Genomic DNA, 144,179 nt, shown 5'->3' with positions numbered 1-144,179 from the left:
AAAAAAGAAAAAGGGAATTAGTATGGAGTTAGCAGAACTCACTAACAAAGTATCTGCATTAGCTCAGAACATGGATATACTAATTCAAGGGATTAGAGAAATCCAGTCTGAGAATCAATATCTCAGAACAGTCATTAGAGATAACATTGACAACAGACCCTTCATGCCTGAATCACCCCCTGATCCTCAAGTCTGTCCCCCTGAGAGATTTTCAGGGGATAGAAGTCAGTTCAGGGAAAATTCTTGCCTACTATTCTTCTCATTGAAACCTAAGACTTATCCCACTGAATGTACAAAAGTTCTTACTGTTATTTCCTATCTTAAAGGGGAACCCAAAGCTTGGGCCACCATTTTTTTTGAGAATAATGATCCTATTCTGGATTCTTTACAATAGTTCTTTGAGAAGATGTCATTCCTCTATGAGGATAAGAATAAACAGAATACAGCTGAAAATGCTCTTAAGGCCTTAAAACAGAATAGAAGACCTGCTGAGGATTATGTCTCTGATTTCAAGAGATGGGCACCTGACACCTTGTGGAATGAGGCAGCATTGCTATACCAATTTCGTACTGGTCTTTCAGACATAGTTAAGGATGAATTGGCCAGGGGTCCTCTTCCTCCTACTCTTGACGGACTTATGTCGCATGCTGTCACTATTGATCGGAGGATTCGTGAACGTAAAAGTGAGAGAGGATATACAGAACAGCCATGGAGGAAGTCACCTATACCATCCTACACTCCTCCTGTTGCTCGCACTCCTGATGAACCAATGGAGATTGCTTTTACTAAAGGTCCTTTGACTACAGAAGAAAAGAACAGAAGAAATGCCAATAATCTGTGCTTATACTGTGCTTCCAAGACACATACAGTAAATGAGTGTCCTATTCTATACAAAAGGGTAAGAGTAGGTCTTCAGTAGTAATTTGTACTCAACACCTTTCACTTATTACTCATTGTAACCTCTCTATCTCTTTACAGTGGGAGGGACAAAGAATCCAGACACAGGCCATTATTGACTCCGGTACCACAGGCAATTTCATTGATCAAACCTTTCTTGCTAAATATCACATTCAGTTAATAAAACGCATTGATTCACTAGCTATACGCGTGATTGATGGTTCTTATTTATCTTCAGGTCCTATCACCCATAACACCATACCTTTGCTCATGACCACTACTTCTGGTCATAGAGAGTCTATATCCTTTGACGTTATAGCGTCACCCCTCTTCCCTATAGTTTTAGGATTACTTTGGTTACAAACACACGAACCTCAGATATCTTGGAAGAATTCACAAGTTCTCTTTAATTCTACTTTCTGTTCCAAATCCTGTTACCTACCAACACATATACTTAACACATCCATTGAGACTTCTGTTATACCTAAGATTTACTCAGCCTTTATGGATGTTTTTGACAAGACCGAAGCAGAAAACTTACCCCACACAGGTCATACGACTGTCCCATAGAGTTGTTACCTGGTTCTGATATTCCATACGGACATATATACCCTCTTTCCGAGCCAGAATTAGTACATTTGAAACAATACCTTGATGATAACCTAAGGAAGGGCTTTATTAGGCCGTCCACATCTCCAGCTGGTGCGGGTATGTTCTTTGTCAGTAATAAAGATAACACGTTGAGACCAATTATTGATTATCGAGAGCTCAACAAAAGAACCAAGAAGAATAGATACCCTCTGCCCCTTATACCAAAAATCATAGAAAGACTGCAAGGGGCAACTATTTTCACAAAACTTGATCTCAGAGGGGCGTATAATTTAATATGAATCAAGGAAGGATACGAATGGCTGACAGCGTTTCGAACAAGGTATGGCCTGTTCGAATACGCTGTCATGCCATTCGGTTTATGTAATGCACCAGCAACTTTTCAGTGCTTTATTAATGATCTATTCAGAGACCTGCTTGACGTATGTATGATTATATATCTTGACGATATACTGATTTATTCCAAGACTGAAGAACAACATACATTACATGTACGTACAGTCTTACTACGACTTAGACAAAATTCACTTTATGCTAAACCTGAAAAATGTATTTTTAATACAGATACTATATCTTTCCTGGGTTATTCAATATCTCCTTCAGGCATTCGGATGGAACAAAAAAAAAATAGAAGCTATAACTTCCTGGCCTACCCCTACTAACAAGAAGGAGATACAGTGTTTCATTGGTTTTGCCAAATTTTATAGAAGATTTATTAGAAACTTCTCTTCTATAGCTAAACCTATCACTTCTCTAAGTGGTAATTCATCTACATTTCATTGGACTCCTCAAGCAGAAAACGCTTTCCAAAAGTTGAAACATTCTTTCACTACTGCTCCAATTCTTAAGTTTCCTGATCCCCAATTGCAATATATATTGGAGGTAGATGCATCTGATTATGGCCTGGGAGCTATTTTATCACAAAGAAAAACACCCAACACACCTATGCATCCCATTGGCTACTTTTCAAGAGTTATGTCATCCTCAGAAGTAAATTACTCCATTGGAGAAAAAGAGCTCCTGGCTATAAAATCTGCCCTTGAATTCTGGAGGCATCTCCTGGAAGGTACAACTCTTCCTTTTTTGATTTACACCGACCATAAAAACCTGGAATACCTCAAAAGCAATAAAACACTATCAGCACGTCAAATCAGATGGAGCTTATTTTTCAGCCATTTTGATTTCCTCATTACATATAGACCAGGATGTAAAAATGGTAAGGCCGATGCTCTTTCCAGGAAAAATTTAAGACCCTCATATTCCAACACAACTGGTAGTGTTATTCCCCAAAGTAAGTTTATTGGTTTAGCTCTGGATTTTACTACTAATCTCCAGTCCTCCCAAGAACAAGACCTCCAATTACCACTATGTTACCTTAACAAAAATAAGGATGGTCTATACTATCATGATGGGAAACTCTACGTACCTTCAAATCTACGAAAAGAGATCTTACATTCTGTTCATGAATCTGTTATATCTGGTCATCCTGGATTCCGTAGAACCAAACATCTCCTACAAAGGGATTTTTGGTGGCCCTCCATGTCATCTGATGTTAGTAAGCATATTAAGGCATGCACTATTTGTGCTATGGCCAAGCATTCCAAGGCAGCTCCATATGGCTTACTTTTACCTCTACCCGTGGCTGATAGGCCTTGGAAAGACATTGCTATGGATTTTGTGGTAGAACTTACTAGCTCTAATAACCATAACTGCATCAAGGTGGTTGTCGATTTGTTCTCCAAGATGGCTCATTTTGTGCCCTGTCATTCCTTACCTACAGCATCCGAAACTGCAAAATTATTTCTTTCTCATATTATTCGGTTGCATGGACTTCCAGACACCATAACATCTGATAGAGGTTCTCAATTCACCTCAAAGTTCTGGATGCAACTACGTATCATCTTGAAAATACAGCGCAGACTCAGCTCCTCATATCACCCCCAAACAAATGGCCAAACGGAGAGGACAAACCAGACCTTCGAGCAATACTTACGCTGTCATTGTGCTTTTTTACAGAATGATTGGTTATCTTTACTACCTACTGCCGAATTTGCTTTTAATAATACACTTAATGCTTCTACAAAAGTTTCTCCTTTTTACGCTAACTATGGTTTCAATCCTAGATTTCATTTATATCCCAGAGAAGAAACCCTCTGTCCCTTGGTCAATGACACTATTAACAAATTATCTCAACACTTTCGGATTATTGAGGACAATCTCAAGACATCTCAACAACAACAGAAGACCTTTTATGATCTACACAGGAGGCAAACCCCTACTTATGTAGTCGGTGATATGGTTTGGTTGTCAACTAAACATCTGCATCTGAAGGTACCTACCAAGAAACTGGCTGCCCTATATATTGGTCCATTCAAAATTTCTAGGGTTGTTAATCCCAATGCTGTCACTTTGGAATTGCCTGACTCCATTCCGGTGCACCCAACGTTCCATGTCTCACTACTCAAGCCCTCTACAGTTGGGGGTCCTCCGTTTTCTAGTTGTGCTCCCCCAATTCCTGATCTTTTGACTCCGGAATATGAGATTCAAGACATTTTGGATTCCCGTTTTCATGTCAATGAGCTTCAATATCTCATTCATTGGAAGGGGTTTTCCCATTATGAGGATTCTTGGGAACCCTCCACCAATCTGACGGTTCCTCGGTTGGTCTCTCTGTTTCATCGCAGGAATCCTGATCGTCCTAGACCCTGAGCCTCGGAGTGGCTCCTTTGGGGGGGTGTTCTGTCATGTCTGAGGTCTTGTCAGTTTGTCTGTTCCTTTAAATTTCAACCCTTTATAAGGCTCCTCCTAACTAGATCCTGTGCTCTGTAATTTGATCTCTACGCTGAGTATTCTGGCTTTTGCAGAAGCTAACTACTTGCTCTCCAGATCTCTACCTGAGCCTTCTCACAGGAGTATTTCAACTCTATCTGCTGCTACTTCCTCTATCTCTTATGCCTACTGCAAATACGCTTGTCCCCTCTGCAAACGTCTAAGATATCAAGCTTACCGCTTCATGGATTGCAGTCTCCAGGATCCCTCTGACTAGCCAGTCAGCACCTCGTCTGTTACGCACACAGCTTGCACTTCCGGTTTGGCGATACCGGACTCCAGCTAAACCACAGCCTGTTCACTAAGAGATTCCTCTGCCGGACCTCGGGACTAAAGGTACTGAACTTTGTTTTGTCAGCCTCATTTAGAAAACTGTTTCAAGACTTAATAACTTTTATTTTTAAAACGAGTATCTGTTAAGCTGTTTACTGAATCTTTCACTGAAAACTCAGCACTTATGTAGTTCCGCTTCAGGAGAGGATGCATATTTCATTTATGTGAACTTAACATCCATAAAGCTTCCACAAGTGGGCTAAGTGTGTTTCATACAAGTGGACTATAAAAAGCCTGTCTGTACTTCTACAAAATAACCCAAGATTTATATATTTATCTGCCACTTGCCTGATACTCTATATATAAAGGTACTAATTGCCACTTCTCTATTTAGCAAGTAATGGTTACCGCTCCCACCATTTGAGCTATCCTTCTTGCAGAGTTGAGAATTTCTATTTTAACCCATACTGGGCCCTCAGTCTAGGATCAGAATAGGGGATTGTGACTTAACAGCCCCGACATTTGTGAGACTGAGTGGTTGCCTAAACAAATTCCCTACATTGATTCTTACAGTTGAGGACTTCTTGCCGCTTCGATGAGGACTTCTCCCGTCTTCGTTGAGGATAGATGTCAGATTTTCAAAACTGTAAGTTGATCTTCGGGGGGTTAGTGTTAGGTTTTTTAAGGGTTTATTGGGTGGGTTTTAGTTTTAGGTTAGGGCTTTGGGCAATGGGCAATGGGAGCTTAGGTTTTTTAGTTAGGGTTTTATTTGGGGGGTTGGTTGTGTGGGTGGTGGGTTTTACTGTTGGGGGGTTGTTTGTATTTTTATTTACAGGTAAAAAAGCTGATTTCTTTGGGGCAATGCCCTGCAAAAGGCCATTTTAAGGGCTATTGGTAGTTTAGTTTAGGCTGGGGGGGGGGGTTATTTTGGGGGAGCTTTTTTTATTTTTATAGGGCTATTAGATTAGGTGTAATTAGTTTAAATATCTTGTAATTTGTTTTTATTTTTTGTAATTTAGTGTTTGTTTGTTTTTTTAATTTAGGTATTTATATTGAATTTAGTTAATTGTATTTAATTTAGGTAATTTATTTAATTGTAGTGTAGTGATAGGTGTTAGAGTAACTTTGGTTAGGTTTTATTTTACAGGCAAATTTGTATTTTTTTAGCTAGGTTGTTATTAAATAGTTAATAACTATTTAGTAACTATACTACCTAGATAAAATAAATACAAAGTTGCCTGTAAAATAAAAATAAACCCTAAGCTAGATACAATGTAACTATTAGTTATATTTTAGCTAGCTTAGGGTTTATTTTATAGGTAAGTATTTAGTTTAAAATAGGAATTATTTAGGTAATAATAGTAATATTTATTTAGATTTATTTTAATTATATTTAAGTTAGGGGGGTTAGGGTTAGACTTAGGTTTAGGGGTTAATAAATTTAGTATAGTGACAGCGACGTTGGGGGCGGCAGATTAGGGGTTAATAAATGTAGGTAGGTGGCGGCGATGTTAGGGGCGGCAGATTAGGGGTTAATAATATTTAACTAGTGTTTGCGAGGCGGGAGTGCGGCGGTTTTAGGGGTTAATATGTTTATTATAGTGGCGGCGATGTCCGGAGCGGCAGATTAGGGGTTAATAATTTTATTTTAGTGTTTGCGATGCGGGAGGGCCTCGGTTTAGGGGTTAATAGGTGGTTTATCGGTGTTAGTGTACTTTTTAGCACTTTAGTTATGAGTTTTATGCTACAGCTTTGTAGTGTAAAACTCATAACTACTGACTTTAGAATGCGTTACGAATCTTGACGGGATAGGTTGTACCGCTCAGTTTTTGGCCTCCCAGGACAAGCTTGTAATACCGGCGCTATGGAAGTCCCATTGAAAAAAGACTTTATGCAATTTGTGTAAGTTGATTTGCGGTAGGGCCAAAAAAGTGTGCGGTGCCCCTAAATCTGCAAGACTCGTAATACCAGCGGTAGTGAAAAAGCAGCGTTATAACCTGATAGCGCTTCTTTTTCACCTTTCCGCAAAACTCGTAATGTAGCCGAAAGTAACTTACCTGTGAAATAAAACGTAAGCTAGCTACAATATAAAAAATAGTTATGTTGTAGCTAGCTTAGGTTTTATTTTTATTTCACAGGTAAGTTATTTATTTTAACTAGGTAGACTAGTTAGTAAAAAATAGTTAATAAACTATTTACTAACTACCTAGTTAAAATAAATACAAATTTACCTGTGAAATAGAAATAAAACCTAAGCTGCCTTACACTAAAACCTAACTTCACAAAAATAACAAACGAAATTATCCAAAACAATAAAAATGATTCCTATTCTAATACCCTTTAAAAAAATAAAAAAAACAAACAAAAAAAAACCCCAATCTATAATAAACTACCAATGGCCTTTTGTAGGGCATTGCCTTAAAGTTAACAGCTCTTTTGCTGCAAAACAGTATACAAACCCCCACCCCTCAAACCCACAAAATCTAATCTACCCATTGCCCTGAAAAGGGCATTTGTATGGGCATTGCCCTTAAAAGGGCATTTAGCTCTTTTACTGCCCAAGCCCTAATCTAAAAATAAAAACCCACCCCAAAATGAAAAAAAAAATACATTACACAAAATAACAAACAAATTATCAAAAAAAAAAAAAAATTATTCCTATTCTAATACACATTTAAAAAAAAAACCCCAAAACAAAAAACCTACGGCTAGATTACGAGTTTTGCGGTATGAGTAAAAAAGCAGCGTTAAGGCTCATAATGCTGCTTTTTCACTACCGCTGGTATTACGAGTCTTGCAGGTTTAGGGGCACCGCACACTTTTTTGGCCTTAACGCAAAATAACTTATGCAATTTGCGTAAAGTCTTTTTCAATGGGACTTCCATAGCACCGATATTACAAGCTTTTTCTGGGAGGCCAAAAAGTGAGCGGTACAGCCTATCCCGCAAGATTCGTAACGCATTCTAAAGTCAGTAGTTATGAGTTTTACACTACAAAACTGTAGCATAAAACTCATAACTAAAGTGTTAAAAAGTACACTAACACCCATAAACTACCTATTATCCCCTAAACCGAGGCCCTCCCGCATCGCAAACACTAAAATAAAATTATTAACCCCTAATCTGCCACTCCGGACATATTAACCCCTAAATCACCACACTCCCGCATCGCAAACACTAGTTAAATATTATTAACCGCTAATCTGCTGTCCCTAACATCACCACAACCTACATTACAGTTATTAACCCCTATATTAACCCCTAATCTGCCGCCCCCAATGTCGCCGCCACTATACTAAATGTATTAACCCCTAAACCTAAGTCTAACCCTAACCCTAACACCCCCTAACTTAAATATAATTAAAAGAAATCTAAAACCTACTATTAATAACTAAATAATTCCTATTTAAAACTAAATACTTACCTGTAAAATAAACCCTAAGCTAGCTACAATATAATAGTTACATTGTATCTAGCTTAAGTTTTATTTTTATTTCACAGGTAAATTTGTATTTATTTTAACTAGGTAAAATAGTTACTAGATAGTTATTAACTATTTACTAACTACCTAGCTAAAATAAATACAAATTTACCTGTAAAATAAAACCTAACCTGCCTTACAATAAAACCTAACCTTACAAAAGAATTAAATAAATTACCTAAATTAAATACAATTACCAAAATTACAAAAAACAAACACTAACGCCTAGATTACGAGTTTTGCGGTAACAGGGGTGCGTTGCTAACGAGCCTTTTTTTCTAACGCTACCTTAAGACAACGCTGGTATTACAGGTTTTTTAAAACCTGGCTTTAGCCACAAAAAGGTGAGCGTAGAGCAAAATTTAGCTCCACATCTCACCTCAATACCAGCGCTGCTTACGGTAGCAGTGAGCTGGCTAAACGTGCTCGTGCACGATTTCCCCATAGGAAACAATGGGGCTGAGCTGGCTGAAAAAAAACTTAACACCTGCAAAAAAGCAGCGTTCAGCTCCTAACGCAGCCCCATTGTTTCCTATGGGGAAAGGAATTTTATGTCTGCACCTAACACCCTAACATAAACCCCGAGTCTAAACACCCCTAATCTTACACTTATTAACCCCTAATCTGTTGCCCTCGCTATCGCTGACACCTACATTATATTATTAACCCCTAATCTGCCGCTCCGGACACCGCTGTCACCTACATTATACTTATGAACCCCTAATCTGCTGCCCCCGACATCGCCGACACCTACATTATAGTTATGAACCCCTAATCTGCCCCCCAATGTCGCCGCCACTGTAATAAATTTATTAACCCCTAAACCTAAGCCTAACCCTAACACCCCCCTAACTTAAATATAATTTAAATATATCTAAATAAATTTACTACAATTAAATAAATTATTCCTATTTAAAACTAAATACTTACCTATAAAATAAACCCTAAGATAGCTACAATATAACTAATAGTTACATTTTATCTAGCTTAGGATTTATTTTTATTTTACAGGCAACTTTGTATTTATTTTAACTAGGTACAATAGTTACCAATCAGCCAATAGAATTTTTCCTTCCTTAATTCTGATTGGCTGATAGGATTCTATCAGCCAATCGGAATTCAAGGGACGCCATCTTGGATGACGTCACTTAAAGGACCAGTCATTCAGTCGTCGGCTGTCAGATGAAGAGGATGCTCCGCGTCGGATGTCTTGAAGATGGACCTGAAGGATGAAGATAGAAGATGCCGCCTGGATGAAGACTTCTACCGGTCTGGAGGTCCTCTTCTGGCCGGATAGGATGAAGACTTCGGACCCTCTGGAGGACCACTTGTGCCCGGCTGGGTGAAGACGGTTCAAGGTAGGGTGGTCTTCAAGGGTGTAGTGTTAAGTTTTTTTAAGGGGGGATTGGGTGGGTTTTAGAGTAGGGTTGGGTGTGTGGGTGGTGGGTTTTAATGTTGGGGGGTATTGTATTTTTTTTTACAGGTGAAAGAGCTGATTACTTTGGGGCAATGCCCCACAAAAGGCCCTTTTAAGGGCTATTTGTAATTTAGTATAGGGTAGGGAATTTTATTATTTTGGGGGGCTTTTTATTTTATTAGGGGGATTAGATTATGTGTAATTAGTTTAAAATTCTTGTAATTCTTTTTTATTTTCTGTAATTTAGTGGGTTTTTTTCATAATTTAGTTTATTTAATTTAATTGTAATTAATTGTAGGTAGTTTAGGTAATTAGTTTAATGATAGTGTAGTGTTAGGTGTAATTGTAACTTAGGTTAGGGTTTATTTTACAGGTACTTTTGTACTTATTTTAGCTAGGTATTTATTAAATAGTCAATAACTATTTAATAACTATTCTACCTAGTTAAAATAAATACAAAGTTGCCTGTAAAATAAATATAAATCCTAAGCTAGCTACAATGTAACTATTAGTTATATTGTAGATAGTTTAGGGTTTATTTTACAGGTAAGTATTTCGTTTTAAATAGGATTAATTTATTTAATTATGGTAAATTTATTTAGTTTAATTTAAATTATATTTAAGTTAGGGGGGTTAGACTTAGGTTTAGACTTAGGTTTAGGGGTTAATTAATTTAATATAGTAGCGGCGATGTTGGGGTCGGAAGATTAGGGGTTAATAAATGTAGGTAGGTGTCGGCGATGTTAGGGACGGCAGATTAGGGGTTAATAAAAATTAACTAGTGTTTGTGAGGCGGGAGTGCGGCAGTGTAGGGGTTAATACATTTATTTAAGTGGCGGCGATGTCCGGTCGGCAGATTAGGGGTTAAACATTTTATTTAAGTGTTTGCGATGTGGGGGGGGGGGGGCTCGGTTTAGGGGTTAATAGGTAGTTTATGGGTGTTAGTGTACTTTGTAGCACTTTAGTTAAGAGTTTTATGTTCCGGCGTTAGCCCATAAAACTCTTAACTACTGACTTTTAAATGCGGTAGGAGTCTGGACAGGAGAGGCTATACCGCTCACTTCTTCCAAGACTCGTAATACCGGCGTTAGGCAAGTCCCATTAAAAAGATAGGATACGCAATTGACGTAAGGGGATTTGCAGTAAGCTCGAGTCGCGGAAGAAAAGTGAGCGGTACACCTGTACCTGCCAGACTCATAATACCAGCGGGCGTTAAAAAGCAGCGTTGGGACCTCTCAACGCTGCTTTTTAAGGCTAACGCAAGACTCGTAATCTCGCCGTATATTACACAAAATAAAAAAAGACATTATCAGATATTTTAACTAATTACACCTATTATAATAGCCCTATCAAAATAAAAAAAGTGCCCCCCAAAATATAAAAACCCTAGCCTAAACTAAACTACCAATAGCCCTTAAAAGGGCCTTTTGCGTGGCATTGCCCCAAAGAAATCAGCTCTTTTACCTGTAAAAAAAATACAAACACCCCCCCCCCAACAGTAAAACCCACCACCCACACAACCAACCCCCCAAATAAAAAACTAACTAAAAAAACCTAAGCTCCCCATTGCCCTGAAAAGGGCATTTGGATTGGCATTGCCCTTAAAAGGGCATTTAGCTCTTTTTCAATTGCCAAAACCCCTAATCTAAAAATAAAACCCACCCAATAAACCCTTAAAAAAGCATAACACTAACCCCCGAAGATTCACTTACAGTTTTGAATACCCGACATCCATCCTCAACAAAGCGGCAGAAGTCCTCATCGAAGCCCGCAGAAGTATTTTGTGTAATTTATTTTTTTTCATTTTGGGGTGGGTTTTTATTTTTTAGATTAGATTTTCAGGGCAAAGGGTAGATTAGGTTTTACTTTTTATTTTGTAGGTTTTTTTTTGTTTTTTTTTTTAAAGGGTATTAGAATAGGAATATTTTTTATTGTTTTGGATAATTTCATTTGTTATTTATTGTAATGGTAGGTTTTTTTTATTTTTTGTAATTTTAGTGGTTTATATTTTTTTGTAATAGAAGTTTTTTTTAATATTGTAATGGTATGCTTTAGTGTAAGGCAGCTTAGGTTTTATTTTTATTTCACAGGTAAGTTTGTATTTAATTTAACTAGATAGTTAGTAAATAGTTAATAACTATTTACTAACTAGTCTACCTAGTTAAAATAATTACAAACTTACCTGTGAAATAAAAATAAAACCTAAGCTAGCTACAATATAACGATTATTTCACAGGTAAGTTACTTTGTATTTAGATTTAAATAGGTATTATTTAGTTAATAATTGTAACTTTAATTTAGATATATTTTAATTATGTTAAAGTTAGGGGGTGTTAGGTTTAGGGTTAGGTTTAGGGTTAGGGGTGTTAGGTTTACGGGTTAATATAGGTAAGCTACTTTGTATTTAAATTTAAATAGGTATTATTAGTTAATAATTGTAACTTTAATTTAGTTATATTTTAATTATGTTAAAGTCAGGGGGTGTTAGGTTTAGGGTGAGGGTTAGGTTTAGGGTTAGGGGGTTCAGGAGTTAATATAGGTAAGTTACTTTGTATTTAGATTTAAATAGGTATTAATTAATAATTGTAACTTTAATTTAGTTATATTTTTATTATGTTAAAGCTAGGGGGTGTTAGGTTTAGGGTTAGGGTTTGGTTTAGGGTTAGGTTTAGGGTTAGGGGGTGTTAGGTTTAGGGGTTAATATAGGCAAGTTACTTTGTATTTAGATTTAAATATGTATTATTAGTTAATACTTGTAACTTTAATTTAGTTATATTTTAATTATGTTAAAGTTAGGGGGCGTTAGGGTTAGGTTTAGGGTTAGGGGGTGTAAGGTTTAGGGGTTAATATAGGTAAGTTACTGTGTATTTAAATTTAAATAGGTATTATTAGTTAATAATTGTAGCTTTAATTTAGTTATATTTTAATTATGTTAAAGTTAGGGGGTGTTAGGTTTAGGGTTAGGTTTAGGGGGTGTTAGGTTTAGGGGTTAATATAGTTTAATGTAGGTTGTTGCAATGTGGGGGCCGGCGGTTTAGGGGTTTATAGGTTTAGTTAGTATTGGCAAAGTTTGTGAACAGAGGTTTAGGGGTTAATAGCTTTAGTTAGTGTCAGCAATGTTTTGGAATGGCAGTTTAGTGGTTAATAGGTTTAGCTAGTGTTGGGGAAGTGGGGGTGCGTTTTAGGGGTTAATAGGTTTAGTTTGTGTCAGCGATGTTTCAGAACGGCGGTTTAGGGGTTAATAGGTTTAGTTTGTGTCGGCGATGTGGGGGGTGCGGTTTAGGGGTTAATAGGTTTAGTTTGTGTCAGTGATGTTTCGGAACGGTGGTTTAGGGGTTAATAGGTTTCATTTGTGTCGGCAATGTGGGGGGGTGCGGTTTAGGGGTTAATAGGTTTAGTTTGTGTCAGAGATGTTTCGGGATGGCGGTTTAGGGGTTAATAGGTTTAGTTAGTTTCAGCGATGTCGGGGAACGGTGGTTTAGGAGTTATACCTTTAAAATAGACTTAGAGCTAGTGTCGGCCGGGAACTGTGGTTTAGGAAGGAGCAATAAAAAATTCACAATATGAATAATAGATCCGAGAATTTGCAAACATATTTATTCATTTTTGAAATTTTTCGGAATCTTTCGGATGTGCCAATTCGACAATTCGATCCATCTGAAACGCTGAATCAGCCAAAATTCGTCCGAATTCCAAATTTGCCCGAAACGAAACTCGCATATCTAATTATTGTACTGTTTTATAAAATAGATGAGATACAGTGTTTTACTGTTATTGAGTCTGATAAATGCTTACAAGTATAGTAAAACAGAAAGGATGGAAAAACAAGTTATGTTGCTGTGAAAATACATTTATTCAATATTTGCCAATATCATTATTATTATTAGTGTATTAATACATTACAAAAACTCAAAATTTTTTTGAGATTGGCAGATAATGTCCCAAAATGAAGGGAAATGAGAAATTCCATGTTTGATGAAGGTAACTATGAACTTGCATCACACATTTTCATGTTGCAATATATTAAATAGAAATTGTGAACATAGAGAAACATTATAGTCATAATATAAACTATAAAGTTTTGTTACAGCAATTTATTTGAATCTGAACTGCCTACTCCCTGTGTTTATATTCTCTGTTGAAGGGTTAAATGTAAGCAAATTCGCAAAGAGCATTTTCTAGTTCCACTCCCACAAAAGATTCAGAAGAATTAATCTAATCAGCAATTGCAGGTGAACCATATGAATGCATTGCTTGAATTCTATGTCTGTGTGTATTCGGCTGCTGTGATTGGTATTAAACCAATATTCACTTATACTATCTTTAATCACATAAAGTCACCCAATAAATATTCTTTTATATCTGTCCACTTCTTAAGCAACCCAAGGGATAAATCCATTCGGTTAACCTATCAATTGCCATTTTTTTCTGGCTCAACCGTAAGTCTTTCCCTCCTCTTATGTTCAAGTTATTTTTAGAAACATATAGATTCAGTCAATAAACTAACATCATTAAACAATGATTAAACACAAAAGAATAGCATAATCAACAAATTCATAATAAAAAAACTTTTTTATGACAAATTTCAAAGTTAGTTTTATGTTCTTTACCACTGCATCATGTGACAACCATCAGCCAATCACAAAATTAATATTCTGAATTCTTGCACTTGCTCATAAAGTATATTTATTAAAAAAAAATGCACATTTAGATAATGGAAGTAAATTGGAAAGTTGTTTAAATTGTGTGGCCTTCAAAGGCTTAGAAATGTCTATATTAGACTACCTAGGCTTAGCTTTAAACAAATAATGATAAAAGTTAACTAGAAATGTTTTTAAAATGGCATGCCCTGTCTGAATCATAAAAGTTTAATTTTAGCTAGACTGTCCCTTAAAGTTTATTAAAGGGACACTGAACCCAAATTTTTTCTTTCATGTTTCAGATAGAGCATGAAATTTTTAGCAACTTTCTAATTTACTCCTAATATCAAATTGTCTTCATTCTCTTGGTATCTTTACTTGAAAAGCAAGAATGTAAGTTTAGATGTCGTCTCATTTTTGGTGAACAACCTGGGTTGTTCTTGCTGATTGGTAGTTTAATTCACCCACCAATAAACAAGTGCTGCCCAGGGTCTAAACCAAAAATTGGCTGGCTCCTTAGCTCAGATGCCTTCTTTTTCAAATAAAGATAGCAAAAGAACGAAGAAAAATTGATAATAGGCATAAATTAGAAAGTTGCTTAAAATTGCATGCTCTATCTGAACCACAAAAGAAAAAAATTGGGTTCAGTGTCCCTTTAACAAAACATTTTACTACACATCACATTTCCCCCCCAAATAATACTCTTACCACTTTGCATTGTAATTGCATCTATCTGCCTTTCTATCCGTCTATATCTATCTATCTATCTATCTATCTATCTATCTATCTATCTATCTATCTACAGTATCTATCATCTATCTATATGTTTTATTCATAGTTTTACATTTATATATAAATAATGATAAGTTTTTCAATATCAATTGTTATTTGGCACAAATCTATCATCATCAAAAAAGACTGTCGCTGTTGTTGGCACGAGTTGCTCCATCTTGTTTTTCTTTTCACATAATGCACAGATCGTTGGCCCATGTGTGTTATCAGTTGATCTGTGGGCTTCGAGCATTTATCAAGTGCCTTTGGCTCTTAAACTCGATGTGTCGATTTTTGTTGTCAATACTTAGTTGATAACTTGTGCTTGGGTGAATTGTAATTGCCAAAGTCAATACTGTCCATGCATCTTATGAGTACATTTTCCAATATACTTTTTATATACAGAAATGGTTTTATCATTTGCATCACAATGACATTTTGAAGAAGAAGAAAAACATAATTTATGTAAGAACTTACCTGATAAATTCATTTCTTTCATATTAACAAGAGTCCATGAGCTAGTGACGTATGGGATATACATTCCTACCAGGAGGGGCAAAGTTTCCCAAACCTTAAAATACCTATAAATACACCCCTCACCACACCCACAAATCAGTTTAACGAATAGCCAAGAAGTGGGGTGATAAGAAAAAAAGTGCGAAGCATATAAAATAAGGAATTGGAATAATTGTGCTTTATACAAAAAAATCATAACCACCACAAAAAAGGGTGGGCCTCATGGACTCTTGTTAATATGAAAGAAATGAATTTATCAGGTAAGTTCTTACATAAATTATGTTTTCTTTCATGTAATTAACAAGAGTCCATGAGCTAGTGACGTATGGGATAATGACTACCCAAGATGTGGATCTTTCCACACAAGAGTCACTAGAGAGGGAGGGATAAAATAAAGACAGCCAATTCCTGCTGAAAATAATCCACACCCAAATAAAAGTTTAACAAAAAACATAAGCAGAAGATTCAAACTGAAACCGCTGCCTGAAGAACTTTTCTACCAAAAACTGCTTCAGAAGAAGAAAATACATCAAAATGGTAGAATTTAGTAAAAGTATGCAAAGAGGACCAAGTTGCTGCTTTGCAGATCTGGTCAACCGAAGCTTCATTCCTAAACGCCCAGGAAGTAGAAACTGACCTAGTAGAATGAGCTGTAATTCTTTGAGGCGGAATTTTACCCGACTCAACATAGGCAAGATGAATTAAAGATTTCAACCAAGATGCCAAAGAAATGGCAGAAGCTTTCTGGCCTTTCCTAGAACCGGAAAAGATAACAAATAGACTAGAAGTCTTACGGAAAGATTTCGTAGCTTCAACATAATATTTCAAAGCTCTAACAACATCCAAAGAATGCAATGATTTCTCCTTAGAATTCTTAGGATTAGGACATAATGAAGGAACCACAATTTCTCTACTAATGTTGTTGGAATTCACAACTTTAGGTAAAAATTCAAAAGAAGTTCGCAACACCGCCTTATCCTGATGAAAAATCAGAAAAGGAGACTCACACGAAAGAGCAGATAATTCAGAAACTCTTCTAGCAGAAGAGATGGCCAAAAGGAACAAAACTTTCCAAGAAAGTAATTTAATGTCCAATGAATGCATAGGTTCAAACGGAGGAGCTTGAAGAGCTCCCAAAACCAAATTCAAACTCCATGGAGGAGAAATTGACTTAATGACAGGTTTTATACGAACCAAAGCTTGTACAAAACAATGAATATCAGGAAGAATAGCAATCTTTCTGTGAAAAAGAACAGAAAGAGCAGAGATTTGTCCTTTCAAAGAACTTGCGGACAAACCCTTATCCAAACCATCCTGAAGAAATTGTAAAATTCTCGGTATTCTAAAAGAATGCCAAGAAAAATGATGAGAAAGACACCATGAAATATAAGTCTTCCAGACTCTATAATATATCTCTCTAGATACAGATTTACGAGCCTGTAACATAGTATTAATCACGGAGTCAGAGAAACCTCTATGACCAAGAATCAAGCGTTCAATCTCCATACCTTTAAATTTAAGGATTTCAGATCCGGATGGAAAAAAGGACCTTGTGACAGAAGGTCTGGTCTTAACGGAAGAGTCCATGGCTGGCAAGATGCCATCCGGACAAGATCCGCATACCAAAACCTGTGAGGCCATGCCGGAGCTATTAGCAGAACAAACGAGCATTCCCTCAGAATCTTGGAGATTACTCTTGGAAGAAGAACTAGAGGCGGAAAGATATAGGCAGGATGATACTTCCAAGGAAGTGATAATGCATCCACTGCCTCCGCCTGAGGATCCCGGGATCTGGACAGATACCTGGGAAGTTTCTTGTTTAGATGAGAGGCCATCAGATCTATCTCTGGGAGCCCCCACATTTGAACAATCTGAAGAAATACCTCTGGGTGAAGAGACCATTCGCCCGGATGCAACGTTTGGCGACTGAGATAATCCGCTTCCCAATTGTCTACACCTGGGATATGAACCGCAGAGATTAGACAGGAGCTGGATTCCGCCCAAACCAAAATTCGAGATACTTCTTTCATAGCCAGAGGACTGTGAGTCCCTCCTTGATGATTGATGTATGCCACAGTTGTGACATTGTCTGTCTGAAAACAAATGAACGATTCTCTCTTCAGAAGAGGCCAAAACTGAAGAGCTCTGAAAACTGCACGGAGTTCCAAGATATTGATCGGTAATCTCACCTCCTGAGATTCCCAAACTCCTTGTGCCGTCAGAGATCCCCACACAGCTCCCCAACCTGTGAGACTTGCATCTGTTGAAATTATAGTCCAGGTCGGAAGAACAAAAGAAGCCCCCTGAATTAAACGATGGTGATCTGTCCACCACGTTAGAGAGTGCCGAACAATCGGTTTTAAAGATATTAATTGATATATCTTCGTGTAATCCCTGCACCATTGGTTCAGCATACAGAGCTGAAGAGGTCGCATGTGAAAACGAGCAAAGGGGATCGCGTCCGATGCAGCAGTCATAAGACCTAGAATTTCCATGCATAAGGCTACCGAAGGGAATGATTGAGACTGAAGGTTTCGACAGGCTGTAATCAATTTTAGACGTCTCTTGTCTGTTAAAGACAAAGTCATGGACACTGAATCTATCTGGAAACCCAGAAAGGTTACCCTTGTTTGAGGAATCAAAGAACTTTTTGGTAAATTGATCCTCCAACCATGATCTTGAAGAAACAACACAAGTCGATTCGTATGAGACTCTGCTAAATGTAAAGACGGAGCAAGTACCAAGATATCGTCCAAATAAGGAAATACCACAATACCCTGTTCTCTGATTACAGACAGAAGGGCACCGAGAATCTTTGTGAAAATTCTTGGAGCTGTAGCAAGGCCAAACGGTAGAGCCACAAATTGGTAATGCTTGTCTAGAAAAGAGAATCTCAGGAACTGATAATGATCTGGATGAATCGGAATATGTAGATATGCATCCTGTAAATCTATTGTGGACATATAATTCCCTTGCTGAACAAAAGGCAATATAGTCCTTACAGTTACCATCTTGAACGTTGGTATCCTTACATAACGATTCAATAATTTTAGATCCAGAACTGGTCTGAAGGAATTCTCCTTCTTTGGTACAATGAAGAGATTTGAATAAAACCCCATCCCCTGTTCCGGAACTGGAACTGGCATAATTACTCCAGCCAACTCTAGATCTGAAACACAATTCAGAAATGCTTGAGCTTTCACTGGATTTACTGGGACATGGGAAAGAAAAAATCTCTTTGCAGGAGGTCTCATCTTGAAACCAATTCTGTACCCTTCTGAAACAATGTTCTGAATCCAAAGATTGTGAACAGAACTGATCCAAATTTCTTTGAAAAAACGTAACCTGCCCCCTACCAGCTGAACTGGAATGAGGGCCGTACCTTCATGTGAACTTAGAAGCAGGCTTTGCCTTTCTAGCAGGCTTGGATTTATTCCAGACTGGAGATGGTTTCCAAACTGAAACTGCTCCTGAGGACGAAGGATCAGGCTTTTGTTCTTTGTTGAAACGAAAGGAACGAAAACGATTGTTAGCCCTGTTTTTACCTTTAGACTTTTTATCCTGTGGTAAAAAAGTTCCTTTCCCACCAGTAACAGTTGAAATAATAGAATCCAACTGAGAACCAAATAATTTGTTTCCCTGGAAAGAAATGGAAAGTAGAGTTGATTTAGAAGCCATATCAGCATTCCAAGTCTTAAGCCATAAAGCTCTTCTGGCTAAGATAGCCAGAGACATAAATCTAACATCAACTCTAATAATATCAAAAATGGCATCACAGATGAAATTATTAGCATGCTGGAGAAGAATAATAATATCATGAGAATCACGATTTGTTACTTGTTGCGCTAGAGTTTCCAACCAAAAAGTTGAAGCTGCAGCAACATCAGCCAATGATATAGCAGGTCTAAGAAGATTACCTGAACATAGATAAGCTTTTCTTAGAAAAGATTCAATTTTTCTATCTAAAGGATCCTTAAACGAGGTACCATCTGATGTAGGAATGGTAGTACGTTTAGCAAGGGTAGAAATAGCCCCATCAACTTTAGGGATTTTGTCCCAAAATTCTAATCTGTCAGGCGGAACAGGATATAATTGCTTAAAACGTTTAGAAGGAGTAAATGAATTACCCAATCTATCCCATTCCTTAGCAATTACTGCAGAAATAGCATTAGGAACAGGAAAGACTTCTGGAATAACCGCAGGAGCTTTAAAAACCTTATCCAAACGTATAGAATTAGTATCAAGAGGACTAGAATCCTCTATTTCTAAAGCAATTAGTACTTCTTTAAGTAAAGAGCGAATAAATTCCATCTTAAATAAATATGAAGATTTATCAGCATCAATCTCTGAGACAGAATCCTCTGAACCAGAAGAGTCCAAAGAATCAGAATGATGGTGTTCATTTAAAAATTCATCTGTAGAGAGAGAAGATTTAAAAGACTTTTTACGTTTACTAGAAGGAGAAATAACAGACAAAGCCTTCTTTATGGATTCAGAAACAAAATCTCTTATGTTATCAGGAACATTCTGCACCTTAGATGTTGAGGGAACTGCAACAGGCAATGGTACATCACTAAAGGAAATATTATCTGCATTAACAAGTTTGTCATGACATTTAATACAAACAACAGCTGGAGGAATAGCTACCAAAAGTTTACAGCAGATACACTTAGCTTTGGTAGATCCAGCAGGCAGAGGTTTTCCTGTAGTATCTTCTGGCTCAGATGCAACGTGAGACATCTTGCAATATGTAAGAGAAAAAACAACATATAAAGCAAAATAGATCAAATTCCTTATAAGACAGTTTCAGGAATGGGAAAAAATGCCAAACATCAAGCTTCTAGCAACCAGAAGCAAATGAAAAATGATTCTGAAATAATGTGGAGACAAAAGCGACGCCCATATTTTTTGGCGCCAAATAAGACGCCCACATTATTTGGCGCCTAAATGCTTTTGGCGCCAAAAATGACGCCACATCCGGAACGCCGACATTTTTGGCGCAAAATAACGTCAAAAAAATGACGCAACTTCCGGCGACACGTATGACGCCGGAAACGGAAATGAATTTTTGCGCCAAAAAAATCCGCGCCAAGAATGACGCAATAAAATGAAGCATTTTCAGCCCCCGCGAGCCTAACAGCCCACAGGGAAAAAGTCAAATTTTTGAGGTAAGAAAAATATGATAATTAAAGCATAATCCCAAATATGAAACTGACTGTCTGGAAATAAGGAAAGTTGAACATTCTGAGTCAAGGCAAATAAATGTTTGAATACATATATTTAGAACTTTATAAATAAAGTGCCCAACCATAGCTTAGAGTGTCACAGAAAATAAGACTTACTTACCCCAGGACACTCATCTACATGTTTGTAGAAAGCCAAACCAGTACTGAAACGAGAATCAGTAGAGGAAATGGTAAATATAAGAGTATATCGTCGATCTGAAAAGGGAGGTAAGAGATGAATCTCTACGACCGATAACAGAGAACCTTATGAAATAGACCCCTTAGAAGGAGATCACTGCATTCAATAGGCAATACTCTCCTCACATCCCTCTGACATTCACTGCACGCTGAGAGGAAAACCGGGCTCCAACTTGCTGCGGAGCGCATATCAACGTAGAATCTAGCACAAACTTACTTCACCACCTCCCTTGGAGGCAAAGTTTGTAAAACTGATTTGTGGGTGTGGTGAGGGGTGTATTTATAGGTATTTTAAGGTTTGGGAAACTTTGCCCCTCCTGGTAGGAATGTATATCCCATACGTCACTAGCTCATGGACTCTTGTTAATTACATGAAAGAAAAGGCATATTAGGAGCTGTAAAACAGCCAATGAACATGGTTGGAGACATAGGAATTCACTCCCTTTTATTTTACATCTATAGAAGGGTAAGTATACATTTAAAGACTACTAAAGAGCAGCAATGCACTGTTGGGACTTGGCTAAACACATCAGGTAAGTCAACAACAAGAGGCATATATGCATAGTCACCAGCTAGCTTCCAGTAGTTCACTGCTGCTCCTTAGCCTAACTAGGTATGCTTTTCAATAAAGGATAACCAAAGAATCAAATCAATTTCATAATACAACTTAACTGAAAATTCTCTTTAAAAAGTCTATCTAGTAAGGGATGATTATCTAATGTGCATCAAGTCATCTAATATTTCATATATGCTAGGGGAGTCAGCCGCTTACACATTACCCTAGTATTAGTAGACTATTCTACAAGCCATAACTTTATATGTTACATGTTGTTTGCACTACATTGTTATTATTTTATATATTGATGTAATATATGACACATATATTAATCTCATGTTATTCATAAATTATCATTTCCTGCGTGGAGAGTGGTTATCTGGATAGTATTAGCACTCATATTTCATACGGCTTGTTGGCACAACTGGTTTAGTTATTTTTCTTAATAATTCATGCTTGCTGAGGTCTTACCATTAGGTGTATTTGTATTCTGATATGCTTCTTTTGTAGTTTAAAGAGCTCATCGGGTCATGTCTGTTTTAGACATTTGTTCATTCACCCAGTATAAAGTTTCCAACAGGGTCATTTAGGCGCAGTATAGGACCCTTCCAGTCATTAAGGTTTCATACAGTTTTAACCCCCTAATGACATACCCTTTTTTATGTCCACATATATTTCAAGCTACCAAGGGTCATATGACCCACATCATTATTATATAACTATTTTACCCCAGTTCCTTGTTTGCATACTATCATAATTGCTCCTACTATTGTGAATACTGGTACATAATCTTTCCATGTTAGGACATATTTACTACTTATTACCAATGTCTCTACAAGACCACATGTAAACTGAGTTAATCAGCTTCTGATGTGACATAAGATATAGTACAACTATCCTGGTCTGTTTGCTATCTTTAACATATCACACCTAGCTTGTTAACATATCACTGTAATGCAGACATTTAATGCCACTTAACCCTATTTTTCTTTTCTTGTTATACTTTACTATATTAGCACAGGTTAAAATACTTATTAGGGTCTTACTATTTTTACTGTAATAGCCAGTGTATTATTGCAAATAACAGAATTTTGGTTTTATGGAGACAGATTTTACCTAAGATTTATATGTTTCTTTTGCCCCCCGCCCACACCCCATTGGGCTTACATTGCAATCATTGGTAATTACATCCCATAGCACCTTTATCCCCATATACTTTTATTTACTTTAATATCCTCAGGTTTCTGATTTATAGGGCCATTAGATCCTATAATATTTCTCCACCAATGGTATCTCCCTTCACCCTTTCCCGCTCCACATTTGTGGGCGGGTCATATCCACCATCCCTTAACCGTCTGTGTCCAGTGGTGACAACATCCCTGAGGGGAGATACTACATAAATGCTTCATAGATCCTATCATCCTAACTGGATCAGAGCTATACCTGCTCTTTCTTGATATTCACTACAAATTATACTTAACTCTCATATAATTCGGTGCTGCACGTCACGCATTATGTTATGATAACTAATTGACCTAGTCAATTAACATTTCTATAGTTTCCCCCCCCCCATTGTAGTTGACCATTGCTATTTACATTGCTGTTCTTATTATTTTCATCATATAACTTAAGTACTTAATAATATTGTTATATAGAAAAATTATTTATATAGCGGTGCTTACCCGCTGATATCTCCCCAACCTCCCCCTTGCTCTATATTTTGCTCTTGGTATCAAGACCCTTTAATAATAGGAAACATTCAATTCTATGACGAACTAGTTATTTTAGTTCTCCAGAAGTTCATAATATATTGTGACTGCTAAGTAGCTACAGTGCTCCTTCAGAGCGTCATTTAGCACAATGGCCTGGAATAATAGCTACTCCCATTATGATATAAAAAACATAAAAGGAGGTTTTCAATTATATTTTGACATTTATTATATGTTCCCTTTTTCTGTCATATTGTTGTTGAGAAAATCATTTTTATGTTCTGGAATATTTATATGTCATATTTCTATGTTGTCATTATAAAAAACCCTCAATAAAAAATTATTTCAAACTAAAAAGTTTATCTAAACCATAAAAGTTTAATTTTGGCTTTCATGTTCTTTTAAATTAGTACAGAAATCATGTAATGAGCCAAGAATCATGTGTTTATAATTAACTTTAAACTATAAAAATGTACTTTACTAAATATGACTTTATTATTTAAAGTAATTTATCATGTGTAAGTCATTAAAATATCTACTTTGCAAAATGCCATATTAATTACTTTCATAATGTTGATGATCATTTATTAAAGTCAGTAAAACAAATATTAATAAACACATTAATTAGAAAATGAGTCCTAATTAGAAAATATTCCTAATTTGTAAATATATGATTTAGTGAGCGTAGCTATATAAAACGTACAGCTCACATACTAAAATGACTATTACACCAAGAAATCTGAAAGCTTATCACAATATCCCAATCTTCTGGTAAGTCATTTATATTGTTTGCTTAATAGATCACTCATATTGCATCTATAATAATATATGACAGTAGATATCAAATTAAGGGCTAGATTAGGAGTGGCATGCTAACTTCTGTGTGCAAGCGATATCAGGTTTAAGCAGCGTGTATTACAAGTTGAAATTAAAAGCCTTCGCTCGAGCACAATCAGGATTTATGCTTGTCGGGTTAGCATGAGTTGAGAGGTTGTGTAAAAGGGTGGGGGGTAGAAAAAAGTTGCATTAAACACACAATAAATACACTTAAAAGCACAGTTACGCTCATATAAACGCTGTCTGATAAAACATATTTTCTTAAAAATATCATCTAAAAAGTTACAATGGCTAAAAGATATATGGTATAAGGTGATTGAAAAAAAGGGTCTGCAATATGCATAGACATGTCTAAATATGTGTATGTATATATATATATATATATATATATATATATATATATATATATATATATATATATATATATATATATTGAAAAATAGAGGAAGAAATACGGAGGGACGCAACTGCTAGGAGCTTCTAGAAAAAAACCATATAGTTCCAAAATAAATACTAGTATGGCTATAGATAAATATGTGGTGCAGACCCTTAAATAAATTTCATGATTTGACAAGAAAGAGAAAATCCTGGAAAAATTTGATACCAGGATAAAAGACAGGGAAATCAGCACTCTTTTAAAAAAAGTTTTATTAAGCTCAACAAAATGTGATGAGGTGTATCCAAAATGAAAGCTGTAATGGCTTCAAGAGAGATCAATCTCTGACACTGGAATTCCTAAGACAAAATTATCTTAGAAATATACTTAGCAATAGGTAAATACACAAGTGACCAAGTGGTGTGTGTAACAGAAACATAAAACGTAATAATTAACAAACCTGACCGTTCAGGGGTGAGTGTTTAAGCATGAACAGGATATATTAATAAAAGACGTTACTTCTATATTATATTAGACAAGGATATCTCATTGTACTCACAACGCTATAAGTGCAATATATTTCTTGAGAAACAATAGTCAGACTGCTGCTTCTTACTGCAGTCGGCACCTTTTAGAAATGTAAGGCAGTCTGCCGGGCAGATATCAAAATGGGAACAAGGAAGTTTCTGACTATGTACCTCAAGATATAGTACAGGTATGTATGATACAGGTTAGAGCAAAAGCAGAGTGATAATCGTACAAAGTATTACTGAGATATATTAGTGAGGAACAGTTATCAAACTACTACACCCTGCTGCGTACGGCACCTTATCAAATAAGGCTTAATGCCGGGCAGGTATAGTGATGGGATCTAAGTAGTTACTGATAATGTGCCTCAAAATATTTACATCTGTCTGTAAATAAGCAAGCAAGCATCAAAAAAGCAGAGATAAAATATGCTCAGCAATGATTAGTAATAAGCAAGTAGTAGCGTTATGTTTGAAAAGTCATTGCAGAGATCCTTAGCATTAGGTCATATATGCATGAGATGGAAAAGTCATGAAAAGATGACAAACATGGTGCAAAGTGTAGAATTGCAGATCAAGTATGCATAATGTTAGTATGCCATGAGCGATAAATAGAAATATCAAACTCTTATATATAGAGTGACTTCTGTTTCCACCCTCTCTGCAGGGTAACGATATCCAGATCGAGCATCAATTTGCCTATTTATCAGGCCAAGTTATGACAACATACGACCTGTCTCTTGTATAGTCCTCAGACTGATGCTTGCTGTATAAACATCAGTGGTTTTCCCGGGACCTCCAAACTTTTCCTGAATGCGATGCTTGTTGTGTCTCCGTTCAGTGGCGTTCACACTGACCACATGTACTGTGTTGGCTTGTCCAATGCCGACGCGCGTTTCACCCGTTGGGTGTGTCGGGCTTCGTCAGGGCGTGATGACCTAGGGAGCGTCTCATCTCCCTTTTAAGCTTGCTAGGTTGCACGCCCCTTCTTTCCAAGTTCTTTAGATCCAATCATATTTGGAGAGGATAAATACATAAATACTAAACTCTCTATAGCTTACATGACTACAATGCAGACCTGTCAAACCGGGCTGGTAAGCTCAAATGGAGTGATAAATGTATACACACCGGTTAAATCGTATTTTGGTCATTTGTGTACTTATAAAGGTTACAAAAATTATTACAAGCGTAAAAAAATACCTATGGCAGAGGGAGCCCTAAATTTATAATGAATACTTCTAATTACTTGTGACAAACCAAATTAATTAAATATATAGTTAAAATGTATCACTATTGAATGAAGTAGTATTGTTACATCATTTTGTGACTTACACATGTCTGAAATAGAGAAGTAGGGATAGGGTTATGACAGTAACCGTTCCTTATAGGATGCAGGCCATGTCTATTCTGTCATTTAGTCCATTAGGCATCCGGGTTTGTAGGATCGTGATCCACCTACATTCTTTCTGGAGGAGGACTTTATCGTTATCACCCCCTCTGTTTTTGGTAATGCCTCTGTCAATACCAACAAATGAGAGAGAGTCAGGGTTACAGGCATGAATTTCTTCAAAGTGTTTAGCCACATTACTTTTGGGATTTTTGTATTTTATATCATCCCTATGCTCAGTTATTCTGTCCTTTATCGCTCTCCTTGTTTTACCCACGTAAAAACGTGGGCAGCTGCAGGAGAGGAGGTAAATAACACCTTCAGTGCTGCAGGTAATGTGGTACTTCAGCTTGTATAGTTTGCCTGTGTGAGTTGAAAATGTTTTAGTTTTTGTCATATATTTGCAAGCCACATATCTTCCATAAGGGTGATTCCCAGTAGATCTGTGTGTGGTGAGCCAATCTGTCTGTTTTTTGAGTGACACGTATTGGCTTCTCACGAATTTGTCTCTGAGATTAGGTGCCCTTCTGGCAGAGATGTTGGGGTGATCTCCTACCTCCTTAGATACCCCATCATCGCTTGTTAGAATATGCCAGTTTCTTTCCAGTACCATTCTCAGGGCTATCCAATGACAGTTGTAATCTGTTATCAACCTGATTGTGCTTTGTACAGCCTTTTGTTTAGGTATTAAAAGTTGTTCTCGATCTGAATGAGCTGCTTCATTAAGCGCTCTATTTACTACTCTTTTGGAGGACCCTCTGTCTAAAAACCGTTTTTGCATCTCCATGGCATGCTCGTAATATTTGGTTTTAGTGGAGCAGTTCCGACGTAGTCTCAGGAACTGCCCCTTTGGTATCCCCTTCTTGAGATGGTCAGGATGGTGGCTTGTGGCGAGTAGCAAACTATTAGTTGCAGTAGTTTTACGGAAATTCTCAGTCACAATAGAGCCTTGTTTTAGTTTAATTTTAATATCCAAGAAGGATATTTCCTCCTTACTGGTTTGCAGTGTGAGAAAGATATTTTTATCATTTTTGTTGAGGGTTTCAACAAACTCAGAAAGGCCCGTTTCAGAGCCCTCCCATATGAGGAAAATGTCATCCACATATCTTAACCATATGTGGATGTTTTCCTCAAAGAGAGGGCTCTGATAGACATCCTCCATCTCCCAGGCTCCCAAATGTAGGCAGGCATAAGTGGGGGCACACTTTGCCCCCATAGCAGTCCCTTGCTGCTGTACATACACCTTGTTATCAAATAGAAAAACGTTATTTGTCAATATAAACTCCAAAAGTTCCATGACCAAATCGGTGTGCTGTTGTGTTTGTGTACCTCTCATCATAAGAAAGAAAAAAAGGGTCTGCAATATGCATAGACATGTCTAAATATGTGTATGTATATATATATATATATATATATATATATATATCACACAGAAAAAGTCCAGCACTCACTTACAAGCTCACAACTAAGATAAAAAGTAACAATGGAAGAGTTAGTTACCGCATCTGGTCAAATGGGACAAGCCCAGGTACCACTTCAAGGTCTCTTCCAAAACCTGGGTCACTAAACAGGCACACAATGCAGGCTCACAGTCAAACAAACTGGGAAAAAATGAAGGGTGTGCGGGCTTATGTAATCTCCCCAGACATATACAAAACACGAAAGGGGACAGCACTCTCAGGCCGGACCGGGTACACATCCCATGACCCTGCAACATGCACAGCCCTGGGTGCAAAAACAGCACTCTCAGGAAGCTGCACCATCCACAGAGCCACAGGCAGTTAACCCCAGACAGGTCTGGGTGCACGTCCCAAATGGGTAAATTACAAAAAATATATATACGATAATATAGCACACAGAAAAAGTCCAGCACTCATTTACAAGCTCACAACTAAGATAAAAAGTAACAATGGAAGAGTTAATTACTGCATCTGGCCAAATGGGACAAAAAAAGCCAAGTCCAAAACGATCTTCTGGGGTTGCTGTGTTCATTGTTAAGAGAGTAATTGCCTGGTATTTTGGCGCTGGACTGACCGTAATAGGTGGGATAAGATTGATATACTACAGGAAAGTTCTACTCTGTGAAAAGCATCACTGGGCTAAAAAGAATCTGCACCCAGGTGGTAAATTGCCAGAGAACAGGCTAACAATGGTATTGAGCCGGTTGTTCGGTCCTGTGAGTGTGCTTCTCTCTGTATGTATATACAGTATCCCTCAAAAGTGAGTACACCCCTTACATTTTTGTAAATATTTTATTATATCTTTTCATGTGACAACACTGAAGAAATTACACTTTGCTACAATGTAAAGTAGTAAGTGTACAGCCTGTATAACAGTGTAAATTTGCTGTTACCTCAAAATAACTCAACTCACGGCCATTAATGTCTAAATTGTTGGCAACAAAAGTGAGTACAACCCTATGTGGAAATGTCCAAATTGGGCCCAAAGTGTCAATATTTTGTGTGGCCACCATTATTTTCAAGCACTGCCCAAACCCTCTTGGGCAAGGAGTTCACCAGAGCTTCACAGGTTGCCACTGGAGTCCTCTTCCACTCCTCCATGACGACATCACGGAGCTGGTGGATGTTAGAGACCTTGAACTCCCCCACCTTCCATTTGAGGATGCCCCACAGATGCTCAATAGGGTTTAGGTCTGGAGACATGCTTGGCCAGTCCATCCACTTTACCCTCAGCTTCTTTAGCAAGGCAGTGGTAATCTTGGAGATGTTTGTTATCAAGTTAGAAAACTGACCTGCGGCCCAGTCTCTGAAAGGAGGGGATCATGCTCTGCTTAAGTATGTCACAGTAAATGTTGGCATTCATGGTTCCCTCAATGAACTGTAGCTCCCCAGTGCCGGCAGCACTCATGCAGGCCCAGACCATGACACTTCCACCACCATGCTTGACTGTAGGCAAGATACACTTGCCTTTGTACTCTTCACCTGGTTGGCGCCACACACGCTTGACACCATCTGAGCCAAATAAGTTGATCTTGGTGTCATCGGACCACAGGACATGGTTCCAGTAATCCATGTCCTTAGTCTGCTTGTCTTCAGCAAGCTTTATTGTGCATCATCTTTAGAAGAGGCTTCCTTCTGGGACGACAGCCATGCAGACCAATTTGATGCAGTGTGGGGCATATGGTCTGAGCACTGACAGGCTGACCCCCCACCCCTTCAACCTCTGCAGCAATGCTGGCAGCACTGATACGTCTATTTCCCAAAGATAACCTCTGGATATGACGTGCACGTGCACTCAACTTCTTTGGTCGACCATGGCGAGGCCTGTTCTGAGTGGAACCTGTCCTGTGAAACCGCTGTATGGTCTTGCCCACCGTATTGCAGCTCAGTTTCAGGGTCTTGACAATCTTCTTATATCCTAGGCCATCTTTATGTAGAGCAACAATTCTTTTTTTTTCAGATCCTCAGAGAGTTCTTTGCCATGAGGTGCCATGTTGAACTTCCAGTGACCAGTATGAGAGAGTGTGATAGCGATAACACCAAATTTAACACACCTGCTCCCCATTCACACCTGAGACCTTGTAACACTAACGAGTCACATGACACCGGGGAGGGAAAATGGCTAATTGGGCCAATTTGGAAATTTCCACTTAATTGGGCCATTTTTGTTGCCAACGGTTTACACATTAATGGCTGTGTGTTGAGTTATTTTGAGGGGACAGCAAATTTACACTGTTATACAGGCTGTACACTTACTACTTTACATTGTAGCAAAGTGTCATTTCTTCAGTGTTGTCACATGAAAAGATATAATAAAATATTTACTAAAATGTGAGGGGTGTACTCACTTTTGTGGGATACTGTATATATATATATATATATATATATATATATATATATATATATATATATATATATATATATATATATACTGGGAACACACAGTAGACAACAATGTAAAGGCACTTTTTAGTGCCGTTTTTTTTTCTAACACCCCACTCCCACCAACTTTACCCCAAAAATACTGCCTAGTCTAGTTATTTTCTTAAAAAGCAAAAATGCTACAATTTAAATTTTTTAAATAAAATATACTACACTGTATTTTGGGGGCATTTGGGGCACACTTATAAAATTAACCAGAGATCTGATCTCTGGTTAATTTATAAGCTCTAACTGCTACCACAAGCTCGCTGTAGCAATAACCAGCCACTTGTAATGGCTGGCTATTTATCAAACGCTCGCAAACGGGCAAATTTTCCTGTTTGCGGGCACACAATAAATTAGTGCTCCACTTGTAATCTAGCCCTATGACACATATGCATGAACAAAAAAAAAATTCTCGTGAGCTATGTTAGCAATGTTATAGAGCCCAGAAAAAATACATTCAATAATAAAATTTAAAAAGAATACATATTTATACATTTTCTGTGCCAATTTAGATAAGAGCCTTATACGTTTTGCATAATGTAACTGTCATTGACTATTTTATCTGGTTATATGTAAAGTAAACAAGAAACCATAAGCACAATATTATTCTTATAATAATATTTAACATTCACTGTATGGGATAATTCTTTTTGTAGATAAAGTAACAAAGTAAAGCTAACAACTTCTGTTTTTTCAATGAAAATGTAGTATATTAGTTGAGTGATTAAATTATTTATTAATTGGTTAAATAGGTTATGTAGGTTTTACAAAAAATGTTTGCATTTACAAAAATGACATTACTTTAATGAGATAAAACAAATATTTTTTATCATTGCTTTAATAACATTACAACCAATGCATTTGACTAAAATATGCTATTAAACATTATCATATTCTAATTTTTTTTTTTCTCTTTAAAACAGATCAAGATGAATTTCAATTATTTTATTTTAGTGGTCTTTTTCATAACATCTGGACATGCCAAAAGGTAAAAAAACAACAACCCCCCTCCCACATACAATTTATAAGAGTTTATGTTTAAAAATACCAAGATCCTTTGCTACTCACTACAATCAAGCTTTAGCAACACCACTTTTCTGTAGCTGGCATTAATAATTGCTCATAATTATGAAAAAAATCAGGGAGTTTTGCATAAGAACATGTTTTATAATCTATAAAACATATTTGTGGTCCTCTAAATAAACCTAACCCAACCCTCAAAAGCAATATAATACTAACTGTAAGCAATCACCACATATAACCCAAACTGTGATCACAAAGAAACCAGGATAAGGTTTATTTTTAAGTAAACCTTTTTACATTTATCTTATTTTTATTTAATTTTTTTTAATTTGGGGCCATATGACTTGGGGTGTTAAAAGAAAAGTAAAGTTGCCAGCATCTCTATGCTGCAAAGCAAAATATAGTGCAAAATAACTTGACTTTAATTCATGATATTTATAAATATGATATATTTATCAGTAAAATGTACCTTGTATTTTGCCTCGCTATATCGCTGTTCCTCCGCATGGCTAAAAAAAAATCTTTATTTTGCGATGACGAATATCGTTATTGATATTTCTATTGGTCCCCCAGTGGCATCTGGAAATTACATTAAACGCCCCCACCTTAATATGCACATGCGTGTCTGATTGAATGTACTCCGTGTCTAGAAGCGCATCCATGAGACACGCATGCGCATTAAGCTATATAGGGAAACAGCCAATGACTTGCGCAATAAAACATAATTTATGTAAGAATTTACCTGATAAATTAATTTCTTTCATATTGGCAAGAGTCCATGAACTAGTGACATATGGGATATACAATCCTACCAGGAGGGGCAAAGTTTCCCAAAAGTCAAAATGCCTATAAATACACTCCTCACCACACCCACAATTCAGTTTAATGAATAGCCAAGCAGTGGGGTGATAAAGAAAGGAGTAGAAAGCATCAACAAAGGAAATTTGGAAATAATTGTACTTTATACAAAAAATCATAACCACCATAAAAAGGGTGGGCCTCATGGACTCTTGCCAATATGAAAGAAATGAATTTATCAGGTAAGTTCTTACATAAATTATGTTTTCTTTCATGTAATTGGCAAGAGTCCATGAGCTAGTGACATATGGGATATCAATACCCAAGATCTGGAGTCTTCCACTCAAGAGTCACTAAAGAGGGAGGGAATAAAATAAAAACAGCCATATTCAGCTGAAAAAATAATCCACAACCCAAAAAAGTAAGTTTATTTTCACTTTTGAAAGAAAAAAACTTAAATCAAAAGCAGAAGAATCAAACTGAAACAGCTGCCTGAAGAACTTTTCTACCAAAAACTGCTTCCGAAGAAGCAAATACATCAAAATGGTAGAATTTAGTAAATGTATGCAAAGGGGACCAAGTTGCCGCTTTGCAAATCTGATCAACTGAAGCTTCATTCTTAAAAGCCCACGAAGTGGAGGCTGATCTAGTAGAATGAGCTGTAATTCTCTGAGGCGGGGTTTGACCCGACTCCAAATAAGCTTGATGAATCAAAAGTTTCAACCAAGAAGCCAAGGAAAGAGCAGAAGCTTTCTGACCTTTCCTAGGACCAGAAAATAAAACAAATAGACTGGAATTCTTCCTGAAATCTTTAGTAGCTTCCACATAATATTTCAAAGCTCTTACCACATCCAAAGAATGTAAGGATCTCTCCAAAGAATTCTTAGGATTAGGACATAAAGAAGGGGCAACAATTTCTCTACTAATGTTGTTAGAATTCACAACCTTAGGTAAAAATTGAAAAGAAGTCCGCAAAACTGCCTTATCCTGATGAAAAATCAGAAAAGGAGACTCACATGAAAGAGCAGATAGCTCAGAAACTCTTCTAGCAGAAGAGATAGCCAAAAGGAACAAGACTTTCCAAGAAAGTAGTTTAATGTCCAAAGAATGCATAGGTTCAAATGGAGGAGCCTGTAAAGCCTTCAGAACCAAATTAAGACTCCAAGGAGAAGAAATTGACTTAATGACAGGCTTAATACGAACTAAAGCCTGTACTAAACAGTGTATATCAGGAAGTATAGCAATCTTTCTGTGAAATAAAACAGAAAGAGCGGAGCTTTGTCCTTTCAAGGAACTTGCAGACAAACCCTTATCCAAACCATCCTGAAGAAACTGCAAAATTCTAGGAATTCTAAAAGAATGCCAGGAGAATTAGAAGAACACCATGAAATGTAAGTCTTCCAAACTCTATAACAAATCTTTCTAGAAACAGATTTACGAGCTTGTAACATAGTATTAATCACTGAGTCAGAGAACCCTCTATGACTTAAAACTAAGCGTTCAATTTCCATACTGCTGCAGTCATGCAGTCTTCCATGCACATAGCCACTGAAGGGAATGACTGAGACTGAAGGTGCCGGCATGCTGCAACCAATTTTAAACGTCTCTTGTCTGTTAGAGACAGAGTCATGGACACTGAATCTATCTGGAAGCCTAAAAAGGTGACCCTTGTCTGAGGAATCAATAAACTTTTTGGTAAATTGATCCTCCAACCATGTTTCCGAAGAAACAACACTAGTTGATTCGTGTGAGATTCTGCAGTACGTAAAGACTGAGCTAGTACCAAGATATCGTCCAAATAAGGAAACACCGCAATACCCTGTTCTCTGATTACAGATAGTAGGGCACCCAGAACCTTTGAAAATATTCTTGGAGCTGTTGCTAGGCCAAATGGAAGAGCAACAAATTGGAAATGCTTGTCTAGAAAAGAGAATCTCAGAAACTGAAAGTGTTCTGGATGAATCGGAATATGAAGGTATGCATCCTGCAAGTCTATTGTGGACATATAATGTCCTCGCTGAACAAAAGGCAGAATAGTCCTTTTAGTCACCATCTTGAAAGTTGGTACTCTTACATAACGATTCAAAATTTTTAGATCCAGAACTGGTCTGAATAAATTTTCTTTCTTTGGTACAAACCCTAAACCTTGTTCCTGAGGAGGAACTGGCATGATTACCCCTGAAGACTCCAGGTCTGAAACACACTTCAGAAAAGCCTGAGCTTTTACTGGATTTACAGGGATGCGTGAGAGAAAAAATCTTCTCACAGGAGGTCTTATTTTGAATCCTATTCGATACCCTTGAGAGACAATGCTCTGAATCCAATGATTTTGGACATATTTTATCCAAAAATCCTTGAAAAACCTTAATCTGCCCCCTACCAGCTGAGCTGGCATGAGGGCCGCACCTTCATGCGGATTTAGGGGCTGACTTTGGTTTCCTAAATGGCTTGGATTTATTCCAATTTGAGGAAGGCTTCCAATTGGAAGCAGATTCCTTGGGGGAAGGATTGAGTTTTTGTTCCTTATTCTGCCGAAAGGAACAAAAACGATTAGAAGCCTTAGATTTACCCTTAGGTTTTTTATCCTGAGGCTAAAAAACTCCTTTTCCCCCAGTGATAGTTGAAATAATAGAATCCAACTGAGAACCAAATAAATTATTACCTTGGAAAGAAAGAGATAGTAATCTAGATTTAGATGTCATATCAGCATTCCAAGATTTAAGCCACAAAGCTCTTCTAGCTAATACAGCTAAAGACATGGATCTAACATCAATTTTGATAATATCAAAAATGGCATCACAAATAAAATGATTAGCATATTGCAGTAAGCGAATAATGCTAGATATGTCAGAATCCAATTCATGTTGCGCTAAATTTTCCAACCAGAAAGTTGATGCAGCTGCAACATCACCCAAAGAAATAGCAGGTCTGAGAAGATGACCTGAATATAAATAGGCCTTCCTTAGATAATATTCAAGCTTCCTATCTAAAGGATCCTTAAAGGAAGTGCTATCTTCCATAGGAATAGTGGTACGTTTAGCAAGAGTAGAAATAGCCCCATCAACTTTGGGGATTTTTTCCCAAAACTCTATAGATTTTGCTGGTAAAGGATAGAATCTCTTAAACCTTGAAAAAGGAATAAAGGAAGTACCTGGCTTATTCCATTCCCTAGAAATCATATCAGAAATAGCCTCAGGAATGGGAAAAACACCTGGGGAAACCACAGGAGGTTTAAAAACAGCCTTTAAACGTTTATTAGATTGAACGTCAATAGGACTGGTTACCTCAATATCCAAAGTAATTAACACTTCTTTTAATAAAGAACGCATATACTCTATTTTAAATAAATAAGTAGATTTGTCAGTGTCAATATCTGAGGAAGGATCTTCTGTTTCAGATAGATCCTCATCAGAAGAGGATGAATTATTATGTTGTTGGTCATTTGAAATTTCATCAGCTAAATGAGATGTTTTAAAAGACCTTTTACGTTTATTAGAAGGTGGAAATGCAGACAAAGCCTTCATAATAGATTCAGAAACAAATTCTTTAAAATTTACAGGTATATCATGCACATTAGAAGTTGAAGGAACTGCAACTGGCAATGTACTATTACTGATAAAAACACTATCTGCATGTAAAAGTTTATCATGACAACTATTACAAATGACATTCGGTGGAATAATTTCTACAATTTTACAATAAATGCACTTAGCTTTGGTAGAACCGATGTCAGGCAGCAATGTTCCAGCAGAAACTTCAGAGACAGGATCAGATTGGGACATCTTGCTCAATGTAAGAGAAAAAACAACATATAAAGCAAAATTATCTATTTCCTTAAATGACAGTTTCAGGAATGGGAAAAAATGCAAAAGCATAGGCCTCTTGATAGAGAAGAAAGCAGGAGGCAAACATCAATGGGGTATTGAAATAATGAAAAAAATTTGGCGCCAAGTATGACGCACAACATAACGTAAACTTTTTTGGTGCCAAAAATGACCGGAAATGACGTGTGAAAGGTCTCGGCGTCACGTATGACGCCGGAAATGACGAAGTTGCATCATAAACGTACTTTTTCGCGCCAAAAAAAGTTTGCACCAAAAATGACGCAATAAAGTCTAGCATTAGACGCACCCGCGGGCCTAACACCTGCAATTGCAAAAAGTAGTCAAATTGAAAAAAGACTAAACCCCAGGTAAGAAATAATTTTCTTAAAGTGTTTACATTCCCAAATATGAAACTGACAGTCTGCAGAAGGAAATACATGAACCTGACTCATGGCAAATATAAGTACAATACATATATTTAGAACTTTATATAATTGCATAAAGTGCCAAACCATAGCTGAGAGTGTCTTAAGTAATGAAAACATACTTACCAAAAGACACCCATCCACATATAGCAGATAGCCAAACCAGTACTAAAACAGTTATTAGTAGAGGTAATGGTAAATTGAGAGTATATCGTCGATCTGAAAAGGGAGGTAGGAGATGAATCTCTACGACCGATAACAGAGAACCTATGAAATAGACCCCCGTTAGGGAAATCATCGTATTCAAATAAGTGATACTCCCTTCACGTCCCTCTGACATTCGCTGTACTCTGAGAGGAATCGGGCTTCAACAATGCTGAGAAGCGCATATCAACGTAGAAATCTTAGCACAAACTTACTTCACCACCCCCATAGGAGGCAAAGTTTGTAAAACTGAATTGTGGGTGTGGTGAGGGGTGTATTTATAGGCTTTTGAGGTTTGGGAAACTTTGCCCCTCCTGGTAGGATTGTATATCCCATATGTCACTAGCTCATGGACTCTTGCCAATTATATGAAAGAATTTTAAGTTCTCAAGAACGCACGCGGATTAACACGTAAGAGGTGGGACCGCTCTTACATGTAAAATAACAAAAGCAGGAAATGAAGGGGGGCGCGGAGGAAGATACGAGACAGCAATAAGGGATGTAAGTATGAAATATTAAAAATAAGAACAAATACCAACAAAAAAACTTAGTGACTAGATATAATAGGATAATTGTAAACCATGGCATTAATATTGATTGTCTAAATTTACTTTCACTTTAAGAGTAATGAAGTAGGGGTTAATTAATTTAGGGCTAGAACATGAGTGGAGCCCAACGGTTTGCGTCTGAGCAATAAGAGCTTTATTGTGAGGGTTTGCGCTCGTCGGACTTACCGCTCACATTACGAGCTGGAAGTAAATGCGATCGCTTGAGTGCAATTGCGATTTACACTAGAATGATTACTGTGACTTCAGAGCTCTGGTTAACTGTTTCGCGAAACATAAAAGCTTCACAAAACACATTACAAAGTAGAGTTACACTCATAATAACACCATCTAATAAAATTATTAAAAAAAAATAATTGCACACAAAAGTTATAAAGCCTCAAAGATATGAGATCTCAGGTGCTAGGGGAAAAAAGAACCACAAAGGGCTTTAACAGATACATACATATACATCTCTAAATATGTATGTATATAAATAAATGTCTATATATGTGTACATATGTATTTATATATTTATATGTGTGTGTATATATATATATATATTTACAGACATATACTTATATAAACACATACATACATATGTACACATATATAGAAGTGCATTGGAGCACTTTGCCGTTAAGTAGATGAAAACATGTAAAAGCAAATTTATGCAATATTCATATTTAATAAAGGTTTTAACTATGTATTTACTGTACATATTTCACATCTCAATGTTCTGCACATAGTAATATATTTTTTGTATTTATAAATATATATATATATATATATATATATATATATATATATATATATATATATATATATATATATATATATATATATATACAGTGACATATTTAGGTTTTGTGCAGCCCTTGGCCATCAAAATTATGCTGCACCCCCCCCCCCTTTTTAGGCCTATTTTAACTTTCTTTTTTTTTCCCATAGCATTTCCAAGGGCTTTACCTTGCTACCAGTAAATGATTTCACTACAAATGTGCTCCAACAACAGGCTGACAGTTAAACAATCCACATAGTGCAATATATATATATATATATATATAAATTGCATGATCTTTCTAAATCATGAAAGAAAAAAGTTGGGTTTATGTCCCTTTAACTAAAGAACATTCTAAACCAAAAATAAAGTGCTTTAATAGGTTAAGTGAGTTATTTTTTCATTAGTGTCCCTTGCAAAAGGCTTAAACTCATAAATAAAGTTCCACTTGGGAACCACAGCACAGTGGAATTTGTAAGCTGGATTGGTGAGCCAATTAGGTGCAGCTATATACATGTTGCTGACAGTCACCAACTGTGTCCTGCTTAGGAGTTCCAATGTGTAGTGAGCTAAACACACATTTAGGCAAGAGACACTGATAGAAAAATAACATGCTCTGACACTTTAGAATATTTAATTTTTTCATTAGGATGTCCTTAAATCTATAAAATAGTTTATGAATATAACTTCCATACCGTGAGGCTCGTGAGCTAAGATTTTCTCATGATTTATTAATATTATTTTCTGAACAGCAAAAATGTTTTTTTTAATTCTATATTCTATGTTATTTTTTTCATAATTTGATTAACTGAAGATGGTTTTGCTCTATTGATCCAAGATTCAAACTGTTCTGTTATGCAGTGAATTTGGTGCACAAGGCTTATCCAAAACTAGAAGAAATGTGAACTGTTAATTTTCCATATCTTCACACACAAAATGTCATATAATCTTAAAAGCTATTTGACTTCTAGGTAAGAAGGAAGTAGACCACAGTTATGATAACTTCAGGGTGTTTTAGACAACAACTAGTGCTAGAAGCTTGGTTGAACTTGAAGAATATTGTATGTCTGCCAAGCTTGATTATCTTTAGAATCTATGTGTAAGAGGAAAGTGGCTGCCACTGGCCTCTTATTAAGTGCCCCAGCCACCCCTGCCAAATCTGATTGCCTGGGCCTGCCTGGGGGATCCCGTGCGGTGCGCACGTGCATGACTCTGTACAAAAATCAGATTGCTTAAAAAATATAAATTCTATCACCAATATTACAAGTTTTGCGCTATACCCGGTGCGTAAATAACGCAAAAAAATGAGCGGTATCGCACTCCCCATAGCGCTGCCATTACAAGTTACTGAAAAACGTACTCGTGCACGTTTTCCCCCATAGATATCAATGGGGAGAAAAAAGAGAAAAACTAAAACAATCCCCAATGATGTCTATGGGGAACATAAAGTTATGTAAAAACCTAACACCCTAACATAAACCCCTAGTCTAAACACCACTAATCCACCGCCCCCGACATCGCTGGCACTAAATGAACCTATGAACCCCTAAACCGCTGTCCCTGCATAGCTAACACATAAATAAAGTTATTAACCCTAAACTGCCGGCCCCCTACATCGCTACTAATAAAATAAAGTTATTAACCCCTAAACCGCCGGCCCCCCACATCGCTACTAATAAAATAAAGTTATTAACCCCTAAATCACCGGCCCCCCACATTGCAAAACACTAAATTAAACTATTAACTCCCTAAACCTAACAACCCCCCAACTTTAAATTAAACTTACAATATAGCTATCTTAAAATAAATAAAAACTTACCTGTGAAATAAAAAAAACTAAGATTAAGCTATAAATTAACCTAACATTACTATTCTAAAAAATAAAAAATAAAAATAAAAAAAACTAAATTACAATATAAAAAAATCCTAACACTACGAAAAAATTTAAAAAACCTAACATTACAAAAAAAAACACCTAAATTGCGAAAATGTAAAATAATCTAACATTACAGAAAAAAAACACTAACAATACGAAAAATAAAAAAATCGAAGATTACAAAAAATAAACAAAATTATCCAAAATAATACAAATTAAACCTAATCTAATACCCCTATAAAAACAAAAAAGCCACCCCAAAAATAAGAACACCCTCTAATCTATCAATAAACTACCAATAGCCCTTAAAAGGGCCTTTAGTGTTTGTTTGTTTTTTATTTATAAACTTTTTATTTAGAATAAGCAAACAATAGTGATGTCGCAAACCTAAAATTTTCAGTTCGCGAACGGCGAACGTAAACTTCTGCAAATGTTCGCGAACCGGCGAACCGGGCGAAACGCCATAGACTTCAATAGGCAGGCGAATTTTAAAACCCACAGGGACTCTTTCTGGCCACAATAGTGATGGAAAAGTTGTTTCAAGGGGACTAACACCTCGACTGTGGCATGACGGAGGGGGATCCATGGCAAAACTCCCATGGAAAATTACATAGTTGATGCAGAGTTTGGTTTTAATCCATAAAGGGCATAAATCACCTAACATTTCTAAATTGTTTGGAATAACGTGCTTTAAAACATCAGGTATGATGTTGTATCGATCAGGTAGTGTAAGGGTTACGCCCGCTTCACAGTGACAGACCAAACTCCCCGTTTAACGCACCGCAAACAACCGCAAAAAGTCCATTTGCACAACCGCAAACTCCCCATTTGCAAAAGGTTGGATCTGAGCTCTGCAATGACGGCATTCTGGTGGTGGCAACAGCATGCGTTGATTGGCGTGCTGTCTGGCTGACCCCGAGTGCCGATGCATGCTGTCTGACTGTGCCACTAGCTCCTTGCGATGACCTCCCCCTGCTTCCAACTCGTCTCCTCCTCCTCTCTGTCTCCCCATCTGAACTTTCCCCCTGTTCTTCTTCTCTTCTAGCAGGCACCCACGTGACATCCACGGACGCATCATCATCAACAACCACTTCACTTGTATCTGACAACTCAGCAAAGGAAGCAGCAGCGGGTACAACATCATCATCATCACACCGTACGTCCATGTGTGTAATGCTGCCTGACTGAGACATATCCCTGTTATCTACATCCTCTGGCAATAATGGTTGCGCATCACTCATTTCTTCCAACTGATGTGTAAATAACTCCTCTGACAGATCAAGTGAAGCGGCTGTGGTGCTAGTGTTGGTGGTGGCGGCAGGCGGGCGAGTGGTAACTTGAGAGGTGCCCAAATCTAAGCTGGAGGAGGATGGTGTGTCAAGTTTCCGAGCGGAAGCTGTAGAAGATTGGGTGTCCTGTGTTAGCCAGTCAATTATGTCCTCAGAACTTTTCGAGTTCAGGGTATGTGGCCTCTGAACACTGGGCATTATTCTAGGGCCAAAGGGAATCACAGCACCACGACCATGACGGCCCCTGCGGGGTGGCCTGCCTCTGCCTGTCATTTTTATTTCGTTTAGTGGTACTATGCGTGCAAGCTACTGTGACAACAGATATGAGTTGCACTGTGCACTGGCAGAAGTTGGCAGAGTAGACACTGTAGGCCTGACACACACGCTTGCAGACAACTAACTGCTATTCAATCTATTACAGTCAAAATTGTATTTTTTTTTTAAATGTACACTACTGTTACACCAGATATGAGTTGCACTGGTGTGACACTGTGCCCTGGCAGGCCCTGAAACGCACACATGTGAAGGAAACTGACTTCTATTATTTCACAGTCAAATTTCTAGTTTTTTTTTAATGTACACTACTGTTACACCAGATATGAGTTGCACTGGGGTGACACTGTGCCCTGGCAGGCCCTGAAACGCACACGTGTGAAGGAAACTGACTTCTATTATTTCACAGTCAAATTTCTAGTTTTTTTTTTAATGTACACTACTGTTACACCAGATATGAGTTGCACTGGGGTGACACTGTGCCCTGGCAGGCCCTGAAACGCACACATGTGAAGGAAACTGACTGCTATTATTTCACAGTCAAATTTCTATATTTTTTTTTAATGTACACTACTGTTACACCAGATATGAGTTGCACTGGTGTGACACTGTGCCCTGGCAGGCCCTGAAACGCACACGTGTGAAGGAAACTGACTGCTATTATTTCACAGTCAAATTTCTAGTTTTTTTTTTAACCCCTTAATGACCGAGGACGTACGCCATACGTCCTCAGAAAAAATACAGTTAACGCCTGAGGACGTATGGCGTACGTCCTCGGTTTGGAAAGCAGCTGGAAGCGATCCTGATCACTTCCAGCTGCTTTCCGGTTATTGCAGGTTGCCTCGATATCGAGGCATCCTGCCATAACAAATTTTACCCCTCCGGTGCAGAGAGAGCCACTCTGTGGCCCTCTCTGCACCGGGCATCGATGGCCGCATTCGTTGGTGGGTGGGAGCTAAAGTGGGAGGCGGGTGGGCGGCCATCGATGCGGTCCTTGTCAGAGAGGGGGCGGGATCGGGGGCAGGATCGCCGGGGGCACGCGCACGTGCACGGGAGGAGGCGGAAGGGCGCGTGCACGGGGAGGGAGCGGGTGGGAACCGCTATACTACAGAAAAAAAGGGGTGCAAAATATTTAGTACTTGGAAATCTAAGTGATCTGGCAGCGATCTGGCAGCGGGTGGGGGATTGGTCTTGGGGGGGGAAGCTACACTACAGAAAAATGAAATAAAAATAAAAAAAAAAACATTTTATTTGCAAATTGGGTACTGGCAGACAGCTGCCAGTACCCAATATGGCCCCCAATAAGGCAGAGGGGGAGGGTTAGGAAGCTGTTTTGGGGGGATCAGGGAGGTTGGGGGCTAAGGGGGGGATCCTACACAACAGCATATGTAAATATGCTAAAAAATATATATTAAAAAAAGATACCTTTTATTTTAGTACTGGCAGAAAGATGGCGGGGACAATTGTGGGGTGGGAGAGGGAAGAGAGCTCTTTGGGAGGGATCAGGGGGTCTGATGTGTAAAATGGGAAGCTGATCTCTACACTAAAGCTAAAATTAACCCTGCAAGCTCCATACAAGCTACCTAATTAACCCCTTCACTGCTGGGCATAATTCATGTGTTGTGCGCAGTTGCATTTAGTGGCCTTCTAACTACCAAAAAGCAATGCCAAAGCCATATATGTCTGCTATTTCTGAACAAAGGGGATCCCAGAGAAGCATTTACAACCATTTGTGCCATAATTGCACAAGCTGTTTGTAAATAATTTTAGTGAGAAACCTAAAGTTTGTGAAAAAGTTGACTATATTTTTTTAATTTGATCGCATTTGGTGGTGAAATGGTGGCATGAAATATACCAAAATGGGCCTAGATCAATACTTGGGGTTGTCTACTACACTACACTAAAGCTAAAATTAACCCTACAAGCTCCCTAATTAACCCCTGCACTGCTGAGCATAATACACGTGTGGTGCGCAGCGGCATTTAGCGGTCTTCTAATTACCAAAAAGCAATGCCAAAGCCATATATGTCTGCTATTTCTGGAAAAAGGGGATCCCAGAGAAGCATTTACAACCATTTGTGCCATAATTGCACAAAATGTTTGTAAATGATTTCAGTGAGAAACCTAAAATTTGGAAAAATGTAACGTTTTTTTTTTATTTGATCGCATTTGGCGATGAAATGGTGGCATGAAATATACCAAGATGGGCCTAGATCAATACTTTGGGTTGTCTACTACACTACACTAAAGCTAAAATTACCCCAAAAAGCTTCCTACATGCTCCCTAATTAACCCCTTCACTGCTGGACATAATACACGTGTGGTGCGCAGCGGCATTTAGCGACCTTCTAATTATCAAAAAGCAACATCAAAGCCATATATGTCTGCTATTTCTGAACAAATTGGATCCCAGAGAAAAATGTACAACCATTTATGCCATAATTGCACAAGCTATTTGTAAATAATTTCAGTGAGAAACCTAAAGTTTGTGAAAAAATTTGTGAAAAAGTGAACAATTTTTTTTATTTGATCGCATTTGGTGGTGAAATGGTGGCATGAAATATACCAAAATGGTCCTAGATGAATACTTTGGGATGTCTTCTAAAAGAAAATATATACATGTCAATGGCTATTCAGGGATTCCTGACAGATATCAGTGTTCCAATGTAACTAGCGCTAATTTTGAAAAAAAATGGTTTGGAAATAGCAAAGTGCTACTTGTATTTATGGCCCTATAACTTGCAAAAAAAGCAAAGAACATGTAAACATTGGGTATTTCTAAACTCAGGACAAAATTTAAAAACTATTTAGCATGGTTGTTTTTTGGTGGTTGTAGATGAGTAACAGATTTTGGGGGTCAAAGTTAGAAAAAGTGTGTTTTTTTTCCATTTTTTCCTCATATTTTATAATTTTTTTATAGTAAATTATAGGATATGATAAAAATAATGGTATCTTTAGAAAGTCCATTTAATGGCGAGAAAAACGGTATATAATATGTGTGGGTACAGTAAACGAGTAAGAGGAAAATTACAGCTAAACACAAACACCGCAGAAATGTAAAAATAGCCCTGGTCCCAAACGGACAGAAAATGGAAAAGTGCTGTTGTCATTAAGGGGTTAATGTACGCTACTGTTACACCAGATATGAGTTGCACTGGGGTGACACTGTGCTCTGGCAGGCACTGAAACGCACACGTGTGAAGGAAACTGACTGCTATTATTTCACAGTCAAAAAAGTGTTGTTTTTTTTAAATGTACACTACTGTTACACCAGATATGAGTTGCACTGGGGTGACACTGTGCCCTGGCAGGCACTGAAACACACACGTGTGAAGGAAACTGACTGCTATTATTTCACAGTCAAAAAAGTGTTGTTTTTTTTAAATGTACACTACTGTTACACCAGATATCAGTGGTGGCACTGGGCAAGTGGGCACAGTATACGCTGTGAGCCTGACACACATGCTGGCAGGCAGGCAACTGCAATTAGATTACACAGGAAAAAAAAAAAAAAGCAGACTGATGTTCTAGCCCTAAAAAGGGCTTTTTGGGGTGCTGTCCTTACAGCAGAGATCAGATGAGTCCTTCAGGACTGTAGTGGACACTGAATACACTAGCCTAGCTATCGATTTCCCTATTAAATCAGCAGCAGCTACACTGTCCCTCCTCTCACTAAGAATGCAGCTTCCGAATGAATCTAAAATGGATGCTGTCCAGGATGTGGGAGGGTCTGGGAGGGAGGGTCTGCTGCTGATTGGCTGGAATGTGTCTGCTGACTGTGAGGTACAGGGTCAAAGTTTACTCAATGATGACGAATAGGGGGCGGACCGAACATCGCATATGTTCGCCCTTCACGGCGAACGCAAACATGCTTTGTTCACCAGGAACTATTCGCCGGCGAACTATTCGCGACATCACTAGCCAAACAATAAAAAGGAAGAAAAAAAAGAGAAAAAAGTTACATGAAATTCCCACCATATATGGTATAGTGATCCTAACTGTCCACAGTTCCTCCAACACCTATCTGAGGCCTGAGGGAAAATGTGTTTTTACCTTGCTGAAGTTAGGTACCATTGCATGAGAAGCTTGTAATTCATTTCTAGTAATGCTGATGAATGTGATGATAGTGAAATAGACATGAAAATGGAATTCCAGTCGGAGTGTTGGAGCTGGTAAGGTAAGCAGTCTTGCCATCTTTTTGTATATGAGGGTTGTTTCTGATGAAGTGGTGATAATATAATTTTATAAATCAGGGAAATTGAATGTTGAGGTGGGGCAGAGGAAGTGCAGAGAAGTTCAAATGGGGTTCAGGAGCGAAGCAGTGAGGGCTTTGATGTATGGTATTGCAAGAAATGTGTTATTTGGGGGTAATGATACCAAGTCAAAGGGATATCAGTCTCCAGGTTTTGTATATGATTAAAAGGGAGGGGTTTGGAGCCGTCCAAAATTAGGTATAAAGGTAAAAGTTTTCAGATATCAGTGCTATTTTTTGTTATATATTTTTTCCCTATTAGTAAGTCTGGGTTATCTAAAAGTGGTGTCAAGGGTGAGGAGATAGTTGAGTGGTTATTATATTGTCGTAGTGTCCTGTCCCAGGTATCAAATGTTTCTTTAAGGATGGGGGATTGGTTTATTGTTTGTGGTCTTAAATGCGGCGACAGCCAACAGAGGCTACCCAGTTGAGGGACTCTAGTTAGATCATGTTCTATCGAGATCCATGTTTTAGCTGTGGGGTTACCATAGTGGCACCAATCCAAGATTCTGGTTAGGATGGATGACGTTCTATAGGCTTGGAGATCTGGAACCCCCAAGCCCTCTTATAGTTTAGGCAAGTATAAAGTGGTTTTAGCAACTCTCAGCAGTTTACGTTTCCAGATGTAGGAGTTAAGTATAGCTTGGAGCTGGGGGAGGAATGTTTTGGGTAGTGGTATTGGAACCGTTTGAAATACATATACAATTTTTGGTAAAAGGGTCATTTTGAGAGCGCTGATTCTACCCAACCAGGATATTGGCTTGAGGAGCCAGTCCTCGGTCAAAGTATGAAATTCCTGGATAAACCTTTCATAGTTAAGCTTGAAGAGTTGGGACGGGTCTGGTGAGAGAAAGATGCCCAAATATGTCAGTGATTGGTTAGCTATTATAAAGGGAGTGTTATGAGAAAGGTGTGTAATATCCTGTTTGGGCATTTGCATGGGAAGTAGTTCAGACTTACTAAAGTTAATAGAATAATTTCAAAATTTTCCATATGTATTCAGATTATGTATAATGAGGGGTAGGGAGGATAATGGGTTTGATAGAAATATAAGGAGGTCATCAGCAAATAGAGCTAATTTATTTATTTGAGATTCTAGGGAGATCCCTGTTATTAGAGGATGCTGTCTAAGGTGTAAGGCCAGAATTTCTATTAATATGACAAAGAGCAAGGGAGAGAGAGGACATCCCTGCCGTGTTCCATTCAGGATAGGGAAGGGGTCTGAAAGGATTCCATTAACCCTAACCTTAGCCGAGGGTCTAGTATACAGGGCGGAGATTTTAGTCAAAAATTCCCTCTGAAATCCGAATTTTTGTAGAGCAAGGAATAGAAAGGTCCAGTCCAACCTGTCAAAGACCTTTTCGGCATCTGTCGACAGGAGGACTGAGGGGATATGGTTTTTAGTAATGTGGTATAAGAGGTGTAGGCTTTTAACTGTGTTGTCTTTCGCTTCTCTACCCAGGACAAAGCATGATTGGTCCTGATGAATAATATAGGGTAGTATAGGATTGAGTCTATTGGCGAGTATTTTAGAGTATAATTTTAAATCAACATTAAGCAATGATATGGGTCTGAAGTGTGCTGGTTGGTCTGGGGATTTCCCTGGATTTGGGATGACACTTATGTGTGCTTCTAACATATTGGGGGAGAAAGGGTTATTTTTATCAATCACCTGGAAGAGTGTTAGGAGATATGGAGCCAGAAGGTCTTCAAAAGTTTTATAGTAAGCTCCAGGGAAGCCATCAGGGCCTGGGCTTTTACCAGAGAAAGTGATTTGATTGCATCTTTAAGTTCTTCAGCCTCTATGGGTTTAATGAGATTTTCTGTCATTTCTGGAGTGATTTGGGGTATTTGTATTGTGGAGAGATATGATTTACAGTTAGTTTCCTGAACCTTTTGGTCTCTGTGGGGGAACAGGTTGTATAAGGAAGCATAATATTTTCTAAAAGCATACCCAATTGATATAGAGTCTTCTATACATGTGCCATCATGTTGAATTAAGTATTGTATATAGTTAGTATTCTGTTTTTTTTTAAGGGCTCTGGCAAGGAGTCTACCTGGCTTGTTGCTTTCTGCATGAAATTTTTGTTTTAAAAAGAAAGAAGCTTTTTGAGCTTTAATGTCTAGCATTGAGTTCAGCTGATGTCTACATTGGGTTAAATTTTGCAGTAAAGCATCATCTGACGGTGTTAATTTATGTAAATTGTCAAGATGAGAAATTTGCTTTACTAAGTCTTGATGTTGTTGTCTAAATAATTTAGTTTTGAGAGCTTTAATTTTGATAAGTTCTCCCCTGATCACACATTTGTGTGCCTCCCATTTCATGTGAATAGATACATCAGGTGTGTTATTCTCTGAAAAATAGTTCTGTATGCACTTGGTGATTTGTTGTTTAGTTATGGGGTCTAATATTAATGTGTCATCAAGTTTCCATTGGAAAGGCTTGAGGGGTTTAGAGGGCCATTTGAATATGCTGTGTACTGCTGAATGGTCGGACCATGTAGTGGGAATTAAGCGTGAAGAGTGTAAATATGATAACAGTAGATGATCCGCAAAGATATAGTCTAATCGTGAGTAAGATTTGTTAGGATTGGAGAAAAAGGTATAATCTCTTTTTGACGGGTTGAGCTGTCGCCATGTGTCGTGTAGGGTTAGTAAGTGGAGGTCTTGCCAAATTTGCTTATGAAATTTATGTCTCAATTTGATGGTTTGGTTAGAACTATCCATGAATGGGTCTATTGGGATATTAAGATCTCCAGCAAGAATCAGGGCACCCCTCCTGAATAGGAGGGTTTAATCAGTGATGGAATGAAATAATTTGTTTTGGGATGAATTGGGGGCGTATATGTTTATAATTGTGATAGGTTTACCATGGAGTGTGCCCATCAGGCCTAAGTTACGTCCCTTTTTATCAGTATCTATTTGCGATAATTGAAAGGGGAGGGATTAGTGTATTAAGATGCTAACTCCATTTATCTTTTTTGTGAGGTGACAGCTGTGGTAATGTGTTGGGTATTGGGGGGAAAAGTATTTAGGTATAGAGGATTTTTTAAAATGGGTTTCTTGTAGTAACAGGATGTCACATCTGTTATGTTTGTAGTCTTGCATAGCTCGAGATCGTTTCATTGGAGAATTGAAACCCTTAACATTCTGTGTTAGAAAGGATATTAATTGAGCGGTATTGTCAGTCATTTTATGTCTGGAAAAGGAGGTAGTATTGATTGGGCCGGATAGGTCCTAAAGGTGTGCGTGAGAGAGGTGGCTTGTGTACCAATTCATGTGAACAAAGAATAACAAAAAAAAATAGAACAACATTAAAAACATTTGAATAAGATATATCTCATTAAGAAACATAATAATATTAATATAAACTGTGTGAATCAAATGATTCAGATAACGCATAAACAACAAGAAATACCCTAACTGAGGGTGAGAACCTGATCCCTTGGGATCTAGTATAATAAGGTAGTTAAATTCCCATTAAGGGAAATTAACAGGTTAACAACAATTCAACAAATAATTGAATTAACATTGAAGATTTAGAGTAATCAAGTTACTTTTGACAAGGATTACTATGAGAGCTATAAAGGAAGGGAGGGGGGTTGTAAAAAAAATCTTTCTACCAACAGGGGAGGAAGAGTCGTTAAGTTCTATATTATAGTGTGGTAGTAACATTAGAGACCTCTAGAGAGGGGTAATACATGGACATTTCTGAATAAACAGTTGCATTGGGATATAAAAAATAAAAATGAGTTTTATATAGAACCTGAGTCCGAAGTGGGTCCTTTAAGGCAAGTCCAATTTAAGTCTGTGGCTACAAGAGTAGAGTTCAGACTGTCCCCGCTCTTCAGTGGATATGTGGATTCACGAATGAATCAGTAGATCAGTCAACTGATAAACCATAGTGAAGTGTCCATTTAGGTGGTAGGAAGATCTTGGGCCTTCCGTTTCATATACTGTACAGTATGCCAGTGGTCTCTTTTGGTTTAGGCGTGCTCTGAAGTTGTGATGATCTGTATGAGGATTGAGGATAATTCGGAGGGGGATCTATCTGTAAGTCTGAATAAAAATCTTCTGCATCTTCGGGGTCTTTGCAAATGAGCTGTTGTCCCTCTTTAATAACTATGATGGAACACGGGAAACCCCATCTGTAGGATATGGAAGCCTTTCTGAGATGCGAGGTCAGGAATTGAAACTCTTTTCTCCGCATTAGGGTACGCAGTGCCAAATCCGGGAAGATCTGAATCGACTTCTCTTGGAATTTGATAGCTTTATGTTTCCGTGAAAATTGAAGTATTTCTTCTTTTTGTTAATAATCTTTAAAATGTATGATCATGTCTCTTGGGTTTTCATTGTCAGAAGGTTTGGGCCTTAGGGCTCTGTGAGCCCTGTCCATGGCTACTGGGTGGTCAAATTCAGATCCTCTAAGAAATGTAAATAGTTCTGTGAGATAGATGGAAAGAGATGCTGGTATGACGGCCTTTGGAATTCCCTGTATTCTGAGATTGCATCTACTTTCTCTATTTTCAAAGTCTCCCAATTTATCATGTAGCTGTATGATTGCAGTTTCTTGTCCCTTGATCATTTGTTGCATAGTAGACATCTCATTTTGGGTAGATTCCATTTCCTCCTCAATAAAGGTTACTTTATTGCCCAGTTCAGTGAGCTCCTTTCTGAAGCCCACAATCTCCTCCTTTATACATTGATGGACTTGAAGTATCAGTGAAGAGAAGTTATTTTTTGATGGTAAAGACTCAAGTAGTGTCTTAGTGATCTGTATAGGTTCATCTGTGCTTCCATCTTCGCGGTCTGAGGCCGGAGATGCAGATCTGGATATTGCTGGTGGAGCTTTTCTAGTGACCCTGGATCTAGAATCTGTGACCTTAAAAAAGGATTCCCGTATGGGAGTAGAGCTAGGCAGGGGTTTCACCATTTTATCTGTTTAAGAAAGTCATTTCGGAGACATAATTAGGGAGTAGATATGACTCAGATGACTGCTGCTACTGTCTATGATGAGGAAATAAGATAGTTCCCTGGGGAGAACTCAGACCTAGGGTTTCCTGTATGTATAAGTAGATTTTCTCTTAGGAGATAGAGGAAACACCTTTTTATTTCAATCGTTGCCTAATAAAGTTAATTTAATTTAGAGGGACATGTGATATGTGGGGCTGTGAGAGACGCAGTTAACCTCTACAAAAAGTTGTTGCACATTAAAAATGGCGTCCACTCCTTATAAAGAATTGTCCCGCCTAATGCTAATGCAGTCTGTTATGCCCCCTCTGTCATGTTAGTTGAACATGCTGTTAGTGGTATTATTGATGAGGTATCCTTCACATGTTATTACCTTCTGAGGTTGTGGTTGTTGTTCCCTCTAGCTGGTATGTGGAGCGTCATAAGTTGTGATGCTCGAGGGCTTCAGGTGCGCAATAAAAATTTAGACCGGGGTGTAGGCCTTTATGCAACCTCCAGCTGTAGCGGACCACAAAAAGGAGCGAGTCTCTCTCCAATGTTCCGGTCAGATAGTCACATGTTTCTTACATGCGATGCCGCAAACTGGTGTGTGAAGGAGTTAGAAAAACCTCTGTTTGGCTGTTTAAATGGGATCAGGTCCACGGAGCTCACTTAGTGTGCGGCCATATCCGATGCTGGCCAGCTCCTCCCTCTCTAGTGTTTGTTTTTTTTGTTAGGTTTTTGAAATTTTTTCATAGTGTTAGGATCTTTTAATATTGTAATTTAGTTTTTTTTTTATTTTTAGTTTATTTTATTTTTTTAAAATTGTAATGTAAGGTAATTTATAGTTTAATCCTAGGTTTTTTCATTTCACAGGTAAGTTTTTCTTTATTTTGAGATTGTTAGATTGTAAATTTAATTTAAAGTTAGGGGGGTTGTTAGGTTTAGGGATGAATATCTTAATTTAGTGTTTTGCAATGTGGGGGGCCGGAAGTTTAGGAGTTAATAACTTTATTTTATTAGTAGTGATGTGGGGGGCCAGAGGTTAAGGGGTTTATAGTTTTAGTTTAGTATTAGCGATGTGGGGTTTAGGGGTTAATAGATTTATTTAGTATTAGCGAATTGGGTGGGCAGCAGATTAGGGGTTAATATGTTTAATATAGTATTTGCAAAATGGAAGAATGGCAGTTTAGGGGTTTATAGTGTAGTTTATGGGTGTTAGTGTACTATAACATTTTTGTTATGAGTTTTGTGAAACATTTTTGTTTCGCAAAATCCATAACTACTGATCTCATATCGCGGAATGGATCGTGGTGGTATAGACTATAACGCTAGCATTTTAGCCAGACCGCACAACCTGTAATAAGGCGCAATGAAAATTCCAAACTCAAAAGTAATTTTTTGAGTGCTGAATAGAGTTGCATAAAGGCTAAAATGCTAGCGGTATAGCCGTATCGCCGAGACTTGTAATACAGGAGACACGCAATGACCAATTTTTCAGCGGTATAGCCGTACCGCAATACTTGTATCTCGCTATATGTTTTTAATGTATTTGTCTTATTGTTGAATATACATTTTTGTCTAAATTAATACTTGTTTCTAAAGCATCATATACTATTAAAAGAAATTCATATATATATTTGCTTTGGAGAATATCATGTAAGTCTTACGGTTTTTATTTTTTTCATTTATTAAGGAATTAGGTGTATATTTGTATTTTCACAACTAATGTTTATACTTGCTGAAAATTTTATAAACTTTTTGTTGAGTTCAATATATTTTTGTGTCTATGATATTGTAAAAAAGATGACAACATCTACTTTTGTTTTTTTGGTAAAGCAAATTTACTTGCTATATAATTTTTTAAACAAAAGAAACAGTTAATATTTCTTGCAATTTTTTTTAGCAAATCAAGAAAGATAGAAATAATATAGGTAAATTAATTGTAATTGTATCTTACTTGCTTAGTTATTAATGTATTAATATTAATTAGTTTAAAGAATTAAAATGTGTTAATTGTTCATCTCATTTTATCTGAAAGTGAAACTAGAGACGTTCAGCAAGATGAGGCAGAAAACCATATTAAAAGAGGATCAAACACAGGATTCAATTTTAAGACTTTGGGTAAATATATATCAATTTCAAAGTTTTTCATATAAAAATGTTAAATTGTGCTAAGCAGATCAAATTTGTAAAGGATGAAAACTTTTCTAATTTGTATTAATTACAGTCATCCCACTCAATGAGTAATTGGCCAAATATATAACTCCTTTATCATGAAGACTAAGATCATAGTTTTAAGCCAAAATTCTTTGTATTATAATTAATTAGCGCTGCGGAACCTGTTGGCGCTCTACAAAGAACTGATAATAATAGTTAATTATTATTATTAATAATTATTTATCTGTAGGGTACGCTAAAATATTTTGCAGCACTATAAACATGGGTATAATATACAAAAAGAAAACCTTTATAAGAAACAAATGGATAGATGGGCCTGCCAAGAGGTGCCAACTGTTGTAAATCACCTTACATGAAGGTGATCTACAAGAAAGTTGGGCTTGTAGGCTAGTGTCTTAAAGGAGCACTCAAAATATTTAAAAACTGGGGGAGAGTTTTGTGGAGTGAGGCAGAGTTCCAAAAGATTGGGGTTTTTCTGGAGAAGACCTGTAGATGGAATTTGAGGAGGTAACAAGAAAGGAGGAGAATGAGCAGAGTGAAGGAAATTGGGATTGTCTGGAGACAATGTGAAATATATAGGAGGGAGCAGTGTTATTGAGGGCCTTGAATGTTAGGTTCAGGATTTTTTGTTTTATTCTGGAGGCTAGAGAAAGTCAGTAAAGTGATTGACAGAGAGGTGCAACAGATGAAGAGCAACGTGTTGGGAAGATAAGCCTGGCAGAGGCATTCATGGCAGCTAGGTAGAGGATGGAGTTGCAATAGTCCAGGTTGGAAAAAAATGAGAGAGTTGATTTAGTTGATACAGGATGAAATATTACAATGACAGTTAGTGGCACTTATTAACAAGAAAGGGGGTAGGTCTGGTGCTGAGACTATATTTGGATGTCATCAGCATACAAATAAAAAGTATGGATATCTTGTATAAAGTTTCTTTCATGACAATTTTAAAAATTGTGGTAAACAGATACCATTTATATAAAACATCCAACATTTTCTAATTTGCATTACTCACAGAGACTGCAAGCCACAATTAGCCAAATTACTTTATCATAAAGATTAAGATCATTGTTTTTTTTAATATATAGATAATTGTGGTGCCTAGAATAGAGCATATAAATAATTTGTTTCATTTTGGAAATCTAATTAACAACATTATTTCAGTAATCTCTTTGTTTAATTCATATAGCTATTAGACCTAAAGGGAAGAGGTCAGCTAAAGAACAAGATTTGGCAGAAGACCTCGTTATCCATAAGTAAGAGCACTAGATGGCAGCACTATTTCCTGCCGTGCAGTGCTCCAGACACCTACCTAGGTATCTTTAAAAAAAAAAGAACAACATGGAAACAAATCACATTTGATAAGTAGAATTAAATTGGGAACTGATTTAAAATGTTACGCTCTATCTAAATCACAAAATAATTTGTTTGGGTTTCATATCCCTTTAAGTCAAAACTCTTTTTTTTTTTTTTAAATATTGTGGTGCCGAGAAAATAGCAAATCAATACTTTGTTTCATTTTGGAAATATACAGCTCTATTAAAGAATTAATAGATCACTACAAAATTATCAGTCAAGTATGTGTTTGAGTAAAATGAACATTTTTGTTTTATTCTATAAACTACTGACAACTTTTCACCTAAATTACCAATAAAATGTCATTTAGAGCATTTAATTGCAGAAAATGACAACTGGTCAAAATAATAAAAAAGATACAGTGTTTTCCATCCTCCAATAATGCAAAGAAAACAAGTTCAGATTCATTTTTAAACAATACAATTAAATATTTTAACTTAACAACAGTTCAGAAATCTATATTTTTTGTAATAAATAATAAAATTTTCAATCACAGCTTTTATGCGTCTTAGCATGCTCTACACCAGTCTTTCACATTGCTGTTGGATGACTTTATGCCACTCCTGGTGCAAAAAGTTCAAACAACTCAGCTTTGTTTGATGGATTGTAACCATTTATCTTCCTCTTGATCACATTCAAGAGATTTCATTCGTTGTTCAGGTCTGGATATTGGGCTGGCCATGACAGGGTCTTGATCTGGTGGTCCTTGATAGACCTGGCTGTGTGACATGGAGTATTGCCCTGCTGGAAAACCTATACTCAGAGTTGGGGGACATTGTCAGAGCAGAAGGAAACAAGTTTTCTTCCAGGATAACCTTGTACGTGGCTTGATTCATAAGTCCTTCACAAAGATAAATCTGCCTGGTTCCAGCCTTGCTGAAGCACCCCCAGATCATGACCAATCTCCACCAAATTTCAAAGTATGCATGAGACACTGACTTGTAGTCCTTTCTATGTCTCCGTCTAACCAATAGATGACTTGGTGTTGGGCAAAACTGAAAATTGGACTCATCAGAGAAGATGACCTCACTCCAGTCCTCTATGGTCCAATCCTTATGGCCTTTTGCAAACCTCAGCCTGACAATTCTTTGCTTCTCATTGATGAAGGACTTTTTACTAGCTTTGCTTGACTTCAGCCCTGCCCCTAGGAGCCTGTTTCAAACCGTCCTCCTTTTGTACTTCACCCCAGCTAACATATGCCATTCTTTTTTGTCACTTAACATCTTCCTATGGTTATCAGTAATAGCTTAGAATAAATCTGAATGATATCCCTAACAGGCTTGTTCTACAGTATTGTATACAAGCCTGGGGGAAATATTGGTTTCTTCCGTTAGGTCAGGTGTTACCCATTTGAAAGCTTGACAGGAAATTTGCAATGTGCAAAAAATAAATGTTGCAGTAAAACCTGTAGCTTTTCTTCATTAGGAAAACACCAAAGTTTACAGCTGTATATATAATAGGCCAGTCCAAATGTATAACAAGACAGTCTATTGCAATGTAAACGGTATAGGAAGACCAAAATGTAATAAAGTAAAACCCTCACTCACCCGGATCATTTTCGTGCAGGGGCTGTATGTCTTTCTGCATGTATAACAGTCGTTTGTTTCCTTGATTTCAGTGTATCACAGGCATAGCAAAATAATAATGCTGTTCCACAAGCGGTATTCCGTAAGAGTGTAGGGGGGAGTGTTTTGCTTGCTGCTAGTTGCGGTGTTAAGCCCAAACAAAACCGCAAACAAATATATAACATATACAAACAATTCCACCCGAGGGGAAAGAGTCCAGCAGTAAATGGACCGAGATGATGAGGTTAAAAATGTATCTTTATTGTAACAACGATAATAAAAGTTTGCTGTGACTAAATCACAGAGAGTAACAATATCACAGCCAGATTTGAGTCAGCCTACCAACGTAGTGGCTAAACATCCAACATGTTTTGTGCCGTTACAGCACTTCGTCAGGGATAGTAATGGGTTAACTGTTCAGGTGTTAAAAACTCTTTTGGTCCAATCAGAAATGTTCAAGAAAAAGAAGACTCAATTTCTGCATAATCACATGATTTGCAAGGGTTTGTACCACATTTAAAAAAGCCTAATCTGGGTTCCAGCCAGGTTTTGTGTATAAGGTTGATTTTCTTATCAAAATGCCTTTTAGGCTATTTCCAATGGTGTTTGCTCTTTTTGAAACACATTTACATTGTTTAGTATATCTGTATCAAGAAGCTTGTCTTTTTCAAGTATTTCCAAATTCTTTTTAATTATTGAACAACATATTTGTTGATATTGTTTACTGTATTTAGTTGAAAAGACCACTGAAGATCAGCATTAGAATAGAATGACTAATATCAAAATGATTGCTACATTTCATTTACCCTATGTTTATATATGTCCTTTATCTGGAATAACTTAGAAAGTGCATAACGATAGGATCCACATAGAAATGTTATGCCACTAAGCTGCTCCGTCTTTAAACCTTTATTAAGATGCTAATTCATTTTATTTGAGATCAATGTCAACATAGAGTCTTTTTTCTGTATTTTGGTTTTTATATACGTTTAATTATTTCTTTTATACTGTTCTGTTGTTATCATATTTGACCCGGTCTGAGTATGTTAATTATTTTTTAAAGCTTATGACGCTTTACAATTGACCACTATGAATGGCCAAATCAAATGAACATTTCTGATTGGACCAAAAGAGTTTTTAACACCTGAACAGTTAACCCATTACTATCCCTGACAAAGTGCTGTAACGGCACAAAACATGTTGGATGTATAGCCACTACGTTTGTAGGCTGACTCAAATCTGGCTGTGATATTGTTACTCTCTGTGATTTAGTCACAGCAAACTTTTGTTACAATAAAGATACATTTTTAACCTCACCATCTCGGTCCATTTACTGCTGGACTCTTTCCCCTCAGGTGGAATTGTTTGTATATATGGTTATCAGTATCTCATTAAGTAGAATGAGGTGTGCCTAGGTTGGAATTCAACAGATACAGACAGTGGATTCATGTAGATATGCTGATTTAATAAAACATTAGAGGGGGTCTCTTAATTTTTTCCAGAGCTGAAATTAACAACATTAATTCTATATTCTCTTTGTTTAATTCATATAGCCAATGGGAAGAGATCAGCTGAAGAACAAGATTTGGCAGAAGACCTTGTTACAAGAGGTTCAAACAAAGGCTTCAATTTTATGGTTGATATGATCCAGGCTTTACGTAAGTAATGAACTCCAGTATAATGTTTATTTCATGGCAATTTTAAAAATTGTGTTTAACAGATAACAGTTATGTGAAACAGCCAAAATGTTGTAATTTGCACAGTCATAGCAGTCCACAATAAGCAAAATATCAAATTACTTTTGGCTAGATTACGGGTTTTGCGTTATGAGTGAAAAAGCCTCATAACGCTGCTTTTTCACTACCGCTGGTATTACGAGTCTTGTAGGTACAGCTGTACCGTACACTTTTTTGGCCATCATGCAACGTAACTACCACACCTTTCAAAAGGTCCTTTTTCAATGGGACTCCCATAGCGCCGGTATTACAAGTTTTTCCTGTCCGGCCAAAAAGTGAGCGGTACAGCCCATAACTACAAGATTTGTACCGCCACCTGAAAGTCAGTAGTTATGGCTTTTATGTTACAAAGCCGTAACATAAAACTCATAACTAAAGTGCTAAAAAGTACACTAACACCCATAAACTACCTATTAACCCCTAAAACGAGTCCCTTCCACATCACAAACACTAAAATAAAATTATTAACCCCTAATCTGCCACTCCGGACATTGCTGCCACTTTAATAAACATATTAACCCCTAAACCGTAGCACTCCTGCATCGTAAACACTAGTTAAATATTATTAACCCCTAATCTGCTGTCCCAATGTCGTCGCCACCTACATACACTTATTAACCCCTAATCTGCTGTCCCTAACATCGCCGCAACCTACATTACTGTTATTAACCCCTAATCTGCTGCCCCCAAAATCGCTGCCACTATATTAAAGTTATTAACCCCTAAACCTAACCCTAAGTCTAACCCTAACCCTAACACCCACTAACTTTAACATAATTTAAATGATTCCAAAAAAAAATTACAATTAATACCTAAATTATTCCTATTTAAAACTAAATAAATACTTACCTGTAAAATAAAACCAAAGCTAGCTACAATATAACTAATTGTATCTAGCTAGTGTTTTATTTTTATTTCACAGGTAAGTTTGTATTTATTTTAACTAGGTAGATTAGTTATTAAATAGTTATTAACTATTTACTAACTACCTATTTAAAATAAATACAAATTTACCTGTAAAATAAAACGTACCATTACACTAAAATTAACACTAAAATTAAATAAATTAAATTACAAAAAAAACATTTATCTAAATTACAAAAAAACATTTATCTAAATTACAAAAAACATTAAACACTAAATTACACAAAATAAAAAATAAATTATCAAATATTTAAACTAATTACACCTATCTAATAGTCCTATCAAAATAAAAAAGCCCCCCCCAAATAAAAATACCCTAGCCTACACTAAACTGACAATGGCCCTTAAAAGGGCCATTTGCGGGGCATTGCCCCAAAGAAATCAGCTCTTTTACCTGAAATAAAAAAATAGAAACAACCCCCCAACAGTAAAACCCACCATCCAAACAACCAATCCCCCCAAATAAAAACCTACCTAAAAAACCTAAGCTCCCCATTGCCCTGAAAAGGGCATTTAGATGGGCATTGCCTATAAAAGGGCATTTAGCTCTTTCACGTTGCCCAATCCCTAATCTAAAAATAAACCCACCCAATAAACCATTAAAATCCTAACACTAACCCCCGAAGATACACTTACAGTTTTTGAAGACCGGACATCCATCCTCATCCATCCGGGAGAAGTCTTCATTCAAGTGGCAAGAAGTCCTCAACAAAGCCAGGAGAAGTCTTTATCCAAGCGGCAAGAAGTCATCCTCCAGGCGGGCAGAAGTCTTCATCCAGACGGCATCTTCTATCTTCATCCTTCTGATGCGGAGCGGCTCCATCTTCAAGACATCCGGCGCGGAGCATCCTCTTCTTTCGATGGTTCTTGAAGAATGAAGATTCCTTTAAATTACGTCATCCAAGATGGCGTCCCTTGAATTCCGATTGGCTGATAGAATTCTATCAGCCAATCGGAATTAAAGGTGAAAAACATAATTTATGTAAGAACTTACCTGATAAATTCATTTCTTTCATATTAGCAAGAGTCCATGAGCTAGTGACGTATGGGATATACATTCCTACCAGGAGGGGCAAAGTTTCCCAAACCTCAAAATGCCTATAAATACACTCCTCACCACACCCACAAATCAGTTTAACGAATAGCCAAGAAGTGGGGTGATAAGAAACAAGTGCGAAAGCATAAAAAAATAAGGAATTGGAATAATTGTGCTTTATACAAAAAAAAATCATAACCACCACAAAAAAGGGTGGGCCTCATGGACTCTTGCTAATATGAAAGAAAAGAATTTATCAGGTAAGTTCTTACATAAATTATGTTTTCTTTCATGTAATTAGCAAGAGTCCATGAGCTAGTGACGTATGGGATAATAAATACCCAAGATGTGGAACTTCCCCGCAAGAGTCAATAGAGAGGGAGGGATAAAATAAAGACAGCCAATTCCGCTGAAAAATAATCCACACTCCAAAATAAAGTTTTAATCTTATAATGAAAAAAACTGAAATTATAAGTAGAAGAGTCAAACTGAAACAGCTGCCTGAAGTACTTTTCTACCAAAAACTGCTTCAGAAGAAGAAAACACATCAAAATGGTAGAATTTAGTAAAAGTATGCAAAGAAGACCAAGTTGCTGCTTTGCAAATCTGATCAACCGAAGCTTCATTTCTAAACGCCCAGGAAGTAGAAACTGACCTAGTAGAATGAGCTGTAATCCTTTGAGGCGGAATTTTACCAGACTCAACATAAGCATGATGAATCAAAGACTTTAACCAAGACGCCAAAGAAATGGCAGAGGCCTTCTGACCTTTCCTGGAACCGGAAAAGATAACACATAGACTAGAAGTCTTTCGGAAATCTTTAGTAGCTTCAACATAATATTTCAAAGCTCTAACTACATCCAAAGAATGTAACGATCTTTCCTTAGAATTCTTAGGATTAGAACACAATGAAGGAACCACAATTTCTCTACTAATGTTGTTAGAATTCACAACCTTAGGTAAAAATGTAAATGAAGTTAGCAACACTGCCTTATCCTGATGAAAAATCAGAAGAGGAGATTCACAAGAAAGAGCAGATAACTCAGAAACTCTTCTAGCAGAAGAGATGGCCAAAAGGAACAACACTTTCCAAGAAAGTAATTTAATATCCAGAGAATGCATAGGTTCAAACGGAGGAGCTTGTAAAGCCCCCAGAACCAAATTCAAACTCCAAGGAGGAGAGATTGACTTAATGACAGGTTTTATACGAACCAAAGCCTGTACAAAACAATGAATATCAGGAAGATTAGCAATCTTTCTGTGAAACAGCACAGAAAGAGCAGAAATTTGTCCTTTCAAGGAACTTGCAGACAAACCTTTATCCAGACCATCCTGAAGAAACTGTAAAATTCTAGGAATTCTAAAAGAACACCAAGAAATGTAAGTCTTCCAGACTCGATAATATATCTTCCTAGACACAGATTTACGAGCCTGTAACATAGTATTAATTACGGAGTCAGAGAAACCTCTATGACTGAGAATCAAGCGTTCAATCTCCATACCTTCAAATTTTATGATTTGAGATCCTGATGGAAAAAAGGAGCTTGAGATAGAAGGTCTGGTCTTAACGGAAGAGTCCAAGGTTGGCAAGTAGCCATCCGAACAAGATCCGCATACCAAAACCTGTGAGGCCATGCTGGAGCCACCAGCAGAACAAACGAACGCTCCTTTAGAATCTTGGAGATCACTCTTGGAAGAAGAACTAGAGGCGGAAAGATATAGGCAGGATGATACTTCCAAGGAAGTGACAATGCATCCACTGCCTCCGCCTGAGGATCCCTGGATCTGGACAGATACCTGGGAAGTTTCTTGTTTAGATGAGAGGCCATCAGATATATTTCTGGAAGTCCCCAGATTTGAACAATCTGAAGAAATACCTCTGGGTGAAGAGACCATTCGCCCGGATGTAACATCTGGCGACTGAGATAATCCGCTTCCCAATTGTCTATACCTGGGATGTGAACCGCAGAAATTAGACAGGAGCTGGATTCCGCCCATACAAGTATTCGAGATACTTCTTTCATAGCCAGAGGACTGTGAGTCCCCCCTTGATGATTGACATATGCCACGGTTGTGACATTGTCCGTCTGAAAACAAATGAACGATTCTCTCTTCAGAAGAGGCCACGACTGAAGAGCTCTGAAAATCGCACGGAGTTCCAAAATGTTGATTGGTAATCTCGCCTCCTGAGATTCCCAAACCCCCTGCACTGTCAGAGACCCCCATACAGCTCCCCAACCTGTCAGACTCGCATCTGTTGAGATCACAGTCTAGGTTGGAAGAACAAAAGAAGCCCCTTGAACTAAACAATGGTGATCTGTCCACCACGTCAGAGAGTATCGTACAATCGGATTTAAAGATATTAACTGTGATATCTTTGTATAATCCCTGCACCACTGGTTCAGCATACAAAGCTGAAGAGGTCGCATGTGAAAACGAGCAAAGGGGATCGCGTCCGATGCAGCAGTCATAAGACCTAGAATTTCCATGCATAAGGCTACCGAAGGGAATGATTGAGACTGAAGGTTTCGACAAGCTGAAACCAATTTCAGACGTCTCTTGTCCGTCAGAGACAAAGTCATGGACACTGAATCTATTTGGAAACTTAAAAAGGTTACCCTTGTCTGAGGAATCAATGAACTCTTTGGTAAATTGATCCTCCAACCATGTTCTTGAAGAAACGACACAAGTCGATTCGTATGAAATTCTGCTAAATGTGAAGACTGAGCAAGTACCAAGATATCGTCCAAATAAGGAAATACCACAATACCCTGTTCTCTGATTACAGATAGAAGGGCACCGAGAACCTTTGAAAAAATCCTTGGAGCTGTTGCTAGGCCGAACGGCAGAGCCACAAACTGGTAATGCTTGTCTAGAAAAGAGAATCTCAGAAACTGAAAGTGATCTGGATGAATCGGAATATGCAGATATGCATCTTGTAAATCTATTGTGGACATATAATGCCCTTGCTGAACAAAAGGCAGAATAGTCCTTATAGTCACCATTTTGAATGTTGGTATCCTTACATAACGATTCAATATTTTTAAATCCAGAACTGGTCTGAAGGAATTCTCCTTCTTTGGTACAATGAATAGATTTGAGTAAAACCCCAGACCCTGTTCCAGAACTGGAACTGGCACAATTACTCCAGCCAACTCTAGATCTGAAACACATTTCAGAAATGCTTGAGCCTTCACTGGGTTTATTGGAATGCGAGAAAGAAAAAATCTTCTTGCAGGAGGCCTTACCTTGAAACCTATTCTGTACCCTTGTGAAACAATGTTCTGAATCCAAAGACTGTGAATCGAATTGATCCAAATTTCTTTGAAAAATCGTAATCTGCCCCCTACCAGCTGTGCTGGAATGAGGACCGCACCTTCATGTGGACTTGGGAGCTGGCTTTGGCTTTCTGAAAGGCTTGGATTTATTCCAGACTGGAGATGGTTTCCAAACAGAAACCGTTCCTTTAGGGGAAGGATCAGGCTTCTGTTCCTTATTCTGACGAAAGGAACGAAAACGATTAGCAGCCCTATATTTACCTTTAGATTTTTTATCCTGAGGTAAAAAAGTTCCTTTCCCCACAGTAACAGTTGAAATAATAGAATCCAACTGGGAACCAAACAATTTATTACCTTGGAAAGAAAGGGAAAGCAAAGTTGACTTAGAAGACATATCTGCATTCCAAGTTTTAAGCCATAAAGCTCTTCTAGCTAAAATAGCTAAAGACATATACCTGACATCAACTCTAATGATATCAAAGATGGCATCACAAATAAAGTTATTAGCATGTTGAAGAAGTTTAACAATGCTATGAGTATTATGATCTGACACTTGTTGTGCCAAAGCCTCCAACCGAAAAGTGGAAGCTGCCGCAACATCAGCCAAAGAAATAGCAGGCCTAAGAAGATTACCTGAACATAAATAAGCTTTCCTTAGAAAGGATTCAATTTTCCTATCTAAAGGATCCTTAAAGGAAGTACTATCTGCCGTAGGAATAGTAGTACGTTTAGCGAGAGTAGAGATAGCCCCATCAACTTAAGGGATTTTGTCCCAAAACTCTAATCTGTCAGATGGCACAGGATAGAATTTCTTAAACCTTTTAGAAGGAGTAAATGAATTACCCAGATTATTCCATTCCCTAGAAATTACTTCAGAAATAGCATCAGGGACAGGAAAAACTTCCGGAATAACTAAAGGAGGTTTAAAAACTGAATTTAAACGCTTAGTAGATTTAGTATCAAGAGGACTAGATTCCTCCATCTCTAATGCGATTAAAACTTCTTAAGTAAAGAACGAATAAATTCCATTTTAAATAAATATGAAGATTTATCAGTGTCAATATCTGAGACAGAATCCTCTGAACCAGAAAAAACATCATCAGAAACAGACAAATCAGAATGATGATGTTCATTTAAAAATTCATCTGAAAAATGTGAAGTTTTAAAAGACCTTTTACGTTTACTGGAAGGAGGAATAACAGACATAGCCTTCCTAATAGATTTAGAAACAAAATCTCTTATATTAACAGGAACATCCTGAGTATTAGATGTTGATGGAACAGCAACAGGTAATGGAATATTACAAATGGAAATACTATCTGCATTAGCAAGCTTATCATGACATTCATCACAAACTACAGCCGGAGGAACAGTTACCACAAGTTTACAGCAAATACACTTAACTTTGGTAGAACCAGCATCAGGCAGCATTTTTCCAGAAGTAGCTTCTGATCCAGGGTCAATCTGAGACATCTTGCAATATGTAAGAGAAAAAACAACATATAAAGCAAAATCTATCAAATTCCTTAAAAGACAGTTTCAGGAATGGGAAAAAAAGCCAATGAACAAGCCTCTAGCAACCAGAAGCAAATGAAAAATGAGACTTAAATAATGTGAAAAAAAGGTGGAGACAATAATGACGCCCACATTTTTAAGCACCAAAAAAGACGCCCACATTATTGGCGCCTAAATGCTTTTGGCGCCAAGAATGACGCCACATCCGGTGACACCGACATTTTTGGCGCAAAACGTCAAAAAAAATGACGCAAACATGAAAAACTTCCGGTGACAAGTATGACGCCGGAAATGACAAAGAATTTTTTTGCGCCAAAAAAGTCAGCGCCAAGAATGACGCAATAAAATGAAGCATTTTCAGCCCCCGCGAGCCTAACAGCCAGCAGGGAAAAAAGTGAATTTTTAAGATAAGAAAAAATGATTTATTCATATGCATTATCCCAAATAATGAAACTGACTTGCAGAAATAAGGAATATTGATCATCCTGAATCAAGGCAAATAAATGTTTAAACACATATATTTAGAACTTTATATAAAAGTGCCCAACCATAGCTTAGAGTAAGACTTACTTACCCCAGGACACTCATCTACATGTAGTAGAAAGCCAAACCAGTACTGAAACGAGAATCAGTAGAGGTAATGGTATATAAGAGTATATCGTCGATCTGAAAAGGGAGGAAAGAGATGAATCTCTACGACCGATAACAGAGAACCTATGAAATAGATCCCGTAGAAGGAGACCATTGAATTCAAATAGGCAATACTCTCTTCACATCCCTCTGACATTCGCTGCACACTGAGAGGAAAACCGGGCTCCAGCCTGCTGCGAAGGGCATATCAACGTAGAATCTAGCACAAACTTACTTCACCACCTCCATGGGAGGCAAAGTTTGTAAAACTGATTTGTGGGTGTGGTGAGGGGTGTATTTATAGGCATTTTGAGGTTTGGGAAACTTTGCCCCTCCTGGTAGGAATGTATATCCCATACGTCACTAGCTCATGGACTCTTGCTAATTACATGAAAGAAAAATCCTATTTGCTGATGCAATCAGTCAATAGAATGTGAGCTCACTCTTATTGGCTGATTGCATTGGCTGATTGCATCTTCATTCTTCAAGAACCATCGAAAGAAGAGGATGCTCCACGCTGGATGTCTTGAAGATGGAGCCTCTCCGTGTCAGAAGGATGAAGATAGAAGATGCCGTCTGGATGAAGACTTCTGTTCGCCTGGAGGATGACTTCTTGCCGCTTGGATGAAGACTTCTCCCGGCTTCATTGAGGACTTCTTGCCGCTTGGATGAAGACTTCTCCCGGCTGGATGAGGATGGATGTCCGGTCTTCAAAAACGGTAAGTGGATCTTCGGGGGTTGGTGTTAGGTTTTATTAATGGTTTATTGGGTGGATTTTATTTTTAGATTAGGGTTTGGGCAATGTAAAAGAGCTTAAGGGCAATGCCCATCCAAATGCCCTTTTCAGGGCAATAGGGAGCTTAGGTTTTTTAGGTAGGTTTTTTGTTGTTGTTTTTTTTAAGTTTCAAAAACTTTTATTGAGTCAAAAGTAACATTCCGATAGAAAATCAATATAAACAAAGGTAAGTGGGGCACGCAGGCCCCTAACGGTCAAGTATATGATCAATATCACAAATAGACAAATATTGTATATATATTATACATAGTGATAAGCTCTTATGATAATTTAAAAAAGAGAGTAAGGAAGAGTGGGAGAGGTAAAGGGAAGGAAGCAGGAAGGGAGGAGAGAAGGGAAGGAAAGATAAGTTAATGTAGGGAAGGTAAGGCCCGATCTTGAAATGAATATCATGGGCTAGTCATGACATTGGGTTCCCAGGAAATATCATATCATGATCCCCAGTCTTCCCAGGTGAGTTCAAATAAGTCTGATTTGTTTAGGGTATAGAATATACTTTTTTCCATCTTATATATGTACGCCATTGAATTCATGGGCCAGCTTGGAGGGGTCATACTTTTCCATGATTTGGCTATTGCCGCTTTGGTTGCCATTAAAAGGTATATACAAAGATATGCCTGATGTTTAGGTAAGGTGTGAATGCCAATGTGGAGGAGAGCATTAGAAGGGGATTTAGGGAGTGTTATGCCGAGACTAGATAGCACCCGAAAGCAGGTATTCCATAAGGGAGTGAGTTTGGGGCAGCTCCACCATATGTGTAAGGTGTCTCCTGTGTAAGGTGTCTCCTATCTGCCCACAATTTCGCCAACACAGTGGTGAGGTAGATCCATACATTTTATTAAATCTAGTGGGGATGTAATACCAATGTGTTAACAATTTATAATACGTTTCAAATAGCGTGATACAGTGTAGGGCCTTCTTAGTAAGGGTAACAACAGTTTGCCATATTTGTGGGGAATCGGTGGATTCTAAGTATAGTTCCCATTTAAGTAAATGGGATAGTTTATTTTTGCTGTCTGTGTTATCTATAAGGGAGTAGTGCAGAGATAGGGGTTTACTTAATCTCTTAGCTTGTTGCTAAATAGTTTCCCAAATTGTACAGGGATGAGATAGTTCAGGTTTAAATCCCCAACTGATCAGAAAGCTCCTCAGTCTAATGTACTCAAATGTCATGTACAGTGGGGCAAAAAAGTATTTAGTCAGCCACCAATTGTGCAAGTTCTCCCACTTAAGAAAATGAGAGAGGCCTGTAATTTTCATCATAGGTATACCTCAACTATGAGAGACAAAATGTGGAAACAAATCCAGACAATCACATTGTCTGATTTGGAAAGAATTTATTTGCATATTATGGTGGAAAATAAGTGTTTGGTCACCTACAAACAAGCAGGATTTCTGGCTCTCACAGACCTGTATCTTCTTCTTTAAGATGCTCCTCTGTCCTCCACTCATTACCTGTATTAATGGCACCTGTTTGAACTTGTTATCAGTATAAAAGGCACCTGTCAACAACCTCAAACAGTCACACTCCAAACTCCACTATGGTGAAGACCAAATAGCTGTCGAAGGACACCAGAAACAAAATTGTAGACCTGCACCAGGCTGGGAAGACTGAATCTGCAATAGGCAAGCAGCTTGGTGTGAGAAATCAACTGTGGGAGCAATAATTAGAAAATGGAAGACATACAATACCACTGATAATCTCCCTCGATCTGGGGCTCCATGCAAGATCTCACCCCGTGGGGTCAAAATGATCACAAGAACGGTGAGCAAACATCCCAGAACTACACGGGGGGACCTAGTGAATGACCTGCAGAGAACTGGGACCAATGTAACAAAGGCTACCATCAGTAACACACTACGCCGCCAGGGACTCAGATCCTGCAGTGCCAGACGTGTCCCCCTGCTTAAGCCAGTACATGTCCGGGCCCGTCTGAAGTATGAAAGAGAGCATTTGGATGATCCAGAAGCAGATTGGGAGAATGTCATATGGTCAGATGAAACCAAAGTAGAACTGTTTGGTAGAAACACAACTTGTCATGTTTGGAGGAGAGAGAATGCTGAGTTGCAACCAAAGAACACCATACCTACTGTGAAGCATGGGGGTGGCAACATCATGCTTTGGGGCTGTTTCTCTGCAAAGGGAACAGGACGACTGATCCGTGTACATGAAAGAATGAATGGGGCCATGTATCGTGAGATTTTGAGTGCAAACCTCCTTCAATAAGCAAGGGCATTGAAGATGAAACATGGCTGGGTCTTTCAGCATGACAATGATCCCAAACACACTGCCTGGGCAACGAAGGAGTGGCTTCGTAAGAAGCATTTCAAGGTCCTGGAGTTGCCTAGCCAGTCTCCAGATCTCAACCCCATAGAAAACCTTATGAGGGAGTTGAAAGTCCATGTTGCCCAGCGACAGCCCCAAAATATCACTGCTCTAGAGGAGATCTGCATGCAGGAATGGGCCAACATACCAGCAACAGTGTGTGACAACCTTGTAATGACTTACAGAAAACGTTTGACCTCTGTCATTGCCAACAAAGGATATATAACAAAGTATTGTGATAAAGTTTTGATATTGACCAAATACTTATTTTCCACCATAATTTGCAAATAAATTCTTTCCAAATCAGACAATGTGATTGTCTGGATTTGTTTCCACATTTTGCCTCTCATAGTTGAGGTATACCTATGATGAAAATTACAGGCCTCTCTCATCTTCTTAAGTGGGAGAACTTGCACAATTGGTGGCTGACTAAATACTTTTTTACCCCACTGTATTTGGGTAAAAGAGAGTTGATTTTTAGTTCTTCTAAAGTGTAAAAGCGCGGGTTCGAGGAGGAGGACCAGAGATCCGAAACTACTTGTATGCCTATTTGAGCCCACTTCTGAGGGTGGGAGTCAGGCACTCCTAGAAGGAGGCCCGTCAGGGAAGTGACCAGTGAGGGATGTGGGGCTATGTGGGGGTAATGTCTAATTTTGTCCCACATCGTGAGACATTCACATATTATGGGATTAGTAATGTTCAGGGTTCTACGTGAGTGGGGGGGGGAATCCAGATTAGGTCCGATAGGTATGTGTGGTGTGGCAGCGAAGCTTGCTCTATCGCTTTCCATTTGCTTAAAGATTGTATTGCCCCCCATTGTGAAATATGTGTTAGCATTGCCCCTTCATAGTAGCAAAAGATAGAGGGGGGCTATCCCTCCCCAGTGTAGAGGGCTCTGTAAAGTTTTATGGGCTACTCTAGGAGATTTGTGTTGCCAAATATATTTTGTGACCTCACTTTGAAATTGGTGTAACAAGCATCTTAGTACTCTAATAGGGAGACACCTAAAGAGGTATGTCATTTTAGGCAAAAATTACATTTTGAGAGCTGTAAGTCTGCCTATCCATGATATGTAAGTGTAATACCATCTGTCTTTCAGTGTGCACAGTTCAGATAGTAGAGGTAAGTAGTTATCTTTTATTATCTGTGGAATATTATTCGATATCTTAACCCCAAGGTGTGAGACATAATGATCAACGCAGTTGACTTTATACTGGGCTTTCAAGTGTTCAGCTACTTCTTGGGGAAAGCCCCATGTAAAGATTTCAGTTTTATCTAAGTTTAGTTTATATAAAGACATATGGCCAAAGGATTCGAGAATGTCTTTTAGCTTTGGGAATGAGGATAGTGGGTTTCGAAGAAAACATTGTGATATCGTCAGCGAATAATGCTATTTTGTGATTTGTGCCATGTAGGGTGACCCCGTCCATCTTTCTATCTGATCTAATTTGTTCTGCGAGGGGTTAAATTGCTAGGGTGAATAGCAAAGGCGAGAGGGGGCATCCCTGCCTGGTACCATTAGTAATTGGGAAGGGGAGCGAGTGAAATCCTAGACCTTTAACCATCACTGTAGGGGTGGAGTATTGCGTTTTAATAGCCATCAGGGTTTGTTCTGGGAAACCGAAGGCCTTGAGGACCTCCCATAGGTAACTCCATCGTATGCGATCAAAGGCCTTCTCTGCATCAAGTGAGATGACAGAGAATGGTTTATTTAATCTGGTAGATTCAGTAAAGATATTAAGTAGGCGCCTGATGTTATCAGGACCATCTCTATTAGGTATAAACCCTACCTGATCTAAATCGATAAGGTGGGGGAGTAACATGGATATAGGATTGGCTAACAATTTGGCATAGATTTTGACATCTAAGTTTATCAAAGAAATTGGCCTATAGCTAGAGCAGAGGGATGGGTCTTTTTGAGGTTTTGGAATGGTTATTATTGTGGCTTCTAAAAATACCTTATCAAATTTTCCTTCCTCCTTGGCCTGGTTAAAAAACCTCAGGAGCAAGGGTGCTAACTCCTTGGCATAGGTCTTATAGAAAGACGTGGAATATCCATCCGGGCCCGGTGCCTTAAAAGTCTTTAAGTTCTTGATTACATTCTTTATATCTTTAATTGTAAAGGGGGCTTTAAGGGACTCTCAGTGTTCATCCGAGAGACAGGGGAGCTTCAGACGTTTCAAGAACACGCAAATGTCTGGAGTGGTGGCTAGTGAGTGACCTGCCTCCTTTTCTAGGTTATATAGGTTGGAATAAAATTTCTCAAAGCACCTACCTATCTGTGAGGGTAATTGAAAGGTCTGATCCCCAGACTGGAAATGGTGGATTCTGGATATGCTTGTCCTTTGTTTAAGTTTATTAGCTAAGAAGGTATCTGCTTTATTGCTCTTATAATAAAAAAGTTGTTTCATCTTAAGAAGGTTAGCTTGAGTATGTTTTAGTTCTATTTGGCTGATATGGTTTCTAAGTGTCTTGATTTGTTCGGTGATAGTGTTTGAAGGTGTCGACCGGTTAGAGGTCTCTAAGCGCCGTAGTTCTATGTGGGAGCGAGTTAGGGGTAGGCCCAACAGTTTCTTTAAGTATGCTTGTCTCCTTATAATGAGACCTCTAAAGGTGGCCTTAGCAGCACCCCAGAGAATATCATCTCTGACCTGATTATTGTCATTTATTTGAAAATAGGAAATTATATCTTTTCTAAGTTCTTCTTAAAGGGGGATGTCCAGAAGGACCTGATGGGGAAAGCGCCATGAGTACTTTGTGTTGTTATTCTCCATCAAGCGGAGGTCTACCATGACAAAGTCATGATCTGACCATGGACAGAGAGATATATTGGAGCTCTTAATCAGGTCCAGAGTTTCCGCTGAGCAGAATATATGGTCCAGTCTAGTATACGTCTTATGTGGGTGAGAAAAGTGAGTGTAATCCCTGTCCCTGGGATTGAGTGATCTCCAGATATCATAATAGTTAAATTGGGTAATAATTTGACGGAATTTGGTCGAGAGTTGTGTGGTGTGGGAAGTCTGTTTTATACGCCCTGTGGATTTTCTGTCAAGAGTTGGGTCCCAGATCATATTGAAATCTCAGACCACTATAACTCTACCTACTTTAACCCGGTCAACTGTAATGAGGATTCGTTTGAGATACTTAGGTTGGTGGAAATTGGGGAGATAGACGGACACTAAAGTGTAACTGACATGGTCTAATTTACACACTAAGATGAGAAACCTAGCTTGAGGGTCTTTTATGACCTGAATTTGTTCGTAAGCTGTTCTTTTATGGATCAGGATTGCGGCACCTCTGGCTTTCTGTGGAAATGGGGCATATTCTAGTGTATTATACTCCTTTGATATTATGTGATGGGGTTTATCAGGTGTCCAATGTGTCTCCTGAAGAAAGACCACATCAGGATCTTGTCAGAAGGCTACGCTCATGTGGTGAATTTAAGCCCCTGACATTGTGTGTTAGAATCTTGAGAGTGGACATAGGAATCAATAACAAATTGTATGAGTAGTTAGGGGTGGATTAAATGAGTGGGAGTGGAGAGGAGGGGGGGAAGGATTGGAGATAAGAGGGGGTGGGATTTGGCGGAAATAGTCCGCCTCAGTGGGACCACCTTAGATCTATTTGCTCTCTGCTCCTTAATAGACCATTCAGGAGCAGAAGCTTTTATTTTCGGATTGACAGCCTGTGGTGGAGGAGAAAGTCCTGAGTGAAGACCCCAAGAAGCGAGGAGAGCCAGACCCTGAGGAAGAGTAGAGATTACATGAGATTGGTTATCTTTCATAACCACTAGATTCGTGGGGTGTCCCCATCAGTATTTGATGTCAGCTTTCCTAAGGGCTGAAGTGACAGGTTGGTAAGTCTTGTGGTATTGCAAAGTGTACGCAGATAAGTTAGGTAAAAGCAGGATGTCGCCAAACTTCTCTGAAAGGGGTGGTTTCTTAAAGGTAGCCTGCATCAACCTATCTTTATAGACATAACTATGGAAGCAGACTATTACATCTCTTGGTTTTTCCGCGGGAACGGTTCTAGATCTCAAGGCCTTATGGGCCCTTTCCATAGTATCCACCATTCCTTCGGGGGAGCCCACCAATTCCAAGTAGAGTTCTCTTAGGAAAGCTTGTAAGTCAGGAGTCCTGACACTCTCCCTCTGAACCGTATGTTGTTTCTACGGGATCTATCCTCAATATCAGCCATTTTAAACTCCAGATGGGTTAGCTGTTCCGCCAGATTTTAAGTATAAGACAGCATACTGGTCTGATCAACTGCCAAATCATTGTTTACGCTTGAGTGTATCCACTCTCTCTCCTATTTCAGAAATATATTTTTTCAATTCTGCAGAGGAACGCTGAATCTCTTGCGTGATAGAGCATGTCTGGTTGGTGAGCATCTTCTGTAAAGTAGACTTTGTGATGTAATGATGTGACGGTGTCACCGAGCGTATGCTCGAATGAGATTCTGCATCTAATGATTCAGGGTCACTTAGCTCTGTGTTTCGATCAGCAATGAGTGCTTTTCCAGATTGAGTAAAGTGATCATATACTGTCTTTTTATTAACAGTAGGGGTCTTCACTTGTCTTCTAGACGTATGAAGCATGTCTCCAATATTTTAGGGTCTATTTTCTGAAAAGAAATGTGGTTATGCAAAGGCACTGCTAGTTTGTCTTATAATTAGGAAGCACTCCTAGCCATAAAAGGTTATTCCAACTTACATATATTTACTGTGGAGCAGGGATAGTTGACATCCCCTCGTGCCCTAGGACATCTTGATTTTATCAGGAGTTGAGTGATAGACCCCTCAGCCCCAAGCAGAGGGGGCAACTACCTGTAAGTCTCCTTAGGCCAAAGTGGCCTTTTAGGTATAATCCAGGACTCGAGGGAATGCCACCCAAACCTAAGTAAGGCTGATGTGAGAGGGTTACTATAGGATAATAATGGACCCCCTCTCAACTCAGGGAGTAGGGGATATGACCCAAAGGAAGGGGAAAAGGAAAATGGAAGTGACCAGCTCAGACAAGCCGAGCCGAGGGGCCCCCACAATTTCCAATGTACACAGGAAAAGGGTAGTTTAATGGGACAGTGAACCCAACATTTTTCTTTTGTGATTCAGATAGAGCATGCAATTTTAAGCAACTTTCTAATTTACTCTCTTGGTATGTTTATTTGAAAGCAAGAATGTAAGTTTAGATGCCGGCCCATTTTTGGTGAGCACCAATAAACAAGTGCTGTCCACGGTTCTGAACCAAATTTTTGCTGGCTCCTTAGCTTAGATGCCTTCTTTTTCAAATAAACGCCTAGATTTAGAGTTCTGCGGCCAAAGGGGTGCGTTAGCTACGCGTGCTTTTTTTCCCACGCACCTTTTAAATACCGCTGGTATTTAGAGTTCACAGAATGGCTGGGTTTTCAGTGCGTTAGGCTCCAAAAAGGGAGCGTAGAGCATAATTTAACGCCACTGCAACTCTCGATACCAGCGGTGCTTACGGAAGCAGCCAGCTTCAAAAACTTGCTCGTGCACGATATCCCCATAGAAAACAATGGGGCTGTTTGAGCTGAAAAAAAACCTAACACCTGCAATAAAGCCGCGTTCAGCTCCTAACGCAGCCCCATTGTTTTCTATGGGGAAACACTTCCTACGTCTGCACCTAACACCCTAACATGTACCCCGAGTCTAAACACCCCTAACCTTACACTTATTAACCCCTATTCTGCCGCCCCCGCTATCGCTGACACCTGCATATTTTTTTTAACCCCTAATCTGCCGCTCTGTAAACCGCTGCTACTTACATTATCCCTATGTACCCCTAATCTGCTGCCCCTAACACTGCCGACCCCTATATTATATTTATTAACCCCTAACCTGCCCCCCACAATGTCGCCGCCAGCTACCTACAATAATTAACCCCTAATCTGCCGACCGCAAAGCGCCGCCACCTACATTATATCTATGTACCCCTAATCTGCTGCCACTAACACCGCCGACCCCTATATTATATTTATTAACCCCTAATCTGCCCCCTCAATGTCGCCTCCACCTGCCTACACTTATTAACCCCTAATCTGCTGAGCGGATCTCACTGCTACTATAATAAAGTTATTAACCCCTAATCCGCCTCACTCCCGCCTCAATAACCCTATAATAAATAGTATGAACCCCTAATCTGCCCTCCCTAACATCGCCGACACCTAACTTCAATTATTAACCCCTAATCTGCCGACCGAATCTCGTCGCTATTCTAATAAATGGATTAACCCCTAAAGCTAAGTCTAACCCTAACACTAACACCCCCCTAAATTAAATATAATTTAAATCTAACGAAATAAATTAACTCTTATTAAATAAATTATTCCTATTTAAAGCTAAATACTTACCTGTAAAATAAACCCTAATATAGCTACAATATAAATTATAATTATATTATAGCTATTTTAGGATTAATATTTATTTTACAGGTAACTTTGTATTTATTTTAACCAGGTACAATAGCTATTAAATAGTTAAGAACTATTTAATAGCTAAAATAGTTAAAATAATTACAAAATTACCTGTAAAATAAATCCTAACCTAAGTTACAATTAAACCTAACACTACACTATCAATAAATAAATTAAATAAACTACCTACAATTATCTACAATTAAACCTAACACTACACTATCAATAAATAAATTAAATACAATTCCTACAAATAAATACAATTAAATAAACTAACTAAAGTACAAAAAATAAAAAAGAACTAAGTTACAAAAAATAAAAAAATATTTACAAACATATGAACAAAATTACAACAATTTTAAACTAATTACGCCTACTCTAAGCCCCCTAATAAAATAACAAAGACCCCCAAAATAAAAAAATGCCCTACCCTATTCTAAATTACAAAAGTTCAAAGCTCTTTTACCTTACCAGCCCTGAACAGGGCCCTTTGTGGGGCATGCCCCAAAGAATTCAGCTCTTTTGCCTGTAAAAAAACACATACAATACCCCCCCAACATTACAACCCACCACCCACATACCCCTAATCTAACCCAAACCCCCCTTAAATAAACCTAACACTAAGTCCCTGAAGATCTTCCTACCTTATCTTCACCATACCAGGTTCACCGATCGATCCAGAAGAGCTCCTCCGATATCTTGATCCAAGCCCAAGCGGGGGGCTGAAGATGTCCATGATCCCGCTGAAGTCTTCATCCAAGCGGGAGCTGAAGAGGTCCATGATCCGGCTGAAGTCTTCTATCAACGGCATCTTCAATCTTCTTTCTTCCATGTTCATCCCGCCGACGCGGAACATCCATCTTCACCGACGACTTCCCGATGAATGACGGTTCCTTTAAGGGACGTCATCCAAGATAGCGTCCCTCGAATTCCGATTGGCTTATAGGATTCTATCAGCCAATCGGAATTAAGGTAGGAAAATTCTGATTGGCTGATGGAATTCGATCAGCCAATCAGATTGAGCTTACATTCTATTGGCTGTTCCGATCAGCCAATAGAATGCGAGCTCAATCTGATTGGCTGATCGGATCAGCCAATCGGATTGAACTTGATTCTGATTGGCTGATTCCATCAGCCAATCAGAATTTTCCTACCTTAATTCCGATTGGCTGATAGAATCCTATCAGCCAATCGGAATTCGAGGGACGCCATCTTGGATGACGTCCCTTAAAGGAACCGTCATTCGTCGGGAAGTCGTCGGTGAAGATGGATGTTCCGCGTCGGCGGGATTAACATGGATCCGGAAGAAAGAAGATTGAAGATGCCATTGATAGAAGACTTCAGCCGGATCATGGACCTCTTCAGCTCCCGCTTGGATGAAGACTTCAGCGGGATCATGGACATCTTCAGCCCCCCGCTTGGGCTTGGATCAAGACATCAGAGGAGCTCTTCTGGATCGATCGTTGAACCTGGTATGGTGAAGATAAGGTAGGAAGATCTTCAGGGGCTTAGTGTTAGGTTTATTTAAGGGGGGTTTGGGTTAGATTAGGGGTATGTGGGTGGTGGGTTGTAATGTTGGGGGGGTATTGTATGTGTTTTTTTTCCAGGCAAAAGAGCTGAATTCTTTGGGGCATGCCCCGCAAAGGGCCCTGTTCAGGGCTGGTAAGGTAAAAGAGCTTTGAACTTTTGTAATTTAGAATAGGGTAGGGCATTTTTTTATTTTGGGGGTCTTTGTTATTTTATTAGGGGGCTTAGAGTAGGTGTAATTAGTTTAAAATTGTTGTAATTTTGTTCTAATGTTTGTAAATATTTTTTTATTTTTTGTAACTTAGTTCTTTTTTATTTTTTGTACTTTAGTTAGTTTATTTAATTGTATTTATTTGTAGGAATTGTATTTAATTTATTTATTGATAGTGTAGTGTTAGGTTTAATTGTAGATAATTGTAGGTAGTTTATTTAATTTATTTATTGATAGTGTAGTGTTAGGTTTAATTGTAACTTAGGTTAGGATTTATTTTACAGGTAATTTTGTAATTATTTTAACTATTTTAGCTATTAAATAGTTCTTAACTATTTAATAGCTATTGTACCTGGTTAAAATAAATACAAAGTTACCTGTAAAATAAATATTAATCCTAAAATAGCTATAATATAATTATAATTTATATTGTAGCTATATTAGGGTTTATTTTACAGGTAAGTATTTAGCTTTAAATAGGAATAATTTATTTAATAAGAGTTAATTTATTTAGTTAGATTTAAATTATATTTAACTTAGGGGGGTGTTAGTGTTAGGGTTAGACTTAGCTTTAGGGGTTAATCCATTTATTAGAATAGCGGCGAGATTCGGTCGGCAGATTAGGGGTTAATAATTGAAGTTAGGTGTCGGCAATGTTAGGGAGGGCATATTAGGGGTTAATACTATTTATTATAGGGTTATTGAGGCGGGAGTGAGGTGGATTAGGGGTTAATAACTTTATTATAGTAGCGGTGAGATCCGCTCGGCAGATTAGGGGTTAATAAGTGCAGGCAGGTGGAGGCGATGTTGAGGGGGGCAGATTAGGGGTTAATAAATATAATATAGGGGTCGGCGGTGTTAGGGGCAGCAGATTAGGGGTACATAGCTATAATGTAGGTGGCGGCGCTTTGCGGTTGGCAGATTAGGGCTTAATTATTGTAGGTAGCTGGCGGCGACATTGTGGGGGGCAGGTTAGGGGTTAATAAATATAATATAGGGGTCGGCGGTGTTAGGGGCAGCAGATTAGGGGTACATAAGTATAACGTAGGTGGCGGTCGGCAGATTAGGGGTTAAAAAAATTTAATCAAGTGGCGGCGTTGTGGGGGGACCTCGGTTTAGGGGTACATAGGTAGTTTATGGGTGTTAGTGTTCTTTAGAGCACAGTAGTTAAGAGCTTTATAAACCGGCGTTAGCCCAGAAAGCTCTTAACTACTGACTTTTTTCTGCGGCTGGAGTTTTGTCGTTAGATTTCTAACGCTCACTTAAGCCACGACTGTAAATACCGGAGTTAGAAAGATCCCATTGAAAAGATAGGATACGCAATTTACGTAAGGGGATCTGCGATATGGAAAAGTCGCGGCTGAAAAGTGAGCATTAGACCCTTTCCTGACTGACTCCAAATACCTGCGGTAGCCCAAAACCAGCGTTAGGAGCCTCTAACGCTGGTTTTCACGGCTACCGCCCAACTCTAAATCTAGGCCAAAGATAGCAAGAGAATGAAGAAAAATTGATAATAGGAGTAAATTATGAAGTTGCTTAAAATTGCATGCTCTATCTGTATCACGAAAGAAAAAAATTGGGTTCAGTATCCCTTTAAGTATGACCCTCAGTGCAGTTAGACCTTATGACATAAAATGTAGCGGTAAGTAGTACAAGATTAAAGCCCTGTGGAAGCAAGGTCAGAGATTAAACAGTAAAATGACACTACAGTTTGGGGTATTACCCCAAATACAATCAGGCTGATGCAGCAGCTGTTGGATTATAAAAACAACTCAGAAGAGTGAAGCTGAGTCCAGGGTGACTAGCCTTAAACCAATTAGGAAAAGTTCCTTGGTGGTATCTTCTCCAATAACCCCTTCTATGGTCTCCAAGGAAAGGGGGATCAAACTTTTGAGAGCAGTATGTTAACCACAATAAGATAAGGGTAAGTCCAGGTTAGGGATGGGCCTAAATTTGCGGGTCTTCTCACTATGAGGTATAGTTACTTAGTTCCTTCCTGTAGGTGGTAGTTAAATCAAGGTGAAGAGCAATGTTCCCAATGAAGTCAATGAAATTTAGGCCAAAGGGTAGTAAAGCTCTCCAGTAGGTGTCTTAGGGTGCACCAGTGAGGGTCTATTAAAGCTGTGGGATAAGCTAGGTCAGGTGTGTCACCCAGTGAACCTCTCTGTGGTGCTGTTTAGCAGTGAATGTATAGAGTATTTTTAATGCCCCAGTTCATGGGTGAATAAAGAGCCTTGGTGGAAGTCTGTGTAAAGTAGTCTAGAGTGGTGTAGCATAAATGACAAGACACAGTTCTCACCTACCTCCTCTGAGTGTTTTGGGGTCTACTGTATTTACGGTGGTTGTAGGACTAGGGGGTCTCACCGGGCCTTCCCAGCTACTTCATGGGCTACTGTTGCTCCGTTTCCAGAGGTACTGTTGTAACAGCTAGGATAGGGGAGCCAAGGAAGAACAGGAGGGCTGCTATTCTTAGGTGTAAGCAGGGCCAATTGGTCTCTAAAAGAGATCCCAGTATGCAGCTATATTTCAAGGTCTTGGTTAAACTAATGGTGATTGTGATCTGGCCCCTAATGGCTCCCTGAGCAATTTAAGTGTGCACGGGTCAGTTGCAGCTGAAGTCCTGCTATCTCACAGGCTCACTGAAGGTAAGTACTGTAAGGAGGTCTGTATGGGGTCTGGTCTCTACAATTTATGTCTCAGCACAACAGGGGACTCACCAGTAGGCAGTGCGCACTTGTGTGGTATCCGCAGGTCTTTAGAGCTGATGATCGGCTAATCCTAACAGGGCTCGGTTTGTTAGGCCCTAGATCCAAGATGGTGGCTACACGTGTTCAGTGGCAAGTAAGAGGTTCATGGGGCGCTTTCTCACCCGATCTTCTAGAGCGCCGAGTCCGAACTTCGATGATCTGGTGCTCCTTTGTGGTCTTAGGCAGATTTTCCTTTCAAGATGTTACAGCGTCTCTCATTGCTGGAGTCAGCCGCCCACGCAGTCGCTTGCCACGTGGGTCTAGCAGTGCCGATTTAGAAGCAATGCCGGGGTCTCCTTCTCTTGTACCGATAAGGTCCTCTGTGTGAGCTATAGCTCCGTAGCAGATCCCCAACCCTCCGGAGCTCAAAGGGATAAGAAGGAGTCCGGGTGAGGTGGTGGTTTTAGGTAGGTAAGTCCTGGCCGCAGCTGTTGTAGTTCTCCCACAGTCTACCTTCCTAATCTGGCCGGATTAAGTAAGGTCTTATCTAGCAATGTTACCTGCAACCCTAGTAAGTCTTCCTGGCACTTTTAGGACATGATTATAGCCTCAAAATTGGTGAAATTGATGAAAAATATACGGAGCTCATAGCTAGTGCGACTTTCCTGCTCAACAGTTGGCTCCGCCCCCCCTTTTAGGTAGGTTTTTATTTGGGGAGGGTTGGTTGTGTGGGTGGGGGTTTTACTGTTGGGGGGGTGTTTGTATTTTTTTTTTACAGGTAAAAGAGCTGATTTCTTTTGGGCAATGCCCCGCAAAGGCCCTTTTAAGGGCCATTGGCAGTTTAGTGTAGGCTAGGTTTTTTTTTTTATTTTGATAGGGCTAATAGATTAAGTGTAATTAGTTTAAATATTTAATAATTTCTTTTTTATTTTGTGTAATTTAGTGTTTATTATTTTTTGTAATTTAGTGTTTATTATTTTTTGCAATTTAGAGTTTATTATTTTTTGTAATTTAGATAAATGTATTTTTTTCATTTAATTTATTTAATTTTAGTGTAATGTTAGGTGTTAGTGTAACTCAGGTTAGGTTTTATTTTACAGGTAAATTTGTATTTATTTTAACTAGGTAGTTATTAAATAGTTAATAACTATTTACTAACTAGTCTACCTAGTTAAAATAAATTCAAACTTACCTGTAAAATAAAAATAAAACCTAAGCTAGCTACAATGTAACTATTAGTTATATTGTAGCTAGCTTAGGGTTTATTTTACAGGTAAGTATTTAGTGTTAAATAGGAATTATTTAGGTAATAATAGTAATTTTTATTTAGATTTATTTTAATTATATTAAAGTTAGGGGTGTTAGAGTTAAGGTTAGAATTAGGTGTAGGGGTTAAAATATTTATTTAGTGTTAGTGATGTGGGAGGCCAGAGGTTTAGGGGTTAATAACTTTAGTATAGTGGCGGCGGCGGCGACGTTGGGGGCGGAAGATTAGGGGTTAATAAGTGTAGGTAGATGGCAGCGACATTGGGGGTGGCAGATTAGGGGTTAATAAGTGTCGGTAGGTGGTGCAACATTGGGGGTGGCAGATTAGGGGTTAATAAGTGTAATATAGGTGTCGGCGATGTCAGGGGCAGCAGATTAGGGGTGTTTAGACTCGGGGTTTATGTTAGGGTGTTAGGTTTAAACAGAAATTTTCTTTCCCCATAGGAATCAATGGGGCTGCGTTACAGAGCTTTACGCTCCATTATTGCAGGTGTTAGGCTTTTTTTTAGCCTATTGATGTCTATGGGGAAATCGTGCATGACCACGTAAAAGCAGCTCACAGCAGCACTGGTATTTGGGTGCGGTATGGAGCTCATTGGAGCTCAACGCTGCCATATCGCCCGCAAATGCTGGGTTTTTGAAAACCTGTAATACCAGCGCTATTAAAGGTGAGCAGTGGAAATAACTTGCAAGTTAGCAGCGAGCCTGCCATAACGCAAAACTCGTAATCTGGCCATATATCTAGAATTATTGTGTTGCCTAGAAAATAGCAAATCAGTTGCTTCATTTTGAAATCCAATTAACAACATTATATCTGTAATCTTTGTGTTTACTTCATATAGATAATGGGAAGAGATCAGCTGAAGAACAAGATTTGGCAAAAGACCTTGTTACAAGAGGTTCAAACAAAGGTTTCAATTTTATGGTTGATATGATCCAGGCTTTACGTAAGTAATGAATTCCAGTATAATGTATATTTCATGACAATTTAAAAAATTGCACTTAATAACTAACATTATTCTAAACAATCAAAATGTTTTACTTATATTGCTCCCAGTCGTTGTAAACCACAATTAGCCAAATACTGAATTGCATTATTATGAAAACTAAGGGGCCGAAATATCTAGGGCCGAACGGCCCCTGATGCCCCTGTTTCCGCGTGAGCCTTCAGGCTCGCCAGAAACAGCAGTTATGAAGCAGCGGTCTTAAGACAGCTGCTCCTTAACTGGTCTGCCTGCTCTGAGACTGCAGACATCAATCCGTCCGATCCTAGCTAGCGGCTGATTGGTGGCGAATCTGCAGGGGGCGGCATTGCACAAGCAGTTCACAAGAGCGGATCATGCCGGGCAGACCAGTTATAAATTCATAGTTTTAAGACAACACTCTCTTTTAACATATAAATGATTTAGTGTCCTATAACATATGAAACTCACATTTTTTATTTGTGATTCAGAAAGAGCACATTATTAAAAAAATAAAATAAAAATTCCAATATACTATTATAATATTAGCTTTGTTCCCATAGTATTCTTTGTTGAAGAGATACCTAGGTAGGTGTCTAAAGCACTAAATGGCAGGAAATAGCGCTGACATCTAGGGCCCAATCCGATATAAATCGTCGCCCGCAAAAGCCGGCGACACCAAAATTTGCGCTGGTTTGGTATCACATATACGGCGTAACATAGATGTTACGCTCGTATATTTCTGCCTTCGGCCGTAGTTTTTTGGCCCATAGACAGGTATACCAAACCAGCGCAGTTTGGTATCCAATATACAGCTTAAGGACTTACGTGGCAAAAATGGAGAAATCTTACTCCATTTTCACCTCGCCACAAATTGCAGGCGTAGTAAGCCTTACGCTGTCTTTTGGAGCCCCGTAACTCCCTAAACTACCTGCAAAATAAAACCTAACACCTAACGCATGCGCAATGTCTATCTAACTGTCAACCGCAAACTGTTAAATAAAACCTAACACCTAACGCATGCGCAATGTCAACCGCGATCCCCTGCCGCAATCCCTAATAAAGTATTTAACCCCTAAACCGCCGCTCCCGGACCCCGCCGCCACCTACAATAAATGTATAACCCCCTAATGTGAGCCCCTACACCGCCGCCATCTACATTACTTACCCCCTAATGTGAGCCCCTACCCCGCCGCCATCTACATTACCTACCCCCTAATGTGAGCTCCTACCCCGCCGCCAGCTATATTAAAATTATTAACCCCTAATCTAATCCCACTATACCGCCGCCACCTATATTAAATTATTAACTCCTAATCTAATCCCCCTACACCGCCACCAGCTATATTAAATTATTAACCCCTAATTAAATCCCCCTACCCCGCCGCCACCTATATTAAATTATTAACCCCTAATTTAATCCCCCTACACCGCGGCCAGCTATATTAAATTATTAACCCCTAATTAAATTCTCCTACACCGCCACCACCTATATTAAATTATTAACCCCTAATTAAATCCCCCTACACTGCCACCACCTATATTAAATTATTAACCCCTAATTTAATCCCCCTATACCGCCGCCAGCTATATTAAATGAATTAACCCCTAAAATACTAAACTATCCCTACCACTAAACCTAAGTCTAACCCTACAAATAGCCCTGAAAAGGGCTTTTTGCGTGGCATTACCCCAAAGTAAACAGCTCTATTGCCAACCCTTAAAAGGGCTTTTTGCGGGCCATTGCCCTAAAGTAACCAGCTCTTTTACCAGCCCTTAAAAGGGCTTTTTTGCGGGGCATTGTCACAAAGTAAACAGCTCTTTTGCCTCTAATCTAAATCCCCATACACCGCCGCCACCAATAATAAATGTATTAACCCCTAATCTAATCCCCCTACACCACCGCCACCTATATTAAATACATTAACCCCTAATTTAATCCCCCTACACCGCCGCCACCTATATAAACTATATTAACCCTAATTATATTAGGGTTAATATAGTTAATATAGTTATTATATTATATATATTAACAATATTAACCCTAATTATATTAGGGTTAATATAGTTATTATATTATATATATATATTAACTATATTAACCCTATCTAACTCTAACACCCCTAACTAAATTCTTATTAAAATAAATCTAATTAACCCCTTAAGGACACAGCCATTTTTCAATTTCTTTCCCTTAAGGACCAGGGCTATTTTTACATTTCTGCTGTGTTTGTGTTTAGCTGTAATTTTCCTCTTACTCATTTACTGTACCCACACATATTATATACCGTTTTTCTCGCCATTAAATGGACTTTCTAAAGATACCATTATTTTCATCATATCTTATAATTTACTATAAAAATTTTTATAAAATATGAGGAAAAAATGGAAAAAAACACACTTTTTCTAACTTTGACCCCCAAAATCTGTTACACATCTACAACCACCAAAAAACACCCATGCTAAATAGTTTCTAAATTTTGTCCTGAGTTTAGAAATACCCAATATTTACATGTTCTTTGCGTTTTTCGCAAGTTATAGGGCAATAAGTACAAGTAGCACTTTGCTATTTCCAAACCACTTTTTTTCAAAATTAGCGCTAGTTACATTGGGACACTGATATTTTTCAGGAATCCCTGAATATCCCTTGACATGTATATATATTTTTTTAGAAGACATCCCAAAGTAATGATCTAGGCCCATTTTGGTATATTTCATGCCACCATTTCACCGCCAAATGAGATCAAATAAAGAAAAAATTCACTTTTTCATAATTTTTTTTCACAAACTTTAGGTTTCTCACTGAAATTATTTGCAAACAACTTGTGCAATTATGGCATAAATGGTTGTAAACGCTTCTCTGGGATCCCCTTTGTTCATAAATAGCAGACATATATGGCTTTGGCATTGCTTTTTGGTAATTAGAAGGCCGCTAAATGCCTCTGCGCACCACACATGTATTATGCCCAGCAGTGAAGGGGTTAATTAGGGAGCATGTAGGGAGCTTCTAGGGTTAATTTTAGCTTTAGTGTAGTAGACAACCCCAAGTATTGATCTAGGCCCATCTTGGTATATTTCATGCCACCATGTCACCGCCAAATGCGATCAAATAAAAAAAAATGTTAATTTTTTTTACAATTTTAGGTTTCTCACTGAAATTATTTACAAACAACTTGTGCAATTATGGCATAAATGGTTGTAAATGCTTCTCTGGGATCCCCTTTGTTCAGAAATAGCAGACATATATGGCTTTTGTGTTGCTTTTTGGTAATTAGAAGGCTGCTAAATGCTGCTGCGCATCACACGTGTATTATGCCCAGCAGTGCAGGGGTTAATTAGATAGCTTGTAGGGAGCTTGCAGGGTTAATTTTAGCTTTAGTGTAGAGATCAGCCTCCCACCTGAAAGATCCCACCCCCTGATCCCTCCCAAACATCTCTCTTCCCTCCCCCACCCCACAATTGTCCCCGCCATCTTAAGTACTGGCAGAAACTCTGCCAGTACTAAAATAAAAGGCTTTTTTTTTTTTTTTTATGAATTTTTTTTTAAAAAAAAATATATGTTTAGCTGTGATGGACCCCCCCTTAGCCCCTAACCTCTCTGATCCCCCCCAAACAGCTCTATAACACTTGCCCACATCCTATTTGCTGCCATCTTGGGTACTGGCAGCTGTCTGCCAGTACCCAATTTGCCTCCAAAAAATGTTTATTTTTATTTTTTTTCATGTAATTAAATGTTTTCTGTAGTGTAGCTGCCCCCCCTAATACCCTCCTCCCTCTCCCCCTCCCAGATCCTTTTGAAAATTATTTCCCCCCCTCCCTCTCCCTCTCTCCCCCCCTCCCTCTCCCTCTCTCCCATTCATGAATTCATTGGTGGCAGTGGCTGTTACGCGATCGCGCGCTCCCTGCAGGCCCCCGCGCGCTCCCGGCACCGGGCGTGCACATTGCACATTCAGGAACCGGATGCCGGGTAGCGATGGGCCGCCCACCCGCCTCCCTGAAACTACTCCCACCCACCAACGATCGGGCCCATCGCTACCGGTGCAGAGAGGGCCACAGAGTGGCTCTCTCTGCATCGGTTTGGGAAAAAAGGTATTGCAGTGATGCCTCAATGTTGAGGCATCACAGCAATACCTTGAAAGCGGCTGGAAGCGATCAGGATCGCTTCCAGCCGCTTTAAACCCTGATGTCGTACAGGGTACGTCGCTGGTCTTTAAAGACCAGATTGTGTGCGACGTACCCTGTACGACATGTGTCGTTAAGGGGTTAATATTAATATTATTAATTAAAATATTCCTATTTAAATCTAAATACTTACCTATAAAATAAACCCTAAGCTACAATATAATTAATAATTACATTATTTTAGGGTTTATATTTATTTTACAGGTAACTTGGTATTTATTTTAACTAGGTACAATAGCTATTAAATAGTTGGTAATTATTTTAACTAGGTAGCTATTAAATAGTTATTAACTATTTAATAGCTATTGTACCTAGTTAAAATAATTACCAATTTACCGGTAAAATAAATCCTAACCTAAGTTGCAAATACACCTACACTATCAATAAATTAAATAAACTATAAATATCTAAACTAAAATACAATTAAATACACTAAACTAAATTACAAAAACAAACAAACAATAAATTACAAAAAATAAAAAAAATTACAAGAATTTTAAGCTAATTACACCTATTCTAAGTTCCCTAATAAAATAATAAAGCCCCCCAAAATAAAAAAAATGCCCTACTCTATTCTAAATTAAAAATGAAACAGCTCTTTTACCAGCTCTTAAAAGGGCTTTTTGCGGGGCATGCCCCAAAGTAAACAGCTCTTTTGCCTGTAAAAAACCCACAATACCACCCCCCAACATTAAAACCCACCACCTACATACCCCTACTCTAAACCCACCCAAACCCCCCTTAATAAAACCTAACACTAATCTCCAGAAGATCTCCCTACCTTGAGTCGTCTTCACCCAGCCGGGCCAAACACTTCATGCAATCCGGGCGATGTCTTCATCCAAGCGGCAAAGAAGAAGTCTTCCATCCGGCGATGTCTTCATCCAAGCGGCAAAGAAGAAGTCTTCCATCCGGCGATGTCTTCATCCAAGCGGCAAAGAAGAGGTCCTCCATCGGGGCGAAGTCTTCCTCCAAGCGGCATCTTCAATCTTCTTTCTTCCGACCTCCTACGCGGAACATCCAGCTGGCCCGACGACTGAACGACGAATGAAATATCCTTTAAATGACGTCATCCAAGATGGCATCCCTCGAATTCCGATTGGCTGATAGGATTCTATCAGCCAATCGGAATTAAGGTAAGAAAATCTGATTGGCTGATTCAATCAGCCAATCAGATTGAGCTCGCATTCTATTGGCTGATCGGAACAGCCAATAGAATGCGAGCTCAATCTGATTGGCTGATTGTGATAGCTATATGTGATAGCTCGAGTTGCGAGCTGAAACTACGGGCGGCGGGGGTTCCCTCGCTTGCGCCGCAAACTACGATCTATATCGGATCGCGCCCCTAGTGCTCTTGCAAATGGATAACATTCTTGCAAAACTGCAGCCATATAGTGCTTCAGACGCAAGCAGGCTCTGGAACTTATGTATATAGGATAGGGGAGCCAAGGAAGAACAGGAGGGCTGCTATTCTTAGGTGTAAGCAGGGCCAATTGGTCTCTAAAAGAGATCCCAGTATGCAGCTATATTTCAAGGTCTTGGTTAAACTAATGGTGATTGTGATCTGGCCCCTAATGGCTCCCTGAGCAATTTAAGTGTGCACGGGTCAGTTGCAGCTGAAGTCCTGCTATCTCACAGGCTCACTGAAGGTAAGTACTGTAAGGAGGTCTGTATGGGGTCTGGTCTCTACAATTAGTGTCTCAGCACAACAGGGGACTCACCAGTAGGCAGTGCGCACTGTGTGGTATCCGCAGGTATTTAGAGCTGATGATCGGCTAATCCTAACAGCGCTCGGTTTGTTAGGCCCTAGATCCAAGATGGTGGCTACACGTGTTCAGTGGCAAGTAAGAGGTTCATGGGGCGCTTTCTCACCCGTTCTTCTAGAGCGCCGAGTCCGAACTCCGATGATCTGGTGCTCCTTTGTGGTCTTAGGCAGATTTTCCTTTCAAGATGTTACAGCGTCTCTCATTGCTGGAGTCAGCCGCCCCCGCAGTCGCTTGTAACGTGGGTCTAGCAGTGCCGATTTAGAAGCAATGCCGGGGTCTCCTTCTCTTGTACCGATAAGGTCCTCTGTGTGAGCTATAGCTCCGTAGCAGATCCCCGACCCTCCGTAGCTCAAAGGGATAAGAAGGAGTCCGGGTGAGGTGGTGGTTTTAGGTAGGTAAGTCCTGGCCGCAGCTGTTGTAGTTCTCCCGCAGTCTACCTTCCTAATCCGGCCGGATTAAGTAAGGTCTTATCTAGCAATGTTACCTGCAACCCTAGTAAGTCTTCCTGGCACTTTTAGGACATGATTATAGCCTCAAAATTGGTGAAATTGCTGAAAAATATACGGAGCTCACAGCTAGTGCGACTTTCCTGCTCAACAGTTGGCTCCGCCCCCCCTTTTAGGTAGGTTTTTATTTGGGGAGGGTTGGTTGTGTGGGTGGGGGGTTTTACTGTTGGGGGGGTGTTTGTATTTTTTTTTACAGGTAAAAGAGCAGATTTCTTTGGGGCAATGCCCCGCAAAGGCCCTTTTAAGGGCCATTGGCCGTTTAGTGTAGGCTAGGGTTTTTTTTTTATTTTGATAGGGCTATTAGATTAGGTGTAATTAGTTTAAATATTTGATCATTTCTTTTTTATTTTGTGTAATTTAGTGTTTATTATTTTTTGTAATTTAGTGTTTATTATTTTTTGCAATTTAGAGTTTATTATTTTTTGTAATTTAGATGTCAGGGCAGCAGATTAGGGGTGTTTAGACTCGGGGTTTATGTTAGGGTGTTAGGTTTAAACATAAATTTTCTTTCCCCATAGGAATCAATGGGGCTGCGTTACAGAGCTTTACGCTCCATTATTGCAGGTGTTAGGCTTTTTTTTAGCCTATTGATGTCTATGGAGAAATCGTGCATGACCACGTAAAAGCAGCTCACAGCAGCACTGGTATTTGGGTGTGGTATGGAGCTAATTGGAGCTCAATGCTGCCATATCGCCCGCAAATGCTGGGTTTTTGAAAACCTGTAATACCAGCGCTATTAAAGGTGAGCAGTGGAAATGACTTGCAAGTTAGCAGCGAGCCTGCCATAACGCAAAACTCGTAATCTGGCCATATATCTAGAATTATTGTGTTGCCTAGAAAATAGCAAATCAGTTGCTTCATTTTGAAATCCAATTAACAACATTATATCTGTAATCTTTGTGTTTACTTCATATAGATAATGGGAAGAGATCAGCTGAAGAACAAGATTTGGCAAAAGACCTTGTTACAAGAGGTTCAAACAAAGGCTTCAATTTTATGGTTGATATGATCCAGGCTTTACGTAAGTAATGAATTCCAGTATAATGTATATTTCATGACAATTTAAAAAATTGCACTTAATAACTAACATTAATCTAAACAATCAAAATGTTTTACTTATATTGCTCCCAGTCGTTGTAAACCACGATTAGCCAAATACTGAATTGCATTATTATGAAAACTAAGGGGCCGAAATATCTAGGGCCGAACGGCCCCTGATGCCCCTGTTTCCGCGTGAGCCTTCAGGCTCGCCAGAAACAGCAGTTATGAAGCAGCGGTCTTAAGACAGCTGCTCCTTAACTGGTCTGCCTGCTCTGAGACTGCAGACATCAATCCGCCCGATCCTATACAATCGGGCTGACTGGCACCCGCTGCTAGCGGCTGATTGGTGGCGAATCTGCAGGGGGCGGCATTGCACAAGCAGTTCACAAGAGCGGATTATGTCGGGCAGACCAGTTATAAATTGGCCCCTAAGTCATAGTTTTAAGACAAGACAACACTCTCTTTTAACATATAAATGATTTAGTGTCCTATAGCATATGAAACTCACATTTTTTATTTGTGATTCAGAAAGAGCATATTATTAAAAAAAAAAAAAAAAATTCCAATATACTATTATCAAATTAGCTTTGTTCCCATAGAATTCTTTGTTGAAGAGATACCTAGGTAGGTGTCTAAAGCACTAAATGGCAGGAAATAGCGCTGACATCTAGGGCCCAATCCGATATAAATCGTCGCCCGCAAAAGCCGGCGACACCAAAATTTGCCCTGGTTTGGTATCACATATACGGCGTAACATAGATGTTACGCTCGTATATTTCTGCCTTCGGCCGTAGTTTTTTGGCCCATAGACAGGTATACCAAACCAGCGCAGTTTGGTATCCAATATACAGCGTAAGGACTTACGTGGGGAAAATGGATAAATCTTACTCCATTTTCACCTCGCCACAAATTGCAGGCGTAGTAAGCCTTACGCTGTCTTTTGGAGCCCTGTAACTCCCTAAACTACCTGCAAAATAAAACCTAACACCTAACGCATGCGCAATGTCTATCTAACTGTCAACCGCGAACTGCTAAATAAAACCTAACACCTAAGGCATGCGCAATGTCAACCGCGATCCCACGCCGCAATCCCTAATAAAGTATTTAAACCCTAAACCGCCGCTCCCGGACCCCGCCGCCACCTACAATAAATGTATAACCCCCTAATGTGAGCCCCTACACCGCCGCCATCTACATTACTTACCCCCTAATGTGAGCCCCTACCCCACCGCCATCTACATTACCTACCCCATAATGTGAGCTCCTACCCCGCCGCCAGCTATATTAAAATTATTAACCCCTAATCTAATCCCACTATACCGCCGCCACCTATATTAAATTATTAACCCCTAATCTAATCACCCTACACTGCCACCAGCTATATTAAATTAGTTTAGTGTAGGCTAGGGTTTTTTTTTTTATTTTGATAGGGCTATTAGATTAGGTGTAATTAGTTTAAATATTTGATAATTTCTTTTTTATTTTGTGTAATTTAGTGTTTATTATTTTTTGCAATTTAGAGTTTATTATTTTTTGTAATTTAGATAAATGTATTTTTTTCATTTAATTTATTTAATTTTAGTGTAATGTTAGGTGTTAGTGTAACTCAGGTTAGGTTTTATTTTACAGGTAAATTTGTATTTATTTTAACTAGGTAGTTATTAAATAGTTAATAACTATTTACTAACTAGTCTACCTAGTTAAAATAAATTCAAACTTACCTGTAAAATAAAAATAAAACCTAAGCTAGCTACAATGTAACTATTAGTTATATTGTAGCTAGCTTAGGGTTTATTTTACAGGTAAGTATTTAGTGTTAAATAGGAATTATTTAGGTAATAATAGTAATTTTTATTTAGATTTATTTTAATTATATTAAAGTTAGGGGTGTTAGAGTTAAGGTTAGAATTAGGTGTAGGGGTTAATATATTTATTTAGTGTTAGTGATGTGGGAGGCCAGATGTTTAGGGGTTAATAACTTTAGTATAGTGGCGGCGGCGGCGACGTTGGGGGCGGAAGATTAGGGGTTAATAAGTGTAGGTAGATGGCAGCGACATTGGGGGTGGCAGATTAGGGGTTAATAAGTGTCGGTAGGTGGTGCAACATTGGGGGCGGCAGATTAGGGGTTAATAAGTGTAATATAGGTGTCGGCGATGTCAGGGGCAGCAGATTAGGGGTGTTTAGACTCGGGGTTTATGTTAGGGTGTTAGGTTTAAACATAAATTTTCTTTCCCCATAGGAATCAATGGGGCTGCGTTACAGAGCTTTATGCTCCATTATTGCAGGTGTTAGGCTTTTTTTTAGCCTATTGATGTCTATGGGGAAATCGTGCATGACCACGTAAAAGCAGCTCACAGCAGCACTGGTATTTGGGTGCGGTATGGAGCTCATTGGAGCTCAACGCTGCCATATCGCCCGCAAATGCTGGGTTTTTGAAAACCTGTAATACCAGCGCTATTAAAGGTGAGCAGTGGAAATAACTTGCAAGTTAGCAGCGAGCCTGCCATAACGCAAAACTCGTAATCTGGCCATATATCTAGAATTATTGTGTTGCCTAGAAAATAGCAAATCAGTTGCTTCATTTTGAAATCCAATTAACAACATTATATCTGTAATCTTTGTGTTTACTTCATATAGATAATGGGAAGAGATCAGCTGAAGAACAAGATTTGGCAGAAGACCTTGTTACAAGAGGTTCAAACAAAGGCTTCAATTTTATGGTTGATATGATCCAGGCTTTACGTAAGTAATTAATTCCAGTATAATGTAAATTTCATGACAATTTAAAAAATTGCACTTAATAACTAACATTAATCTAAACAATCAAAATGTTTTACTTATATTGCTCCCAGTCGTTGTAAACCACGATTAGCCAAATACTGAATTGCATTATTATGAAAACTAAGGGGCCGAAATATCTAGGGCCGAACGGCCCCTGATGCCCCTGTTTCCGCGTGAGCCTTCAGGCTCGCCAGAAACAGCAGTTATGAAGCAGCGGTCTTAAGACAGCTGCTCCTTAACTGGTCTGCCTGCTCTGAGACTGCAGACATCAATCCGCCCGATCCTATACAATCAGGCTGATTGGCACCCCCTGCTAGCGGCTGATTGGTGGCGAATCTGCAGGGGGCGGCATTGCACAAGCAGTTCACAAGAGCGGATTATGTCGGGCAGACCAGTTATAAATTGGCCCCTAAGTCATAGTTTTAAGACAAGACAACACTCTCTTTTAACATATAAATGATTTAGTGTCCTATAACATATGAAACTCACATTTTTTATTTGTGATTCAGAAAGAGCATATTATTAAAAAAATAAAAAAAAATTCCAATATACTATTATCAAATGAGCTTTGTTCCCATAGAATTCTTTGTTGAAGAGATACCTAGGTAGGTGTCTAAAGCACTAAATGGCAGGAAATAGCGCTGACATCTAGGGCCCAATCCGATATAAATCGTCGCCCACAAAAGCCGGCGACACCAAAATTTGCGCTGGTTTGCTATCACATATACGGCGTAACATAGATGTTACGCTCGTATATTTCTGCCTTCGGCCGTAGTTTTTTGGCCCATAGACAGGTATACCAAACCAGCGCAGTTTGGTATCCAATATACAGCGTAAGGACTTACGTGGCGAAAATGGAGAAATCTTACTCCATTTTCACCTCGCCACAAATTGCAGGCGTAGTAAGCCTTACGCTGTCTTTTGGATCCCCGTAACTCCCTAAACTACCTGCAAAATAAAACCTAACACCTAACGCATGCTCAATGTCTATCTAACTGTCAACCGCGAACTGCTAAATAAAACCTAACACCAAACGCATGCGCAATGTCAACCGCGATCCCCCGCCGCAATCCCTAATAAAGTATTTAACCCCTAAACCGCCGCTCCCGGACCCCGCCGCCACCTACAATAAATGTATAACCCCCTAATGTGAGCCCCTACACCGCCGCCATCTACATTACTTACCCCCTAATGTGAGCCCCTACCCCACCGCCATCTACATTACCTACCCCCTAATGTGAGCTCCTACCCCGCCGCCAGCTGTATTAAAATTATTAACCCCTAATCTAATCCCACTATACCGCCGCCACCTATATTAAATTATTAACCCCTAATCTAATCCCCCTACACCGCCACCAGCTATATTAAATTATTAACCCCTAATTAAATCCCCCTACCCCGCCGCCACCTATATTAAATTATTAACCCCTAATTTAATCCCCCTACACCGCCGCCACCTATATTAAATTATTAACCCCTAATTTAATCCCCCTACACCGCCGCCAGCTATATTAAATTATTAACCCCTAATTAAATCCCCCTACACCGCCACCACCTATATTAAATTATTAACCCCTAATTAAATCCCCCTACACCGCCACCACCTATATTAAATTATTAACCCCTAATTTAATCCCCCTATACCGCCGCCAGCTATATTAAATGAATTAACCCCTAAAATACTAAACTATCCCTACCACTAAACCTAAGTCTAACCCTACAAATAGCCCTGAAAAGGACTTTTTGCGTGGCATTACCCCAAAGTAAACAGCTCTATTGCCAACCCTTAAAAGGGCTTTTTGCGGGCCATTGCCCTAAAGTAACCAGCTCTTTTACCAGCCCTTAAAAGGGCTTTTTTGCTTGGCATTGTCACAAAGTAAACAGCTCTTTTGCCTCTAATCTAAATCCCCCTACACCGCCGCCACCTATAATAAATGTATTAACCCCTAATCTAATCCCCCTACACCACCGCCACCTATATTAAATACATTAACCCCTAATTTAATCCCCCTACACCGCCGCCACCTATATAAACTATATTAACCCTAATTATATTATGGTTAATATAGTTAATATAGTTATTATATTATATATATTAACAATATTAACCCTAATTATATTAGGGTTAATATAGTTATTATATTATATATATATATATATATATATATATATATATATATATATATATATATATATATATATATATATATATAAACTATATTAACCCTATCTAACTCTAACACCCCTAACTAAATTCTTATTAAAATAAATCTAATTAATATTAATATTATTAATTAAAATATTCCTATTTAAATCTAAATACTTACCTATAAAATAAACCCTAAGCTACAATATAATTAATAATTACATTATTTTAGGGTTTATATTTATTTTACAGGTAACTTGGTATTTATTTTAACTAGGTACAATAGCTATTAAATAGTTGGTAATTATTTTAACTAGGTAGCTATTAAATAGATATTAACTATTTAATAGCTATTGTACCTAGTTAAAATAATTACCAATTTACCTGTAAAATAAATCCTAACCAAAGTTACAAATACACCTACACTATCAATAAATTAAATAAACTACAAATATCTAAACTAAAATACAATTAAATACACTAAACTAAATTACAAAAAAAAAAAAAACACAATTACAAAAAATAAAAAAAATTACAAGAATTTTAAGCTAATTACACCTATTCTAAGTTCCCTAATAAAATAATAAAGCCCCCCAAAATAAAAAAATGCCCTACCCTATTCTAAATTAAAAATTAAACAGCGCTTTTACCAGCCCTTAAAAGGGCTTTTTGCGGGGCATGCCCCAAAGTAAACAGCTCTTTTGCCTGTAAAAAAAACACAATACCACCCCCCAACATTAAAACGCACCACCCACATACCCCTACTCTAAACCCACCCAAACCCCCTCTTAATAAAACCTAACACTAAGCCCCAGAAGATCTCCCTACCTTGAGTCGTCTTCACCCAGCCGGGCCAAACACTTCATGCAATCCGGGCGATGTCTTCATCCAAGCGGCAAAGAAGAAGTCTTCCATCCGGCGATGTCTTCATCCAAGCGGCAAAGAAGAAGTCTTCCATCCGGCGATGTCTTCATCCAAGCGGCAAAGAAGAGGTCCTCTATCGGGGCGAAGTCTTCCTCCAAGCGGCATCTTCAATCTTCTTTCTTCCGACCTCCTACGCGGAACATCCAGCTGGCCCGACGACTGAACGACGAATGAAGTATCCTTTAAATGACGTCATCCAAGATGGCATCCCTCGAATTCCGATTGGCTGATAGGATTCTATCAGCTAATCGGAATTAAGGTAAGGAAATCTGATTGGCTGATTCAATCAGCCAATCAGATTGAGCTCGCATTCTATTGGCTGATCGGAACAGCCAATAGAATGCGAGCTCAATCTGATTGGCTGATTGTGATAGCTATATGTGATAGCTCGAGTTGCGAGCTGAAACTACGGGCGGCGGGGGTTCCCTCGCTTGCGCCGCAAACTACGATCTATATCGGATCGCGCCCCTAGTGCTCTTGCAAATGGATAACATTCTTGCAAATCTGCAGCCATATAGTGCTTCAGACGCAAGCAGGCTCTGGAACTTATGTATATAGGATAGGGGAGCAAAGGAAGAACAGGAGGGCTGCTATTCTTAGGTGTAAGCAGGGCCAATTGGTCTCTAAAAGAGATCCCAGTATGCAGCTATATTTCAAGGTCTTGGTTAAACTAATGGTGATTGTGATCTGGCCCCTAATGGCTCCCTGAGCAATTTAAGTGTGCACGGGTCAGTTGCAGCTGAAGTCCTGCTATCTCACAGGCTCACTGAAGGTAAGTACTGTAAGGAGGTCTGTATGGGGTCTGGTCTCTACAATTTGTGTCTCAGCACAACAGGGGACTCACCAGTAGGCAGTGCGCACTGTGTGGTATCCGCAGGTCTTTAGAGCTGATGATCAGCTAATCCTAACAGGGCTCGGTTTGTTAGGCCCTAGATCCAAGATGGTGGCTACACGTGTTCAGTGGCAAGTAAGAGGTTCATGGGGCGCTTTCTCACCCGATCTTCTAGAGCGCCGAGTCCGAACTCCGATGATCTGGTGCTCCTTTGTGGTCTTAGGCAGATTTTCCTTTCAAGATGTTACAGCGTCTCTCATTGCTGGAGTCAGCCGCCCCCGCAGTCGCTTGCCACGTGGGTCTAGCAGTGCCGATTTAGAAGCAATGCCGGGGTCTCCTTCTCTTGTACCGATAAGGTCCTCTGTGTGAGCTATAGCTCCGTAGCAGATCCCCGACCCTCCGGAGCTAAAATGGATAAGAAGGAGTCCGGGTGAGGTGGTGGTTTTAGGTAGGTAAGTCCTGGCCGCAGCTGTTGTAGTTCTCCCGCAGTCTACCTTCCTAATCCGACCGGATTAAGTAAGGTCTTATCTAGCAATGTTACCTGCAACCCTAGTAAGTCTTCCTGGCACTTTTAGGACATGATTATAGCCTCAGAATTGGTGAAATTGCTGAAAAATATACGGAGCTCACAGCTAGTGCGACTTTCCTGCTCAACAGTTGGCTCCGCCCCCCCCTTTTAAGTAGGTTTTTATTTGGGGAGGGTTGGTTGTGTGGGTGGGGGGTTTAACTGTTGGGGGGGGTGTTTGTATTTTTTTTTTACAGGTAAAAGAGCAGATTTCTTTGGGGCAATGCCCCGCAAAGGCCCTTTTAAGGGCCATTGGCAGTTTAGTGTAGGCTAGGTTTTTATTTTTTTATTTTGATAGGGCTATTAGATTAGATGTAATTAGTTTAAATATTTGATAATTTCTTTTTTATTTTGTGTAATTTAGTGTTTATTATTTTTTGTAATTTAGTGTTTATTATTTTTTGCAATTTAGAGTTTATTATTTTTTGTAATTTAGATAAATTAATTTTTTTCATTTAATTTATTTAATTTTAGTGTAATGTTAGGTGTTAGTGTAACTCAGGTTAGGTTTTATTTTACAGGTAAATTTGTATTTATTTTAACTAGGTAGTTATTAAATAGTTAATAACTATTTACTAACTAGTCTACCTAGTTAAAATAAATTCAAACTTACCTGTAAAATAAAAATAAAACCTAAGCTAGCTACAATGTAACTATTAGTTATATTGTAGCTAGCTTAGGGTTTATTTTACAGGTAAGTATTTAGTGTTAAATAGGAATTATTTAGGTAATAATAGTAATTTTTATTTAGATTTATTTTAATTATATTAAAGTTAGGGGTGTTAGAGTTAAGGTTAGAATTAGGTGTAGGGGTTAATATATTTATTTAGTGTTAGTGATGTGGGAGGCCAGAGGTTTAGGGGTTAATAACTTTAGTATAGTGGCGGCGGCGGCGACGTTGGGGGCGGAAGATTAGGGGTTAATAAGTGTAGGTAGATGGCAGCGACATTGGGGGTGGCAGATTAGGGGTTAATAAGTGTCGGTAGGTGGTGCAACATTGGGGGCGGCAGATTAGGGGTTAATAAGTGTAATATAGGTGTCGGCGAAGTCAGGGCAGCAGATTAGGGGTGTTTAGACTCGGGGTTTATGTTAGGGTGTTAGGTTTAAACATAAATTTTCTTTCCCCATAGGAATCAATGGGGCTGCGTTACAGAGCTTTACGCTCCATTATTGCAGGTGTTAGGCTTTTTTTTAGCCTATTGATGTCTATGGGGAAATCGTGCATGACCACGTAAAAGCAGCTCACAGCAGCACTGGTATTTGGGTGTGGTATGGAGCTCATTGGAGCTCAACGCTGCCATATCGCCCGCAAATGCTGGGTTTTTGAAAACCTCTAATACCAGCGCTATTAAAGGTGAGCAGTGGAAATAACTTGCAAGTTAGCAGCGAGCCTGCCATAACGCAAAACTCGTAATCTGGCCATATATCTAGAATTATTGTGTTGCCTAGAAAATAGCAAATCAGTTGCTTCATTTTGAAATCCAATTAACAACATTATATCTGTAATCTTTGTGTTTACTTCATATAGATAATGGGAAGAGATCAGCTGAAGAACAAGATTTGGCAAAAGACCTTGTTACAAGAGGTTCAAACAAAGGCTTCAATTTTATGGTTGATATGATCCAGGCTTTACGTAAGTAATTAATTCCAGTATAATGTATATTTCATGACAATTTAAAAAATTGCACTTAATAACTAACATTAATCTAAACAATCAAAATGTTTTACTTATATTGCTCCCAGTCGTTGTAAACCACGATTAGCCAAATACTGAATTGCATTATTATGAAAACTAAGGGGCCGAAATATCTAGGGCCGAACGGCCCCTGATGCCCCTGTTTCCGCGTGAGCCTTCAGGCTCGCCAGAAACAGCAGTTATGAAGCAGCGGTCTTAAGACAGCTGCTCCTTAACTGGTCTGCCTGCTCTGAGACTGCAGACATCAATCCGCCCGATCCTATACAATCGGGCTGATTGGCACCCCCTGCTAGTGCCTGATTGGTGGCGAATCTGCAGGGGGCGGCATTGCACAAGCAGTTCACAAGAGCGGATTATGTCGGGCAGACCAGTTATAAATTGGCCCATAAGTCATAGTTTTAAGACAAGACAACACTCTCTTTTAACATATAAATGATTTAGTGTCCTATAACATATGAAACTCACATTTTTTATTTGTGATTCAGAAAGAGCATATTATTAAAAAAATTAAAAAAATTCCAATATACTATTATCAAATTAGCTTTGTTCCCATAGAATTCTTTGTTGAAGAGATACCTAGGTAGGTGTCTAAAGCACTAAATGGCAGGAAATAGCGCTGACATCTAGGGCCCAATCCGATATAAATCGTCGCCCGCAAAAGCCGGCGACACCAAAATTTGCGCTGGTTTGCTATCACATATACGGCGTAACATAGATGTTACGCTCGTATATTTCTGCCTTCGGCCATAGTTTTTTGGCCCATAGACAGGTAAACCAAACCAGCGCAGTTTGGTATCCAATATACAGCGTAAGGACTTACGTGGCGAAAATGGAAAAATCTTACTCCATTTTCACCTCGCCACAAATTGCAGGCGTAGTAAGCCTTACGCTGTCTTTTGGAGCCCCGTAACTCCCTAAACTACCTGCAAAATAAAACCTAACACCTAACGCATGCGCAATGTCAACCGCGATCCCCCTCCGCAATCCCTAATAAAGTATTTAATCCCTAAACCGCCGCTCCCGGACCCTGCCGCCACCTACAATAAATGTATAACCCCCTAATGTGAGCCCCTACACCGCCGCCATCTACATTACTTACCCCCTAATGTGAGCCCCTACCCCGCCGCCATCTACATTACCAACCCCCTAATGTGAGCTCCTACCCCGCCGCCAGCTATATTAAAATTATTAACCCCTAATCTAATCCCACTATACCGCAGCCACCTATATTAAATTATTAACCCCTAATCTAATCCCCCTACACCGCCACCAGCTATATTAAATTATTAACCCCTAATTAAATCCCCCTACCCCGCCGCCACCTATATTAAATTATTAACCCCTAATTTAATCCCCCTACACCGCCCCCAGCTATATTAAATTATTAACCCCTAATTAAATCCCCCTACACCGCCACCACCTATATTAAATTATTAACCCCTAATTAAATCCCCCTACACCGCCACCACCTATATTAAATTATTAACCCCTAATTTAATCCCCCTATACCGCCGCCAGCTATATTAAATGAATTAACCCCTAAAATACTAAACTATACCTACCACTAAACCTAAGTCTAACCCTACAAATAGCCCTGAAAAGGGCTTTTTGCGTGGCATTACCCCAAAGTAAACAGCTCTATTGCCAGCCCTTAAAAGGGCTTTTTGCGGGCCATTGCCCTAAAGTAACCAGCTCTTTTACCAGCCCTTAAAAGGGCTTTTTTGCAGGGCATTGTCACAAAGTAAACAGCTCTTTTGCCTCTAATCTAAATCCCCCTACACCGCCGCCACCTATAATAAATGTATTAACCCCTAATCTAATCCCCCTACACCACCGCCACCTATATTAAATACATTAACCCCTAATTTAATCCCCCTACACCGCCGCCACCTATATAAACTATATTAACCCTAATTAAATTAGGGTTAATATAGTTAATATAGTTATTATATTATATATATTAACAATATTAACCCTAATTATATTAGGGTTAATATAGTTATTATATATATATATATATATATATATATATATATATATATATATATATATATATATATATATATATATATATTAACCCTATCTAACTCTAACACCCCTAACTAAATTCTTATTAAAATAAATCTAATTAATATTAATATTATTAATTAAAATATTCCTATTTAAATCTAAATACTTACCTATAAAATAAACCCTAAGCTACAATATAATTAATAATTACATTATTTTAGGGTTTATATTTATTTTACAGGTAACTTGGTATTTATTTTAACTAGGTACAAAAGCTATTAAATAGTTGGTAATTATTTTAACTAGGTAGCTATTAAATAGTTATTAACTATTTAATAGCTATTGTACCTAGTTAAAATAATTACCAATTTACCTGTAAAATAAATCCTAACCTAAGTTACAAATACACCTACACTATCAATAAATTAAATAAACTACAAATATCTAAACTAAAATACAATTAAATACACTAAACTAAATTACAAAAAAAACAAACACTAAATTACAAAAAATAAAAAAAATTACAAGAATTTTAAGCTAATTACATCTATTCTAAGTTCCCTAATAAAATAATAAAGCCCCCCAAAATAAAAAAATGCCCTACCCTATTCTAAATTAAAATTTAAATAGCTCTTTTACCAGCCCTTAAAAGGTCTTTTTGCGGGGCATGCCCCAAAGTAAACAGCTCTTTTGCCTGTAAAAAAACCACAATACCACCCCCCAACATTAAAACCCACCACCCACATACCCCTACTCTAAACCCACCCAAACCCCCCTTAATAAAACCTAACACTAAGCCCCAGAAGATCTCCTTACCTTGAGTCGTCTTCACCCAGCCGGGCCAAACACTTCATGCAATCCAGGCGATATCTTCATCCAAGCGGCAAAGAAGAAGTCTTCCATCCGGCGATGTCTTCATCCAAGCTGCAAAGAAGAAGTCTTCCATCCGGCGATGTCTTCATCCAAGCGGCAAAGAAGAAGTCTTCCATCCGGCGATGTCTTCATCCAAGCGGCAAAGAAGAGGTCCTCCATCGGGGCGAAGTCTTCCTCCAAGCGGCATCTTCAATCTTCTTTCTTCCGACCTCCTACGTGGAACATCCAGCTGGCCCGACGACTGAACGACGAATGAAGTATCCTTTAAATGACGTCATCCAAGATGGCATCCCTCGAATTCCGATTGGCTGATAGCCAATCGGAATTAAGGTAAGAAAAATCTGATTGGCTGATTCAATCAGCCAATCAGATTGAGCTCGCATTCTATTGGCTGATCGGAACAGCCAATAGAATGCGAGCTCAATCTGATTGGCTGATTGTGATAGCTATATGTGATAGCTCGAGTTGCGAGCTGAAACTACGGGCGGCTAGGGTTCCCTCGCTTGCGCCGCAAACTACGATCTATATCGGATCGTGCCCCTAGTGCTCTTGCAAATGGATAACATTCTTGCAAAACTGCAGCGATATAGTGCTTCAGACGCAAGCAGGCTCTGGAACTTATGTATATAGGATAGGGGAGCCAAGGAAGAACAGGAGGGCTGCTATTCTTAGGTGTAAGCAGGGCCAATTGGTCTCTAAAAGAGATCCCAGTATGCAGCTATATTTCAAGGTCTTGGTTAAACTAATGGTGATTGTGATCTGGCCCCTAATGGCTCCCTGAGCAATTTAAGTGTGCACGGGTCAGTTGCAGCTGAGGTCCTGCTATCTCACAGGCTCACTGAAGGTAAGTACTGTAAGGAGGTCTGTATGGGGTCTGGTCTCTACAATTTGTGTCTCAGCACAGCAGGGGACTCACCAGTAGGCAGTGCGCACTGTGTGGTATCCGCAGGTCTTTAGAGCTGATGATCGGCTAATCCTAACAGGGCTCGGTTTGTTAGGCCCTAGATCCAAGATGGTGGCTACACGTGTTCAGTGGCAAGTAAGAGGTTCATGGGGCGCTTTCTCACCCGATCTTCTACGGTGCCGAGTCCGAACTCCGATGATCTGGTGCTCCTTTGTGGTCTTAGGCAGATTTTCCTTTCAAGATGTTACAGCGTCTCTCATTGCTGGAGTCAGCCGCCCCCGCAGTCGCTTGCCACGTGGGTCTAGCAGTGCCGATTTAGAAGCAATGCCGGGGTCTCCTTCTCTTGTACCGATAAGGTCCTCTGTGTGAGCTATAGCTCCGTAGCAGATCCCCGATCCTCTGGAGCTCAAAGGGATAAGAAGGAGTCCGGGTGAGGTGGTGGTTTTAGGTAGGTAAGTCCTGGCCGCAGCTGTTGTAGTTCTCCCGCAGTCTACCTTCCTAATCCGGCCGGATTAAGTAAGGTCTTATGTAGCAATGTTACCTGCAACTCTAGTAAGTCTTCCTGGCACTTTTAGGACATGATTATAGCCTCAAAATTGGTGAAATTGCTGAAAAATATACGGAGCTCACAGCTAGTGCGACTTTCCTGCTCAACAGTTGGCTCCGCCCCCCCTTTTAGGTAGGTTTTTATTTGGGGAGGGTTGGTTGTGTGGGTGGGGGGTTTTACTGTTGGGGGGGTGTTTGTATTTTTTTTTTACAGGTAAAAGAGAAGATTTCTTTGGGGCAATGCCCCGCAAAGGCCCTTTTAAGGGCCATTGGCAGTTTAGTGTAGGCTAGGTTTTTTTTTTATTTCGATAGGGCTATTAGATTAGGTGTAATTAGTTTAAATATTTGATCATTTCTTTTTTATTTTGTGTAATTTAGTGTTTATTATTTTTTGTAATTTAGTGTTTATTATTTTTTGCAATTTAGAGTTTATTATTTTTTGTAATTTAGATAAATGTATTTTTTTCATTTAATTTATTTAATTTTAGTGTAATGTTAGGTGTTAGTGTAAGTGAATGCTGTTCTGACTAATAATGGTGTAAAATGTATTTCAGATTCCTTGTGTGTCTGATAATGTTCTCACCTTACATAGGCTGTATTGAAATTTCAAGTGTAAATGGTGTCTCTCCAGGACAATAAAGCTTCTAGATTCAAATTCTATAGTATAAATATATATATATTTATTGAATAAAAGATTCTTATTTATTAAATGAACGATTCTTATATATGAGATCAAAATAATGATGATCTATTCACAAGTGATAATCAGTTGACAATTTAAAACATTTGGTAAAATATAAAATATGATAGTACAATATTAAAAACACCGGTGTTCTTCATAAACAAAAAACTATAAAAACTCAAATTGAGATAATATAAGCAAGCAGGTGTACTCAGAAGATAAAACCAAAAAATAAACAGAGGAGACTCATGTACCTCTAAGCGTATGACTAGCAAAAAACATATATAAATGCATATATGAGTATATGAACCATATGTCTGGTATCCGTTAAACTAGCGTATATATATACTTCACAGATGTATAAGGGTTAAGCAAATATTATACAGTTCCTTATTGCTTAATGTTCTGGCAAAACATGGGGTGGTTATCCTTCCGTCAAAAATATATTTGAGCCAATGTATATTGAAACAAGTGTGGCAAAATGTAGCCAGTAATATGTAGCTGCAGTGTTATTTCTTAGATTTCAGCGTCTCAGTTTTTTAATCAGAGGTAGGTTTACATACGGTTTTCAGCTTGGTGTAGCGATTCCTTCCTTAAAAACAGTGCACTGTTGACGTCTTCCCTCTGCTGTGCAGAAAAAGCCGGTGGAGTACTAAGTCCCTTAGCCTCCGTTTACCAGCTGTGTTGGTAGTTGTTTCCTTAGATTCGTTGTTTACCCAGTAATGGGCCTTGATGGTATTCTTATGAGCTCCGGTCACAACTTGCTTCTTTCTTTGTGAGTGTATAACCCAGACTCGGTCTTTATTTTCACCGGTCTCCTTGCTGTTATCACAGCTGACAAAGTTCTCCTCTGGAGCTGAGTTGTTTTGGCTCACTTCTTAATTTCAAGTGATCAGGTTTCTACGCGTTTCGGCGTTCTGCCTTTCTCAAGATACCTGATTGAACCACCTGTAGCCTTTTTATCTGGATCTCCCATGTTCCATCTCTTCCGCTTAACCCTTAATGTTTCTGTTTCTTGTGGATTCGTTTAGAGTTTTACTGTAATCTTAGTTCTTCCACTGTCCTTTGTGAAAGGTTTTCTTAAAATAATTATATTTTTTATTTAAATCCTCAGGTTCATTTTCTCCATATTAGACATCACATAAACAGTAATATTTGGTTCATATATTTCGAGTTCATATTTACAGATATTCTACATTCTTTTTTATATGCCTAATTCAACTTGATATATGGAAACTTACTATAAAAATATTTTATTATAATATTATAGTAATAATAGTATATATATATATTCCAGAAAATTAATACAATTAATTTATAAAGTTTGTGTGAATATGTAAATGTTCAATTAGCTAATTTTTGTGATTCTAAATCAGATGTTAATTCTATATAGAGTATACTTATACAGTCCTGTATTCTTGTTATACTTGTGTAGTGGGGTATTTCATATATAGGTGTTATTTATACATAAGTGTTGTTTATCCAGGTTGTAGAAAAGATACTGGAAGTGCTTATGATACACAAATCTTTAATAGTTAGAGATATTTGTATCTAGAAACATATATTGTTTTATTAACATCCGTGGTCACCTATAATCAATGACTCTTGTTTTTATATTCCTGCCATATGTTGTCACCTCATTTCCTACTATATTCTTTACCTCGATATAAGTTATGTGTGTGTTTGTATCTTACTAATGGAGAGTTGTATTCATATAGCATATTACTTTATATACAAGGAAGTATTGATTGTGTTATAAGTCTATATTATAGAATTAAGGTCTAGTTCACTATTTAATCCCTTAGGGAATAAGGTCCCCATTCTAAAGATAATTTCAGCTTCTTTATGGAGTAACTTTCTCTCCATGTTCCCTCCTCTATTGTCTTCTCTTACTAGTTTAATGCCCCAATATTTTAGTTCTTTTGGATTGCTATTATGATGTTCCTTAAAGTGTACATACAGTCTTGTATTTTCTTTGCCCTGCTCTATGCACCAAATGTGTTCTCTAATTCGCTCTCTGAGACTTCTGCTCGTTTGTCCCAGGTATTGTAATTTGCACGAACACTGTAATATGTATATGACATTGTTGTCTGTGCATCTTATTATGTCATTTATTTTAAAATTCATGTTGTTACTTGTTGAAATTATTTGATTCGTTTTATGGCTAAATTGGCAAGACTTACAATCATAACAGGGAAAGAAACCTGTTAGTCGCTCCCCTTTTAGATTCACTATGTTGTTGGTAGTTTTACATTTATATTCACTTGGTGAAAGTATGTTCTTAAGGTTTGTTGCTTTTCTATATATTATATCTGGTGTTGGTTTAAGTTGTTTTCCAATAACTGGGTCACTTCTGGCCAAATGCCAGTGTTTCTTAATGATATTTTGTACTTGTTTATATTGTGCTGAATATGTTGTTATAAAGGGTATTTTTAACATGTTGAAGTCAGTCTCTTCGGTTTGATTTAGTTTTTTATCTTCTAGTAGTGTTTCTCTCTTTATTTCTCTAACTATGTTTTTTGTATTAATGATTTGTATTTCATTATATCCTTTTTCTACAAACCTGTCCTGTATAGTCAGTGCTTGTCTATCAAAGTCTGCTATGTCGCTACAGTTACGTCTAATACGTGAAAACTGTCCTTTCGGTATGTTTTTTTTCCACTTTATGTGGTGACTACTGTTACGTTCAATATAGTTGTTAGCATCGATTTTTTAAAAAAATGTAGTGGTGTTGATTTTATTGTCAGTGATAGATACCTCAATGTCTAGAAAGCTGATGTGTTCTTTACTGCATTCATGGCTAAATAAAAGTCCCAAGTTATTACTGTTAAGATCTTCCATGAATAGTAAAAATAGTTCCTGGTCCCCCTCCCAGATGATAAAGACGTCATCTATAAAACGTTTAAAGAGCACGAGATTCGCACCCCACGGAGTAGAGTTTATAAAATTCTCCTCAAATTTTCCCACAAATAAATTCGCGTAGCTGGGTGCGAATCTCGTGCCCATTGCAGTGACTCTTTTTTGGAGGTAATACTTTCCATCAAATTTAAAATAGTTATTCTGTAAAATAAAAGCCATACAATCTAAAATAAATTTTTGTTGAATGGGATTCATATCTTTATCTTGTTTTAGATACATTTCTGTAGCTTCTAGCCCATGTTTGTGTTCAATACAGGTGTAAAGTGAGCTTACATCGCACGTAGCCATTAAGTAATTGTCCTTCCATTTTATGTCTTTAATGATATTGAGAAAATGTTTGGTGTCTTTTAAATAAGAGTATATGTTCTTTACATGTTTCTGCAGAAAAAAGTCAACATACTGTGAGAGGTTGGAAGTTAACGAATCAATGCCCGATATGATGGGGCGTCCTGGTGGATTTGATATATCTTTGTGTACTTTTGGCAAAAAATAGAACACAGGTGTTCTGGGGTATTCTGTGTTAAGGAATTTGAATTCTTGGGTGTTAATTATTCCTTTAGTTTTTGCCTCTATCAGCATGTTGTCGAGATTATTTTTCATTCTATTTATAGGGTTATTGACAAGTTTCTTATATGTCACTGTATCTCCTAATAGTCTATATGCTTCTGTCAGATATTTACTTGTATCCATAATTACGACCCCTCCCCCTTTGTCTGCTTGTTTTATAATGATGTTTTTATTCTCTTTAAGTCCTTTGAGGGTTTGGTTTTTTTTTTTGGTCATATTCCACTTCATGTCTTTATTAGTGTCTATTTTATCTATATCTTCTTTCACTTTCCTTTCAAACATCTCTATTGCGCTCCCTTTTTCATGAGTTGGAAAGAAGTTGGATTTTTGTTTTAAATTAGTATGTATATATGTGGGGTCTTCATTAGCATAATTCATTATTGGATTTTTCATGAAATATTTTTTCAGGGTTAATTTCCTAGTTAGTTGGTTCACATTAATTAGAGTTTCAAACTTATTAAGTTTGTTTGCCGGAGCAAATGATAGTCCTTTGCTTAATATGGATGTTTCTTCTTGACTTAATGTTATTTTACTCAGGTTGAAAATACCTCTTGTTTTTGCTTTGATTTCTTGGTTGCCTTTTTTGCGCTTTCTAATCCCTCTTCCTCTACCTCCTCTAGTCTTCGTTTTCCCTTTGGAGGGTCGTGTGACTGAATTGGTCCCTCCTCTAAAAAAGATTTTGATGTGCCTACTTTTGTTTGTGTTGATGTTTCACCAGTGTTATTTTCTTCTGTTAGTGAACTAAATCTATTCTGTGTCTTAACTTCCCATTTGTTAGGTGTTTGTCTCTTTTCTGTGTGTGATTTATAATTACTATCTTTTTGTAACTGTTTGTGTCTTCGTGGATCTCTATTATGTTGTGGAGTGTGCTGATCCTCATTGCTATAGTAGGGATCTTTCCATTCGTTATGTGCTGATCTATTAGTTACGTGATAATGTGACTCCCTTCCTTGTGTATTCCAATGTCTACTCCCATAATATGTGTTGTAGTGTCTATTTTTCTCAAAGTGATTATCTTGTCTTCTCTCTCTTTCTTCATGGTTTCTCCCATAGTGGTAATTTTCATTATCGTGAAATTCTCTCCTATTCCTAGTGTCATTATATCTATCATCATAATCTCTATTCCTATCCCAATCGTTCCTAAATCTCCTTCTTCCTCTATTATGATATGTTTCATCTGTATACCAATTCCGTCTGTCATTATCGTTTGTGTAACCCTTTCTGTTTCCATGTCTCATTTCTCTCTGATAATTTTCATTTTTGTTTTTATATTGCTCGTCATGTTTCCTATCTTTAAATCTGTCAATTGTATTTATGTTGATTGTAGAATTATCATTGTATTTGTTGTGATCTTTCAAATTTAGATTCTTATTGGGATTTGTGGATATGGTGTTTTCCTCTAGTGTGGCTTTTTTACTAAATATGTGTGCGCTGTTAGAATTTACATCTGTAATATCATCTTCATCTGAATTCCCATTTTTATTATAGTCTTCTAGATCGCGTCTAAATTTTTTCCATTTAATTTCTAATACCCCTAACTTTAAATCTTCCAGGTTTTTTATAATCTCCTGTTGTCTCAGGTTAGATGTCTCTTTAAGTTTAATTCCCTCTAATTTATTTTTACTTTCTTGGATCTTTTCTCCTATTTCTACTATAGAAATATTCCTTGCTTTAATAATAATGTTAATCAGTCCTATGGAGGCTGTTTCGAGTGTATCATACCACTCTTTATTTAGTTCTTCATTAAGTTTGAATGTACAATCTTTTTTTAAACGTAGGCCTCTAGGGACCATTTTTTCATTATTGTATTTATTTAGAAATGCTATTTCTAATTTTTGTTTGATTTCTTTAATCAAAATGTTCTCTAGGTCATCTAGAATTTCTGTTTCGTCGATTTTATTCATTCTAGTCGGTGTGTGTGTAGGATTTAATACATTAAGCCTAGTGTCAATGTCTTCCAGAATGTTATGTAGGATTTAATACATTAAGCCTAGTGTCAATGTCTTCCAGAATGTTAAATTATTATTTTTTGGTTTTATCTTCTGAGTACACCTGCTTGCTTATATTATCTCAATTTGAGTTTTTATAGTTTTTTGTTTATGAAGAACACCGGTGTTTTTAATATTGTACTATCATATTTTATATTTTACCAAATGTTTTAAATTGTCAACTGATTATCACTTGTGAATAGATCATCATTATTTTGATCTCATATATAAGAATCGTTCATTTAATAAATAAGAATCTTTTATTCAATAAATATATATATATTTATACTATAGAATTTGAATCTAGAAGCTTTATTGTCCTGGAGAGACACCATTTACACTTGAAATTTCAATACAGCCTATGTAAGGTGAGAACATTATCAGACACACAAGGAATCTGAAATACATTTTACACCATTATTAGTCAGAACAGCATTCACTTGCGCCACCTATTTTTTTGACCTATTGTACACAAAACCGTTGGGATAGTTTTTTAAGGTGAGCATAGTTCTGCCCGACTGAATAGGCAATCACTATCATATACTGTTTTATCTAGGTGTTAGTGTAACTCAGGTTAGGTTTTATTTTACAGGTAAATTTGTATTTATTTTAACTAGGTAGTTATTAAATAGTTAATAACTATTTACTAACTAGTCTACCTAGTTAAAATAAATTCAAACTTACCTGTAAAATAAAAATAAAACCTAAGCTAGCTACAATGTAACTATTAGTTATATTGTAGCTAGCTTAGGGTTTATTTTACAGGTAAGTATTTAGTGTTAAATAGGAATTTAGGTAATAATAGTAATTTTTATTTAGATTTATTTTAATTATATTAAAGTTAGGGGTGTTAGAGTTAAGGTTAGAATTAGGTGTAGGGGTTAATATATTTATTTAGTGTTAGTGATGTGGGAGGCCAGAGGTTTAGGGGTTAATAACTTTAGTATAGTGGCGGCGGCGGCGACGTTGGGGGCGGAAGATTAGGGGTTAATAAGTGTAGGTAGATGGCAGCGACATTGGGGGTGGCAGATTAGGGGTTAATAAGTGTCGGTAGGTGGTGCAACATTGGGGGCGGCAGATTAGGGGTTAATAAGTGTAATATAGGTGTCGGCGATGTCAGGGGCAGCAGATTAGGGGTGTTTAGACTCGGGGTTTATGTTAGGGTGTTAGGTTTAAACAGAAATTTTCTTTCCCCATAGGAATCAATGGGGCTGCGTTACAGAGCTTTATGCTCCATTATTGCAGGTGTTAGGCTTTTTTTTAGCCTATTGATGTCTATGGGGAAATCGTGCATGACCACGTAAAAGCAGCTCACAGCAGCACTGGTATTTGGGTGCGGTATGGAGCTCATTGGAGCTCAACGCTGCCATATCGCCCGCAAATGCTGGGTTTTTGAAAACCTGTAATACCAGCGCTATTAAAGGTGAGCAGTGGAAATAACTTGCAAGTTAGCAGCGAGCCTGCCATAACGCAAAACTCGTAATCTGGCCATATATCTAGAATTATTGTGTTGCCTAGAAAATAGCAAATCAGTTGCTTCATTTTGAAATCCAATTAACAACATTATATCTGTAATCTTTGTGTTTACTTCATATAGATAATGGGAAGAGATCAGCTGAAGAACAAGATTTGGCAGAAGACCTTGTTACAAGAGGTTCAAACAAAGGTTTCAATTTTATGGTTGATATGATCCAGGCTTTACGTAAGTAATGAATTCCAGTATAATGTATATTTCATGACAATTTAAAAAATTGCACTTAATAACTAACATTATTCTAAACAATCAAAATGTTTTACTTACATTGCTCCCAGTCGTTGTAAACCACGATTAGCCAAATACTGAATTGCATTATTATGAAAACTAAGGGGCCGAAATATCTAGGGCCGAACGGCCCCTGATGCCCCTGTTTCCGCATGAGCCTTCAGACTCGCCAGAAACAGCAGTTATGAAGCAGCGGTCTTAAGACAGCTGCTCCTTAACTGGTCTGCCTGCTCTGAGACTGCAGACATCAATCCGCCCGATCCTATACAATCGGGCTGATTGGCACCCCCTGCTAGCGGCTGATTGGTGGCGAATCTGCAGGGGGCGGCATTGCACAAGCAGTTCACAAGAGCGGATCATGTCGGGCAGACCAGTTATAAATTGGCCCCTAAGTCATAGTTTTAAGACAAGACAACACTCTCTTTTAACATATAAATGATTTAGTGTCCTATACCATATGAAACTCACATTTTTTATTTGTGATTCAGAAAGAGCATATTATTAAAAAAATAAAAAAAAATTCCAATATACTATTATCAAATCAGCTTTGTTCCCATAGTATTCTTTGTTGAAGAGATACCTAGGTAGGTGTCTAAAGCACTAAATGGCAGGAAATAGCGCTGACATCTAGGGCCCAATCCGATATAAATCGTCGCCCGCAAAAGCTGGCGACACCACACATATGCGGCGTAACATAGATGTTACGCTCGTATATTTCTGCCTTCGGCCGTAGTTTTTTGGCCCATAGACAGGTATACCAAACCAGCGCAGTTTGGTATCCAATATACAGCGTAAGGACTTACGTGGCGAAAATGGAGAAATCTTACTCCATTTTCACCTTGCCACAAATTGCAGGCGTAGTAAGCCTTACGCTGTCTTTTGGAGCCCTGTAACTCCCTAAACTACCTGCAAAATAAAACCTAACACCTAACGCATGCGCAATGTCAACCGCGATCCCCCGCCGCAATCCTTAATAAAGTATTTAACCCCTAAACCGCCACTCCCGGACCCCGCCGCCACCTACAATAAATGTATAACCACCTAATGTGAGCCCCTACACCGCCGCCATCTACATTACTTACCCCCTAATGTGAGCCCCTACCCCGCCGCCATCTACATTACCTACCCCCTAATGTGAGCTCCTACCCCGCCGCCAGCTATATTAAAATTATTAACCCCTAATCTAATCCCACTATACCGCCGCCACCTATATTAAATTATTAACCCCTAATCTAATCCCCCTACACCGCCACCAGCTATATTAAATTATTAACCCCTAATTAAATCCCCCTACCCCGCCGCCACCTATATTAAATTATTAACCCCTAATTTAATCCCCCTACACCGCCGCCAGCTATATTAAATTATTAACCCCTAATTAAATCCCCCTACACCGCCACCACCTATATTAAATTATTAACCCCTAATTAAATCCCCCTACACCGCCACCACCTATATTAAATTATTAACCCCTAATTTAATCCCCCTATACCGCCGCAAGCAATATTAAATGAATTAACCCCTAAAATACTAAACTATCCCTACCACTAAACCGAAGTCTAACCCTACAAATAGCCCTGAAAAGGGCTTTTTGCGTGGCATTACCCCAAAGTAAACAGCTCTATTGCCAACCCTTAAAAGGGCTTTTTGCGGGCCATTGCCCTAAAGTAACCAGCTCTTTTACCAGCCCTTAAAAGGGCTTTTTTGCGGGGCATTGTCACAAAGTAAACAGCTCTTTTGCCTCTAATCTAAATCCCCCTACACTGCCGCCACCTATAATAAATGTTTTAACCCCTAATCTAATCCCCCTACACCACCGCCACCTATATTAAATACATTAACCCCTAATTTAATCCCCCTACACCGCCGCCACCTATATAAACTATATTAACCCTAATTATATTAGGGTTAATATAGTTAATATAGTTATTATATTATATATATTAACAATATTAACCCTAATTATATTATATTAACTATATTAACCCTATCTAACTCTAACACCCCTAACTAAATTCTTATTAAAATAAATCTAATTAATATTAATATTATTAATTAAAATATTCCTGTTTAAATCTAAATACTTACCTATAAAATAAACCCTAAGCTACAATATAATTAATAATTACATTATTTTAGGGTTTATATTTATTTTACAGGTAACTTGGTATTTATTTTAACTAGGTACAATAGCTATTAAATAGTTGGTAATTATTTTAACTAGGTAGCTATTAAATAGTTATTAACTATTTAATAGCTATTGTACCTAGTTAAAATAATTACCAATTTACCTGTAAAATAAATCCTAACCTAAGTTACAAATACACCTACACTATCAATAAATTACATAAACTACAAATATCTAAACTAAAATACAATTAAATACACTAAACTAAATTACAAAAAAAGCAAACACTAAATTACAAAAAATAAAAAAAATTACAAGAATTTTAAGCTAATTACACCTATTCTAAGTTCCCTAATAAAATAATAAAGCCCCCCAAAATAAAAAAATGCCCTACCCTATTCTAAATTAAAAATTAAACAGCTCTTTTACCAGCCCTTAAAAGGGCTTTTTGCGGGGCATGCCCCAAAGTAAACAGCTCTTTTGCCTGTAAACAAACCACAATACCACCCCCCAACATTAAAACCCACCACCCATATACCCCTACTCTAAACCCACCCAAACCCCCCCTTAATAAAACCTAACACTAAGCCCCAGAAGATCTCCCTACCTTGAGTCGTCTTCACCCAGCCGGGCTGAACACTTCATGCAATCTGGGCGATGTCTTCATCCAAGCGGCAAAGAAGAAGTCTTCCATCCGGCGATGTCTTCATCCAAGCGGCAAAGAAGAAGTCTTCCATCCGGCGATGTCTTCATCCAAGCGGCAAAGAAGAAGTCTTCCATCCGGCGATGTCTTCATCCAAGCGGCAAAGAAGAGGTCCTCCATCGGGGCGAAGTCTTCCTCCAAGCGGCATCTTCAATCTTCTTTCTTCCGACCTCCTACGCGGAACATCCAGCTGGCCCGACGACTGAACGACGAATGAAGTATCCTTTAAATGACGTCATCCAAGATGGCATCCCTCGAATTCCGATTGGCTGATAGGATTCTATCAGCCAATCGGAATTAAGGTAAGAAAATCTGATTGGCTGATTCAATCAGCCAATCAGATTGAGCTCACATTCTATTGCCTGATCGGAACAGCCAATAGAATGCGAGCTCAATCTGATTGGCTGATTGTGATAGCTATATGTGATAGCTCGAGTTGCGAGCTGAAACTATGGGCGGCGGGGGTTCCCTCGCTTGCGCCGCAAACTACGATCTATATCGGATCGCGCCCCTAGTGCTCTTGCAAATGGATAACATTCTTGCAAAACTGCAGCCATATAGTGCTTCAGACGCAAGCAGGCTCTGGAACTTATGTCCCTGCTTTTCAGCAAAAGATACCAAGAAAACAAAAAAATTGTGATTATAGAAGTAATTCAGAAAAATGTTAAGAAAAAGTTTCAGGGGTTTCCGGTCCCTTTAAAGGCAAACAAATTAACAGACAACACACCTGTTTACCTAAAATAACTGCCAGTGATGCAACATCAGCTGACAAGATTTAAGATTGCACAAGAGATCTCCTGTGCAATTCTCCCTTTTAACTCATGCAAAGAATTGAGCAAAAGCAGGGGTTGTGTCAATCACCTGGTCTGATCAGTCGGAGATGATCTTAATCTGCCACCTATTTGTTTGCAGATTAAGGCTATAAATTGTAAGATTGAAACTTAAAGGGACAGTATACTGTAAAATTGTTTTTCCATTAATGTATTTTCAATGACTTGTTATACCAGCTGCAGAGTATAAAATATTTGAGAAATCGCAAGTTTCAAGTTTATTTGTGTATATGAAGTAGCTGGTTTTGTGCTTTTAAACCACAGCTTATTACAGTGGGTTGAACTTAAAGGTAATATCAGATCTCATTATATTAACCCTTTGTGTACATAGACTTCCTTATCTTATATTTGTCTTGAAAACCTAAGTACAATACTTAGAGAGAACAATGGAAAAACATAATTCTATTACTTAACTATCCTGCACCCCACTGGGAGTGTAATTTATTTTGCTGGCAGTGTTTACATAGGCTTATCAATAGCTTAGACTCAAGTATAGAAACTTTTAATATAGGTGGGGATACCACAGGCTAAATCCGCTATTTCAAATGCTGAAATTGGATAAATGAGCTACTTGTAAACAATTGAATACATTCCAGCAGGTAAAATGGATCTTTGGGAATAATTTAAAGGGGAGACATTTTTTGGGTGAACTGTCCCTTTATTAAGCCTTCCAAATCTGTGATAGAAGCTTAAAGGGACATGAAACCCACTTTCTTATATATAGGTGGCGAGAGTCCACGATCTGTTACATATGGGATATACATTTCTACCAGGAGGAGGCAAAGCTTTCCAAACCCCAAAAGCATATAAATACCCCACTGTAACGGTGAGGGGAGGTCTGTGGAACTCAGTATGCAGGAATGGAAAACCAAAACAAAGAAAGTATTTTCTTGAACAAACTTTACTGAAGAAATAAACACAGCAACAGATAAATCAATTTGAGGTTAGAATCAAACCTGCTAAAAATAAAATAAAGTCTTTTACAATGAGTACTTTAAGCACAAGTCTCTCAGCAAGCACAGACTACCCAGCGGGTACTGTTGGTGAGGACTCTTGTAAATGTTCAGAAACAAGATAAGCATACACAGGTATCACAACAGAGATGCTTGGTCACAGCGGCAAGGTAGGTATACACAGGTATCACAGCAGAGATCTTTGGTCTTAGCAGCAAGGTAAGCATACACAGGTATCACAGCAGAAGTCTTTGGTCTCTGCAGTAAGGTAAGCATACACAGGTATCACAGCAGAGGTCTTTGGTCTCAGCAGTAAGGTAAGCATACACAGGTATCACAGCAGAGGTCTTTGGTCTCAGCAGTAAGGTAGGCATACACAGGTATCACAGCAGAGGTATTTGGTCTCAGCAGTAAGGTAAGCATACACAGGTATCACAGCAGAGGTCTTGGTCTCAGCAGTAAGGTAAGCATACACAGGTATCACAGCAGAGGATACTTAGCTTCAGAAGCAGGTACATTCAGGTATGCCAGAAGTCAGGAGCAGTTACCAGCAAACAAGGACCTTCTAAAGCAATAACTCAGTACAGAGTGATGCACTGAGCAGCCTTATATATGGACTCCCACACCTGGTGTGCTAGCAATCAGGGGCTGGCCGTTTAAATCTAGACAGCGTGCATCCGTGCTCGCCTAGAGAGTCGCAGCCATAGCTGCTAGTCAGACTGGTCTCGGCATCTCTGCACGTGGGATTCCGAGACAGACCGCTGAGGGCCCTGCATTCACCGCGGCAAGCGGCTAGGACCAAGGTAAGGACCCTGGCACCCTCCCACCTCACACATACCCCAGTTTTTACTTTGCCTCCTTGGAGGTGGTTGAAGCATGATAATGTGCTTGATTTTTTCAGTGAAAGGCACTTCAGGGCATATTGAAGCCCCGTTCCCCTCAGAGTACAGTGCTTGTCAGAGGGATGTATTTAAAGAATTGGCTTATGATACAATGGGAAATCCTTCATGGCTCTCTGTAAATTTGGTTGCAGGGACTTGTCTTCTGCCTCCCTTTACAGATCAACGTTATACTCCTATTCCATTACCTCTGCTGATATGTTTCAGTACTGGTTTGGCTGTCTACTACTTCATGATAGTGGACGAGTGTCTATAGGTAAGTATGTTTTATATATTTTTAAATATAGACACTCACAGATATGTTTATAAGCCCTTTTAAATTTTTCAAACTTTATCTATATATGTATGTGTATATATATATATGGCCCTGGGACAGATACTCACTATTCCCCTTGCTCTTTTGCTCACAGTATGACGCACGTCGGGTTAGCGCACGTCTAATCATAGTCTCATAGATACAGGTTAGTTGATCAGTCAGAATAGTGCACGCTGGTGCGTTCGTTTACGCTCACCAGGTTAGCGCATGTCCGCGCATTATCGTACACATGTTGGATTAGCTCACATCTCTCGGATGTGCGCATGTAGGATAATGGTGCATTGTCTCTCATTATTAAATGGTAACTATAGTTTGCGTGCACTGACAGTTATTGCTTACCAAGGCTGTATATACTTAGCTCTTTAATGTCCATGCAACACTATATAAAGGGGGCATAGTTTTTGCTTTCCTCAAAGAGCTTGCCAAAAAGGGTTATAATATCATGTTTATTGCATCACTTTTGTTTTTGCTATAATGGAGCAGAACCAATATGTCCCCAAATTTACTATAGAAACTGAGTCTCCTGAACAACTTTCTACCAATATTAAGCATGCTTATTGTAAAACAACTGAAGTACCTTCTTCAGCTCATTTATGTGGCTCTTGTTTAGATCTGTTATTGCATATTGATCAATCTAATGATGTTTCTATGTATACTAACACACCTACAGTCTGTTCTTTACAGGTAGATGCAGATGGAGTACCTCCAGCAATGAAAAATGTCATCACTATCACAAAGGCATTGGCTGTCATAGTGCCTTCAAATAAGCAAAAAATATCACTTCAAAGTTTCACCTTCTACGTGTATCATATGTCCTGATCCAAACAATACTGAAGTATTTTCGAACGATGAACGATGAGGCTTCCACTAAGAGTGAGGCTCCCTCATCTGACGTAGAACCTAATAACTCCTCCTTTTTATTTAAAATTGAACACATTCATTCTCTTTTAAAGGGTTGACAATTCTAAACCTTCTGATAATAGCCCTTGTAATCATTTAAATTCAGTATATACAACTGTTGTTCCCTATACCTGATGCTGTCTCTGATATGATTGCTTAGGAATGGTCTAAACTAGGGGTGTCCTTTAGTCCTTCTACAAGGTTTAAAAAATTGTATCCTTTACCTGCTGCTAATTTATAGTTATGGGAAACAGTTCCCAAAGTGGATGGGACCATTTCCACTCTAGCTAAACATACCACTATTCCTTTAGAAGACAGTACTTCTTTTAAAGACCCTTTAGACAGGAAACTGGAATCGTTCCTAAAAAGGGCATTTCTACATACTGGTTACGTACTCAGGCCAGCTATATTTATTGCTGACGTGGCTGCTGCTTCTATTTACTGGTTAGCAAGTCTTGCACAGCAGTTTTCCAATGACCCTTAAAGTTCTAATCTATTGAATTTGCTACAGAGCGCAAATAATTTTATTTGTGATGTAATATTTGATGTTAGGAAAATTAATATCCAAATCATGTCTATGGTTAGCTATTCTTACCAAGAGGGCCCTGTGGCTTAAATCCTTGAATGCTGATATTGTGTCTAAATATAGATTACTTTCTCTTTCCTTCCAAGGAAATAAATTATTAGGATCTCAGTTGGATTCTATTATTTCAACTATTATTGGAGGTAAAGGTGCTTTTCTTCCTAAAGACAAGAAGTCAAAATGAAAATTTAAAGCTCCTAATTGTTTTCATTCCTCTCATCATATTAGAGAACAGAAAACTGACTCCTCAGCTAAAAACAGCCCCTCTGGCTCGATCTGGAGACCCAATTCAAATTGGAACAAATCCAAACAGAATAGAAGATCTGCCTCCAAGACCACATGAAGGTATGACCCCCAATCTAGTACTTCTGGTAGGGGGCAGAAAATACCTCTTTCAGGAGGCTTGTTTTCAATCTGTTCCAGATCCGTGTGTTCAGAACATTATTTCTCCAGGATATTGAATTGGATTCCGAACAAGGTCTCCCACAGGAAGGTTTTTTCTGACCCATATGCCAAAACATCCAATAAAAGCTCAAGCTTTTCTTCAATCTGTCTTAGATCTGGAAAATATGGGAGTAATTATTCCAGTTCCTTTGCAGAAACAGGGGATGGGATTTTATTCAAATCTCTTCATTGTACCAAAGAAGGAATGCACTTTCAGACCAATCTTGGATCTGAAAACTCTAAACAAATTTGTAAGAATACCATCTTTCAAAATGGAAACTATCAGGACTATTCTGCCTTTTATTCAACAAGGTTACTTTATGTCCACAATAGATTTAAAGGATGCTTACCTTCAAATCTCAATTCACTTGGAGCATCACCAGTTTCTGAGATTTGTTTTTCTGGTAAAGCATTATCAGTTTGTTGCTCTTCCATTTGGTCTAGCTACAGCTCCAAGAATATTTACTAAGGTTCCGGGTGCCCTTTTGACTGTAATCGGAGCTCATTATTCCCTTACCTGGACGATATCTTGGTACTAGCTCACACTTTTCATTTAGCAGAATGTCACATGAAACAACTATTGTTGTCTCTTCAAAGATATGGATGGAGGATTAATTTACTAAAAAGTCTCTTGATTCGTCAGACAAAGGTCACCTTTTTAGGTTTCCAAATGGATTCAGTGTCCATGACTCTTTCCCTCACAGAACAGAGAAGAATAAAATTGATATCAGCTTGTCTGAACCTTCAGTCTCTCTCATTTCCTTCAGTGGCTCTGTGTATGGAAGTATGAGGCCTCATGATTGCAGCCTTGGATGCAATTCCATTTGCTCAATTTTATATGAGACCTCTTCTGCTTTGTATGCTGCGTCAATGGTGCAAGGATTATACTTAGCTATCCCAAGTGATAATCTTAGATCCCAGCATGCAGTTATCCCTGACTTGGTGGCTGAATCATCAGTTTACTATTCAGGGGGCTTCTTCTGCTCATCCTACCTGGTCTGTGATCACTACAAGTCTTTCACATTGGGGAGCTGTTTGGGGGTCTCTGACAGCACAGGGGGTTTGGAATCCTTCGGACGCGAGGTTACCAATCAATATTTTGGAACTCTGTACACTTTTCAGGGCCCTTCAGGCTTTGCCTCTATTGAAAAGGGAGCCTTATTTCCATTTTCAGACGGACAATGTTACAGCAGTAGTTTATGTCAATCATCAAGGGGGAACTCACAGTTCCCTGGCTATGATAGAAGTGTCCTGTATCCTCTCTTGGGCAGAAGCAAATTCTCAAGTGATTACTGTGATTCACATCCTAGGAGTGGACAACTGGAAGGCAGACTTTCTCAGTCGTCAGTCTCTATAACCAGGAGAGTGGTCTCTTCATCAGGCTGTGTTCTATCTGATTGTGAACCTATGTGGCCTACCAGAAATAGATCTGATGGCCTCTTGTTTGAACAACAAACTTCCCAGGTACCTTTCGAGATCCAGGGATCCTCAGGTAGAGGTAATAGGTGTTATAGCAGTTCATTGGTCCTTCCAGCCTGCTTACCTATTTCCTCCTCTTAACATATTTTCCAGAGTGCTTGTCCAAGATAAAATTGGAACAGTCATTTGTAATCCTGATTGCCCCAGTGTGGCCTATTCCTCTAAGGCCAGACCTTTAGCCTCTTGGTTAAAACTTTTGATTCATAAAGCTTATTTGGAAGAGGGTTATTCTCCACCACAGATAATTACAGCTCATTCTACTAGATCAGTTGCCACATCTTGGTCTTTCAAGAATGAAGCTTTAGGCGATCAAATTTGCAAAGCGGCCACTTGGTCTTCTTTTCATACCTTTACTAAATTGTACCATTTTGATGTTTTTGCTTCATGAGAAACAACCTTTGGTAGAAAGGTCCTTCAGGCAGTTGTCTCAGTTTGATCATTGTGTCTATATTTTGAGTTTTTGTTGCAAGAGACATATTTTCTTTAGGGTTGTGGATTTCATTTCTCAGTGAAAAAAGCTGTTTTTTTTCTATCCCTCCCTTTATTGTTATTTGTGGACTTCCACAGCTAGAGTATTAGATCCCATATGTAACAGATCGTGGACTATCCCCACCTATATGAGAGAAAACATAAGTCCATATGTCCCCAACCATTTGGAGTTGTTTAGTTTTAAGCACATCTTTTTTTCCCTGCTCCAAATGTTTTGCTTCTACTCCTTCTTACACCTCACTGATTGGCTATATGTTAAACTGGGGTATGTGTGAGGTGGGAGGGGTTTTATAGGCTTTAGGGTTTGGGAAGCTCTGCCTCCTCCTGGTAGGAATATCTATCCCATATGTAACACATTATGGACTCTCGCCACCATGAAATAAATTAATTTACCAGGTAAGATATTAACTATGTTTTTTTTCTCTCATGATTCAGATAGATCATGCAATCTTAAACAACTTTCCAATTTACTTATGTTTTCAAATTAGCTTTATTCTCTTTGTTACCTTGTTAAAGGAGTAGTAATGCACTTGGTAGCTAGCTGAAAGCAAAAGGCAAAATGCATATATGTGCAGCAATCAATCAGAAGCTTCTAAGACTACCTATGTATACTTTTCAACAAAAGATACAAAGAGAACAAAATAAATTAGACAAAAAAAGTAAATTGGAAAGTTGTTTAAAATTGCATGCTCTATCTGAATCACAAAAGGAAAAAAATATGTTTCATGTTCCTTTAATAAATCCTCCTCTTTGTCACATTTATAATTCCAATTAACAAAATTATTTCTGTATTGTCTTTTTTTATTTTTTTTATTTTATTCATGTAGATAAAGGGAAGAGGTCAGCTGAACAAGAGAAAGACATGAATTGAAAATAAACCAGACAGCCTCCATAATCTCCCAGAGGAACTATCTAAAAATGAAATCAGAAGCTTCAAGCAAAAGGAGGCAGCAAACCTTGTTAAATTAAAACCAAATCATGTACTTAGTTTTCTTAGGTAGCAAGCAGATAACATTTGTATAAAGGATGTGAAATATTCTCATTTACATAAGTCTGCAATTAATTAGCCAACTATTTAATTACTATATCACAGTCTATTATTGTAGTTGTAAGACAAATCTCCTTTCAACCATGCAAATAACTTGTCTAGAAATAAATAAATAATTTGCTTTAGTTTAAAAACTGAGAAGTCGATCACAATACTTTAGAAAAACGTTTCGCTACAGAAAACCACCATTAAAGGGACAATCTACACCAGAATGTTTATTGTTTAAAAAGATAGACAATCCCTTTATTAACCATTCCCCAGTTTTGCATACCAAACACACTTAATTTAATATACTTTTTACCTCTGTGATTAACTTTTATATAAGCATCTTCTGACAGCCCCCTTATTTCAGTTCTGACAGACTTGCATTTTAGCTAATCAGTGCTGACTCTTAGGTAACTCCACGGGTGTGAACACAATGTTATCTATATCACACATGAACAAACATCCTCTAGTTGCACGTGGGGGGGGCGCGCGCGCATATTAGCCACTGACACCAATGGAAAAAAAAAAAAAGTTATAATTTTTTTTTTAAAAACATTAAAAAAATATATATATATATATAAAAGGATCTGGGGGGGGGGTTGGGGGTATTGAGGGGGGGGCTGCTACACTACAGAAAAGTTTATAAATACTGTTTTTGGGGGCAAATTGGGTACTGGCAGACAGCTGCCAGTACCCAAGATGGCGGCAATTAAGTAGCAGGGAGGGTTATAGAGCTGTTTGGTGGGGGATCAGGGAGGTTGGGGGCTAAGGCAGGGCTCCATTACAGCTGAATACATTTTTTTTAAAAATAAAATAAAAAAAACTCCTTTTATTTAGTACTGGCAGACTTTCTGCCAGTACTTAAGATGGCGGGGACAATTGTGGGGTGGGGGAGGGAAGAGAGCTGTTTGGGAGGGATCAGGGGGTGGGATGTGTCAGGTGGGAGGCTGATCTCTACACTAAAGCTAAAATTAACCCTGCCAGCGCACTACAAGCTACCTAATTAACTCCTTCACTGCTGGGCATAATTCACGTGTTGTGTGCAGCAGCATTTAGCGGCCTTCTAATTAACAAAAAGCAACGCCAAAGCCATATATGTCTGCTATTTCTGAACAAAGGGGATCCCAGAGAAGCTTTTACAACCATTTGTGCCATAATTGCACAAACTGTTTGTAAATAATTTCAGTGAGAAACCTAAAATTGTGAAAAATGTAAAGGTTTTTTTTATTTGCTCGCATTTGGCGGTGAAATGGTGGCATGAAATATACCAAAATTGGCCTAGATCAATACTTGGAGTTGTCTACTACACTAAACTAAAGCTAAAATTAACCCTACAAGCTCCCTACATGCTCCCTAATTAACCCCTTCACTGCTGGGCATAAAACACGTGTGGTGCGCAGCGGCATTTAGCGGCCTTCTAATTACCAAAAAGCAACCCCAAAGCCATATAAGTCTGCTATTTCTGAACAAAGGCGATCCCAGAGAAGCATTTAAAACCATTTGTGCCATAATTGCAGAAGCTGTTTGTAAATAATTTCAGTGGGAAACCTAAAGTTTGTGACAAAATGTGTGAAAAAGTGAACATTTTTTTTAATTTGATCGAATTTGGCGGTGAAACGGTGGCATGAAATATACCAAAATGGGCCTAGATCAATACTTTGGGATGTCTTCTAAAAAAAAAATATATACATGTCAATGGATATTCAGGTATTCCTGACAGATATCAGTGTTCCAATGTAACTAGCGCTAATTTTGAAAAAAAAGTGGTTTAGAAATAGCAAAGTGCTACTTGTATTTATTGCCCTATAACTTGCAAAAAAAGCAAAGATCATGTAAACATTGGGTATTTCTAAACTCAGGACAAAATTTAGAAACTATTTAGCATGGGTGTTTTTTAGTGGTTGTAGATGTGTAACAGATTTTGGGGGTCAAAGTTAGAAAAAGTGTGTTTTTTCCATTTTTTCCTCATATTTTATAAAAAATATATATATATAGATATAATGAAAATAATGGTATATTTAGAAAGTCCATTTAATGGCGAGAAAAACGGTATATAATATGTGTGGGTACAGTAAATGAGTAAGAGGAAAATTACAGCTGAACACAAACACCACAAAAATGTAAAAATAGCCATTGTCATTAAGGGTAAGAAAATTGAAAAATGTTCCGGTCATTAAGGGGTTAAAGAGACACTAAACCCAATTTTTTTCCTTTAAATAATCAGATAGAGCATGCAATTTTAAGCAACTTTCTAATTTACTCCTATTATCAATGTTTCTTCATTCTCTTGCTATCTTTATTTAAAAAGCAGGAATGTAACGCTTAAGAGCTGGCCCATTTTTGGTTGAGAACCTGGGTTATGCTTGCTTATTGGTTTACTAAATCTAGCCACCAATAAGCAAGCACTATTCAGGGTGCTGAACCTAAAGTGGGCTGGCTACTAAGTTTTAAATTCCTGCTTTCTAAATAAAGATAGCAAGGAAATGAAGACAATTTGATAGTTAGAGAAAATTAGAAAGTTGCTTAAAATTGCATGCTCTATCTGAATCATTAAAGAAAAAATACGGGTTTAGTGTCCCTTTAAGCTTTCAACTAAGAATACCAAGATAACAAAGCAAAATTGATGCTAAAAGTAAATTGTAAAGTTGTTAAAATTACATGCCATATCTGAATCATGAAAGTTTATTTTTGACTAGACTGTCCCTTTAATGTCAATGGGGATTTTTGTAGATAAATTATTTGATCAGTTTTGTGATCGACCCCAGAATTACCAAAATGTTTTTCATGCTCTTTACTCTTTGTATAAAACTAGAAATAAAAAAAAAACATTTTGGCGCTAACTTTTATTTGAATTTACTATTGACATTAAATTGTAGAGGTTACAAATTTGTAAAAAAAACAAACAAACAAAAAAAAAAGATTGTTTAAAAAGATAATCCCTTTATTACCCATTCCCCAGTTTTGCATAACCAACACTGTTACATCAATATACTTTTTCCTTTGTAATTACCTAGTTTCTAATTCTTTGCAGACTGCCCCATTATCTCAGTTATATATACGAGAGTGAGTACAATGCTATCTATATGGCACACATGAACTAGCACTGTCCATCAAAGCTGACTCCAATCAAATGTTCAAATTTGCAAAAACAATAAAAAGATATAATCCCTTTCAATGCTGGACCATGTTTAATTCCTAGGTTAAACCAGTTTTTAACCTTATACAATTTGCTTTCAGTGCATTTTTTTGGTCATTCACCAAAATGAATAAATAAATCCATAGATCAAGACCTTTCTGAAAAAAACATAATTTATGTAAGAACTTACCTGATAAATTCATTTCTTTCATATTAGCAAGAGTCCATGAGCTAGTGACGTATGGGATATACATTCCTACCAGGAGGGGCAAAGTTTCCCAAACCTTAAAATGCCTATAAATACACCCCTCACCACACCCACAATTCAGTTTAACGAATAGCCAAGAAGTGGGGTGATAAGAAAGGAGCGAAAGCATCAAAAAAAGAAGGAATTGGAATAATTGTGCTTTATACAAAAAAAATCATAACCACCACAAAAAAGGGTGGGCCTCATGGACTCTTGCTAATATGAAAGAAATTAATTTATCAGGTAAGTTCTTATATAAATTATGTTTTCTTTCATGTAATTGGCAAGAGTCCATGAGCTAGTGACGTATGGGATAGCAGATACCCAAGATGTGGAACTTCCACGCAAGAGTCACTAGAGAGGGAGGGATAAAATAAAGACAGCCAATTCCGCTGAAAAAATAATCCACAACCCAAATCAAAAAGTTTTAATCTTATAATGAAAAAAACTGAAATTATAAGTAGAAGAATCAAACTGAAACGGCTGCCTGAAGTACTTTTCTACCAAAAACTGCTTCAGAAGAAGAGAAAACATCAAAATGGTAGAATTTAGTAAAAGTATGCAAAGAAGACCAAGTTGCTGCTTTGCAAATCTGATCAACAGAAGCTTCATTCCTAAAAGCCTAGGAAGTAGAAACTGACCTAGTAGAATGAGCCGTAATCCTTTGAGGCGGGGATTTACCCGACTTCACATAAGCATGATAAATCAAAGACTTTAACCAAGACGCCAAAGAAATGGCAGAAGCCTTCTGACCTTTCCTAGAACCAGAAAAGATAACAAATAGACTAGAAGTCTTCCTGAAATCTTTAGTTGCTTCAACATAATATTTCAAAGCTCTAACTACATCCAAAGAATGTAAAGATCTCTCCAGAGAATTCTTAGGATTAGGACACAATGAAGGGACAACAATTTCTCTACTAATGTTGTTAGAATTCACAACTTTAGGTAAAAATTTAAATGAAGTCTGCAACACCGCCTTATCCTGATGAAAAATCAGAAAAGGAGATTTGCAAGAAAGAGCAGATAACTCAGAAACTCTTCTAGCAGAAGAGATGGCCAAAAGGAACAAAACTTTCCAGGAAAGTAATTTAATATCCAAAGAATACATAGGTTCAAACGGAGGAGCCTGTAAAGCCCTCAGAACCAAATTGAGACTCCAAGGAGGAGAAATTGACTTAATGACAGGCTTGATTCAAACCAAAGCCTGTACAAAACAATGAATATCAGGATGATTAGCAATCTTTCTGTGAAAAAGAACCGAAAGAGCAGAGATTTGTCCTTTCAAGGAACTTGCAGACAAACCCTTATCCAATCCATCTTGAAGAAATTGTAAAATTCTAGGAATTCTAAAAGAATGCCAAGAGAATTTATGAAAAGAACACCAAGAAATGTAAGTCTTCCAGACTCGGTAATAGATCTTCCTAGACACAGATTTACGAGCCTGTAACATAGTATTAATCACTGAATCAGAGAAACCTCTATGACTAAGAATTAAGCGTTCAATCTCCATACCTTCAAATTTAATGATTTGAGATCCTGATGGAAAAATGGGCCTTGAGATAGAAGGTCTGGCCTTAACGGAAGTGTCCAAGGTTGGCAACTTGCCATCCGAACGAGATCCGCATACCAAAACCTGTGCGGCCATGCTGGAGCCACCAGCAGTACAAACGAACGCTCCATTAGGATTTTGGAAATCACTCTTGGAAGAAGAACTAGAGGCGGAAAGATATAAGCAGGTTGATAATTCCAAGGAAGTGACAACGCGTCCACTGCTTCCGCCTGAAGATCCCTGGATCTGGACAGATACCTGGGAAGTTTCTTGTTTAGATGAGAGGCCATCAGATCTATTTCTGGAAGCCCCCAGATTTGTACAATCTGAAGAAATACCTCTGGGTGAAGAGACCATTCGCCCGGATGTAACGTCTGGCGACTGAGATAATCCGCTTCCCAATTGTCTATACCTGGGATGTGAACCGCAGAAATTAGACAGGAGCTGGATTCCGCCCATACAAGTATCCAAGATACTTCTTTCATAACCTGAGGACTGTGAGTCCCCCCTTCATGATTGACATATGCCACAGTTGTGACATTTTCTGTCTGAAAACAAATAAACGATTCTTTCTTCAGAAGAGGCCAGAACTGAAGAGCTCTGAAAATCGCACGGAGTTCCAAAATATTGATTGGTAATCTCGCCTCCTGAGATTCCCAAACCCCCTGCGCTGTCAGAGATCCCCATACAGCTCCCCAACCTAAAAGACTCGCATCTGTTGAGATCACAGTCCAGGTTGGACGAACAAAAGAGGCCCCTTGAACTAAACGATGGTGATCCAACCACCAAGTCAGAGAAGAACGAACATTGGGATTTAAGGATATTAATTGTGATATCTTTGTATAATCCCTGAACCATTGATTCAGCATACAAAGCTGGAGAGGTCTCATGTGAAAATGAGCAAAAGGGATTGCGTCCGATGCAGCAGTCATGAGACCTAAAATTTCCATGCATAAAGCTACCGAAGGAAAAGATTGAGACTGAAGGTTTCGACAAGCTGAAACCAATTTCAGACGTCTCTTTTCTGTAAGAGACAAAGTCATGGACACTGAATCTATTTGGAAACCTAAAAGGTTACCCTTGTCTGAGGAATCAAGGAACTCTTTGGTAAATTGATCCTCCAACCATGTCTTTGAAGAAACAACACAAGTTGATTCGTTTGAGATTCTGCAGAATGTAAAGACTGAGCAAGTACCAAGATATCATCCAAATAAGGAAACACCGCAATACCCTGCTCCCTGATTACAGAGAGAAGGGCACTGAGAACCTTCAAAAAGATCGTTGGGGCTGTAGCTAGACCAAAAGGAAGAGCAACAAACTGGTAATGCTTGTCTAGAAAAGAGAATCTCAGGAACTGATAGTGATCCGGATGAATTGGAATATGAAGATATGCATCCTGTAAGTCTATTGTGGACATATAATGCCCTTGCTGAACAAAAGGCAGAATAGTCCTTATAGTCACCATTTTGAATGTTGGTATCCTTACATAACGATTCAATATTTTTAGATCCAGAACCGGTCTGAAAGAATTCTCTTTCTTTGGAACAATGAACAGATTTGAATAAAACCCCAGGCCCCGTTCCAGAACTGGAACTGGCATAATTACCCCAGCTGACTCCAGATCTGAAACACATTTCAGAAACGCTTGAGCCTTCACTGGGTTTACTGGAATGCGTGAAAGAAAAAATCTTCTCACAGGCGGTCTTACCTTGAAACCTATTCTGTACCCTTGTGAAACAATGTTCTGAATCCAAAGACTTTGAATCGAATTGATCCAAACATCTTTGAAAAATCGTAACCTGCCCCCTACCAGCTGAGCTGGAATGAGGGCCGCACCTTCATGCGGATTTGGGAGCTGGTTTTGACTTTCTAAAAGGCTTGGATTTATTCCAGACTGGAGAAGGTTTCCAAACGGAAACTGTTCCTTTAGAGGAAGGGTCAGGCTTTTGTTCCTTATTCTGACGAAAGGAACGAAAACGATTAGCAGCCCTATATTTACCTTTAGATTTTTTTATCCTGAGGTAAAAAGGCTCCCTTCCCCCCAGTAACAGTTGAAATTATTGAGTCTAACTGAGAACCAAACAATTTATTACCTTGGAAAGAAAGAGAAAGCAATGTTGACTTAGAAGTCATATCTGCATTCCAAGACTTAAGCCGTAAAGCTCTTCTAGCTAGAATAGCTAAAGACATGTAAACTTGAAGCTGCAGCAACATCAGCCAAAGAAATAGCAGGTCTAAGAAGATTACCTGAACATAAATAAGCCTTCCTTAGAAAGGATTCAAGCTTCCTATCTAAAGGATCTTTAAACGAAGTACTATCTGCCGTAGGAATAGTAGTACGTTTAGCAAGAGTAGAAATAGCCCCATCAACTTTGGGGATTTTATCCCAAAACTCTAATCTGTCAGATGGCAAAGGGTACAATTTCTTAAACCTTGGAGAAGGAGTAAAAGAAGTACCCAGACTATTCCATTCCCTAGAAATTACTTCTGAAATAGCATCAGGAACTGGAAAAACTTCTGGAATAACCACAGGAGGTTTAAAAACTGCATTTAAATGCTTAGTAGTTTTAATATCAAGAGGACTAGACTCCTCCATATCTAAAGCAATCAACACTTCCTTAAGTAAAGAACGAATAAACTCCATCTTAAATAAATATGAAGATTTATCAGTGTCAATATCTGAGGTAGAATCTTCTGAATCAGATAGATCCACATCAGAAATAGATAAGTCAGAATGATGGCGGTCATTTAAAAATTCATCTGAATTATGTGAAGTTTTAAAAGACCTCTTATGTTTAGCAGAAGGAGGAATAACAGACAGAGCCTTCCGAATAGATTTAGAAACAAATTCTTTAACATTAACAGGAACATCCTGAACATTAGATGTTGAAGGAACAACAACAGGTAATGGATTATTACTAATGGAAATACTATCTGCGTTTGAAAGCTTATCATGACAAGAATCACAAACAACAGCCGGAGGAACAGTTACCAAAAGTTTACAACAAATGCACTTAGCTTTGGTAGAACCGACATCAGGCAGCGTCTTTCCAGAAGTAGATTCTGATCCAGGGTCAGGTAGTGACATCTTGCAATATGTAAAAGAAAAAACAACATATAAAGCAAAATTATCAAATTCCTTAAATGGCAGTTTCAGGAATGTGAAAAAATGCAAAATGAAACAAGCTTCTAGAAAACCAGAAGCAACTGAATAGTGAGACTGAAAGTGTGAAAAAAACTGGCGCCAAGAATGACGCCCATATTTTTTGGTGCCAAAAAAACGTCCGCAATACACATACGTCAAAAATGACGCAATTACGTAAAAACTTCCGGCGCCAACTATGACGCCGGAAATGACGAAATTTTTGCGCCAAAAAAGTCTTGCGCCAAAAATGACGCAATAAATAGAAGCATTTTCTGCACCCGCGAGCCTAACAGCCCGCAATTTTTTGAAAAAAAAGTCAATTGAAAATTGAAAATTTACGGTAAGAAAAAAGAAATTTATATGCATTTACCCAAAAAATGAAACTGACAGTCTGAATGAGAATCAGTAGAGGTAATAGTATATAAGAGTATATCGTCGATCTGAAAAGGGAGGTAGGAGAAGAAACCTCTACGACCGATAACAGAGAACCTATGATATAGATCCCCTAGAGGAAGACCATTGTATTTAAATAGGCAATACTCTCTCACATCCCTCTGACATTCACTGCACTCTGAGAGGAAAACCGTGATTCAGCCTGCTGCAAAGCGCATATCAACGTAGAATCAAGCACAAACTTACTTCACCACCTCCATGGGAGGCAAAGTTTGTAAAACTGAATTGTGGGTGTGGTGAGGGGTGTATTTATAGGCATTTTAAGGTTTGGGAAACTTTGCCCCTCCTGGTAGGAATGTATATCCCATACGTCACTAGCTCATGGACTCTTGCTAATTACATGAAAGAAAAGGTCTTTATGTTTGCAGACACACCAGCAGTACAAACGAACGCTCCATTAGGATTTTGGAAATCACTCTTGGAAGAAGAACTAGAGGCGGAAAGATATAAGCAGGTTGATAATTCCAAGGAAGTGACAACGCGTCCACTGCTTCCGCCTGAAGATCCCTGGATCTGGACAGATACCTGGGAAGTTTCTTGTTTAGATGAGAGGCCATCAGATCTATTTCTGGAAGCCCCCAGATTTGTACAATCTGAAGAAATACCTCTGGGTGAAGAGACCATTCGCCCGGATGTAACGTCTGGCGACTGAGATAATCCGCTTCCCAATTGTCTATACCTGGGATGTGAACCGCAGAAATTAGACAGGAGCTGGATTCCGCCCATACAAGTATCCAAGATACTTCTTTCATAACCTGAGGACTGTGAGTCCCCCCTTCATGATTGACATATGCCACAGTTGTGACATTTTCTGTCTGAAAACAAATAAACGATTCTTTCTTCAGAAGAGGCCAGAACTGAAGAGCTCTGAAAATCGCACGGAGTTCCAAAATATTGATTGGTAATCTCGCCTCCTGAGATTCCCAAACCCCCTGCGCTGTCAGAGATCCCCATACAGCTCCCCAACCTAAAAGACTTGCATCTGTTGAGATCACAGTCCAGGTTGGACGAACCAAAGAGGCCCCTTGAACTAAACGATGGTGATCCAACCACCAAGTCAGAGAAGAACGAACATTGGGATTTAAGGATATTAATTGTGATATCTTTGTATAATCCCTGAACCATTGATTCAGCATACAAAGCTGGAGAGGTCTCATGTGAAAATGAGCAAAAGGGATTGCGTCCGATGCAGCAGTCATGAGACCTAAAATTTCCATGCATAAAGCTACCGAAGGAAAAGATTGAGACTGAAGGTTTCGACAAGCTGAAACCAATTTCAGACGTCTCTTTTCTGTAAGAGACAAAGTCATGGACACTGAATCTATTTGGAAACCTAAAAGGTTACCCTTGTCTGAGGAATCAAGGAACTCTTTGGTAAATTGATCCTCCAACCATGTCTTTGAAGAAACAACACAAGTTGATTCGTTTGAGATTCTGCAGAATGTAAAGACTGAGCAAGTACCAAGATATCATCCAAATAAGGAAACACCGCAATACCCTGCTCCCTGATTACAGAGAGAAGGGCACTGAGAACCTTCAAAAAGATCGTTGGGGCTGTAGCTAGACCAAAAGGAAGAGCAACAAACTGGTAATGCTTGTCTAGAAAAGAGAATCTCAGGAACTGATAGTGATCCGGATGAATTGGAATATGAAGATATGCATCCTGTAAGTCTATTGTGGACATATAATGCCCTTGCTGAACAAAAGGCAGAATAGTCCTTATAGTCACCATTTTGAATGTTGGTATCCTTACATAACGATTCAATATTTTTAGATCCAGAACCGGTCTGAAAGAATTCTCTTTCTTTGGAACAATGAACAGATTTGAATAAAACCCCAGGCCCCGTTCCAGAACTGGAACTGGCATAATTACCCCAGCTGACTCCAGATCTGAAACACATTTCAGAAACGCTTGAGCCTTCACTGGGTTTACTGGAATGCGTGAAAGAAAAAATCTTCTCACAGGCGGTCTTACCTTGAAACCTATTCTGTACCCTTGTGAAACAATGTTCTGAATCCAAAGACTTTGAATCGAATTGATCCAAACATCTTTGAAAAATCGTAACCTGCCCCCTACCAGCTGAGCTGGAATGAGGGCCGCACCTTCATGCGGATTTGGGAGCTGGTTTTGACTTTCTAAAAGGCTTGGATTTATTCCAGACTGGAGAAGGTTTCCAAACGGAAACTGTTCCTTTAGAGGAAGGGTCAGGCTTTTGTTCCTTATTCTGACGAAAGGAACGAAAACGATTAGCAGCCCTATATTTACCTTTAGATTTTTTTATCCTGAGGTAAAAAGGCTCCCTTCCCCCCAGTAACAGTTGAAATTATTGAGTCTAACTGAGAACCAAACAATTTATTACCTTGGAAAGAAAGAGAAAGCAATGTTGACTTAGAAGTCATATCTGCATTCCAAGACTTAAGCCGTAAAGCTCTTCTAGCTAGAATAGCTAAAGACATGTAAACTTGAAGCTGCAGCAACATCAGCCAAAGAAATAGCAGGTCTAAGAAGATTACCTGAACATAAATAAGCCTTCCTTAGAAAGGATTCAAGCTTCCTATCTAAAGGATCTTTAAACGAAGTACTATCTGCCGTAGGAATAGTAGTACGTTTAGCAAGAGTAGAAATAGCCCCATCAACTTTGGGGATTTTATCCCAAAACTCTAATCTGTCAGATGGCAAAGGGTACAATTTCTTAAACCTTGGAGAAGGAGTAAAAGAAGTACCCAGACTATTCCATTCCCTAGAAATTACTTCTGAAATAGCATCAGGAACTGGAAAAACTTCTGGAATAACCACAGGAGGTTTAAAAACTGCATTTAAATGCTTAGTAGTTTTAATATCAAGAGGACTAGACTCCTCCATATCTAAAGCAATCAACACTTCCTTAAGTAAAGAACGAATAAACTCCATCTTAAATAAATATGAAGATTTATCAGTGTCAATATCTGAGGTAGAATCTTCTGAATCAGATAGATCCACATCAGAAATAGATAAGTCAGAATGATGGCGGTCATTTAAAAATTCATCTGAATTATGTGAAGTTTTAAAAGACCTCTTATGTTTAGCAGAAGGAGGAATAACAGACAGAGCCTTCCGAATAGATTTAGAAACAAATTCTTTAACATTAACAGGAACATCCTGAACATTAGATGTTGAAGGAACAACAACAGGTAATGGATTATTACTAATGGAAATACTATCTGCGTTTGAAAGCTTATCATGACAAGAATCACAAACAACAGCCGGAGGAACAGTTACCAAAAGTTTACAACAAATGCACTTAGCTTTGGTAGAACCGACATCAGGCAGCGTCTTTCCAGAAGTAGATTCTGATCCAGGGTCAGGTAGTGACATCTTGCAATATGTAAAAGAAAAAACAACATATAAAGCAAAATTATCAAATTCCTTAAATGGCAGTTTCAGGAATGTGAAAAAATGCAAAATGAAACAAGCTTCTAGAAAACCAGAAGCAACTGAATAGTGAGACTGAAAGTGTGAAAAAAACTGGCGCCAAGAATGACGCCCATATTTTTTGGTGCCAAAAAAACGTCCGCAATACACATACGTCAAAAATGACGCAATTACGTAAAAACTTCCGGCGCCAACTATGACGCCGGAAATGACGAAATTTTTGCGCCAAAAAAGTCTTGCGCCAAAAATGACGCAATAAATAGAAGCATTTTCTGCACCCGCGAGCCTAACAGCCCGCAATTTTTTGAAAAAAAAGTCAATTGAAAATTGAAAATTTACGGTAAGAAAAAAGAAATTTATATGCATTTACCCAAAAAATGAAACTGACAGTCTGAATGAGAATCAGTAGAGGTAATAGTATATAAGAGTATATCGTCGATCTGAAAAGGGAGGTAGGAGAAGAAACCTCTACGACCGATAACAGAGAACCTATGATATAGATCCCCTAGAGGAAGACCATTGTATTTAAATAGGCAATACTCTCTCACATCCCTCTGACATTCACTGCACTCTGAGAGGAAAACCGGGATTCAGCCTGCTGCAAAGCGCATATCAACGTAGAATCAAGCACAAACTTACTTCACCACCTCCATGGGAGGCAAAGTTTGTAAAACTGAATTGTGGGTGTGGTGAGGGGTGTATTTATAGGCATTTTAAGGTTTGGGAAACTTTGCCCCTCCTGGTAGGAATGTATATCCCATACGTCACTAGCTCATGGACTCTTGCTAATTACATGAAAGAAAAGGTCTTTATGTTTGCAGACACACCAGCAGTACAAACGAACGCTCCATTAGGATTTTGGAAATCACTCTTGGAAGAAGAACTAGAGGCGGAAAGATATAAGCAGGTTGATAATTCCAAGGAAGTGACAACGCGTCCACTGCTTCCGCCTGAAGATCCCTGGATCTGGACAGATACCTGGGAAGTTTCTTGTTTAGATGAGAGGCCATCAGATCTATTTCTGGAAGCCCCCAGATTTGTACAATCTGAAGAAATACCTCTGGGTGAAGAGACCATTCGCCCGGATGTAACGTCTGGCGACTGAGATAATCCGCTTCCCAATTGTCTATACCTGGGATGTGAACCGCAGAAATTAGACAGGAGCTGGATTCCGCCCATACAAGTATCCAAGATACTTCTTTCATAACCTGAGGACTGTGAGTCCCCCCTTCATGATTGACATATGCCACAGTTGTGACATTTTCTGTCTGAAAACAAATAAACGATTCTTTCTTCAGAAGAGGCCAGAACTGAAGAGCTCTGAAAATCGCACGGAGTTCCAAAATATTGATTGGTAATCTCGCCTCCTGAGATTCCCAAACCCCCTGCGCTGTCAGAGATCCCCATACAGCTCCCCAACCTAAAAGACTCGCATCTGTTGAGATCACAGTCCAGGTTGGACGAACAAAAGAGGCCCCTTGAACTAAACGATGGTGATCCAACCACCAAGTCAGAGAAGAACGAACATTGGGATTTAAGGATATTAATTGTGATATCTTTGTATAATCCCTGAACCATTGATTCAGCATACAAAGCTGGAGAGGTCTCATGTGAAAATGAGCAAAAGGGATTGCGTCCGATGCAGCAGTCATGAGACCTAAAATTTCCATGCATAAAGCTACCGAAGGAAAAGATTGAGACTGAAGGTTTCGACAAGCTGAAACCAATTTCAGACGTCTCTTTTCTGTAAGAGACAAAGTCATGGACACTGAATCTATTTGGAAACCTAAAAGGTTACCCTTGTCTGAGGAATCAAGGAACTCTTTGGTAAATTGATCCTCCAACCATGTCTTTGAAGAAACAACACAAGTTGATTCGTTTGAGATTCTGCAGAATGTAAAGACTGAGCAAGTACCAAGATATCATCCAAATAAGGAAACACCGCAATACCCTGCTCCCTGATTACAGAGAGAAGGGCACTGAGAACCTTCAAAAAGATCGTTGGGGCTGTAGCTAGACCAAAAGGAAGAGCAACAAACTGGTAATGCTTGTCTAGAAAAGAGAATCTCAGGAACTGATAGTGATCCGGATGAATTGGAATATGAAGATATGCATCCTGTAAGTCTATTGTGGACATATAATGCCCTTGCTGAACAAAAGGCAGAATAGTCCTTATAGTCACCATTTTGAATGTTGGTATCCTTACATAACGATTCAATATTTTTAGATCCAGAACCGGTCTGAAAGAATTCTCTTTCTTTGGAACAATGAACAGATTTGAATAAAACCCCAGGCCCCGTTCCAGAACTGGAACTGGCATAATTACCCCAGCTGACTCCAGATCTGAAACACATTTCAGAAACGCTTGAGCCTTCACTGGGTTTACTGGAATGCGTGAAAGAAAAAATCTTCTCACAGGCGGTCTTACCTTGAAACCTATTCTGTACCCTTGTGAAACAATGTTCTGAATCCAAAGACTTTGAATCGAATTGATCCAAACATCTTTGAAAAATCGTAACCTGCCCCCTACCAGCTGAGCTGGAATGAGGGCCGCACCTTCATGCGGATTTGGGAGCTGGTTTTGATTTTCTAAAAGGCTTGGATTTATTCCAGACTGGAGAAGGTTTCCAAACGGAAACTGTTCCTTTAGAGGAAGGGTCAGGCTTTTGTTCCTTATTCTGACGAAAGGAACGAAAACGATTAGCAGCCCTATATTTACCTTTAGATTTTTTTATCCTGAGGTAAAAAGGCTCCCTTCCCCCCAGTAACAGTTGAAATTATTGAGTCTAACTGAGAACCAAACAATTTATTACCTTGGAAAGAAAGAGAAAGCAATGTTGACTTAGAAGTCATATCTGCATTCCAAGACTTAAGCCGTAAAGCTCTTCTAGCTAGAATAGCTAAAGACATGTAAAGTTGAAGCTGCAGCAATATCAGCCAAAGAAATAGCAGGTCTAAGAAGATTACCTGAACATAAATAAGCCTTCCTTAGAAAGGATTCAAGCTTCCTATCTAAAGGATCTTTAAACGAAGTACTATCTGCCGTAGGAATAGTAGTACGTTTAGCAAGAGTAGAAATAGCCCCATCAACTTTGGGGATTTTATCCCAAAACTCTAATCTGTCAGATGGCAAAGGGTACAATTTCTTAAACCTTGGAGAAGGAGTAAAAGAAGTACCCAGACTATTCCATTCCCTAGAAATTACTTCTGAAATAGCATCAGGAACTGGAAAAACTTCTGGAATAACCACAGGAGGTTTAAAAACTGCATTTAAATGCTTAGTAGTTTTAATATCAAGAGGACTAGACTCCTCCATATCTAAAGCAATCAACACTTCCTTAAGTAAAGAACGAATAAACTCCATCTTAAATAAATATGAAGATTTATCAGTGTCAATATCTGAGGTAGAATCTTCTGAATCAGATAGATCCACATCAGAAATAGATAAGTCAGAATGATGGCGGTCATTTAAAAATTCATCTGAATTATCTGAAGTTTTAAAAGACCTCTTATGTTTAGCAGAAGGAGGAATAACAGACAGAGCCTTCCGAATAGATTTAGAAACAAATTCTTTAACATTAACAGGAACATCCTGAACATTAGATGTTGAAGGAACAACAACAGGTAATGGATTATTACTAATGGAAATACTATCTGCGTTTGAAAGCTTATCATGACAAGAATCACAAACAACAGCCGGAGGAACAGTTACCAAAAGTTTACAACAAATGCACTTAGCTTTGGTAGAACCGACATCAGGCAGCGTCTTTCCAGAAGTAGATTCTGATCCAGGGTCAGGTAGTGACATCTTGCAATATGTAAAAGAAAAAACAACATATAAAGCAAAATTATCAAATTCCTTAAATGGCAGTTTCAGGAATGTGAAAAAATGCAAAATGAAACAAGCTTCTAGAAAACCAGAAGCAACTGAATAGTGAGACTGAAAGTGTGAAAAAAACTGGCGCCAAGAATGACGCCCATATTTTTTGGTGCCAAAAAAACGTCCGCAATACACATACGTCAAAAATGACGCAATTACGTAAAAACTTCCGGCGCCAACTATGACGCCGGAAATGACGAAATTTTTGCGCCAAAAAAGTCTTGCGCCAAAAATGACGCAATAAATAGAAGCATTTTCTGCACCCGCGAGCCTAACAGCCCGCAATTTTTTGAAAAAAAAAGTCAATTGAAAATTGAAAATTTACGGTAAGAAAAAAGAAATTTATATGCATTTACCCAAAAAATGAAACTGACAGTCTGAATGAGAATCAGTAGAGGTAATAGTATATAAGAGTATATCGTCGATCTGAAAAGGGAGGTAGGAGAAGAAACCTCTACGACCGATAACAGAGAACCTATGAAATAGATCCCCTAGAGGAAGACCATTGTATTTAAATAGGCAATACTCTCTCACATCCCTCTGACATTCACTGCACTCTGAGAGGAAAACCGGGCTTCAGCCTGCTGCAAAGCGCATATCAACGTAGAATCAAGCACAAACTTACTTCACCACCTCCATGGGAGGCAAAGTTTGTAAAACTGAATTGTGGGTGTGGTGAGGGGTGTATTTATAGGCATTTTAAGGTTTGGGAAACTTTGCCCCTCCTGGTAGGAATGTATATCCCATACGTCACTAGCTCATGGACTCTTGCTAATTACATGAAAGAAAAGGTCTTTATGTTTGCAGACACACCAGCAGTACAAACGAACGCTCCATTAGGATTTTGGAAATCACTCTTGGAAGAAGAACTAGAGGCGGAAAGATATAAGCAGGTTGATAATTCCAAGGAAGTGACAACGCGTCCACTGCTTCCGCCTGAAGATCCCTGGATCTGGACAGATACCTGGGAAGTTTCTTGTTTAGATGAGAGGCCATCAGATCTATTTCTGGAAGCCCCCAGATTTGTACAATCTGAAGAAATACCTCTGGGTGAAGAGACCATTCGCCCGGATGTAACGTCTGGCGACTGAGATAATCCGCTTCCCAATTGTCTATACCTGGGATGTGAACCGCAGAAATTAGACAGGAGCTGGATTCCGCCCATACAAGTATCCAAGATACTTCTTTCATAACCTGAGGACTGTGAGTCCCCCCTTCATGATTGACATATGCCACAGTTGTGACATTTTCTGTCTGAAAACAAATAAACGATTCTTTCTTCAGAAGAGGCCAGAACTGAAGAGCTCTGAAAATCGCACGGAGTTCCAAAATATTGATTGGTAATCTCGCCTCCTGAGATTCCCAAACCCCCTGCGCTGTCAGAGATCCCCATACAGCTCCCCAACATAAAAGACTCGCATCTGTTGAGATCACAGTCCAGGTTGGACGAACAAAAGAGGCCCCTTGAACTAAACGATGGTGATCCAACCACCAAGTCAGAGAAGAACGAACATTGGGATTTAAGGATATTAATTGTGATATCTTTGTATAATCCCTGAACCATTGATTCAGCATACAAAGCTGGAGAGGTCTCATGTGAAAATGAGCAAAAGGGATTGCGTCCGATGCAGCAGTCATGAGACCTAAAATTTCCATGCATAAAGCTACCGAAGGAAAAGATTGAGACTGAAGGTTTCGACAAGCTGAAACCAATTTCAGACGTCTCTTTTCTGTAAGAGACAAAGTCATGGACACTGAATCTATTTGGAAACCTAAAAGGTTACCCTTGTCTGAGGAATCAAGGAACTCTTTGGTAAATTGATCCTCCAACCATGTCTTTGAAGAAACAACACAAGTTGATTCGTTTGAGATTCTGCAGAATGTAAAGACTGAGCAAGTACCAAGATATCATCCAAATAAGGAAACACCGCAATACCCTGCTCCCTGATTACAGAGAGAAGGGCACTGAGAACCTTCAAAAAGATCGTTGGGGCTGTAGCTAGACCAAAAGGAAGAGCAACAAACTGGTAATGCTTGTCTAGAAAAGAGAATCTCAGGAACTGATAGTGATCCGGATGAATTGGAATATGAAGATATGCATCCTGTAAGTCTATTGTGGACATATAATGCCCTTGCTGAACAAAAGGCAGAATAGTCCTTATAGTCACCATTTTGAATGTTGGTATCCTTACATAACGATTCAATATTTTTAGATCCAGAACCGGTCTGAAAGAATTCTCTTTCTTTGGAACAATGAACAGATTTGAATAAAACCCCAGGCCCCGTTCCAGAACTGGAACTGGCATAATTACCCCAGCTGACTCCAGATCTGAAACACATTTCAGAAACGCTTGAGCCTTCACTGGGTTTACTGGAATGCGTGAAAGAAAAAATCTTCTCACAGGCGGTCTTACCTTGAAACCTATTCTGTACCCTTGTGAAACAATGTTCTGAATCCAAAGACTTTGAATCGAATTGATCCAAACATCTTTGAAAAATCGTAACCTGCCCCCTACCAGCTGAGCTGGAATGAGGGCCGCACCTTCATGCGGATTTGGGAGCTGGTTTTGACTTTCTAAAAGGCTTGGATTTATTCCAGACTGGAGAAGGTTTCCAAACGGAAACTGTTCCTTTAGAGGAAGGGTCAGGCTTTTGTTCCTTATTCTGACGAAAGGAACGAAAACGATTAGCAGCCCTATATTTACCTTTAGATTTTTTTATCCTGAGGTAAAAAGGCTCCCTTCCCCCCAGTAACAGTTGAAATTATTGAGTCTAACTGAGAACCAAACAATTTATTACCTTGGAAAGAAAGAGAAAGCAATGTTGACTTAGAAGTCATATCTGCATTCCAAGACTTAAGCCGTAAAGCTCTTCTAGCTAGAATAGCTAAAGACATGTAAAGTTGAAGCTGCAGCAATATCAGCCAAAGAAATAGCAGGTCTAAGAAGATTACCTGAACATAAATAAGCCTTCCTTAGAAAGGATTCAAGCTTCCTATCTAAAGGATCTTTAAACGAAGTACTATCTGCCGTAGGAATAGTAGTACGTTTAGCAAGAGTAGAAATAGCCCCATCAACTTTGGGGATTTTATCCCAAAACTCTAATCTGTCAGATGGCAAAGGGTACAATTTCTTAAACCTTGGAGAAGGAGTAAAAGAAGTACCCAGACTATTCCATTCCCTAGAAATTACTTCTGAAATAGCATCAGGAACTGGAAAAACTTCTGGAATAACCACAGGAGGTTTAAAAACTGCATTTAAATGCTTAGTAGTTTTAATATCAAGAGGACTAGACTCCTCCATATCTAAAGCAATCAACACTTCCTTAAGTAAAGAACAAATAAACTCCATCTTAAATAAATATGAAGATTTATCAGTGTCAATATCTGAGGTAGAATCTTCTGAATCAGATAGATCCCCATCAGAAATAGATAAGTCAGAATGATGGCGGTCATTTAAAAATTCATCTGAATTATGTGAAGTTTTAAAAGACCTCTTATGTTTAGCAGAAGGAGGAATAACAGACAGAGCCTTCCGAATAGATTTAGAAACAAATTCTTTAACATTAACAGGAACATCCTGAACATTAGATGTTGAAGGAACAACAACAGGTAATGGATTATTACTAATGGAAATACTATCTGCGTTTGAAAGCTTATCATGACAAGAATCACAAACAACAGCCGGAGGAACAGTTACCAAAAGTTTACAACAAATGCACTTAGCTTTGGTAGAACCGACATCAGGCAGCGTCTTTCCAGAAGTAGATTCTGATCCAGTGTCAGGTAGTGACATCTTGCAATATGTAAAAGAAAAAACAACATATAAAGCAAAATTATCAAATTCCTTAAATGGCAGTTTCAGGAATGTGAAAAAATGCAAAATGAAACAAGCTTCTAGAAAACCAGAAGCAACTGAATAGTGAGACTGAAAGTGTGAAAAAAACTGGCGCCAAGAATGACGCCCATATTTTTTGGTGCCAAAAAAACGTCCGCAATACACATACGTAAAAAATGACGCAATTACGAAAAAACTTCCGGCGCCAACTATGACGCCGGAAATGACGAAATTTTTGCGCCAAAAAAGTCTTGCGCCAAAAATGACGCAATAAATAGAAGCATTTTCTGCACCCGCGAGCCTAACAGCCCGCAATTTTTTGAAAAAAAAGTCAATTGAAAATTGAAAATTTACGGTAAGAAAAAAGAAATTTATATGCATTTACCCAAAAAATGAAACTGACAGTCTGAATGAGAATCAGTAGAGGTAATAGTATATAAGAGTATATCGTCGATCTGAAAAGGGAGGTAGGAGAAGAAACCTCTACGACCGATAACAGAGAACCTATGAAATAGATCCCCTAGAGGAAGACCATTGTATTTAAATAGGCAATACTCTCTCACATCCCTCTGACATTCACTGCACTCTGAGAGGAAAACCGGGCTTCAGCCTGCTGCAAAGCGCATATCAACGTAGAATCAAGCACAAACTTACTTCACCACCTCCATGGGAGGCAAAGTTTGTAAAACTGAATTGTGGGTGTGGTGAGGGGTGTATTTATAGGCATTTTAAGGTTTGGGAAACTTTGCCCCTCCTGGTAGGAATGTATATCCCATACGTCACTAGCTCATGGACTCTTGCTAATTACATGAAAGAAAAGGTCTTTATGTTTGCAGACATAACTGAAAGTGGCATAAAGCTGTCACACATAATATATAACAAGTGTTTGTGTGTGTGCACTTGTCCTTGCGCGTGTGTATTTGTACAATTTTATAGCGCACACATTAAATAAAAGTTGCCTCCACACTTACTTTGCTTTATAGAACAGTGCACTCTATTATTGTTTACCCTTTAAAGGGACATTAAACACTAAATACATGCTAGATAGAATGATGCATTCAAAGAAAAGATTAGTCCATGACTAACATGTAGATGTATTTTTTTTAAAGTTTCATTAGTTGATTAAAAAGTGACAAAATAAGTGTAAAGTTTTAGTGTCTATAAAACACTGGGAGCTGCCATGTTGTAACTTGTGTTACCTTCTCTGCTGTGGCCAATTAGGGACCGTTATAAATAGGTCACTAGAGTGTGCAGCCAATGGCTGTGCTGGATTTAACAATGTTCTGCACTTTCATTTCTAACAGGAACTGAAAAGCTCACAATTTCAGAATGGAATTACAGGCAAAGAGGACAAAATAAATAATGAAAGGATATTGCAGAGTTGTTTTATATATACATTTTATCATTTTATATTACCATCTCAAAGTGTTTAATGTCCCTTTAATGTATTGTCAATTAAGGGCTAGATTACAAGTGGAGCATTCAATTATTGTGCGCCCGTTTGTGGGCATGCAATAATTAACCAGCCATTACAAGTGTCTGGTTATTGCTTCCGCAAGCTTGCGGTAGCATTTAGCGCTTATAAAATTAATCAGAGATCAGATCTCTGGTTCATTTTATAAATGTGCCCCAAATGCCCCAAATACAGTGTAGTGTATTTTATTAAAAAATAAAGATAGCAGCATCTATATTTTTTAATAAAATAACTGCACTAGGCAATATTTTGGGGCTAAAGTTCGTGAGAGTGGGGTGACTGAAAAGTGCCTTTACTTTGCGGTCTATGGGAACTGTGTGTTCCTAGTAAATATTAGACATGTGCGATTCGTTTCGGATTTATTCGGAAATTCGGAAAATTCGGTAAATTCGGAGATTCGGATCGATTCGAATTTCCGAATTAAAATACTTCTGAATCTACCGAATGAATCCGAAATAGCTGCCGTATCTCTGAATAAATCCGAATTAGCTCGGTAAAATTCGGCATTCCCCCATAGGAAACAATGGGGCAGTTTCGGCTGAAAAAAAACCTAACACCGCAGCTCCATTGTTTCCTATGGGGAAACACTAAGTCTGCACCTAACACCCTAACATGTACCCAGAGTCTCTAAACACCCCTAATCTAACATTATTAACCCCTAATCTGCCACCCCCGCTATCGCTGACACCTGCATTATCTTATTAACCCCTAATCTGCCTCTCCGGACACCGCCGGAACCTACGTTATCCCTATGTACCCCTAATCTGCTGCCCCTAACACCGCCGACCCCTATATTATATTTATTAACCCCTAATCTCCCCCCCCAACGTCGCCGCAACCTAACTACAATTATTAACCCCTAATCTGCCGACCGGATATCGCTGCAACTATAATAAATGTATTAACCCCTAAACTGCCGCACTCCCGCCTCGCAAACACTATAATAAATTTCATTAACCCCTAATCTGCCCCCCCCCAACGTCGCCGCAATCTAACTACAAGTATTAACCCCTAATCTGCCGACCGGACATCGCCGCCACCTACATTATAGCTATTAACCCCTAATCTGCTGTCCCTAACATCGCCGACCCCTACATTATAGTTATTAACCCCTAATCTGCCCCCCCAACGTCGCCGTAATCTAACTACAAGTATTAACCCCTAATCTGCCGACCGGACATCGCCGCCACCTACATTATAGCTATTAACCCCTAATCTGCTGTCCCTAACACCGCCGACCCCTACATTATAGTTCTTAACCCCTAATCTGCCCCCCCCAACATCGCCGCAACCTAACTACAAGTCTTAACCCCTAATCTGCTGACCGGACATCGCCGCCACCTACATTATAGCTATTAACCCCTAATCTGCTGTCCCTAACATCGCCGACCCCTACATTATAGTTATTAACCCCTAATCTGCCCCCCCAATGTCGCCGCAATCTAACTACAAGTATTAACCCCTAATCTGCCGACCAGACATCGCTGCCACCTACATTATAGCTATTAACCACTAATCTGCTGTCCCTAACATCGCCGACCCCTACATTATAGTTATTAACCCCTAATCTGCCCCCTCCCAACGTCGCCGCAACCTAACTACAAGTATTAACCCCTAATCTGCCGACCGGACATCGCCGCCACTATAATAAATGTATTAACCCTTAAACCGCCGCACTCCCGCCTCGCAAACACTATAATAAATTTTATTAACCCCTAATCTGCCCTCCCTAACATCGCCACCACCTACCTACAATTATTAACCCCTAATCTCCCACCCCAACGTCGCTGCTACTATAATAAAGTTATTAACCCTTAAACCTAAGTCTAACCCTAACCCTAACACCCCCAACTTAAATATAATTTAAATAAAACGAAATAAAATTACTATAATTAAATAAATTAATCCTATTTAAAACTAAATACTTACCTATAAAATAAACCCTAATATACATACAATATAACTAATAGTTACATTGCAGCTATTTTAGAATTTATATTTATTTTACAGGCAACTTTGTATTTATTTTAACTAGGTACAATAGTTATTAAATAGTTAATAACTATTTAATAACTACCTAGCTAAAATAAATACAAATTTACCTGTAAAATAAATCCTAACCTAAGTTACAATTACACCTAACACTACACTATCATTAAATTAATTAAATAAATGAATCCTATTTAAAACTAAATACTTACCTATAAAATAAACCCTAATATAGCTACAATATAAATAATAATTACATTGTAGCTATCTTAGGATTTATATTTATTCTACAGGCAACTTTGTATTTATTTTAACTAGGTACAATAGCTATTAAATAGTTATTGACTGTTTAATAACTACCTAGTTAAAATAATTACAAAATTACCTGTAAAATAAATCCTAACCTAAGTTACAATTAAACACTACACTATCATTAAATAAATTAAATAAATTAACTACAAGTACCTACAATTCAATACAATTAAATAAACTAAAGTACAAAAAAAAAAACAACACTAAATTACAAAAACAAACAAACACGAAATTACAAAAAATAAAAAAATATTACAAGAATTTTAAACTAATAACACCTAATCTAAGCCCCCTAATAAAATAACAGAGCCCCCCAAAATAAAAAAATGCCCTACCCTATACTAAATTACAAAAGTTAACAGCTCTATTACCTTACCAACCCTTAAAAGGGCCTTTTGCGGGGCATGCCCCAAAGAAAACAGCTCTTTTGCCTGTAAAAAAAAACACAATACCACCCCCAACATTACAACCCACCACCCACATACCCCTACTCTAACCCA

General features: G+C 38.5%; 1 protein-coding gene and 1 long non-coding RNA gene across 2 annotated transcripts; both read left to right on the top strand.

Moving 5' to 3' along the window:
• The first annotated feature begins 23,851 nt into the window (after positions 1–23,851).
• LOC128651637 (uncharacterized) lies at positions 23,852–52,498 on the top strand. The gene is made up of 3 exons (XR_008401147.1): positions 23,852–23,891; positions 31,058–31,122; positions 52,416–52,498. It is a non-coding gene; the product is annotated as an uncharacterized LOC128651637 (long non-coding RNA).
• Positions 52,499–52,816: 318 nt separating this feature from the next.
• On the top strand, positions 52,817–120,697 carry LOC128652350 (maximins-S type B/C). The gene is made up of 8 exons (XM_053705290.1): positions 52,817–52,820; positions 57,027–57,131; positions 80,680–80,784; positions 88,170–88,274; positions 90,932–91,036; positions 97,071–97,175; positions 109,325–109,429; positions 120,041–120,697. Exons 1-8 carry the CDS (start codon positions 52,817–52,819, stop codon positions 120,082–120,084), a joined length of 678 nt encoding a protein of 225 aa, XP_053561265.1. The 3' UTR covers positions 120,085–120,697.
• The last annotated feature ends 23,482 nt before the right edge of the window (positions 120,698–144,179 follow it).

This window comes from Bombina bombina, chromosome 3 (assembly GCF_027579735.1).
Source record: "Bombina bombina isolate aBomBom1 chromosome 3, aBomBom1.pri, whole genome shotgun sequence".
Taxonomy (NCBI): domain Eukaryota; kingdom Metazoa; phylum Chordata; class Amphibia; order Anura; family Bombinatoridae; genus Bombina; species Bombina bombina.
Note: the sequence above shows the minus strand (reverse complement) of the source record. Positions and strands in the feature narration are given on the sequence as shown.

Coding starts and splice junctions, on each gene's coding strand:
- LOC128652350 (XM_053705290.1), top strand. Junction 80,785..88,169: donor TGATATGATCCAGGCTTTAC/GTAAGTAATGAA, acceptor TACTTCATATAG/ATAATGGGAAGAGATCAGCT. Junction 88,275..90,931: donor TGATATGATCCAGGCTTTAC/GTAAGTAATGAA, acceptor TACTTCATATAG/ATAATGGGAAGAGATCAGCT.